This window comes from Tasmannia lanceolata, unplaced genomic scaffold (assembly GCF_043159265.1).
Source record: "Tasmannia lanceolata isolate RefF3 unplaced genomic scaffold, GAP_Taslan_0.1 ptg000048l, whole genome shotgun sequence".
In the NCBI taxonomy this organism is placed as follows: Eukaryota; Viridiplantae; Streptophyta; class Magnoliopsida; order Canellales; family Winteraceae; genus Tasmannia; species Tasmannia lanceolata.
In genome coordinates, this window is record NW_027518725.1 from 4,988,522 (window position 1) to 5,113,279 (window position 124,758).

Below are 124,758 nucleotides of genomic sequence, written 5' to 3' on the forward strand. Positions count from 1 at the left end.
TGGAGGGTTTTGTGAAAATAAAAAAAAGGAAAAATGGGTTTGACGGTGGCGGCTATGGAGGTGCAGAGGTGGTGGAGGGGGTTTCAATGGAGATGCAGAGGGGGTGGAGGGGGATTTCAATGGAGGTTTGGGTGGTCGGATTCCGGCAAGCTTGCCGGAATCAATGGAGGTGGGCTTGTAGAAGGGGATAACGAAGAGGGTTTTGATGATGGAAAACGGTGGAGGAGATGGTGGTGTTGTTGCCTTGGCTCCCTCTCTTCTTCTCTGCTTTTGCCTCTCTATCTCCTCTCTCTGTGTATTCTTGCGGCTGCACGTCTCTCCTCCTCTCTTTTTTTTTTAGAAAATGGGGCTCCCCTTTTAAGCCCTAATCGACCCTCTTTAAAGGGGAAATGGCATTTTTGCCCCTACTGCTTCCATGGACAGCCCCCTTCAAGTGTATTTATGACTACTCTTTTTAACTACGAGGGGTGGTCTGGAAATGGGGGGGGGGTAACATTTAGCTCTTATTTGCTCGGCTTCGGGGCTCGGATTTCGGGATTTATTCAATTTTTGGGAAATTTGGGTCTGGTCAAAATGGGGTGTCTACAGGGGGGGGATATCACTGCCCTAGATGAATGAGCTTTGAGTTTAGTTGGTGGGACCCACCCTATCAAAAGATATCACTAAGCATCACAAGTCTTTTGATCTTTTTACAAGATAATTTTCGTCTTTTCACATGTAAGGACATTTTGGTCTTTTATGAGAAAAAATCTACTGCGGGTACAACCTATTTATGCAAACGATCAGCATGGGACTATACATTATACAAACATCTACAGATTGGAGGGTTAGGGTCATCCTATGGAGATGATCTATGGGGTAACCTATTTACGTTGTGGCACATCAAATCAACGCTTTGGATCGTCCTAAGAAGTGGGTCCCACTGTACTTTCAAAAATAAAAAACTTAACTTCACGTGCACACATCCTATAAAATCTATATAATTCCAGATTAAGCTACACTCAAAATCCGATTGTCCTCGGTCTAGTTCCATTTGAGACTACAACCTGACAAATTTTGTCAGCATTGACATATCTCAATTCTTCAACTCGAACTAGACCTCTAGGATGAATCCTACTCGTACTTATTATAACCTATACCTCGTAAAACATAACAAGAATACATACAAGACAATAGATCACTGAGAAAAATACGGAGTGCGGATAGTCTGGAAAAATAACAACCCGAGAAGGGTACCTTTGTTCTTACCAGCGTTACACGGACGGTTCTGACAAAAGTGCATGAAAAAAGACCCTAATACCCCCGCTGACAGATTCAGATCCCAAATAGCCTCCTCCATTTTGTTGCACTCGAACCCATCGCATCATTCCCTTTCCAACCCCCCCTTTCTTTATTTTAGTGTTTCTTCTATCATGCATTTAATGCATTTCTCGTCCCCATTAATGCATGGGACGTTGGCGTTCTTCACAAGTCGGCGTTTACGGAAGTTCCTTTTAGAGAACAAAATAATAAAAAAAACATTGGCGTTCTGATTTAGACGGTACCGTTAATTCCGGTACGGATATTTTGTTACCCCGCCATGTGATTGGGACCGTTACCGGAATGTTTACAGAACGTTGCCGTAAGTTTAAAACGTTGACGGTTATTCATTTCAACAGGCATTTAAACTTATTGACGTCGATGGTATGCATGATAGACGTGGACGTTAAATAGAACTGAAAGTTTTTGTTCTCCTTCCAGAGTGTTAAAAAGCTAGAAACTTGCAAACACCTTTACAAATCCTGTGAATGTCTATGAACCATTTACCCTTAAGTGAAGCTCCCAACCTTAAGTTTTAGTGCTACATAATGAAATCCTAGTGATGTTCATCCTCCTCAAGTGAAAGTACTCTTCTAATTCGTTTTGTAATTTCATCGTTAGTAGAAATTTCCCATTCACATTCAAAATGTAAGATTTTAGTTGTGACACTTACTTGAAGCTCAACAACAAATACACTCTTACTTGATGTCTTTAATTTGAAGCATAGAAGGTGTACTCTTTATTCTTCGCTTCATCACATGGTTGTTTTTACTGTTTGCCTTTGGTGAAAGTTTGCCTTGCGTGTTGAATTAAATCAGAAGAATCTTGTGCAATATGGATAGGGGCAGCGTTACTTTCTTTGTATACTATGATGGTTTATTTAGGGATGAAGGGTCGTTTGATTATGTTGGAGGCCGTGTTAAAGCCATGATGCTAGACAAGAGAGTTCGATACTCTGAATTTATATCTGCGATCCGTAATACGATTTGAATGAGGGAAATCATGTTTCCTTTTGTATCCGAGCTCGATATGTGGTCAGTCAGTATAAGTGTATTCTCTATGACAAGACCTCTATGAGGTAATGAAAATGTTTGATGTGCAGGGGTTGAATGATGTCCTTATCTGTGTATAAAAAATTGAGGTGAACGGAAGGCAAAGAGTGTGTCACGTACGTTGCATCAATGGGCAACCTGATACTCATCCCACCAGTGAGGAACCACTCCACAATTCAACCTCTTCCATTCTTCCAATGTCTTTTGGTGATCGGGAATATGTGGAGCTAGAGAATGTGCCGCCTTCAAACGATCAACCCGTACTGAGGTGAAATTCATAGAACATTGTAATTATTTACTTGTTACCAAAAATCACAAGTTATAGAATCCTAACAACTGATAATTTACGTGTATTTTTTGTTGTTGGAAATAGATGGTCAAAAACTATATTTAGCTGATAAATATTGTTGGTCATCAGAACTTTGGCTTATTGCACTTCATCCCACACATTATCCGATGATTCTAGACCGTTGATCAAGCATGATAAAAAAAGACGTACTAAAGATGGCTTTAAGCTGTTGATATCTGTGCACCACAATCTTGCAAATGAGATCTCTGTTCGGCATCAGACCTAGACACGCCTGGTCATCCTGTGATGACCCTATGGATCAACAGTCTCAATCACTAAGCAAACGTATGCCATGTGTGTATTGGATCATGATCATTTTTTTAGATAGTCTAAGATTGAATGATGTGATTTTTATGTAAGTACACACAAAAGAGCATATCGAGTGAATGGTTTGGATCAATCAAAGGTGAGACCCACTATGCCATACTTGGTGCGCCTCATATTGTATTAAAATGAGGTAATTCCATAAGGTATTCTTGTCTCTTTATATAAAAAATAAAAAAATTAGAGTGCTAAAATGCCCTTATGTAGTGCACGAGAATATGAAGAAAGCATGGGAGAAAATGGGAAAGAATAAAGGGACAAAATTGGACGAAAATGCAGAGAAAATTTGTTACGTGTGTGAGATGAAGTCTCACAATGCTTATCCAAGTTTGAGTTTTAGTAAGTACGTAGTTGTAGTTAGTGGGATTTGTTTCTTTCATAATTGTGATGTGGATGAGTTAGGATGTAGTTTTTTTTAGTGGAGTTTGTTTTATTAGAAGAGTCGGTTGGTTAAGTATTGCCGGGTGTAGACACCCCATTTTGACTTGACCCAAATTTCTCAAATATTGAATAAATCCCAAAAATCTGAGTCTCGAAACCAAATTTTCAAGTCTCAAATGCCAAGTTTTAAGTGCCTGAAGCATATCCCCGAAATTTCAGAAGAACCGAGCCTTCAATGCAAAAGAACCCGAAAAAATATGTCTCTGCAGATCATTGTTGAAATCCTTAGAAGCCTGGATGATCCCTGAACTCCTGATAACCCCTGTTTAATCGCCCAAATTCTCTGAAACTTATGAAATTTACAAAATATCCCAGAATTTTGGTGTTGGCACCCCCCTGTTTGGCCCCCGGGCTCCGATGTATATTGGCACAGTCATATTTTTATATTTTCACTAACCCGGCTGGTTTTGGGATTTAAAGGAATATCAAATGGTCTTTACATTTTAAAAAAAATAAAATAAAATAATACTCCACAAGTGAGAAAAGACAAGCTAGGAGAGTGAAATAATCAAAATATGGATGTGTCAATATCATTTCCTTGGAAAAATAGCTAGGGGAAAATAATTCGCTCTTTCCCCTTCCTTGCTTAGACCACCTCTTGTAGCGCAAAAAATATGCTAAGGAGGGCTGTCCGAGGAGAATAGGGGAGGCAGACATATTTTCCTTTTAAAAGAGAGGGGCGAGACAATCAAGTGAGGGTGCCCATTGATGAGAAGAGAAGGCAAGTAGAGCCTAATGGTAGGAGGGTAAAATCCCATTATCCTAGGGGTATTTTTATAAAATAAGTGTTGCTTCCCCTGCAAGCAATAAATATGGGCTGTAGGATAAAAAAAGTGAAGTGTAGGGCTTGGATTAGATTAGAGCCTTCTAGAATTTTAGGGTTTCTAAGATAATATTAGGGCAAAGACAAGGATCAAGGGCTGGGAGCAATCAAGAGGGAAAGATACCGAATTAAGGGTTGAGATCAACAGTGGAAATAACCCTAACTATTTAACCCAAAATGGAGCTCGTGAGAAAGGGAGTTTTTTTTCTTCTAAAACTTACAGAGAGAAGGAGAGGAGAAGAAGAGGGGAGTTCTCGGCCGTTTTCTCTCGTCTCCGGCAATCCCCATATCTACCTCTGGCCATCTCCTTCTTCTTCCACCCCATCTCTATCTACCAAACCCTTCTTCTGCAATTTCAGCCGCCACCTCCATCTTCACTATCTCCGGCCATTTGCTCCGGCTGTGCCACTTCCACCCACCCACCGACCATCTTCTTCTTCCCTAACCTCTTATCATCATCCTCACCATCATCAACCACACCCATTATATTTTCTTTTTTTTTAAAAACCCATATTCTCCGGCCGAAATCCGGCAAAACCCACCGGAATCCAAACCCATCCTCAACAGATTTCGGTAAACCCTCTTTGCCATTCCATTCTCCTCCTCAACATCTAACCCCCATCTTCCTCACTAACTACTTCTTCTTCCCTTATTCCCCTTCTCTAGTCTGCTAGCCACCAACACCGTCCCCATCTCCGGCCATACCACCTCCGACCACCTCCCACTACCATCTGCCCCTCTCCACTAGATCCACCGTTTCCCAAACTTAAAACACACCTCTACTTTCCATCAGCCACCTCCATTCCACCGAACCCCAACAAAACCCATTTCCATCTAATATCCTAACCCTCTTCTCAAACCCACGATTTTCCTCTCTCCTTTGCCACAGCCACCGTCCCCCTACACCATCCCCAACTCCGGCCACCCTATCCCCTGTTTCTGCCCCATCCGAACGACCACCAAACCCACTTCGAATCTTCATCCAAAACCCAATCTCCGAAAAACCCCATGGATTCCAACCATCTTCTTCTTCTCTAGCCTTTATTTCTCTTCCCAACCACCGTTAAAACCCTCCATTACAGCCATCACCAAACCCTCCTCCATTCTTAGCCACCGTCCCACCATTGCCGCCTCTGTGCCGCTCATTGCCTTCGCCTTTCATCATCAAATCCGCGGCCCTCCACCTCGCAGCTCGGATTCAAGAAGAGGATAGTAATATCTTGTTACTGTAAGTCGATCCAAGCTCAAATCCATATTTTATTTTTTTTCTTGTTCAAGTAAATGGCTGCTTCATAGGTTTTATATCCAATGGGGTGTGATGGGTTTTTCTTTTAGAGTCACATATTGCTGCTACTTGTAAATTTTCTATGGCTTAGCTGATGAGTGCACTTAATTCTTTTTTGTTTGTATCAGCGTAGTAGTTTTTCTCATAGTTCTGGGGATTGAAATGGGTTTTATGGATGAGCAGTAACATGGATGGAGATGAGTTTGGTGTGGATATCAAAACAGGGGAGTGGTCATACTTATGACTCATTCCAGGAGTGTTGGCATTGCCTGAATAAACCATCCATGCTAGTCTCTGCCATCTTCATCATTCCTTTTAGTTTATTTTGGGAATCTTAATGGCACCAGTTAGGACTTGTTAGTCATAGAAGGCAAGATTTCCATGTGCAATTCCAATTCAGGGTTACAATGATGTCAGTTCTTTAAGGTAAAGAGAACTGACATTGGGGCTATTATATTGTGAGGATGACACTGTTTGGTGTATCACACCATTGAAATCAATTCTAATTGTGAGGATAGTTCTGGACAGGTGACATGCCTCCAATGATGGTGGTCAACTTGGACCTTGGTGTTGCCATGTTTTGATAATTACGTAGCTTAATCTGCCTTTTCTTTGATGGTTTCGAGAGAGCCTTTTGGCAACTGCATTTTGGCAGTTCGCTATACGCTAGGAGAGGAGGTGCTTGGGTAGAATTATTTTATTTTTAAAAAGGCTAAAACCATATCTCTGTTCAGCACAATCTGTTTGTTAATTGCACAATGGTTGATCCATTCTTAGGGTCGAGACAGCTTCGTTCCCCATGATGCAGGTTGATCAGGATAATTAATCTGCTCAGCTTCGTTCCCTGTAGAACAAGATGATCAAAAGAGCTAATCCCTCCCATCTCTGCTCTTCCTTCAAATTTTGCTCTGACATTCGGAATTTCAAGGATCTCCCTGACCTACACCTGCATTAGTGATCCTCATAGGCTTCTTAGAATCTTCCTTGTCCGTTGGGTTCATTTCAGTTTTCTTGAGATTACTTTCTCTGGTTTTCTGGGATTTCTTTCCGCCTAGGGATTCCACTGACTTTTGGGAACATTTCAAGCGGGTTAAGGCGATGACGAAATATTTTTTGAGCCAACCCTTTGCCCTTCACATCTTCTTCCCTTCTTGGGATTCTTACAGGGCGTAGGGGTTTCCCTTCTTTCTGAGGTCATCATTTCTTATGGGATCTAGGGATTCTACCTTGATTTCTTTCGGGACTTTTCTTTACACGTACTTCGGGATTCTTTTCGTATTTCGGGATCCTATCGATTTTGGGAACACTTTTCTCGGGTTTAGGCTATGACGGACGACAACCTCTTGAGCCAAACCCCTTTTTTCAATCAAAAGGGATAAAAAACACATAGAAATCAAATTATAAAAATCTAAAAACAACAAAAATATAAAAACATAAAAAAACAACAAAAATGTTTTTTTCGAAAAAGTTGTTTCGAACTACGTTTGCTTGATCCCTTTCCACAGGGTACGTAGGTAGCTTGGGTCCACCCAAGTCCAGTCAAACCTTTTTAATAAATATTCTCAAACATTTCAAAACAAAAACAAAAATGGGCAAGGATGGTGATTGCCAGGTCATCCAGAGCCCTCTTTTCATTCCATTTCCGGTTTTCATCGTGGTTTTCCGGTTTCCATTGGTTTTTTGACGTTTTATCGGGTTTTGGGACGGGCGATGACGTAGCGTGGCCCCTTTACAGGGATTGTCCTCGCTGAGCTCAACGATAGGTCATGACGATCGCGAGACTTGTCCGATCTTCAGCAGATTAGGGTCGTTTCACATGGTACCAGAGCCAAAGGTCCTGAGTTCAAACCTCTCGGATAGCAAAAATCCACATGTAATGGTCAAACCTAAAAGAGGGGCCACATGTACCACGTGTAGGCCAACCCTAGAAAGAGGGGCCACAGGGGTTTTTTTTTTTTTTTTTTTTTTTTGAAACGCCATGAGAGGGAGTGTTAAAGTATAAAAAGATTTAATAACACCTTCTCCAATAGGGTCTGCGAATTTCTACTTGATTTCAAATTGATAGGATTCGATCCGTCCAAGTCTCATTATTAGCACATCCTTATTAGAAGACCAACTTGGTCTGTTAGTTGTTTGTACCCATACTATATCTATCATTGCAAGGGCAATGATAAGGATACTTGGAGCCTTCCATAGGAGACATTCAGTGTCTCACTAGAGTTAGTTGTTTCTCCCATAGGAGACATGCTTTGTCTCATTGGCCCTAGTTATCCTCATGGGATGAGGCTCAAAAGCAGGGAAACCACAAGTCCTATTATAAATAGGGAATTTTTTTTCTTACTTTACGGGCCTCATCTTTCTTTTTCCCTCTCTCTCTCTCTCTCTCTCTCTCTCACACACACACACACACACACACACACACACACACACACCAGCCGGCCCTCTCTAACCTGCTCTCACCTTGGGTAGACAAGTGTTCCATATTTTTTTCATGTTTGCGAAACATGCCATTAAGGTTTTTGCACTCTTATATTATTTCTGTGCAGTTTACACATTTCATCAACTTGGGTCGTAACAGACTCCCGCTCTCTCTCTCTCTCTTGTTTATGTTAATTTTTATTGTCTCTGGGCAATTTATTTCCAAGATTTTATTTTTTAGAACAATAACCTAAACTAGGAAGCTCACGTTGTAATGTTTTCAATGTTGCAACATAAAGGTACACAAAACCATGAAGTCATATGCACCGAGAGTGAAGATGAAGCAAGCATTTTACAGTTAATATATCTATGGAACAGGTGATATAGGAAAAATGAAGGTAAATTCTTATTTGAGATGCTAATGTAATATTTTAGAAGTTATATTTTGTTGTTGTATTTTAGAGTAATAACTTGTGGCTTTTATATGTCTTTCAACATATGCATTAACATTTGAAGTACCTGTTCGATAACCTTTCAATGGGATATGGAAAAAAGCAACAAAGTAGGAATTTTTTTGAATTAAAGTAATTGTCTTCATCAGTGAGAAGATTTTTACCAAGGGAAATTTTTTCCATGTGCAACTATACAATGTAAAAGCAAGAGAGTCTTGAAAAGCCCAAGATCAACATTTAAGATGTTCATGTGTTCAATTAATACTTATGGTTTGGGGGAAATGTCATCAAGTTTGTGATCCCATGTACTTAGCAGTTTTAAAACTCCCCGCATCCGCGTCGACTCTCCCGAGTCAACTTCCTTTTACTTTGGTCGTGTTTGCACATATTGTTTGCTGGTTTTGTTTCTTTGCTTCAAAATCATTTGTGCTAGAAAAGACAAGCTAACTTAGTGAATTTATCAAAGTGTTCTTCTACAAATAACATCTGTCTTTTTGCAAAAAATAAGGGGGGTGAATCACCTTAAAGGTGGCTGTCCAAGGAAGGAAAATGTGCAAATATAGCATTTATTTTTAGAATCTTTCCTACCCGAGCCACCTCCTCTGTAGAGTAATAGAGTAGTCATGAAATACAGTAGATGGAGCTGTCTGTTGGAAATAAGCGAGGTCGAGGATATCATTTCCCTTATAAAATGCCCGTCAAATTAGGGCTTTGGGAGGAGTTTCAATAGGCAAGAGGGGTCTCATTTTCTTTCAGAAAACAGAGTGGGTGGGAGAGAACGAGAGAGAGCAGAGAATGGGGAGCTGGACCATCGCTAACTCCAGCTTCTTTGGTCCCCATCCGCTGGTTACCCTCTTCATCACCCTCTTCCACCACCATTGACAAGCCTCATTATCTTCTTCAAACCCTCTTCACAAACCTCATTTCTAACCATTAAAACCCACTTTCACCACTTCTACCGGATCCAGCAAACCCTTCACCTCTCCATTGATCTTGGTCATAACCCCCATCTCTTCACACCCTTTTTTTTTAGGTTTTATGACTTTTTTTTAGGTTTTATGACTGAGTAAAAGAGAGCTCGTAGAGAGGGGAGTTAGAGTTTTCTTGGAGAAGAATCAGGGAAAGGAACTTGAGCTGAGGAGAAAACAGAGAGAGAGAGAGAGAGAGAGAGAGAGAGAGAGAGAGAGTTTTCTTAGAGTTGGTGTTGTTTAATCATTTATACTTCAACATTAACACCAGTTGCCTCTTACAACCATATCAAATTTTCTTGTAGGCAATAAAACGGGAACACGCCCAACTTTCTCAAGAAGCTTGTGGTTTTATTCAATTCTTGAACCAAATGAATGATCTCAGCAGTTGAAACATTGAGTAAGTTTGAATACACTCTTCTTGTAATGGATTTAAATTTTATGCATCTCATGGCTCTATATTCCTTGCCAGTTGCAAAATATGAGGAGCTTAAAGTTAAATATAACGAGGAGATGATTCAAGTTTCTACTTCTATTGCTTAAATGGAGGGTACAGAACATGAGAGAGGAGTTAATTATAAAGCTTTAGAAGAGTTGTTTAAAATTGTGAAAGAGAGGAGGGGGGCATTTGACTACGATATATCTGTTAGTGTTCTTGAACTATACAATGAAGAGATCAATGATTTGCTGGCTACACCTCCTTCCAAAAAGTATGATATCATTCCTATTATCTTAAGGGTTTCTTTCATGTTATAGGCATCACTCTTGCACTCACACCCACCCCCCCTCTCTCTCTCTCCTGACAATTTCTTGGACTTGCAATATAAACATTGTCTATTAAGGTTAACCAAAATTCGGGACTTGGCTGTGTTTCAGATTAGTGATAAGACATGATGCAGAAGGAGCTCATCCTGTACCGGAAAGTGTCCAGACCAAAGTTCAGAGCATAGAGGAAGCCTGGCCAGTATTACAGGCTGGAAGCAAAGCCCGTGCTATTGCGTCTCACAATGTTAATCAGCATAGCAGTCGCTCTCATTGGTTTGTACTTTTTATCCATTGAACCTTTCTAGTTTTGGTTAATTCTTTTCTTAGCTTTTTGGACTAAAATTTTTTCCTACTTTAATCAGCGTGGTATGTATAATGGTAAGAGAAACTAATTTGATGAGTGGAGAGTGCATCAATAGCAAACTTTGGCTTGTGGATTTAGCGGGCAGAGAGAGGTCTGAAAAGACAGGCGTGGAAGGGGAGAGGCAAACATAAGCTACAAACATCAACAAGTCAGTTACAGCTCTTGGCAAAGTCATATCTGCTTTAGCAGTAAAGAACCGGCCGTTCATATCATATAGGTTTGGCTGTAATTACAATTAACTGTTGAAAACTATTCAGTTCTGTCCTCATATTCTCATTCGTTAGTTTTATGTTAGTTACAATTACCTGTCACAGATAGTTCAACTTCCATATTCTTATACAAATTTGGGCCATTTGCAGGGATTCCAAGCTTTCCCATTTACTTAAAGATTCATTAGGTACACATGGTTTTCTAGTCTCTATTCATTCTTGTTTCTCTTACCATAGATTTATTAATAGAGTTGTTTCTTTCATGTATTAATCCTATCACTAGCCCATCCATTGATCTGTGCGTGTGTGTGTGTGTGTGTAAGACTAAATCTGTTGAAAAGTGAGCTGATGTGGCTGCTCTCTCATGAACAGCCGGTCTGCGAAAGGCCTTTTGCGATGGTCCCTAGCAAATCCCTATATATAAAATACTCTATTTTATTTGGATCTTTAAACCACCTTTTTTTTCTGTTGTAGGAGGTGATTCCAAAGCCCTTATGTTTGTGCAAATCAGTCCTTCAGGCATGACTGGCGTGAAAAGAAGAGTTCATTAGATTTTGCAACTCTGGTTAGAGGGATAGAGTTGGGTCGTGCAAAGAAGCAGATTTGCACTGGTTAGCCTCAAAAGGTGAAACAGATGGTAAGTTCAAAGCGTGGAGCAAAGTAATGTCATTATTATATTATTCTTTCATTACTTCAGTCCCCTTCCTATAGTCTTTCTCATCATCAAATTACAACTTTACTAATCTTTTCCTTTTTTTTAATAATAAAGGTTGATAAAACAAGGCAGGAATGCAGACTTAAAGATGAGGCCCCACGCAAGCTAGAGGATAACCGTCAAAACTCAGCCCATATAAAAGGAAAAAAAAAGCTTAGAAAGTATGCCCAAAGGCAAAGATAAGCTGAGTAGAAACCCATGAAAAGGTACCACACCACAAACATCGTTTGATTTTTCCGCTATACAATCTTAAACATTCTATAGATATTTTGAACATTGCTCTTCGTCGATTGGTAGGTAAAAGAACTTGAGGTCCAGCTTGAGTCGAAGACTGAGTTACAAAGCCAAATGGAAAGGCAAGTTTGCCGAATCTGTGTCGGGATCTGACATGCGAATCTGACTCCATGCAACAGCGGTGTATACAATATCACCCGTGTCATAACTTACAATCTGAAACGCACAAAATGACATGTCAAATGCTTGTCTCTGTCAAAAGGCTTTTTGTTCTGTTTTCCATCATTCTCCATGCTTAAAAGCGTCCAGGTTTTTCAGGTAAAAAAGGGTAAGTGATGAAATGCTATCTTGATTATTTGTTGGTTGCTTCTTATTATTATTGTTGTGTATATGTTTGATAGGTAACATGGAACAGGTGATATAGGAAACAAATAAATGGTACGTCTTTTTATCACTGAATATGGTTTTCATCCCTCTCTTCATACTTTTTCTTCGTACTTTTTCATTCATGTGTAAATGATCATGGAAACAAATAAAAAAACAAGATCTCCAATGAGAAAATCTATCTGTGAATTTGTTTGATTCTCTAGAAAGAACCCCACAAAAATTACTAAAAAAAACCATGTTTGTCCTTTTTCTCATATATAGATTTGTTTTGTTGTTTTTTTTGGTACACTTCTGATTCTAGTTTAATCTGCTTATTTTTATGTTCTTCTGATGCTCTCCCTAGAAACAAAAAATTCAATGCTCTCCCTAGAAAATCAAAAAATTCAATGCTCTCCCTAGAAACACCATCTCTGGCCAATTTGTCCGCTTCCCCATTTGCTGACCTCTTTACCAATTCATTTCCTAAATCTCATCAAACAATGAAAAGAATCTCCATGGAGCTGCCTTCGACCTTCTTAACCAACTAATGACGTTAAGAGAGTCACCTTCGACAATCACTTTATTTAGGTCTACATTTTGAAGCAATTTGATTCCATGATGTACGACGCGAACTTCTGCCTCGTTGGAGTCCGCTACTCCGATAGGACCTCTAAAAGCCCATAGTACAACTCCATTTTCATCCCTCAATAGACCCCCGATACCTGAAGGACCCGGATTACCAACACTCGAGCTGTCAAAATTTTTAAAATTGCATCGGTATTTTACTCGTGTCAAATACTTCAATATTAGTTCTAAAATGCAATCGGTGTGTACCCATGTTATATCTGGATGTGTAGTGTGGATTCATTAAAAGGAGATCGTTGATATGGATGAAGGTGAAAAGAAATGAAGGTTTATGCATGGTTCCATTGAAGTCATCTTGTTCTCTCTCTGTTCTCCATAAATTGGGGATAAAGGTAGTAAGGGGCCATTTTTTGGCAGTTCGTATCCCTGGGTCTTTTGATCTTAGACTTAATCTCTATATTAAATTGTGCCCTTTTTTTGAGGTGAGTTCCTGATAACATGCCCCGGCAGGGATCTTGGCTTTTCCTACCCGGCGGTTGATGCAAGCAGATGCAGGAGGTTGCTGGAGAACGTGGTGGTTATCTCCACGGAAGAGGAGGTACTTTCTTTTCTCCGGCTCACATAATGGTTCTTTCTGTCAGTTTCTTGAAGTTTGGTTTGTTTCAAATGCAGCTTTGGACAGCGATGACTTTCTTTATCTCAAGGAACAAATGGAAGCTGAGGAGGACGCTGAACGCCTTTTACGACGCACAGAGAAGCGAGCATTTGCTGCATTTAAGATATCCTTACGAGGCTCTAAGTATTCTAAATGTAGCTATTGTTCTGATCTTATTGTTCAGAATTCTTTCGTTTTCCTTAATTATCAAATACAAAGCAGCAAGTTTAGCAGATTCATCGCCTGCGCCATTGCCTTTGCCACTCCGTGTTGAACGCAAGACAAAAAGTGGGATTAGGTATGGATTTTTTTTTTTTCCAACTTTATTTACTTATCCCTTTTTGTTTTCCCAATGTAGTATTTTTGGGCTTCTGTCATTTCCTCTCAATGTGTCATCTTTTTAATTCGTGGAAGTAAAGACAGCAAGACCTCTTAAAGAACATTGTGGAAATCAAACCAAAGCGACCAATAGTTTCAAGCCCATCTGATGGGAATAAATCAAACCCAATATTGCCTGGCCCAACTCCGATGAATGAGAAAACTGAGCAGACTTCGGCTAAATCACTCTCTTCTTCAAAGCTGAGCAACGCCAAAGAAATGAAGACCAAACCAGAGAATGCTGTTAGAAGCTTACTATGCATAGCTTATGAAAGTTCAGACGAAGATGATGAGTAGAAAGTGGTATGTATCTCTTCAAAATTGTATCTGTAGCCTTGGTACAAGTATCCCTTTCAGTTTTAATTACAAATCATACGAATATCAAGCCACCTTTGACAAACTAGAGTAGTTATAAAATAGTATATGTTATTTTCTTGCTTTCTGCTACTTACATGGAATATGAAACTGTTACTTCTGAACAGCAATATATGGTATTGAAATCAAATAAAAAACTACTACTATTGATCTTGTCTACTCTCCAATAGGCGGGCCAATCAACATCTAGATCTTGTTGAGCAACGAAAGGCGCCTGAAGATCTTGTAAATGACCCCACAGATTTGGCATCTCCAACAGCAAACCTCTTTTGTCGGTTGTAACGGGGCCCTTCCCCACCATAACCTGTTTCTTTGAAGTGAGCTCCATTAATGAATATATCCTTCACTGACCTCCAGTTCCATGAACTTCCTGTCCCTTCGCCGCCAAGTCTCCATGTAGCCTGCATATTCCATAAATTACATGAATGAAACCTCACAATATAGCCCCACAAGGACAATTTGAATTCCTTAGAAATAAAAAAAATCCCTCACAATATAGCCCCACGAAGACCATTTGAATTCAGAAATCAAGAAGCTCTAACCTTATTACCACAACAGCTTTGAGTTAAGGACCAGTTGGCCTATTTTGGTATCTTGATAGAGGTTCTCTGTGTTTCGGAACTGAATATAAGAATGGAGGAAAAAGTAATAGGTAAAAACTATAATTTTCTTAAGTAACCTTCTGAATGAGATATTTTAGGGAGAAAGGTAGGCAGGCTGGGATGCCCTGGAGGATGCTCAAGGAGTAGAGGAATACATGATTGTTTTTTGGATTGTCTCGAATGTGTAGTATCGCTGGCCCCTATGTTTCTTGGTAATTCAGGGTGTGTCCTGAATTACCCATACAGATACTATGTAATGTCTCTAGGGACTTCTTGTCCCCACCGTATTCTTCATAGTATGAATATATATGTCGCTTTTCAAAAAAAAGAAAAAAGAAAAGGTTGAAAAGAATTTAAATTATATTATAAGCAAACAGATATATAAGGCCATGTTTGAACAGAACCTAAATTTTTATACATTTTTTGAACTGTAATACATGCATGTAACAGTATAACACAAATAAAACTAAGGCCCTGTTTGTTTTGGATTTTGGAAAAAAAAAAAATTGCTAGTCCGAAACTGATTACTGAGTCAATCAGTTTTCAAAATAAAAAAACAAATAGGGCCTGAGGAATTCTAAAATAGAAACTTACAGATTTGCTACCGGATTTTGGAGCGATGAAGAGATTCACTTTACTTGTGATGCTTGGATTCATACTCCCACCAATGGCGTAATCTCCTCATCCTTGGTAGAAATTGTTTGCGACGTGAGCATACCTATGTCTAACCCTGTGTGTTTTTCCATTGCGAGGCCTGTGAATTAAATGGAAAATAGAAAGTCCTGCGACTTGTAGATTGCAACTCATTTAATTTTCTGTCACTGTTTACTTGTTCATAGCCTTTCTTTTGGTATGTAACAGTGTTGTCAAGCAGGCTTTATATTTGAGATGGAATGAAAATCTACCAGGTTGTTATAAGTCTCAGAATTTTACCTTGTTTGATCATGGCATTCCATCCTTTTTTTAACACATTTTTTGATAGTCCAACATTTTTTTTCTCTGAATGGTAGATAGGCTGTTACAATTCCTAGAAATCTACAACATCGAATCAGGAAAAGCTCAAAATAAAGAGTGGAATGCCTTTATCAAAACAAGGGAGTGTGAGTGGAGATGTTCATCTCCCTCCTTACAATTTAACATGTGGACCTACAATTAAAGAGTTTAGCAATCAGAAAAGCATCACCTTATCATGGTTTCTAAACCAGTTGTTCGAGATTGTAACATCGGTAGACCCTCGTGTGACGTCCATAAGTCCGTCCTGGCATTCGTAAAGTGTGTTGTGCTCAATCCAAACCTTGGTAGCTTTTAAGAGGGCGATCGCGTCCCCTCCCGAAGTCCCCAATTACATCATCTTTGATCCCAGCCCAATCACTGGACCTGAGTTTGGCTTTTGGCAGTGATGGATCCGAAGGCCGTGAATAACCACATTGCTCACCTGATCAACGTCCAAAAATCAATTTAACGGGCAATTTAGTTGTAAGAAAAACACAATTTCTTTTAACTAATTGAAGATTTGAATTTGGAATTGAAGAACTAGAATACCCTGTAGAGCATGAGGCAAGCTCCGTGAGCAATGTGAACGTTGGCACAGCAGCCATCAATGGTTGTGAAGCTACTAACAAGAAGTGGCTTCTGGAGCTTTATTTGCATATCCCTTTGGAATGTTATCCACACCTTCCCGGCAATCAACGTTGCCCCGTACCGTAATGTCCCTCGCGGAGGATTTATCGGGTCGTCACTGGGGTCCGTTACCTTGTAATGTATCAAACGCCTTCCCATGTTATTTGTCATCTTTCCGGCGAATCCCACCGAGCATATAGCCAGTTGTTGCCTATTCTTAGCCCAATTTGGGCTCCTTCGCCAGCACTGGTCTGTCACGTTCATGCTGGAGCTGGAGCTCCTTGTCGGCTTTGTGGCGATGCCGGGGTTTAACAAGAGGAAGAAGAGGATGAGAGTGAAGGCTAAGTGGGCAGAGGTGTGGATGGAAGAGGAAGTAGAGGCCATGATTAGTGTTGATGAAGTGGGATTAGATGTGAATTAAGAGGTGAGAGGAGTGTTTGTATTTATAGGGGAAGTTGATGGGAGTACTGGTTGCATTAGCTCCATTGGTTTAAAGGGGAGTGAAGTTGGGAAGTTTTAGATAAGTTTGAGGGAGGTTTCTTGTTTGTTTTCTCACTGGAAGGATGGGTTTTTTTGTAAGGGAGGCTGAGAGTTCTAATTTAGGGGTGACCTTAAATTTAGTTGGGACATTTAGCAGGTTATAATTTAGTTGGGACATTTAGCAGGTTATTTTGGTGGTTATTCTAACGGTTTGGCCAGCAAATGTTGAGAGAGAGAGAGAGAGAGAGAGAGAGAGAGAGAGAGAGAGAGAGATATGATTTTTCTTTTAGATTTTGAGTCCAATGATTAAACGCAATATTGAGTCCAATAATCGGTTTTGGACTCGCAATTAATCTTGAGTCCAATACTTGGTTTTGGACTCACAATCGGTTGCCATAATCTTAAAAGAAGAGGGGGGGGGGGGGGGGGGGGGGGTGCTTTTCTGTTTCAGATTACGACAACCGATTGTAAGTCGAAGACCTATTAATATTGGACTCACAATTACATTTAAATTTGAGTCCAGTAATAGGTTTAGGGCTGACAATCGGTTGCCATAATCTTAAACTAAGGCCCTGTTCCTTTGAGCTTATGACAAGTTGACAACCAATGGTGAGCCTCCAAACCGGTTATTGGACTAAAATTAAGGTTTGGGGGTTCACCATCAGTTATCATATTCACACACGAACAGGGCCTAAGTGTTCTTGTAATCCCTTTTATAATCAAGTTATCCTTTAATTTCAAAAAAGATTGGAGAGAGCAGGTCAAATTGACTGATGCCATTGGAGACACTAAAAAAATAACCAGAGAGGCTTCCATTGATGAACTACAAACCTTATTCTAGTAGTTCAAAACAAAAATAATTAACAAAGAAAATAGTATCTACCAATAAACCGTCTTTTATTGCTATATTTGTGAGGATACAGAAGAAACATGGAAACCTAAACCACATGTGATATAGATAGCTAAATAGCAAGTGAATGAACTTTTTACATTGAAAAAAACTCAATTTGCCCTCCAAATTCACTCATTTGCATCTCTACTTATTCATAACACATGCACATATATATTGCTACCTTGCAACCTACTATTATAACAAACATTGGAAACCTATACTTCTAATTACCTCCATTAAGTAACACAAAGTCCTTTATTCATCCCTTAAACTCTTCTACTCAATCTGTCTTCTAGTCTTTCACACTTTCTACCGGCGACAAACGACTCCACGGCCATTGCTCATCTTGCTAGTGCAATCCATGGGGTTAGTTGGATCCAAGATCAAAGTGGCTGCAGCCATTGAACGTTCCTGCGAGAAAATGCAGTACTTACAATTGGTAGAAAGGAGGCCATGGGTGTTGTACTTGTCCTCCCCACCCATGATTGGCATCGCCACGCCCCTCTTCACCGGATTTACAAAATCCGGCCGGTATGTTTGGCCCAGTACTCCTTCAACTCTCTCAGTAAGATTGAAGAACTTAAATTGCACCTCTAAGTGAGCAAAACAGTCATCCAAAGGTATCTGATAGTTATGAATTCGGTCATCTTCTTTCGTTATCGGAACAATGCTAACCGAAATCTCGGCAACATAAGGCAATGTCACAGTCACACTGTTGGAACCTGAGGTGCGCTCCACCGCCAAGTTGCTATCTGGGGCAGCCCAATTTGAGAGATGGCCTTGGTTGATAAAAACTGGCATGCTATCATAAGTGAAGAGAAACTGGTCTACATTGTCCTCCCATTTGGAGACCTTTTTCGCGGTTACGGTGAAGGTGTGGGAATCGAACATGATACCCAAAGCTTGGATCCATGTGTTATCGCGTGTTCTTCCTTCTGGCCGACGTCCGATGAAGCGAGCATTGATCTGGAGATTTGAGTCTGACACTAAGCTGAAATGCTCATTGGTTTTGCCATGGAAATAGAACATGATCCCATCCCCTCCTATGAACCTTGGGTCGTAACAGGCAGCTCCGATCCCTTCACAATTGGGTTTTCGATCTGCCAAAAATTACTAATGTTAAGCTACAGGTTTTTCTTTATAAATTCAATAAAAAATTTATAACAAAAGGAAAGAGAGACATGAGTCTGTTTCAAAAAGTGGATGCGGGTAGAAACAAGGCCAAAGCAAATTCTAGTAGACTCGGCAATGATGTGGTCTGAGTACTCAGTTGACGCGGTTGATGTAGTCATAACTTAAGAGAGTCAAGGGAGTTTTGATTTGACTTTGTTGGGAAAAAATGGAATCGGACGAGACTGTGGCCAAGGTCAAAAAGTGTCGGTGGTTCCAACCAAAAGGAAAGATCTCACATCAGAAAAGTGAATAGATGTGGATGGGCTTATAAGGAGTTAGGCACCCTCCTCTTAATGGCTGGGGTGTGGTAACTCCTGTGTCGTTGGAGGATGGAAGCTGCTAAGAAGCAAAAGCTACACAAAAAAGAAGTGCCCCAGCCACACCTTTGTAAATCCAAATACCTGGATTGTAAATCTAAATACCTGGATTCGTTATAGTTTCTCCTGTGATACTACAACCACCCCATGCATTGGTTATCCCTAAACAAGTCATGAAGGGTATAACAAACATAAATCTCGGGAAACCAGGTGTATCCTCGAGGATGGAGAAATTCACTCGTCTAGTTCTCACGTTCCTCCCGCGTGGAGGGGTGAGACGTCCACGTTGCTTCCGCGTGGAGGGAGAATCGATTTGGGTAAGTCGATGATGCGGAGGAGTTTCAAAACTATGGCGGACACAACAAATTGAAGAAGGTAAGATAACTAACATGGGTGGCATGACTACTTCTAGTAGTGGACTGGAGAGTTGATCATCCTTCTCTTTCCCCAAACAAGAAAATTAAAAACCTTTTTAGAGAGAGAGAGAGAGAGAGAGAGAGAGAGAGAGAGAGAGAGAGAGAGAGAGTTATAATTAAGGGCAGGTAGTGGCACTCACGCTTGCAAACAGCTTCACATTTGGGAGAATTGCAGTCTATAAAGCAGGCTTTGGCTTTGGGGTCAGCTGGCTTCATTTCTGGGCATTGTTTTGGGCAGGAAATATGCTTATCAAAGCATTTGGTGCCATCTGTATTGCAGAAGAATGACTCTGGAGGGAATGCCTTCCCTGCAACAGCGAAAGGTGGTGGTGGGGCCGGTCCTAGAGCCGTCACCGGTGCGGGCGAAGGATTGCCATAAAGATCAGCATTGGTCTGAACCAAACAAAGGGCGATGAAGAGAAGGGAGAGGAAAGTAGTGTGAGTGTTCATGGTCACTCACTTAGGCAAGTGAACACTCAACTGAACTAAACTCAACTCACTTGCTAAGGGATGAACAAGAACATTACTCTACCCTTCTATTTATAGATTTGATTGAGCTTTTGTCATAGATGTGGCCTTCTCTAAGTAAATATAAAATTGAAAGGTCAAATTCTCTTAATTGCAGCCAGTTAATTGTACAGCTTCTTAGGTCTCTTCTTTCTATATATCATCGAAATCTGAGATGAGTTTACAAAGTATCAGTGCCTGTGGTGGCACTTCATTTAGGACTAGGCACATGCAATGCACATGACACTTGAAGATGATCTAGAATTATATTAGGTTCACATGATGTTTAGTGGGAAGACACTCTCTCTCTCTCTCTCTCTCTCTCCTTGACAACTCATTGCTGAAGTGGGCTAGTCCACCATAAGCATGGTGCCTTTTGGTCATTAGTTCAGTTGATCTAGTGGTCACCACTTGTCCACTGTGATCAATCACATGATCCTCACATCAACAGTTGATCAAAAGTATCTATTTAGGATATTTAACTTTAATCATATCTTTTTTTATCAACATCTATGGATCATTCCATCATTATAAGATGAGAAAATTTACTGGAACAGTAGTGGCCCCACAAGATCAAGGGAGAAGATCTTCAGAAAATGCCATATGTAAAGTGTACACATGGCTCTATCTGTTCACTTGTTTTCTAGCAGCAGGAAAAGAAAAGAAAGGAAAAGAATCTGACGTGGAAAACTGGAAAAGAAACTGTGAAAAAATTCATTTTGTGAGAAAATTCCGTTGTTCACTTGGCCGAGAAAGGAAAAGAAAGTATGCAGGCAAAGTGGTTTTCTCAGGAAAGTGATTTTCTCACCCTTTTGATGAGAAAATTTAGAGAGAAAGTGCAAGAAAGTTTGTTTTCCACGTCATTATTTATATTTTCCACCTGTGTAATTATGCTTTCCCGAGAAAACAAGTGAACGGCGGAAAATGTCAAATCATGTCCAATCACGGAAAAATTTGGCTTACTTTCTTCTCCTTTCTTTTCTCAAGAAGGCAAGTGAACAGAGCCTTAGGGAATGACCGTTGATTGCCCCACTCCATTTTATCTGTTAATTGATTTTAGAACATGAATAATTTAGCAATTGCTATTTTCCCCGAACAATGTCTTAAATTTCATTTTCGCTTATAATTAACTCAGGGGAAATAACTTACGCTGCATGAACTTCCAGATTGCAATCTTTTAAAAAGCTTAACATTACAAGTGGAGTATTGCTACGTCCATCGCAGAAGGCATTTCGCGGATTGTCTGTCGCATGTCAGACCACCCACCTCGCGGATTATCACAGTTACGATAATACCTAGTCATCAACATTGGGTCCCACAGGGGATGTGTAATCGCGACAACCGATCAAGGGGACTAGATTAAGATGAATGAAAATCAATGCTTTAGCTTCTCTTGATGGAATTCTAAACGATGCCTAATTGATGCAAAAAACTAAGATCATCCGATTAAGGTGGGCCCAGCAAAAGTGGGACATGTTGGAATAATCAGAACCATTCAGATCCACTTGGCACACGTGGGTCCAAAAGGTGAATGTTAGGAGGAACATTTTTGTATTGCCAGTGCCTAGTAGGTAGATAAATAACAAGTTACGTTAGTCACCCAACAATTAACATGCATAGAAAATTTGCCCTTTGTATGGGGTAGGGTTTGTGTTGACCCTTGATCAACGCCCTTTGTTTCTCTCGAGCAAATTAACAAAAGCTCATGAAAACATGAGCTTGCTTTCGTAAACACAACTCTAGAAGAGAGCCTACGCGTTTTACAGCTTTACCCAAGTTTCAAGAAAACGGGCCTTGTGCATATATTTACTAGATCTATCTCATCTCATTTATAAATACATTGGATGATAGAGAAACTGACTGTTTCACACGCTATCTCACGTGCAAGGACGGATTGGTAGAATTTCTTGGGCATTAAATGGCATATTAATAAATAATAAGGAAGAGAATTTGCATGTGATTCGCAAGGCCACTTTAGGAATAGACCTTCGTTGTTTGCTTCTCTGGGGGAAGTGATTTACTTTTCCCCTTTTCTTCTCTGGGACACCCCCCTCTATCCCTACTCTTACACTAGGATGGGCTTGCTCTCCTCCATTTGTGTCAAACTTTGTTCTTGGATAAGACATTTTCAGTATACTACTGAGTACCAATCCAATAAATATAAAGACTAAGGACCTCATTGGAACCACTCAATAATTTTCACTTGTGGTACATTTTTTATTGTCCGCATTCCAAACATTGGACATTGCAAGAAAAAATAAATGTTTTCAATCAGCTTTTTTTTTTGTTCATCTTTTGTTGAGGAATGCGAATGCTGTGAGGCCAGCCATGCTGTAAGGCTCATAATGTTGGGCCACCAAGAAACATCATGTGCATAAGATGAGTGTAGCAAAGATGCGAATGCTTAGATGGATGTGCACCCACACAAGGTTAGATAAAATAAAAAATGCAGACATTCTTAGAAAGGAGGGGTGACACCAATTGAGGAGAAGATGAGAGAGCACCGCTTAAGATGGTTTGGACATATCCAACGTAGGCCTTTGGATGCTCCAGTGAGAAGAGGCGACTCGTGCCAAGTTGATAGAGTAAAAAGTGGTAGAGGCAGACCGAAAACAACTTGAGTAGAAACAGTGAGGAAAGACTTGATAGCTAGGAACATAACAGAATACATGACCCTTGATATGATCGAATGGAAGAAAATGATCCACGTAGACGAACCCAACTAGAGCCAGAATTAGAGCCTGGTAGATTCCTTTCACCTTCTTCATGAAATTTTTCTAAAGGATTCTTTTAGCCGACCCCAACTAGATTGGGACAAAGGCTTTGTTGTGTTGAGTAGAGTTTTGTTGAGGAATGATCGACAAGGACACCCTTGCAAAAATATGTGAAAGGGCACCCCATTGGCACACGTCATCAAAGTGCATTTTATAACGGCTGCAAAGTCAAAGAGTATAGTGTCATGCAGCTAATGGGGGCATACTTTCATCTATTTTTGCAAGGGTGCCCTTGAGTTTAGCATTCCTCTCTTTTATTATGTAGGTTTTTTCATTGCCAAGTGGGATTTGACAGATATCCTTTTTTTTTTTCTAAAATTTTTGGTAGGTAAAAAGTGAAATATTTATTGTCCATTCAATCACACTAAAATTTTTCAAGTCTAATGTTTTAATTGTTGCTTCCTGAGGACGAAAAGCCAATCAAAATAAGCTAGAAGATTCAGAGCACAGGTAGTAGGCCGAAAGCCAGATTTCCAGAATCTGGGGGACCCGTTTCCCACAGAAACTGGGCATTTGGGGAGAAACCGACTTCCAATCTTTTGGGTTCCTCCTGAAGATGGGAAATGAAGTCATTTTCATTTTAAGCAAAACGATAAAACAGTAAGTATTACATCTGTTTTCCAATAGCTAGTCGGACTCTTCTTTGGCTCTCTATAGTTATACTAGCCAAAATGGGTGAGAATCGAGTCGACACTGGGCCTCATTCTCTAGAGGTTATGAGAATCAGACTCTTCTCTGGATTTTATCAGATGATCCCAACCATCAAAACACTGCACTTCCTAATAGAGTTTACGACAAAATGAACAACAGTCCACATTCAATTTCTATGATCAAATTGCTACAAAAGTTTTAGACAAGTAGGTTTGTTAGAATTTTTAAACAAAATAATAAAAAGATTTGAAAAGTCAAAGATGCTTTTTCTTTTTGTTTAAAAAAATTTGGAGGGAAGATTCAAATTATATTTCCCTCTCTTGTTTTAAAGCAAAAGACTTTTGCATATGTGGGGACTTGAACCCAAGACCTTGGTGAGTGTGCTTGTGGTGTGTTTTCAAAACCAAAACCGTTTTTGTCTTTTAATGGTAATTAAGAGAAAAACGTTTATGTCTTTTAATGGTAATTAAGAGAGAAACGTTTTTGTCTTTTAATGGTGATTAAAAGAGAAACATTTTTGTCTTTTAATGGTAATTAAGAGAGAAACGTTTTTGTCTTTTAATGGTGATTAAAAGAGAAACGTTTTTTGTCTTTTAATGGTGATTAAGAGATAAACATTTTTTTGTCTTTTAATGGTGATTAAAAGAGAAACGTTTTTGTCTTTTAATGGTGATTAATTATCCTCCAACAGTCATATTCTCATCTATAAAAAGAAGAGAACATCACCATTGGAGGATATAGTTTTTTACAGAAAAAACATCAAAGTTTCTGCTTGTCTTCTTCCTTTCCTCCGTTCTGATCTGAGCACAGTTCTACGGTGATTCTAGGTGGACCAGTCAGCGAGTGCACGTGGACTGGAGCCAACTTTGGCTGTTTTATCTTGGAGCATCGGTTCGCAGATCCCGGTTTGCACCGGTAGGGGACGGATACGATTCTTAAGGAGAGTGACCAGTGGCACGACTCAGCCTTCTTCTTCTCGATCTGTTTTACAGAAACGTTTTCTACAAAAGCTAAGTACTGATTTATTTACATTTCTAATTTCTGGATTCAATCAAGCCATATATCAGACCCTACTGGACAACATCTAATTTGTCCAACAAGGTTCCTATTAACTCAAGAGAAATGCTACCTTGACGTGCCAATTATGTAGACAAATTCCTGCTTGTTGACACATGGTCGATGCCACCAATGAGCACAATCTTGACACTGTCACATTTCACACATGAACGCACTTCAACTTAAATGTATAAAAGCTATACCCAGCATTTATGAACTGCTAACTAAGTCATGAAGGCTTTTGATTTTTCATACAGAAGAATTCCCTGGCAAGGAATGGCACAAGGGCTTACCTGCTGCATCACTGATTTCTCAAGCCAGACAAAAGCAAAGGCAAATTCATGTTCTAAAATGTCATCTCATACTTTGTTATACTAAACGGAAACTTTTGTGATACAAACAATTAACTTGTACAAGATTTTACATTTTTCTCCAGAACTGAACGATGCCATCTGCAAAAGACTTCAGATTTCCCCAAAGTGTTGATCCCTTTATTGATGGCTCTTCTTCCTGCTCTGGCTTTTTAGAGGCATCTCTGAACAAAGACAATCATGTGGAACTTGTTCATGAATAAGTCACATAATTAGAAAAACATATACAGGGTCACAATAGGGAGAAATAGAATACATTACTCAATTATGTCAAATTTTTGAAACAATAGATCCTGAATTATTATGAATCAACATCTACTGCCAAATTAATGATACTCCCATTCATGCATGTCATTGTTAGATAACATTAGGTGGCATGAAATACAAGCCAACCCAAGAAACACCAATGCTGATATGTACAATCAGTTAAGAATGAAGGTGATTCTGTCAGCACCATTCGCTGCCTAAAAGAGGAACCCATCCCTCCTTGGAGATTCGGATGTTATTTCAGATAGGGTAAGGATATATTGGTGCAGTTTGTGTGCTTCTTTTCTCATATTCACCACGAAGGAAATGATCAAGCTGACTCCTTAGCCAACTCTGGCGTTTCTTGCTCAAATTTGATGTTGTGGCACAAGATGCCTAGATTGTACTGTTTTGTGTTTTGGTTTTTCTCATGTATTCCTTTTAGCTATGGCTAGGTGTTGTTTCTGTTCCTTTTTATAATATTTACCTGTTTGAAAAAAAAAATAAACATCATATTTGAAGATAAAAACCTTCATGAGTGAAACAAGTTTTGGGTTTTTCCAAAACCCGATTTGCGACGAGGAAGAAAACACAACTTATGTATGACTGCTTATCATAATCCAATTTTGTCTTTTCCATCAGGTTTCTCTATGTTGTCAAAGCTTCAAAACTTGTAAGAAATCAACACCTTAGCATTGTTCTCTCTCTCCTTTTTTCCTGCTTGTGATTTTTTTTTTTTGTGTTCTTTTCTGGAAGAGAAATGGTGAGAGATGTGGACATGATGTGGGAGCATTGCACAAGGGCTTTCCTCAGTAAGAAAAGTTACCATGTAACTATTGTGGGAATAATATTGGGGGCGGGTTTTTAGATTTTTTTGTTCTTTTTTTTGAAAAATAATATAACATCATCTTTCACTGACAGAGTGAAGGCATGGCAAGACGAGATGATGTGACAAACTCGACTCTTTTAGTAAAAAAAAAAAAACGAAGAAAGGGGAGAAAGAAGTGTTGATGTGTGATGTTGAGAGACCGGATTTTTATTAGAGAGACAAGGAGCTCGATGAAGAGAATGCACATGCCACCAACAGAAAACATAAGATACAAAATTTGAAAGGGCATCCTAAACAAGAAACCATTACTCACATAAGAAAGAAAGAAGATTCGGACAAAGTTTGTCAAAACATTGTCATATTTTTTCATGCTAATGCAGTAATGTAGTTTCATTTAATTTTATAAAAACACCCTTCTTGATGCTATGATTGAAGTCATTTGTTTGTTTGGGCCGGACTACAGATCCTAACTAATCATAAGAGAAGGAATACATTCCTGAAAAGAGAAGTAATACACTGAAAATATGATTGAAGGTGGTGAGTAGAAGAAGATTGCATGCACAATTATGTCAAATGGTATGGCTGATAGGTTAATAGACTGATTACAATTTTTTTGGTTAATAATCCAACAAGAACAAATTTTTGGAGGTTTGTAGAAGTGTAACATATCTAATAATGTAGATAATTTGTTTATGCTTTTTAATTCCAGTGTAGTAGGAAAAGAAAATGTTGATGAAGTTGTGACTTAAAAAGTCGTTTCATATGTGAAGGCAAGCAGAGAAAATAATTAATTTGGTCTCACCCCTATTTAGATTTGATGGAAAATGACCAGTTCATGCCAAAACAATTTCAAAGTTGAAAATTATTTGCATTTATTAAACAACTGGGTTTTGAATGTATGTGTAAACTATAAGAAAGAGCGCTTGAAGAGCCCTGCTGTGATATGTTTTGGATACTTGTTTCTTGATACTAAAGAGTTTGTAAGAAGATACGGTGGGCCTTAAGTTGATGTTTACCTTAGATGATTGAGAAAGAAGCCCAATTTCAAAGAAAAACAATGGCCATGCCATGACTTTGTGTTAACATATCCTACATTTTGGCCCTTGATTAAATAATGTTTGAAATGCACATATCCTTTACTTAAATTCCTTCGCTTAGTTGATTTAGATGAGGCTAGCAATGAGAATACATTTATGAAGCTATCGACCCAGCAAAGGAAGGAACAATAACAATTTTGGGTAATGAGAAGAAGAGGTATATGCCAATCTGAATCACCTGGATACATTTTTGAGGTGGAGTTGTAACTTGTATTCTTTTTCAGACTATGGTACTACGTATTTGTATGACACCCAATTACTATAGTTGCAATATTAATTAATGGAATTGGATATTAAATTGACTATTAGTCAATTTCTTATTTTTCTTGTTTTTTTAATGGTAACAGGAGTAGATCTTATTTTTCTTGTTTCGTTTATAATTTTTTTCGTAATTTTCTACATCTTTTATATAAATGTAAATGAATCTTAAGATTTCTGATAGGCTATGATCGGATATGATTTGACCCTGCTACAACTTAAGATTCCATATTCAGTACATTGTGCACATTCATGCTTCTCCATGTGGAAAAACAACCGGAGAGAATTCATGATCTGAGAAAAAACAATAGGTGCATTTGGACAGAGGACAACTAAAAACCAGAAATAAGAACTCCAGATTAGCTTATCCCTTGCCGAGGCCAATCTTTTCATTGTTCTGGACTTTGAAGACCCTTGAAGATGACAATGCCTTGATTTAACTTTACAACAAAGTCCACAGTTAATTCCACAGTTAATTTGAATTAGTAAGCGACACATCACAGGTACTCATCCATCATGACTAGAATATAGAAAATATTATAGGAAGCCTTTTCGATTATCTCCAATAGTTGCCATTACTACTTTGCTAGAGATATACATTTTATATTTTGTATTATTTAATTCTGCATTTTTCAATCTGCTGTGTATGTACAAGGTTAACAATGTCATTTTCATTAGTGCAACTCAAGAGAATAATCAGCCCGTGTAGGCTGATGAACCCATAATGCAATAAGTTTGTTTTATCCAAATCCCAGATGGTATTAGAGTATAGGGCAACAGTTATACATTAGCAATTCACAGAATCGACTTTTCTACTTTTATGGATATCACTAAGCAAGTAATAGAAAGACAATATTATTTAAACACTATTACTCCATCAGAGTTGAGCAAACATCAGACGTGCTAAAATGTATATGAAGGAAAAATCTTAATTTATCTCTTTGATTTTAGGTATTATTTATACACTATAAATAGTTAATTTTATATCTGTACAGATATATGTCTCTGTTAAAGTATAAAAGATAAATAACGCCTTTCTCCAACAGCTTAAGCTTTTGGAGAAGTTGGTAAGTTAACATGGCATCAGAGCCAAAGGTTTCGAGTTCAATCCTCCCGGATAGCAAAAATCCACATGCGATGGCCGGCCCAAAGTGGGACCACATGTGCCACGCGTTTGCCAGGTGGGCCACACGTACGGGGGAGTGTTAAAGTATAAAAGATAAATACTGCCTTTCTCCAACAGCTTAAGCTTTTGGAGAAGTTGGTAAGTTAACAGCATCTAAATATTTTTATAAAACAGAGATAAACTTTCAGTACTTGTCTTTGTCAGACGCCACCAAGTGTCATGTCAATGTTAGCTTTTTTGTCATTGAATGGTGGTCAAAATCAATTGAACTCCATAACATGGACAATTTATGAGACTTTTGAACAGCAGAAGCTACTACGACAATGCTAGAGAGGGATTATATGCATACCGTTGAAAAGTCTTTGATTCAGGACCTTTTTTATCACCTTTCATCACAGAATCTCTTTTAAGACCATCTGAATCCTGTAATCCCTTAGAAGCAATTTCACTTTTTCTACTTGTAACTTCTTTAGGGAGTGGCCGTAAAGATTCGGCCCCACTTTCCAATTTTTTCTGATGCCCAAATGATTCACCCATAATAGAATGACCAGCCTGCATATGCATGATCAGAACAACAGATATGAGCAGAAGCCTTGAAAACAAAAGATTCATTATAAGTGCTGGTGTTGGTAGTGAATATTATATCAGAGTACAAATACTAACAGAAAAATCTTGCATATTGGAGGGTTTTGAAGAAGCAGCAGTCATCTCCGTAGTACTCTCACTTGTGATGGAAACATTAGACTCCTCATGACTGCTAGAATCCTCGCTAATGTCCTCTAGTCTCTCATTAGAAAGCCTGTCCACTTCCATTTCCAACCGAGAATCATATGATGGCTGGCCTTTGATGCTGGATGTTTCCACATTTTCCATGTTCAGCTTGGTAGAAGGGCTTCTTATTGATGTAACGTGGCTTACACCCTCTTCAACCAAGGCCGTTTCAATCTGTGTAGGCTGCACTTTTTTTGCAAAATGCTTCCTGGTTTTTCTCACAGAGCTTTCTTCAACTTTAGTTGAAATTTGGGACTCTTCTTTCACATCCAAATGCGGAATAGTGACTTTCTCTGCCTTTTCCATTTTAAGTTCATCCATGTTGCTTATAGGGGACATTCTACATGCATATTCCATTTCCTGAATGATCTGTCTAATGACATAATAAGAACCACCAACCTGTTTCCGAGCAAGGGAAGGAGTAGGAAACTTTCCTTCATTTGAAGCCCTGTACCTGCAAGGAGACCATAACACGTTTATCACAATAGAAATTTTACATTTACACTTACCACAAAAGCCCAAATGATCTATTACAATGACCAATTCAAGCAATTTGGACATTTACATTTCAACTTTTAAATTTTCCCATTCTCTCTACCTCATTTCAATGTTTTCCCCTCTCAAAAAGGTTTGCTCTTATTTTAACTTTATCCTTCTCTTTAATAAATTTCTGCTCAGATAATGATCTCATGCAGCCTAGATGTATCATAGTCCCACGATTCCTACCTTCTACCATACATGTGACACAAACCATGATTGGTCTAAAGAATAGTTAGCAAAATGTACAACAGCAAAAACCCTTGAGAAGGAAAAAAAGTCACAAAATGTATTTATGGGTGTCCTTGTGTTTTCGACATAATGAGAACCATTAGAAAGAATTGTGAACTTCTCTACCAAGCTGTGACATGCTTCGTTAAGTGTTTATCTCACACAATGTCTTTATAAGCATAGGCAAACTCATAAACTTGCTTTCATTCTAAAATTTACTAGTACTTCTAATGCCAAAAGGTTGAAGGCATAAAATAAGGCTCTACAAAGTTATTAGTTATTCAATCCAAAGTTCGACAGAAAATTGCTTTTTGTATCAACACTACAATGCCCACGGCTAGTGTTTTGAAAGAGCTGAATCTGAGGAGAGGTCGGTGGTGGGCTTCAATTTTAGTTGATCGAATTTGCGAAAGAGAATTTTTTTTTTTTTTTTTTTTTTAAGCAATTTGTAAAAGAGAAATTTGCATAAAATAATGGAAATAGCAAAAAGAAATACGGCCCTATTTTGAAAGAAAAAACAAAGAAAGATTGACTAACTAGATATAATGTCCTTTACATGCTAGTGATTATAACTTGAGTCCACATGACTAAGGATGGATCTATGAAACGGAATTTTCAAAAATCATAGGGACTGAATTAGTGGAGAAAAGACGAGTATAAAAATGAACTAGATGGAATCCACAATACTTTGAAGAGACGTTAGAAATCAGACTTTTATCTAAGACATATGGGATTATTAGCAATCTTTAGGACAGGTTTGAACTACCCAAGATTTCCCAACAAGATCAAAGGTTCAGATCTGTTAGTAACTCCAAAAATAGTAATATTAACCATCGAAATTGAGATGATAGACAAAGGGAACAAAAATCCACTTTGGATCTAACCTAAGGATTGGAATCAAGATTTGACACTCAGAGATTGAGAAAGTTTGAAAAGACTTCAGCCACATATGCTCCATTCCAATCCGAGCAACTAGCACGGACTTTGACATAATTGAGACTTGCACGATTAGATAGGTAGGTTTTGAATAACCCATAGATCTCTTGTCCTGTGTTGAAGTAACCCCACCAAATGAGATTAACCATTGGTTGCATTGAGAGATGAGGCACAGTTAGCCATTCTTCCTCACATGTGATAAGAATCTAGTTCTACCCCGACCCTCGTGGAATGAATCTCCCTATTCAAATATCCATGCCTTTGGTCCGCACCCGCTTCCTCCAAGTACTTAATTTGTTCTTCCGAACGATCAAATTGATTAGCCATCTTCATCAATAATATTTCTGTGTTTACATCAGCCCTTTCATGGAAACTCTACTTCCATATCAAGACATCTCAACCAAAGCTCTTATACCTACTGACATAGCATGGATCTATGGAAGGGAATTTTTGAAAACTAAAGTGACTGAAATAGAGGAGAAAATACAAGAAAAGTGAACTAGATAGAATCCACAATACTTTGAAGAGAGGTTTGAAACCAGACTTGATCTAGGAATGTTATGGGATGATTAAGAATCTTAAGACAGGTTTGAACGAGCCAGGATTTTCCGACAAGGTCAAAGGTCCAGATCTGTTAGTAACTCCCAAAACAGTAATCCTAACGCTCGAAATTGGATGATATACAATGAGAAAAGTAATCCACCCTAGATCTTATCTAATAATAGGATTGGAGTCAAGATTAGACACTCAAACAATCCCAATCAAGTAAGGAATTATAGTAGAATCCTAGAAAATAATGTGAGGATTGGTAACAAGATCAACGGAATTTAAAGAGATGTATAACTATCTTTGACAGAGAAAGAGAAGAAGAATAGAATCACCAAGGCATCACACCAAGGTCTACCTGGGGCATCAAATCACTAGGGTTATCAAGGCATCTCACTGAGCCATTGAGGATATCACATTCAAGGTTGCGCATGAATCAATTTTATTCCTAATCAACATGTAAAAATAATAGTTGTATGCCTACAATATATAGACTTTCTCTCAACTTGCGTAGGGAGTCCCTTCCTCAAATTGGAAACCTACAACTCTTGCACAATCTTGAGTTGCTAAACTTACCCATAAGCTTCTAACTTAGGAGTCCTAACAAGAGTATTTGAATTAGGATACTATCTAATCAACTCAATTAACTAAAACAAGACTAACCCAAATAGAAACGAACTTAACATTAACTATTATTCTAAAAAATAGAGTTAAGAGACTCTTTTTTTTGAAATGGTAATATGATATATTGATAGAAAGAGAACCGAGATGGTCCTAAAGTTAAGAGACTTTTTACCAAAAAAACAGTAAACCAACTCACGCAATCAACTCATTTGGACCCTAGGAGTTTAAAAAACCAAAGAAAAGAGAAATTGTCCCTTTCGACTGTTCGACCAAAGTCAAACTAGTCAAAAGGATAAATTTGTCCCTCTTCTCTCTACGGCTTCAATTCAAGGCCTAGTGGAGGGTGGATGCTCCATGTGGACCCAACTTGATCACATGTTGACACTAATCTCGGGTTCTCTTCTCTTCACTTATGTGGTCCCCATCACGACAGCTACAAGATGAAGATAATTTGTCTAATGTTGTGGAAGTAAAAGAAGGTTACTTGAATGCATGGATAAAGTTAAAATGCATTTAAGTTAGGTTGAAAGTATTATTAATTGTTAGAATGGATAAGGTAAGCGAATGAGAAGAAAGGTGAGGGGGAAGATAGTGAGTCTCCACTCATGAGCTCTCTCATGTAATATGATGGGTATATAGGCCCAACTTAAGGCTACATGGTACAAAGACTACAATACCCCTCAACATACACATAATGACCTAAATACCCTTCAACACTCTTCAACACTCCCCCTCAAGCTGGAGTGCATATAGCCATATACTATAGTACTCCAGCTTGTTACAAAGAAAACTACAATACCCTTCAACAACAAACAACAAACAACTACAATACCCCCATACAACAACTTTCTTAATTTTATCTTTTAAGAAAAAACCCATACAACAACAAAAAAACAATAATCCCATACACACGCCAGCTTGGTCCAACACTCCCCCTCAAGCAGGTTTGGTGAATCCTCAGTGAAAACATAACAAGAAGGGCAACAACCAAAGTGAGTACAACGGCGTGATCAACGGCCAGAGGAACAACGGTCTCCCCCAGAATCAACACTATCACTAGAGCGATCACCACAGAGCCTCCCCCTAAATCATAGCAATGGCTAACAAACCTGCTCACTAGTAACGATCGAATGGAGGCGCCTAGACAAAGATACAACAACGATCCAACGAACAAAATAAGCACACCAAAGGCACCCACACGAGCGATGATGAAGCACCAGCACTTCGCCAATAGAAGAAGAAGCCCAATCACCAGAATGGTGAGAGGAACCAACCAACAACGGCTGGCAACACATCGCTTGGGGAGACAACCAACTAACAACAGCGGACAACACGTCGCTTGGGGAGATAACCAACCAATGGTGACAGACAGCACGTCACCTGGGGAGACAACCAACCAACGGTGACAGACAGCACGTCACCTGGGGAGACAACCAACCAACGGCGGAGGAAATCACGTCACTTGGAGAAACAACCAACCAGCGACGGCAAAAAGCATGCCGCCTGTAGAGATAACCAACCAACAATGGCGGACAGCACCTCGTCTGGAGAGAACCAACCAACGACGGTGGACATCTCGTCGCCTGAAGAGACAAGCCCGAAAGCAACGCCAACGACTGAGCATATAGCCGTAGACAATGACAAGTTCGATTGCAGCGCAAACCACAACGAATGCGTAAAACTACGAAAGGCAACTACACGCTCATGTAGAAGCACCAACAAACAGGACTCACAAAGCGAGTTTACCAACCAACCAAGAATGCTAATAATGTTGATGAATTTACCACTTATGCTAATAATAGGTGTCATAGTTTTCAACCCGTGACTCGACTCGTGACTCGACTCGACTCGTGACTCGATTTCTTAATTTTATAACTGGTGACTCGACTCGACTTGTGACCCGTAAGAGTTTTTTACAACAAAAATTTAGTTGAAAAAAAAAATTATTCATCAAAAGATGAAGCATGTAAAAAATATAACCTAATAGCACATAGATAAAATGCTAAGCTAAAAATATAAATAACTATATGCTTGTAACTTGCATGTACAAAAATAATTAAGTTCTGATCGGAAATGAATCATGGGTGAAAACCCTTCATTGCTTTAGATTTGTATCCGTCCATAATTGATGGTATGTTTGGAAGGAAATTTGTGGTGGTTCAGCCCAAGAACTCAAGATTGTAAGACCGGGAGCCTCCCACACATGGTTTTTTGAAGCTAAACTTTAAAGGGTCTAGCATGGAGAATCCTGGTCCTACGGGAATTGGGGGAGTCTTGAGGGATGAATTTGGAGCTATGAAATGGGCTTTTGCGGATCCCATTGGAGTCGTTGGCGCTAATGAAGCTGAAGTGTGTGCCATCTACCAAGGAATAAGGTATCTTGAGAATGAAGATTTGAATAAGGTAGTGGTAGGAGGAGACTTGCTCAATGTGATAAGGTGGGTTAGTGGCTCTCATTCCTTCCCTTGGAGTTTTGCCTCTTTCTTCGATGAGATACAAGACAGAGTGGGGGATGCATCTATTTCTTTCCATCATGTTAGGCGATCAACTAAGGGTGTGGCGGACAGTTTAGCTAGAGATGGTGTCTCTAGAGAGAGAGAGTTGAACAAGTTGACTTCCTACCTCCTTGACGCTTGCATTGGGGCTTGTTCTTGTCTTTCTTTTTCTTTTTCTGTCACTTTATTTGTATAGACCTCCTCGGTCTTTTTCGCATTTAATGCAATTGCCTACCACTAAAAAATAATAATTAAGTTCTAAATTCCAACTTCCAAGTTTTCATCCATCGAAACAAGAAAGCCCAGGCCCAGCGACTCGACTTGACTCGTAAGAGTCTTATATTTTTTACTCGACTCGTAAGAGTCTTCAACAGAGGCGACTCGCCTCGAAAGCCCAACAACTCGACTCGACTCGAGAGTTGACTCGTACGACTAGTACGAGTCTGACAGCTATGATAGGTGCATAGCATATAGAAAAGAGGAATCGACTAGAGCTATAATTTATAGCATGTATAACCCAAAGTTTAGGGAAAGAAGTATGAAGAGATGAAAAAAACATGAGCCTACACCACAATCATCTTCACTACTTGTAACAATGGTAATAAGGAAAAAAGGAGACATCAGTAACGATTTCTGGCCTGGAAGCGAATGGTTTCTTCAGCCGGCCATGTTTCATGGGAATGGTTTACTGCACTACCGTTAGTGTTGATCATCAGGTGTTCCTTGAATGGGTTTCAGGGAAAATAAAAAATATGGGAATGTCAAAGAGAGAGAGAGAGAGAGAGGGGATGTTTACTAAGGAAATATACCCAGCATACCGGTGGGGATAATTGGCCTTGAAGGGGGTGGAATGGTGAATTTTTGGGGCAGAAATATCATTTTCCATATAATTATATTCAATGAAACATAAAATATATAACCTGATCTTTTCCTATCTTGTTAGTTGGGCACCTATCTAGGTGCCTAGGCAGCCTGGGACCAGCCTCCTTACGTTACTAGAGCAAATTGTCATTTTCATTAAACTTTTCTTCACCAAGAAATAATTCACAAAATACGAATTCAATAGCTACTTCAAGAAACTAGGAAAGAGTCATACTTGTGAACAAAGGATTCCACTATAGCACGTCTTTCTTGTCTTGATATTCTTTTTTGGCCTCTTTGGGGTTTAGATGAGTCAGAAGGAACTGAGGCTGCGAATGACCTTCCACGCCACTGAATATTTGATCCACGTACTGCATAGGGTATCTCTTTAAATACTGTCCAAAGGCCCGTAAGTACCAAAGATCAGATAAAGTTGTTTGTGATCAATCTAGAAATCAGAAATTATAAAATTCCTAACAAGAATATAACTACATAAAATAAGAACACTAAGCACCAATCTTGTGATACACCTCAACTCTTTCTTTAATATTTAAAAAGCAATCGGCATATAAAGTCAACATAATCGCATACTTCCATAGTAAATGCTAACATGGGTTTTTATATTTTGCTTCTAAAGTCGTCGATCCATCATTAAGGCCTATGTTGCATGGATTCTTCTAGATGGGTGAAGTGACTTGTCGGACACATACTGGATTCTAACACTCCATGGATTTGGGTGTGACTAGATTTATCTTTTCAATGCTTTTTTTAGAATTCCAGCAACATAAATTTATATTTAGAACCAATCAAAAAAAATAAAGTTATATTTAGAATAAATTTTGACCTCTACCTATGGAAGCAAAACATTGCATTCATGTAACCTAGTAAAGTTCCCATTATATGAACCCTTTATAAACCTATTATTATATAGAACATTAAATTTCAAAAATCAGTGAAATATGGTGCCAACATGAATCCTATTTTTTGGGGTGGGGTTACACAAGTTCGACATTGAATATTTGTGGAGGATTTCAAAACTGGCACCCATATATCCATGCAAGAGATCTACACATAGTAATAGTGAAACCTAACTTGCATGCATTTTTATGTGTAAGGAAGGCCTAATGAGAAAAATCACTCTATTAAAGAGTGTTGTCAATTAGATGTGAATGCAATTTGGAAATAGAATAGAACTGTTGGTTGGGAACAACATAAATGCGGATTCTATGTAAGTGTAAATAACCTAGTCTGTTTTATGTTGAATCAAAGTACAATCCAAGTTTAGTCCTACTTTGTATGAAATAATAAAAAATAAAAACAAGAAGAATAATAATAAAAATATGCAAAATAATAGTAACAACAACAGCAACAATAAACAGAGAGTAGGCAAGAAGCGTAGATAAACAAAAAAGAGCAAATAGTATATGACATGTTGACATGAGAAGAAACAAAGTGTCTACAATTATGGTAGTGAAGATGAAACCAAGCTGAACCCGTGTCCTGCTAGTATCAAGGTTCTTCTAGGGAGCCTTGTGAGAGAGATTAGGTGGGCCTTCTTGAGACCCCTGTTACGAAAGACTCCAACAAGTTGAAAGTTGAGTCCCTTCTTTATGGTATCTTGCTCGTCGACCAGACCTTGCTTGAGTACCTTATCATTGAGGGAAACTTCCTCAACACTGATCGATGGGTGAGAGATGGTTTCCGGATCAAGGGTCGTGAAATTGCTCCTGGTCCCTAATGTAATTATTATAGTATCAATGAAAATATGTCATCTTTCCATAAAAAAAATGATATTGAGATTAGACATATTTGGTGATCCGCAAATTGTGAAGTTAATAGGATTTTTTGTTTTAAAGGAAACATCATTTTATTAAGTTGGCAAAATAATTGGATTACAACAGTATGGATGAGGCATCTCCCTCATGCAACAACACCTACTCCAAGCCCAGAAATGTGAGCAACGTTCTCACCCCAACCCCAACCCCAATGTGAAGCTAATAGGATTGCTCATTCAAAAATGTTTAGTGATATGGTTTAAATTTTTGAATTTCTTCCTCCCTAAGGATTTTTTGGTTCTCTTTCTAGTCTTTTCTCTTGTGCTTGGCTTTCATTGTTTTACCTTTTGTTCAGGGAACGTCTCAGTCTCCTTAGCCATTTCACTTTGCCTTTTTATTCGATGCAATTACCATTCAAAAAGACAAAAACCACCGATTAAACAAATTTGTCAACTTGAAGTACAAAATACAAACATTTATGTGATGAAGTTCCCATGCTATCACAGGAGAATTGGGAGCCGGTGGCCGTCAAGGGAAATTGCCTGGACTACTGGCCTAGACTTAAGCTACTCAGGCTAGTATGGACCTCGGTGAGCCTGGCCACAAAGGCATTGTCTAGGTCTCACGTGGTTGCATCCTGCCTGAGGTGAAAATGACTGCTCCCTTCGATTTCTGTCATTGCAAACTATACAGAGCATCTAGGCCAATTAGATAATAGACACCACAAAGAAGACTTTAACTGCAACTCCATTTCATTTCCTATCAATCCACAAGGTAAGATTAACTTTAAGCGCATCTGGAATGCCACTTCTCTGTCAATTATACAATTTATGCACGAAATTCTAAATAGGTTTTGATGAGGATCTAGACACCCGAGGGGCCAATAAGTGGCATAGTTGCCCAATAGGACTTTTAGGAATTTTATTTCCAGGTTATTTAGTTTTAGAAATTTCATTTCCATGATTATTTCAATTGCCTACATATATCATGATGCATGGAACTTTGCGTTAGTTTTTGGAATACGATTGAATTATTGATTTTTCTCCCCTCTAATTTCTTTCTTCCTACTTTTTCTTCTTTCTCTTATTCCCTTTCCCTTCTCCTCCCTTTGTTCCCTTAATCTTCTTCTTCTTTCTCACCTCTTCTTCTCTTTCTCTTCCCCTGCCCAGCACAATATTGGTATCAGAGCCAGGTTCTAAGAGCCTTCTTCAACAGCAACCAGATCCAAGTCTCCAAAGGCAATCGCCAACATGATTGAGGTCCGCTCCATCCGTAAGCCCTAGGCCAGGAGTGCCTAAAAGAAACCGATTCTCCATCATCACCACCAAAAACTCAGTCAAGCCACCCATCAACCAGTCCCTGCTGTTGCAAAACCCAAAACCCATCAACCCAATAGTCCCCATTGGTGCAAAACCTAACCCATAAACCCAACAGCCGACCACCTTTCACCTAGAATTTTCAGCCTGAGAATTGCCCAACCGAACCCCCCCTCGGGTCGCCGCTGCAACCCGCCAATGGAATCACTAACCAGCCGACTAACCCCTAAATAGCCTATCCTCCACCCCTTTAATCTCAGTCCCGAACCCTTTAATCATCTCCTTCAATTCAAATCGTGACCATTTTCCAAAATGAATTGTAAACCAAAAAAAGAAGCTCTTCTTGCTCATTGCAGTGCATTTAATCGTGTCATATCAGATCATAATTCTCCATTTCCATTGCATACAATTTCTTAGGTTTGTATGGAAGTTTATGTGTGAATGAAACAAGAAAAATAAGGAAAACCCAGTAAGCATTGGAAAGAAAAATGAAGGTCTTTTCTGAAGCCAAAAAAAAAAAAAACTGACCTCTTTTAAAAGGCAGGAATCGAGCAGCAGGGCGTTTGCAGGTGGAGACGACTACTCTCAGAGCCTGCATAACGAGAAACCCAATGGAGGAGGAATGGAAAACTAACTCAATCGCTCATTCAAACATACCTTTACTTACTGTCACTCTCCCTCCAAACTAGGGTTTAAAAACTCAAGTGCAAGAGAAACGCAAGTACGTTCCATGTCTTAAGTTTGTGAGCCCCCTGTCCAACTACGGGGTTTTTCGAGTTTTGAGTATTTGGAATCATAAATTCTCGCCCCCCTTACTTCATCGGGCCACATGTAGGTTCCATATGATGACTACACTAGGGTAAACTTAGTAAACTCTTTGTTTATTTTATTATATCCAACTAAACGCAACCCATTATTTCTATTTTCTGTTTATTTTCTTTAGTTTCTTCACAACTAATCGCTTTAAGATGTCAAGTGAATGCAGTAGAGAGGGCTGGCCCCGAAAAAGAAGAATAAGCAAATTTATCACTTCCCCTTATGTTTTGATATGTAGAGCCCATCATCTTTATACAAACCCATGCATAGAGTGGGCCCACCATTTTCCACTCATGAGTGGGCCCACCATCTCTACCCAAACCATGCATGGAGCAGGGCTCACTATTTATAGCTTTTTTTGATAGATAGGTCCCACTGACTTCACTCAAACCCATGCATCGAGTGGGGCCCACCATTTTACCTCATGTTTCGATGAGGTGGGTCTCACGATCTGCACCCAACCTCATGCATAGAGGGCCCGGCATTTTGCACCTCATGTTTTGATGGAGGGGCGCCTATTATTTTTACACCACATGGGCCAAGAATGCTAGTCATAAAAAACCACAAAAATCAGTGGAGGAAGCAAAAACCATGTTAGACGTGATCAGGGGCACAGCTACATATATGCAGCATAAGGGAGGCAGCTGCCCGTGTGAGTTGGGCCAAACTCCTTAATAGGCCTAACTCAATTGGCCCAGCCTTATGTATACCCTGCCCCCTAATGTATAAATCCGGTTCCACCACTGGACGTGATCTTGTTCCCTTCTATCCACAAATTAGGGTTGCAACTTGGGTCAGGTTTTAATAACCCTACCCCACGCAAGAAATTATCTTGGGTCGGTCGAGTCTTTATGGGAAAACCAATTATTCATAAACCCAACCCTACCCAAGATAGTTTCTCAATTTGGGTCAGGTCTGGTTTTTAAAGTTTAGCTTAATATAGTAATTAATTTCAGATCTTCATGGCAAAAATCCCTAAATTTAAGTTGTAAGTGCATAAATTTAAGAAAGAAACTATTTTTTCACATCAAACCTTATCATTCAATGAAAACAATTATACCAATATATTTGAAATAATTTGCAATGTTATTTAAGAAAATCATATAGCACACTTATAAGAGTTGGGTCGGGTTTCGGGCCGGGTTTCGGGTTTGGGGCATTTTTTTTTTAAAAAAAAGCATGAAACCCACCCCAAGACCCGTGATTTCTAAACCTACCCTACGTTATTTCAGGTTCGGGTCAAGTTGCAACCTTACCACAAATGTAGTAGTCCTTTTGGGCCCATCATTTGTGTAGATCCATGCATGGGAATGATATATTCGCCCCTTTTTCTTCCCCGGACTACCCCTTTTACTGTAAAATCGTAGTCATAACATAAATACAACAAGTAGTCACTGGGGGCTGGCCCATGGAAGAACAGAGTAGTCACTTCCCATCAGCATTTTGTCTACTTATAGTAAAGACGACAAACATGGTTACTTTTAATAGGATATACATAATAACAGTATTCATCATGTGCGCACTTTAGCACACACCTCGCTTCCTCCAACTCCTCCATATATGTTTGCATTCCATATTTCCAAGTTAAGATTACAGAACGGGCAGACTATTGTCCGAATCGCCTCTCAACACATTTCCATACGTGCCACTCTGTCATCTCCCACCTGTCAACACCTCCCTAACACCTTCTCAATTTGACACCACCACCTCCTCTCTCTCTCTCTCTCTCTCTCTCTAAGAAAAAAAGCCTGATCCATGCATCTTCCCTTTCCTTCATCCTTGCATGCAAAAGAAGCCATAAACCAGAAAAAGAAGAAGAAATCAGAAACTCATCCTTGTTGTAACGCCCCGACGCGACCGTGTAGATATTGTCCGGTTCAAGGCCGCAGCCCTCCCCAGTTTTAAAATGCGTCTACACAGGGAATGGGGATCTACAACTTATAGCCCAGGAACTTTCGCTCTCCGCTTCCGATGTGGGACTATTACAATCCACTGGCCTTAAGGGTCCCAACGTCCTCGTTGGCACATCGTACTAGAGGAGGTACGGCTCTATACCATATTTGTAAGGCCCCGACGCGACCGTGTAGATATTGTCCGGTTCTAAACCGCAGCTCTCCCCGGTTTTAAAACGCATCTACACAGGGAATGGGGTTCTACAACTTATAACCCAAGAACTTTCGCTCTCCGCTTCCGATGTGGGACTATTACACTTGTAGAATTAATTAATCATCAATTAACAAACAGGTAGAGCATATGTGCCAATGCGTAGATACGCCTTGGGGAGGAGGGAGGAGGTCGTACACCCAGAGTCGATGAGAGCAGCCCTCTCCGAGTTCATCTCCACACTCATCTTCGTCTTTGCCTCCGTCCTGGCTCTCGGTAAGATGTACCATGACACTCTGCCAGCCTGGTGGCACTGGCTATAGCCCATGCGTTATCACTCTTTGTCACTCTCGCCATCGGCCACGCCAACCCTGCCGTGCTCTTATCGGTGGACGGATCTCTCTCATTCCTGCTCTCTACTATAAAAATAAAAGATATGCTGCATTTGTGCAATAATTAAAATAAATGGCAACCTCCTCATTTAATTTATCTGCTTTTCCTGATCCAAGTGAATTGTCTGTTCAGATGATCATGTACCATGGGTAAAATTTTACGCAGACCGTTTACCCCACTTTTTTTGTTACCCTGATAAGGTAAAATTTTACGCAGACCGTTTAGGAAATTGGAGTCATTATCAGGAAAAACACGAGCAAAAGGAGGTGCAACAGTGCTTGGAAAGAGGGTGGAAAGAAAATGAATTATTAAGTTAAGGTTGCTATTTAAGGTAATTTTACCTGTTTTGAGAATATGTAAAATGGGATTTGCTAGCGTCCATCCCAGAAGGCATTTCGCGGATGGGCTGTTGCATGTGAGAGCAGCCACCTCGTGAATGAAGACAAAAGCTGCTGAAAAGTGAGCCTGTGTGGCTGCTCTCACATGCAAAAGCCCATCTGCGGAATGCCTCTGCGATGGACGCTAGCAAATCCCTTGTAAAATTCTAAAAATATTCTCAAAACAGGTGTAACATGACCTTTTACAGCACCCTATTACAAATGATTGCATTTGCACCATCTTTTTGGTTGTCTGTTTCCTCAATTAAATGAAAGGCAAACAAAACGGACAGAGAGAAATCCTGGGAATGGGAATGGGAATGGAAATAAAATTTTCCAATGAAACATACAATATGGATTACCACGCTCTTTCGCTCTGCATAGAAAAATTCAAGATGGAGGAATCGCCAGCTGATTTCTCTCTTGGACAATTACCTTCTTCTGATCCTTTATCTTCCACTTGGACAAATGTTAAGGAATTGTCAAATCTTGAGTAATTCCTCTGATGAATCCTAAAGCTCACCTAATCACATACATTTGGATGGGAATTGAAATACTGTTTGCAGGGGAATTTCGAATAGGAATGGAATGTGAATATGTGATGTCTGTTTCGATTGTTCTGATTCACAATCCAAGCATTCTGCTCGCTGGGGGAATTCGAATAGGTATGGAATGTGACGTTTGGAAGGAAGAGAAATCGGAAAACAATCTGAAGGAAGAGAAATAGGAAAGAAAATTAAAGGGAAGGAGATAGAGAGAAGAGTGGGCTGCCTTGTAAGGAAAATTCTGCGCAAAAAGGAAAAAGACGAAGGAGCTGCCCTGTGGAGGAAGTGGCAAGGAGTCATTTTGGAAGGCAATTATAAAAAACTTGCTCTATATCCAGCTGCTATTTCCACATGAATGGACGGCACCCATGTCCATGACAGCTTACCATTGGTGCAGCTGACCCACCAACTGGTATCGAAGCCGGGACGTGGTAACCCAGATGTGCCTCCAAGGATGGAAAAAATCCCTCGGGGAAGATCTCGGCAACCCTGATATGCCTCCGAGGATTAAAAAAAATCACTCGCGGAAGATCTCATAGTTCCGACGTTGCTTCCGCATGGAAGGGAGATTGTTGGCGGTTCCAAGCAAAAGCAAAGATCCTACATTAGAAAAGTGAATGGTTGTAGATGGGCTTATGAGGACTTGGGCTCACTCCCCTTAACAGCTTGCTTTTAGGGGTGAGTTCTACCTGGGTCTCAATAGTTACGTATAAAAAAATAAAATACAAAAACAAGGCAGGGATTTAAGATTCAATCCCCATAAACCTGTCAATATATAATCAAACAAATGGAAGCTGTCAAACACTTCTCTCTCTTTCAACGATTTCTTCATTTCGTCCAAGCATTTTGTTATGATTGTATTTTCTTTAATTAAGTTATTACCATATTACAGTAGGTTTCCTTATTTATATTTTCCTACTATTCTGCTGATTTCTGTTTCCTTATTTTGCTTCCCCTAATTTCTATAAGATGTAGATGCCATATGGATATTGGCAAAGAATAATCACGTTTAGTGCACTTGCATGTTGGAGGCCGAGTTTCATCAAATTAACTCACCGTTTCTTCATCTTTTTCCTTCCTTTTCTTCTTCTTCTTTATTTTCTGGTTTGATAGACTACTATGTTCTATCAAGTTGAAATCAGAGCCACCTTTTTATAGATGATTTCATAATCATAGCCCATCAACTTAGAGAACCATTTGTGCTGCTTCATGGAAGAAATCTATTGCTCGATTATGTACTTCTCTTGTGGTTTGCCCAATATTTCGAAATGTCGACCAATTAAATATGGCCTCCACTTTGTGACTGTATGTACAATAGCCATCATTTCCTGGTCATAAACTGACATCTCCCAGTGTTTAGGGGACAAGGCCTTGCTTGTAAATGCTAAGGCATGACCCTCTTGCCTTAGTCTCCATGAATACCAATACCAAAGGCATCACAGTCTATCGCAAAAAAAAATTTAAAATTTGGCGAGGCAAGAACAGGTATAGCCGACATTGCCTCTTTTAACCTCCAAAGGAAACATCAGCATCCCGGTCCCATTTGAAGATGTCCTTCCACAGTAGAGCGGTTGTGGGTGTACTAAATTTGCCATAATTTCGCACAAAATTTCTGTAATAGTCTGTCAACCTAAGAAATGACCTCAATGATTTGATTGTGGACGGTTTCGGCCGCTCGACCATAGCTTTGATTTTTTTAAGGATCTGTTGCTACTCCATTCTTTGAGATAATATGACCAAGGTAGTCTAGCTCATTTTTCTCCAAGCTGCATTTAGATCTTTTAACAAAGAGACAATGCTCCCATAGGAGGGTGAGAGCAATCTGTAAATGATTAAGATGATCTTTCCAAGACGAACTGTATATCAGAATATCGTCAAAGAAAACTATCAGAAACGTCTCCAACATGCAAAGTTAAAACCCAACCACAGGCTATTTTGAACTGACGGATTGTCAAGCGTAATAATCGAGAAATGACTGAGGTTCTTATGGAGTGAAGAGATTTACCAGTTGAAGATACCACGTGGGAGCCTTATCATTCACTCCAGCAGAAATTTCGGAGTTTATTAAAAGTCAACCTTGAGGACAAGGTTGAAATTAAGGGTGGTGGAATGTTAAGATTATATTTTCTCTAATTAAGTTATTACCATATTACAGGAGGTTTCCTTATTTATATTTTCCTATTTTGTTGATTTCTGTTTCCTTATTTTGCTGATTTCTGTTTCCTTATTTTGCTTTCCCTAATTTCTATAGGATGTAAATGTTGTATGGCTATTGGTAAGGAATATTCACGTTTAGTGCTCTTGGCACGTTGGAGGCCAAGTTTCCTCGAATTAACTCACCGTCTCTTCATCTTTCTCCTCCCTTTTCTTCTTTCTTTTTATTTTCTGGTTTGATAGAATGTGTTCTATCACATTTGAGCAAAAAGCATAATCAAATTGTGTGGAAATAATCAAATTTCTATGCAAACTGAATAGATCCAAGTGTTCTTTTCAATCCCTGAATCTGATCCACTTCCAGACTTATAATTTCCAAGACTCCCTTTTGAAAGGATTTGAGCAGATTCTCTGTTGACCCATCCCCAACACAATCCAGTCAGAGACCGTATGCCATGAATCTTTCTCTGTACATCTCCATCTGCCTCATGGTTTTCTGGACTAAAAATGAGGTCATTATCTTTACAGGTCTTATTTTTCCAGGTTCTCCTTAATCTCAAGAAAACAGTAAAAACAAATTGGTACATTGTAGAAAGTCATCTCCTTAACCTCAAGGAAAAAGTATAAGCAAATGGGCTACCTTGAATAAAATTTAGCAACCCACGGCGAAAGTTCTACGTTTTCAGGTTCCCTTCTGTTCTTGGAGTAGTAATCAGACCAATAGGAAGGTGATAGTGTATCACTGAGAACTCCATCAGAGTAAATGCAAAATGGCAACCAATCTGCACCCCCATTCATTCTTCTTTTCCTCTCTCTTGGATAAGCCAAGGGTGCTTGGACATATCTGCATGTAACAAAGAGTTTGGGCTCTTATTGCAAGTGATGTTAGATATTAAGAAGAGGAAGCTCAAGATGGGATGGAGAATACCTTACTCCATCAAGCATAGCATCCCAACAGAAATGAGTGTGGCCAAACACATGGCAAGCAAATGAGTTGCCATTCACCCCATGTATAGACCTTAGGCGAGCCTCCAAGTAGTCGGAGCCGATGATTTTTGGAAGATTTGGATAAAATAGCATTCTCTTCTCTGGGCATAACTCTTGCCTGCGTACAAAATATGTGAACTTAGGTGACAAGTATGTCAGACTACAACACTGAGCTTCTACAACTGTCATGAATTGGTCTTTCGATTTTCAGCTTAGTGGTGTCAAATATGTGCTTGCTAATCATATAGAATAGTTTGGCAAGTTGTTGATGATTGTGAGTTTGGACCCTGTACTGTGGAGCCAGAGCCCAACCAAGCTGAATCAGCAAAACTCCAGGTCTGCCCAAGAATTTATAAAATTTGCTACAAACTGAATACCTCCTTTTATCTTTTTTTTTACATATAGTAAGGCACAATATTGATAGAAACTAAGAAAGTTTTTGTGAGATTATACACAAAGATTAGTTGTGGTACAGAAGTCAATTCCAAGGCGGACCACGAATTTTGCTGAACATTACTTCAAAAGACTCTTTTTTTTTTACTTCGATTGACTGCACGGTTAAATGAAAGCTTGGACTGAAGAAATACCTAATACCACTATATCATATCACTTCTGCAATAGATTATCCAAACTCATGCTAACGACCTTTGTCTATCCCTCGCTCCTGGGTTGGTGTGCACTATTGAAAGAGACCATGTCGTCCCCAATTTCTTCCACAATCATTGCTAAAAGTGGCAAGCTAACTTTACATACTTGTCAGAGGTAATTTATTTTGGCAAGCCACATAAATGATATACATCTCTAAAAAATAAATGGCCAATGTGAGACAATGTGAGATGCATCCATCGTCGTTCGGCACATAATAAAATGGAACCTCTTTCAAAAACTTGTCCACCACAACAAATGCCGAATCGATGCCCCTCTGTGCACCTGATAAACCCATTACAAAACTCATGCTAATATCGGGACAATGAAAACTCAAGAATCGGTAAGGGCAGCTATAATCCAGCACTAGCTGTTGTACCTTTGGACACTTGCTATGTAAGGTCATCTAAAACCCGAAATTTCCTTGGTTGTGCAAATCCTACTTTATCTTCAACCACAGAGAACTCCCAGGTAGCCTGAAAGAGGAAACCATCAACAAACTTGTACTCCAAGTCCAACTGCTTCTCGCCCAATGTATAATTCAAGGAAAATACCAAAACCTACCACTTGATTCCTGATCACTATACAAGCTGCTATTGATTGTGCGAACCAATATTGAACATAAGTCTTCTGTGATCCCGAAAAATGTGTAACGCAAATACTTCTGCTCCCTGGTTCTTTGATGTTACATGGAAAAGAATGTGGGGTGTTTGCTTTTAATTACTAAGATAAGTAAATTCAGTTTTTTCTTAAAAATGGAAGGTAATACATAGTGTGTTTCAGGAGGCAGAAGTCGTGAATGTAGAGTAAGGAACCAAATAGCATAGACAAACAAAATGCACTTAAATAAAACATCAGTTTGTTGCAAGGACACTGCTGAACATGCCTTGGGTTTTAACTGCAAGAAATGTGTGTGAGCACACGTAGATATATGAGGAATCACCTCAAAAACTTGAACTTGGAAATCCATCTCCAAGTTCCGAAGTTCATAAGAAAAATGACATTCCGACAATAAAACAAAGAGCCATTTCAGAATAAGAAATTCCAATCAAATTTCAGAGCTCAGTAACTTTTAGTATATTAACTTCAAATAATATATTCCTATGCTGAGTGAACAAATTACCTTGGAACAAAGTGAGAGAATGTTATTATTTTGCTACAGCTTCTTTGGATTTCCTCAACTGATTCACAATTCCTCTCATTCAATTTGTCAAAATATTGTGCAAGGGAAATATCTTGGCTTGATAGTTCCTGCGGCCATTTGCATGCATGAAAGTCCTTACATACCTGCATATACCACATACAAGATATTTGGACACTGAAGAAAACTGTAATGATGAAGAGAAATAGTTCAGTCAGCATAATGATTCTATGGCATGGAGGGGATGGGCTCCTCTAAGATTCACACATGAAAAGTAGTTAATTCCATCAAAATATAGCATCTGACAGCTTCAATAAAAGTAAAATTCGGTCAAAAATTCTCATATGCTAATATTCACAAGGGATCTGTGCACTAGAGCTCGGTTACTAAAAGCATGAAGAGAGGAAAAGTACAAATAACCTATTTTGTGGTCCCATATATATATATATATATATATATATATATATATATATATGAGAAAACGGTTTCTACACACGTGTAGACAAGTTATCTACACACTAGCTTAAAATACAGTGGAGGGCATATTGTTTGGGTGATCCAAACCATTCATCTGATTGGCCCTCACATAGATAGGGTGTCCATAAAAAATCAGCTCCATAGGATCATCCCAACCCTACGATTTGTGGAGGTAAAATGGACGTGTATAAACCTTCACAAATTTCTCCATTTTTTGCCTCCACGGTTCGAAGGGTTAGGATGATCCTATGGAGCTGATTTTTTGTGGACACCCTATCTATGTGAGGGCCAATCAAATGAATGGTTTGGATCACCCAAACAATGTGGGCCTCCACTGTATTTTAAGCTAGTGTGTAGAAACCGCTCTCTCTCTCTCTCTCTCTCTATATATATATATATGGAAGCTGGAGATTGCACCCTAAGAAGATGATTCATGAAACTAGTTGCTTTGTATCATTAAGGATATCCGCCATGCTTCACCCCAATATTTTGTAATAGGAGTTATGTCAGGGTGCAATTGTCTCATTTAATCATCTAAAGAAACTGAAAGAGCAACAAACAACATCATATAGCAGAAGGATTTCTATGCAAGGATTACAACGTTTTCCATGCTACAACATGACATTCTAGGATAAAAACAATCGTGTCAGACCGTTATTAATAGTGTGCATCTGTGTGTAATCAAGCCATTGAAAACTCATACTAGGAGGAAAGAATGTGAATAACCATCTCCAATGAAGGAATGCGAATGCCGGTTACATCCTTCTCCTTATCAAAGCTCTGCAAAACAAGAACCCAACTTCAGAGAAAAATAAACAAATAGAAGTACATCACATACATTAATCAAACCATTGGAATTCAAAAAAGTATGGCCAGCATGAACTAATGCCATACCGGTCAACAATCAATTACCTCATGATACCAAGAGAACAAAGGAATGATTCCCATGCCATCCACAATTCTTGGGCTGGTTTCTACTTCTAGTCCTCTACATGCATCAAGCAATGCATTCAGCTTTTCAAGGGAATCGAGCTGAAAGTAGGAAACATGCTTCAAATTCAGATGATGCTTCTCATGACTAACATGAACCATTTTTTTTCAAAAAATTGAAAGTACAGGCCTCATATCCACAATAGAAGAATCATTGTGGATCATCATCTCTTTCTCTCAAAGATAACAACTCAACATTATCCAAAAGAATTTCATGTAGGTACTTTCTTAATTTAGGGTCAAGAATATTAACAAAACTTTGTTAAGGGTAATTGGTGTTAGTTACTCACCTGAGCACCAAGGTCCCCTGAATATTAGAATCAATTCCTCAAATATAATTTTATTCAGCTGGATAATATGGAAGAGGTTGATGAGTACTATAGGATGATATCTAGTTTTTTGAGCCATGCGACTCAGACGGACGTGCTTTACTCCACAAACAATTGGCCAAGATTTATAGCGCTTTAAATAAATTCTAACTAAAAGTTGTCATGGTTCAAATTAACAGAACTGGAAAGGCTAAATGATCCTTACATAAATTTCATCATCTCGTCGGCACCAGAGGTCATGGTTTCCAGGTATGTAGAAGACACTTTGGAATCTATCCTTTAACATGGACATAGTCGAGATAAAGTTGGTATATGTCTCTGCAACATCACCAGCCACAAGAAGAACATCCTTTTTGTATCTCACCGTTGACAAGCATTTCACCCACGACATGTTTTCTGCGTATTCTGTATGCAAGTCTGAGAGCACAAAGACTCGTGGAGAAATTTCATCACCATTTCCACAACACAAACGGTTGGGAGGCAATATCTGTCGCTGCCTCATGGAAACCAATTTTATATCTCTTCTGTATTCTCGTGGAACGGAATGATCGGTTATATAGTTGGGACGCCCAGCTTGTGATGACAAGCTCATGTTGGGAGATAGAAAACCCACCACCATGTAGAAATCCTTCTAATCTATAACATCATGTTGATTGAAATAAGATAATCAGAAAGTTTAGATTCCACCCATGTTAAGAAATCAACCAATTTGCTGAATCACAACTTAAGTAACACATACATTGGCAACATGAATTCAAAGACCTAAAAGACAAAGCAACTTAATACACTATAATCTGATCTAAGCAAGCTGCAAACAACTGAAAAGAATAGAACATAAGAAATCTGATTGAATTCATGCCAACCATTCCATTTCTCTTATCCATCAACAGGAAAAAGAAAAGACAAGATGCAAAGCACAAAACATTTAAAAAGAAGACTTGCTCGTTAAATAGTGGGCGTAAAAGACATGAAGCAGAGAATAGTTAAAAAGATGAAGAAATAAAGGTATAGAAGAAACAGAAACATAGATACAACAAACAAACGATCATTGACAAACACCGACTAAGAACAGAATTTAATAGTCTGTATTGTCTTATTTTGATATTAAACTACTGATGCCTAAACCCTAGCTCCCCAAACAAAATAGAGAGAGAGAGAGAGAGAGAGAGAGAGAGAGAGTACCAATTGAAAAGCAGAAATGACATGAAATCGACAGGTATAAAGGGTGACAAAACCCATGAAAATTGAGAGGTTCGGGACCCCATGAAAATTAACCGATGAAATTTGCACAAGAACAAGTGCAGAAATGTCAGAGCATGACGGACTAAGAGCCTTTAAGACAGAGATTATATGAAGCATCCTCATGCAGAATCTAAAGAAACAGGGATGAAAAAACAAGTTACTTTTCGATTCGATTCGGACACCCAGCCTTGTAGATTCAGGAACAAAATTGACTTTTACCGTTTTGGTGCGAACGAGAGAATACTTGGAGACCCTTTAGCCATGTGACTCTACAATTTGCTACCAGATGCTAAGGTCACGTGCGTATATCACCACTCACATACATGCCACGCAATAGGTTATATGAAATGGGTACCTCCTTGTGAGTTGAAGCTGGGCTGGGCACAAGCTGCAAAGGTTTAGGGGAATTGCTTGGCATTTAGGTTCCACATTAGCACAACCCCTTGTTTAGTTTCCTCGATGTGTCATCCTTATCTACTCCCTGTGATATCCAAGCCAAAATCCACTAAAGGTGGAAATTTTTGGTTGGATTTCTTGGAATGATGCTTTTCTCTCAACCTCTCTCTTACCCCTCTATCTCTATCTTCTCTTTCTATATTGTTAATGAAACCCCCACGACTACTCTACGAGGTTGACAACCAGACACTACCTACCATTGTTCTCCAAAGTAAATTCCAAGCAAATCCAATGCTCTTCTCCTCCTTACTTACTACTTATTCGACTACTCTCAGAGTCTATGTCAAGCAACCAGACAGCCCCATTCTCAAAGGTGGAGTGGAAAATGGACACACTGTGTGTTCATATTTTTGCCCATTTTTTCTCTCAACAGATGGCAGGGTTAGGATGATCCTATAGGACTGATTTTTGGTACCCGCCCTATCTATGGAAGGGCCTTCCAAATGAATGCTTTGGATCTCCAAAAAATCTGGGGCCACAAATGTTTTTGAGAGCATCCATGCTCATAAATGAAAGAAGGAAATCAATTCTCCTCCTAAAAAATACATTGTTTTAGAAGATTGGCTTCCTCTAACTAGCCCTTTTTCACTAAATCCAAGAGAAAGGAAAACATAATAACAGTTTTGATAGGGTGGACAGAAGTGAACCCACTAAAACAAATTGGAGGAGACAGTGACGCAGTCAAAAGGAGAGGCGCACAAAAATATTAAGGGACGGACGCTCGTCTACTATGCATCTAATGTAAGCTGCTTGGGGTAAGTTATTTCATACCGACGAGCACCAATTTCTGGGTGAGAGGTGGATTGAAGTGAAGGGGAATAAAGGTAAGCTTGTTACGTACAAGTGAACACCAACCAGTTTATAGGGAATAGAGATGGATGGTTAGGTAAGGGACGGAAAACTGGATGTTAAAATCTCACGTTTCAGGAGAGATTTCAGTACCCATGATGGTAATTAATTGGGGGCGGCAGTTCCAGGTGAAGAAAGTATGACAACAAGAAGAATATGAGATTCCTATCCAAGTAAAACAGCATTTTCCTTTTCCTAGCATCACTTGGTTGCCATTTACTTACTATTCATATCAGAGACAGTCCTTGTTGGCCGTAATTTTTCAAATGCAAGCCATTTTTTACTGTTTGACTTTCCTCCCAGATCAAGAGAAAAATTAACAAAACGGGACTATGTTTTCCGCACCGAACAAATAGAAACCTGTCTCTGTAGTAGTAGTTCAGGCAATCTCCAAATACCTAAAAATACAGATCAACCAACTCTGGCAAATAAAATTAACGATAGTATCTTAAGCCTCATGAAGCTCATTCATTCAATCATTCATTTAACCACGCAGATCTTAATGACTGAAGCTGCACCAATGCGGTGCAGAGCCACGATGGCATCCCCTGGCTTGCACAAACCCCTCTCCATCGCAGACTTGAGGGCGGCATCCAAGATCACCTCCGTAGACTCGGCATCCGTGGCCTTAGCAGAACCTTCAGCCAGAAGTGGGATCAACCCTCTGTAGATGAGGCTGTGCCTCGCCGGTGTCTCATCACTGCACATCCAGTCGAACGAATCTGTGGTCAGGACGGGGACCACCACTGACAATATGGGCACGGCCGGCCTGTACTTGGCCACCAGCTTGGCTGTGGTGCCACCACGTGTCAATACAACGATGAGAGTGGCCTTGGCCTTGTTGGCAGTTCGAACGGCTGAGGAAGCAAGGCTTTCCAATGGGCTCATAGGAAGAGGCGCCGATCGGATCCTCTCCTTGAAAATGGCTCCATAGTCAAGGGATGATTCTGCTTCGATGCAAATGCGGGCCATGATCTTGACGGCAAGCTCGGGGTAAGCCCCAGCGGCACTCTCACCGCTGAGCATAACACAGTCGGTGCCATCAAGAACAGCATTGGCAACATCGGTGGCCTCAGCACGTGTTGGACGGGGGGACTTGATCATGGACTCCAGCATCTGGGTAGCAGTGACGACAGGCTTTCCTACAAGATTGCATTTGTAGATCATCATCTTCTGGGCAAGGAAGATCTTCTCCACAGGGATCTCCATCCCGAGATCACCTCGAGCCACCATGAAAGAATCTGTCTCTTTAAGGATTTCATCAAAGTTAATCACCCCCTCCTGGTTCTCAACCTAAACACTCAAACATCAATCAAGGAAAAAAAAATGAAAATTTTAAGAGAATTTCCCTGCATGAAACTATGGTAAAAATAAAGCAGACTGGGATAACTCACCCTGATACCAATTGAGATCACAGCCCAAATCACATGATGTGAATGTGAAAGAATGGATATGATATTATGATTATGCCAGTACTCAAGTACATGCAACCATGTAGGCTAGTTGGAGTGACAGCACATTCTAAAAAGGGCGGCCCAGTGCACGAGGCTCCCGCCATTGCGAGGTTTGGGGAGGGCTAGATGTACACAGCCTTACCCCTGCTTTGCAGAGGCTGTTTCCATGACTCGAACCCGTGACCACCAAGTCACAAAGTGAGTGCACATTCCATGTCACAAATATCTCCGATATTTTCAAAATATAGCGATATTTTGATAAAACGACAAAATCCCGAAATAATCCCAAAATTTTTAAAAATATAGCAACATTTTCATTTATCACAATAATATCACGATATTTTTACAGTATTTTTACAATTTTTTTCTTAGTTTATATATTTTTAAATAATTCATTTTTTCATTTTTCCCTGATATAAACCTGAAAAATAAAACAAATTTAATATATCCCGAGATTTTCCCTCGCCGAGAAATTCTTGAGGATGATATTTGTGACACATTCATGTAAGCTACATGTGAACAGGCATGCATGCAATCCAAATATATATATATATATATGATGGGGCCTTGCAAATGAATGGTTTGGATCACCACAAAAAATGTGGGACCCATGTGTTTGGGCCCCAAGCTCATATAAGCTATATGAGCTTCAAGCTCACAATCATTTTCCTCATATATATATATATATATATATATATATATATATATATATATATATATATTTGCACAAGAATATCATCAGAAAACATTTGGAGGGAAGAACAAACCTTCGACATCAACTGTATGCGCTTTGCATGTGACCCAAGAACCCGTCGGACGTTAACAAGATCAGAGCCCTTGCGCACGAACGACAGAGCAATCATATCAATATTGTTGGGAACACCCCATTCTAAGATGTCCTCCGTATCCTTCTCTGTAAGTGTGGGGAGATCCACCACAACACCTGGAAGATTGACGTTCTTTCTCTCGCCTATGACTGCTGTGTTCTCACAACGGCATCTTACAGTTCCAGCAGAGGGGTCACAAGATAAGACAGTGAGTGTAATGGTACCATCTGCGCACAAAATGATATTTCCAGGCTTCACATCTACAGGAAGTTTCTTGTAACTCATGGAAATCATTTCTGCATCGCCTTTGATGCCGTAATCTGTAGTTACTGTAATTTCTTGACCCTCCTTTAGTTGGACAGGTTTTTCATCCTTTAGGAAGCCAGTGCGAATCTCAGGACCCTGGGACAACAAGAAATCGGAGGAAAACCATAAGGTGGAAACTGTGAAGAGATTCATAATTGAAAGTTGAAACTCAAGTAGCTTACTTCCAGCTAGCAAGAAACAAATTTCAACCACAAGGGTTTGGCTGAAAAATCCAGTTAGGGTCAGTACTCTGTATTACAGCAAAACCTCAAAAAAACCTGATAGGGTCAGTAATCTGTAGTACAGTAAAACTTGCAAGACAACAATGCCATAAGAAAAAGTAACTTACAAAATTGGCTCTTAAGTCACATCCACTAGTATTAAAATGCCACGCAAAGTGGGCAAAGTGATTTTTTTTTTTTGGGAATGATTTGGCGGACAAAGAGATCGATGCATCAAAATATCAAGATATCATATGTACTCACTATTTTGTGTCTGGTATGATTCAGACGCCTGTACTATCAGTACCTTCCAAAAATACCACCCATAGCAGGTGTCCCTCTGCCTGTACTGACCAATGAAGTATCCAAACTGATGTAGCACCGTGAAGAAAAATTGAGGAAAGGGGAGAGAAATAGACGAAAGGGGATAAAATTAGAAGAATAGAGGAAGAAGAGACGAAAATAACCTGAAGAAGAGACGAATTTAGGAAGAAGTAGAAGACGAAGAGAAGAACAGACGAATATAGGTAGAGAAGAAAAGAAATCAAAAGAGGAAGAAGAAAACCAGAATTAGAGGGAGAATAATCTTTATTCAATATCAATCAAAGTTACAAAATAGGGGGTAAAGAGTCCTATAAATAGGCAATTAACAACCTAAAAGATAGAAACCTACTAAAATAAGAATTCTAAAAATAACATAGAAAATAAAATCCTAGAAACTAAATAACATGGAAATAAAACCTAATGGGCAAATATGCCACTTATCGGCCTACAATCTGCATCACAGACAGCACCGTACTGGTTTAAAAGTAAATGTGACTTTTATGGGGACAAAGAGAAGAAAATAAAAGAATCAATCACCTTATGAAATTGGAAAGATTATCTAAACCAAAAAGATATTTTTTTAAAAGATAACAATTTCATTGCTAAGGTTATATCTATATAACACCGACGGGGACAAGGTGTCCCACTAAAGCAACAACAATTACATCATCCCATGATTTGTGTATATCAATTACATATATTCCCCAACCCAACAGTCACAAAACTCTATTGATATGCTCCTGCTCCATTTGGTATCATCTCCCTCTGCCCTCGGACAATTGATGAAGAGATTGGCTCCACGATCTGCAGCATACTGGCCCAAGAGCCTGCAATCCTGTTATGCATCCAGATAGTGGTACACCTGCAGTACTGTGTGTCTAGATGGGCCACTTCAGTTCTGTTTTTTTTTTGAGAATTAACAATTTTATTCCAGCAAAAAACGGATAGTACAAAAGGGACGAGAAGTCCCCAAAACCAAAGCATGCTCTGTCCCAGAAAACACAAATAAGCAAGGCTAGATGCCCCAGAGTTCAGAACAGGTAACATTGTAACAACCTCAGAAGGTAGAGATACTCCCTCTTTCGCTAGAGTATCCGCGGCTGAGTTGGCGGATCATCGCCGATGAGCAATCTGAGGCTGTAAAGTGCGGACTAAGTCACAGATTTCGTCCAGAATATAAAAAAATATGCCACGGTCAACCACACAGGTTGGAAGCCCATGCAATTACATTAGATGAATCCCCTTCGACAATCAAGGGACCAATGTTATGTTCCGCATACCATTTTAGACCAAATATGAGCACCCTAGCCTCCGCTTCATTGGCGTCATAGATACTGGCCGGCCCAGAGTAAGTCATGATAGTGCGAGAATCTGAATCGCGGATGATGTCCCCAAAGCCAGCCGCACCAGGGTTACCCATTGAGATTCCATCGAAGTTGAGCTTGAATCAACCCTCATGGGGTGCACACCACGTTGGTGTAATCAAATCCCGATGCTGCCTTTCCACTGAGATCGCCTTCCAGCGTCTAAGTACGGTTCCAGTAGAGTATGGTAACAAACCTTTAGCTCTCGACCACGCGATAATAGCTAACTTAATGTCGAGAACTAAGAGGTTCCAAGATCTTTTTACATCTGAGAAGACCCTGCTATTATGCTCCTTCCAGATATGCCAGAGTATGGCGTATGGAAGAGACATCCAGGGGCCTTGACCTAAACACCCAATGTATGCGCCACCACAATTAGATAACACCATAGAAATGCTGCGCTGAGTAACCCAGGACATTCCGAAGAAACGGAATAGGGCCGACCACACCGAGTGAGAGTACTTGCAGTGTAAAAAGAGATGATCTAAAGATTCTTCCACCTCACAGCAAAGGACATGGAAACTCACCAAGTGAAAATAATGTCTTTTGAGATGATCACAAGTATTAATGCAATGATGTCACACCGTCCAGGCAAAGACCAAGATCCTAGGTGGAATGGGTTTCCTCCATATTCGAGCTGTATGGGATATCCTTCCATCCGCTTTACTCACTTTCTGGAAGAAGGAACGAACGAAGAACCCGCCTTGAGTCTCAGCCATCCAGATAATACAGTCCTTCTCGCCACTTCAGTTCTGGATATGGCATTCCCTACGCCTATTGTCATATTGAGGTGCCATCCCACCGATTAGACCTCCATCTCCTCTCATTCTTCCTATGCTACCGAGCTGATAACCTCCACATCTTCCATTTCCACCCCATCTTTTGCCAGTTTGTCAGCTTGTTCGTTTGCTGGCCTTCTCTTATGGAAAAGTTGTGATCCGAATTCATGCACAAGGTCTCTGATTTCAAAAATTATATTGGCTAATTTCCAAGGTCCTATTATTTTGTTGGTTGCTCAGGCAATTACAATCGCAGACTCCTCTTCGATGAATAATCACGAGTAATACCACTCTCAGAAGAAACCTTAAGCAAAATGAAATACACAACCTAGCTTCCCTTCATAAGATTAATGATAGGGTAACATATTCCCTATCAAGAATCCGACAGAAGGATTTGGATCCCTGACCCAAATCGACACTTCTAAGTCAAATCCTTCTTTAATTGCTTGGTGAACACGCATCCTATTTTCCTAGGTCTGGCCCCGCCGAGAGTAGAGACGTTTGCATATGGTGGCGGCCAAAATGGCAGCCAAAAAGATTAATACTTGTGATCGCCTCAAGAAAACACAAATGCAACATGCAAGTTAATGTGTTGGTATCCCATTGCCCGAAGGCCATGGAATCCAGTTGCCATTGGGCCCTCTTTCTGTTGGTATCCCATTGCCCGAAGGTGGGAAATGGCACACCGATCTCTCCACTTTATGTCATATGACCATAGGTGCCAGAGAAACCTTCACTCCTCTCTGTCTATCATGGATGTATGAAAACTAAGGAAACCTTACCTCAAGGGTGTGAGTAAGGGACGACCATGGGAATTCCTTTTATAGAATGGGATGGGAACAGAGGCCCCCATCACGACTCTATTCCTTCTTAAACGCCTTCGAGTGATCAAGACCGGGATCACTTTTGCACATATCAATTGCAAAGACTATATTTGGATGAGTACATACCTATGCATACATATGACTACCAATTTGTGAAGCAAATGAAATTTTCATCATCTCATCTTGTCCCAGTTCATTCCCGGGATAGGTACAAACTTGAACCATCGATCTTATGAAACCTTTGATCATAACCATACGGACAATACTAATGGAGCATTTATCCAGCCTAAACCATTTTAAGGACTTCTCTATATAGTGTGATAAAGTCAGCAATCCTCGACCCCTATCTCGTTGAATCTCAATTCCCATCACGTACGATGTTAAGATCCTTCATATCAAAATTCCCCGAGAGAAACTATTCGGTCTCGTCAGCATGCCCAAATTACTGTACTCAAGTAGCATATCATCAGCGTATAACACTAAGACGATGAATTTGCTTCCACTGAGCTTAGGGTGTATGCATTGATCTACAACATTCTTCCAGAACCCAAAACCTAATACTACCTCATGGAATTTAAGATATCATTTCCTAAAAGCCTACTTTAGCCCATAGATAGATTTCTTAAGTCTAAAGACTGTGCTCCTTGCCTTAGCCTCAAAACCTTTAGGCTATGTTATATAGACAGCATCATGTAAGTCACCATTTAATTTTCAAAAAAATAAAAATAAAATGTAAGTCACCATTTAGAAAAGTATTCTTCACGCCCATGTGTGTAATTCTAAGTCACAATCAAGGTTTTAAATTTCGGTTTCGGTACCAATTTCGGACCCCACCAAAATCCGAAATTTGGTGCTTCCGTTCGAAATTTCAGTCCGAAATTTTGTAGCAAATTTTTTTTTAAAAAAAAGACATTTTCTCGAAATTCCTAACCAAAATTCCGAAATTTCGGCAAATTTCGGTTTCGGTCCCCACCGAAATTTCGGATTTCGGCCGAAATTTAAAACCATGGTCACAATGAACCGCAAAAACCATGACCTTCCTTAAAAGAGTCTTTCTCTAAAACACGAGAGAAAGTCTCTTTGTAGTCTATCCTTTCCTTCTGAGTGGGCATTTTAGAGACTAGTTTGGCCCTATAGCTCTCAATTTCACCTTTGTAATCTCGCTTGGTCTTAAAGACCCATTTATAGCCGACTAACTTGACTCCTTTCGGTAACTCACTGAATTTCCAAATAAGGTTTTTCTCCATTGATATAAATTCATCCTTCATCTGTATGGCTGTTCTAAATTAATAAAGTCTATCTATTTTCAAAAAAAAAAAAATCATCCTTCATGGCTTCGAGCCAATTGATTGAATGATCACTATTCATGGCCTGACTAAATGAAATGAGTTTGTCATCGATTTCACCATCACAATCACGCTCATTCAGTAGCCAATGTAGTTATCTGTAATGACCGCACTCTCTCTTTCTCTATGAGACACACATAGGCTAGTCAGTGGCAGTCATCACTAGAGCATCAAGAACGTGGTATAGATCCTCTAGTGTGTCATCCGGTACACCCATCGACACCACTCTATCTGGGATTACCGGTATTGGATCAATTATCCAATTCTCCTCAAAAGTGAATGTCCCAGGCATTGAGGTTGTCATCATTTAAGAAAATTGTGTATCTAGATCCTATAACGTGGATACTATGAGAGGGGCAGTAAAGCCTAAATTCCTTAGAACTCTCAGGATAACCAATGAAATGACAAGTGATAGTTGTAGGGTCCAACTTCCTTAACTATGGGTTACTATACACCTTTGATTTAGCTAAATAGCCTCATACATGCAAATATCCCAGTTTTGGCTTCCTTCTAACCCATAGCTCATAAGGGGTTCTAGCTATAGCGTTACTTGGAACACGATATAGGATATGCATGACTGTTCTTAACGTTTCTCCCTACAAAGACTCAAAATGGTGAGTTGCATATCATGCTCCTCACCATATCCATAGGAGTACGGTTTCGCCTTTTAGTCATGCAATTCTGCTCGGGCGTGCCCAACATCGTGTATTGAGTGACGATACCATTCTCCTGCAGATAAAGTGATTGCACATGGATTGAAGCACATCTCTAAGTATTTGCCACATGCTCCTTACCATATCCATAAGAGTACGGTTTTGCTTCTCATTGACGCTATTCTGCTCGTGCGTGCTTGGCATCTTCTACTTAGCGACAATACTATTCTCCTATTGATAAAGTGAAAGCACTTGGATTGTAGCCCGTCTCTGAGTATTTTCTCCTATAGATAAGAAACGGCTTCCACGTCTGCCTCTACTCCATTTTCCGCATTAATGGTCTGGTACCTTTCCTGAGTCTCCGACTTCCAAGAAAGCACTGCATGGAATTTGAAATGTGAATAGTAGATCCAGTATTTATGCACCAAGTATTTTTAGCAGCATCAGCTAAAAATGATACATGAGAAATAAAAACTAAACGGCTACTTTACTTCTTCAGCCACTCATCGTACTTGGCGCACTATCACTTTATGTGGCCTTGCTTGTGGAAGAAAGGGCACTTGATGCTGCCTTTCATCTTACCAGCTTGGACCTCCTCAGCCTTGCCACCTATAGTCTTCTTCCTGACTTTCCCAATACCTCTCTTGCTTTTTCTTGAAGTAACTTTGAGACGACTCATGATTAGTGTAATGAGCACTCTCAGGTCGATCAGTCCTCACCCTCTCCTCGACACACATGGCTATCAGCTCATGGATCTGTCACTTCTCTTCTACGTGTTGTACTTCAATCTTCAACAGACCAATCAGTGCAGCATAGAATTCATAATAAAACGAATGAGGAAACCCTCAAAGATCTTTATCACCATCTGATCTAATTGAGAAGCCATGTCATTCATCTTCATGATGTGCTCCCTCAGAACATTATGACTGTCGTACCTCATCATCATCATCCTCATCACAAGCAAGGTTTTACTTTATCACAGAAACCGAAATTTTGCTGAAATTTCGGACGAAATCGATCAAAAATTGAATAAAGTAATATTTTATCCTGTACCAAATTTCGATGAAATCCTTGAAATTTCGGGATAATATTAAATAATGATTAAAAAGCTGATTTTTTGGAGTTATTCCTTAAATTTCAGCCCAAAATTTTGGGGGAAACGAATTTTCGATCGAAATTTTGTAACGTTTCGACTTTACCCAATTTCACTTTCGGTCTCGAGCGAAACCCGAAATTTCGGATTTCGGTCAGTCCTCACCCTCTCCTCGACACACATGGCTATCAGCTCATGGATCTGTCACTTCTCTTCTACGTGTTGTACTTCAATCTTCAACAGACCAATCAGTGCAGCATAGAATTCATAATAAAACGAATGAGGAAACCCTCAAAGATCTTTATCACCATCTGATCTAATTGAGAAGCCATGTCATTCATCTTCATGATGTGCTCCCTCAGAACATTATGACTGTCGTACCTCATCATCATCATCCTCATCACAAGCAAGGTTTTACTTTATCACAGAAACCGAAATTTTGCTGAAATTTCGGACGAAATCGATCAAAAATTGAATAAAGTAATATTTTATCCTGTACCAAATTTCGATGAAATCCTTGAAATTTCGGGATAATATTAAATAATGATTAAAAAGCTGATTTTTTGGAGTTATTCCTTAAATTTCAGCCCAAAATTTTGGGGGAAACGAATTTTCGATCGAAATTTTGTAACGTTTCGACTTTACCCAATTTCACTTTCGGTCTCGAGCGAAACCCGAAATTTCGGATTTCGGTCGAAATTTAAAACCTTGCTCACAAGTGCCTTGGACAATCCTAGGAATTGCACCTCCACTGCATGTAGGAACTATTTGGCAGTGAATTCCTTCCCCTTTTCCGAATCAGGGATGGCCCCTCAAATACAGATGGAGATAGCGGTACTCTTTATGATCAAGAGACTCATGCAATTTTATCATTCAAAAGAAAAAAAAAAGACTCATGCAATTTGATCTCTCCCACTTCTCATAAGTGGCCTTAACCATTGTTCTCTCAACAATAGATTGTTCATCGCAACCCAATGCGATATGGATGTGGTCCTTCCACTTGCTTAAATTTGTCTCACTCAGACTCTATCATGCCCAGACATTTAGGGGCTGTTTGGACACGCGGATTTCAGAATCTTGGATTTCCTCAGAATCATAGTTGGGCCCTTGGAGGGCCCATTAAAGTTGAGCTTGCTACGTTATTAAACATTTGGAAAGAACATAATAATAAGATATTTAGAGGTAAAAGCAAAGTTATGGTGCAATGAGAAGGATTGTCTTCAATAGAATTGTTTGGTGGGTTCTTCAATATCCAATGTATGATGACTCTCAGGCCTTCAAAGAATATGGGGATAATACATGTATAGCTTTGAGATCCCTCACGTAGAAATACCGTTTTGGTCACCTCCTCACCAGGATGTGATCAAGGTGAGTTTTGAAGGCCCAAGTATTGGAAACCCAACCAGTCGGCATTAGAGGCATCAATAGAAACCATGAAAGGTTGGTGATAATGGCTTTATCTAGAGTGAGGAGGAGTAACGAAACAAAATCATTAGTGCCTAAACAAGGAATAAAACTTAAACCGTGAATAAATACACTCATGACTTCGTTCAATGGACCTTGTATTGATGAGGGGAACTCAATTGACGGTATTACGTGGAGCGGTCAAGATATCATTATCCATGTAGGCTAGCAAACACGATCAAAAAGAGTCATTGGATCTGTTGACAATTTGATAGGTATCTTTTAGTTATGTGGTGATGGACACTATTGCATAGGACTCGTCGGCGCAAGGTGGTGCTAGCAGACTGAACTTGGTTGTAAGTTGTTTATGTCAGATGTGATCAAGGTGAGCTTTGAAGGCCCAAGTATTGGAAACCCAACCAGTAGGCATTAGAGGCATCAATAAGAACCATGAAAGGTTGGTGATAATGGTTTTTTTTCATGGCTTGATAGTGGCTTTATCTAGAGTGAGGAGTAACGAAACAAAATTATTGGTGCCTAAATAAGGAATAAAACTTAAACAGTGAATAAATACGCTCATGAATTCGTTCAAGGGACTTTCAATTGATGAGGGGAACTCAATTGACGGTATAATCTGGAGCGGTCAAGATATCATTATCCATGTAGACTAGCAAACACGATCAAAGAGTCATAGGATCTGTTGACAATTTGATAGTCATTGGATCTGTTGACAATTTGATAGGTATCTTTTAGTCATGTGGTGATGGACACTATTGCCCAGGACTCGTTGGCACAAGGTGGTGCTAGCAGACTGAACTTGGTTTTAAGATGTTTATGTCCATGTTCCACTTAAATGTCAAAAACATCCAGTTTCTAAGGATGTTCTGGCTATTCTACATAGGGATATCTACTAAAGACTGCAAAGATCAAGAGAAAATTCGAGGTATTTATAGTTCAAACCACCCGGAATAAATTCTCATCAGTATTTATAGTTTCCACTACTTAATAGAGAGGTCTTGATTTCCCTAACTACTCCAGCTCCACAATCACAATTTTTGAAAATCTCAAATAGGATAAATCATGACCTAAAATTTTTTTTAAAAAAAAAATACAAGAGCTCGACTCCATAAAACAGAATCAAATATTCACAAATAGCTTAGTTAAAAGAACATATTTTGGGCCTTCCTCCGTTTAGGAGAGTAATAACATACTTAATAACCAGTCTAAATGACAGAAACGGAGATCTCAGAGCTTATAAAGAAGTGCACACCGACCTTAGTATCAAGCATGACTGCAGCCATGATCTGCGTGTTGTGCATGGCAATCTTAAGATTGTTCAAGGTCTCTTGATGATACTCGTGAGTTCCATGTGAAAAGTTGAATCTGGCGACGTTCATCCCAGCTCTGAGGAGCTTCTCGATCATAGGCACGGATCGAGAAGCCGGACCGAGAGTGCACACGATCTTCGTCTTGGGAATGCGGCCATCATTCGGAAGCTCCTTCAAAATCCCCTCAATGTCAATGTTGGCCATTTCTCAAATTGAGTAATTCTTCTCGAAAAAAGCACAGTTCCTCCTCCTGTAAACCAGTCCAACAGACAAACCTCAGAGAAAACAGCACTGTATTCCGAATTATTTCAGGAACTCACAAAAATAACGAGATTATCGCAGAATCGGAGATGGAAAGGTCGGTAATAGTGAAAGAGGAAAGGAATTCAGTTTTGGAACCCTAGTCTGACTTTGGGAAAACCGATAGACCTGCTCCAAGACCTAAAAACCAGATCAACAGAAGAATTTCAGAGAAAATGATGCTGGAATTCAAAATTTTGCAATAAATTCAAGAATTCAGTTTTGGAACCCTAATCTAACTTGGTAAAAAACCAATATAGCTGCTCCAAAACCTGAAAACCAGATCAACAGACGAATTTCAGAGAAAATGGTCCAGGAATTCAAACTTTTGCAAGAAATTCAAGAATTCAGTTTGGGAACCCTAATCTAACTTGGTAAAAAACCTATATACCGGCTCCAAAACCTAAAAACGAGATCAACAGACGAATTTAGAGAAAATAGTCCAGGAAGGAATTCAAAATTTTGCAATAAATTCACAGAAAGCTACAAGCTTGAAGGGAACCGGAGATCAAAAGCTACGAAACTAGAAAAAAATAAAATAAAATAGAGCTTCAAAACTTTAGATCGAAGAAAATCACAGAGATATATATGTGTCAATCGGAGAGAATCAAAGATGGAAAGAGAGAGAGAGAGAGAAGAAATCGATAGTTATAGAGAGATGGGATGAAAAAATACCGTTCTGTAAAGTGATCTGATCTGAAAGGAAAAACAAAGGAGACTTTTCCTCTAAAAAAGAAAGATGAGAACGTTGAAGAAGTAGACTGATTCGAAGAAGCAGCAACCAACCCTTCCTCCTCAACTAATCACTCGCTGTTTCTCCCGTTTTCCTCGTGTATAAAAGGTCCGAGAATATGATATTTGCACTACCATGTTTTGATAACGACACAAATCACCTTGTCTTTTCCTTTTTAAGTGGCTGCTGTGCTGAGATTGTTTTTGGGAATTTGTAATAGGTTTCGACAGCTGGTTAAATTATCAAAGGCAATGTGATTTGTGTCGTTATCGAAACATGGTAGTGCAAGTGTCAGCACTGCAGCCTAAGTTAACTAAAAATATATATATAATAGTAGGGTTGAAACTTGAAAGGCCGAAAGGGTGATGAATTGCGACACGTGGACGGACGATATTCGCTTGAATTTTCACCCTATCCCGTGATTAAAGTAAAAATATAATGGTCAAGAAAAGACAACAAAAAAAGGGCGCTGATATTCTCCCCCCCCCCCGCCCCTTGTAGGCTATTTAACCCCCCTGACGGCTGGCTACCGTTTTCCCACCATTTGACCGGTCTCTCTCTCCACACACACACCACAGGAACAGTTGGTGGGCCCAACAGAAACTGTTGGTGGAATGGTGGGCCCATCTTTGAACAACGTAGGCCCCACCCATACCACACCATAGGATAATCCAAACCGTCCATTTGATTGGCCATAAACGTAAATAGGTTGCGTCCCAAAATATTATTTCCATAGGCTGATCCTAGCCCTCCGATCTAAATAGAAACTACATCTTATGCAACCTCTATAGATTGTAGGGTTGTGATCATCCTACGGAAATGAATTTTGGGGCACAACCTATTTACATTGTGGCCCATCAAATGGACGGCTCGGATAATCCTATGGTCTGGACGGTACACTTCATTTTCAAAAATATGGGTGGGGCCTAAATTGGTACGAACCACACCATATGATGATCCAAACCATGGACGGCTTGGATCATCCTATGTTGTGGACGGTACGCTTCAATTTGAAAAAATATCGGTGGGGCCTACGATTGGGCCTTAATGTTACTGTATGACCAACTCCATAGGATTATCCAAACCATGGACGGCTTGGATCGTCCTATGTTGTGGACGGGCCTTAATGTTACTTTACGACCAACTCCACAGAATGATCCAAACCATTCATTTGATTGACCACAGTGTAAATAGGTTGTGCCCCAAAAATCATTTCCATAGGATGATCACAACCCTACAATCTATAGAGGTTGCATAAGATGTAGTTTCTATTTAGATTGGAGGGCTAGGATCAGGCTATGGAAATTATATTTTGGGACACAACCTATTTATGTTTATGGCCCATCAAATGGACGGTTTGGATTATCCTATGGTGTGGTATGAGCGGGGCCTACGTTGTTTAAAGATGGGCCCATCATTCCACCAACGGTTTCTGTTGGGGCCACCAACTGTTCCTGTTGTGTGTGTGGAGAGAGAGAGACCGACCGGTCAAATGGTGGGAAAGTGACATATACGTTAAATCCTAACGTTTAATGTTAGCCAGCCGTGGGCGGGGTAAATATCAGCGCCCAATAAATAAATTGTGAGGAGAGCCAAGGATAAGGATGGAGAGAAGAAGGGGTGAAAATAAAAGTAGGAGGTGTAGTTGATAAATTGTAGGATAAAGAGAATGGAAAGGACTGGAGGGCAAGAAGAAGGAGACAAGTAGGTAGTGTGAAATGAGTGAGCAAGCAAGCAAGCTAGATTATTGAATTAAATTATGAAGAAATTCAGTGATGATGGCATAGGGGTTTACCATGTTGGTGGGAATGGGATGGGAGAAGATATATTATTACCTGCCGGTTGTTTAACTTCACAACGGTAAAAAACGGACAAAAAGGTCGCGGAATAGGGGAAATAATTAAGGGGGAGCGGATAATGAAGCATTTACTTTGACTAGCTTGCTTCTTCACCTTTTTTCTCTTAATAATAAGGAGACAGTTCCATTATATGAGAATTGCTAGTTAAAGCAGATATATATATATATATATATATATATATAGGTGAATTAATAGGAGTGAAGAAGACGAAGATGAGCTGTTGCTGTGGGGGTCGTCTTTTCCTCCTTTCTCTCCTCCTTCACCTTTTATCTGCCTCCATTTTTTCTCTCCCCACTGCTTCCACGCTCTTTTCCTCTGAAACCGCCAATCAAGTTTACAGAAGGAATCTCCTCACCAATGGCCTCGCAATGACTCCGCCTATGGGGTAATTAATCAATCTCTCTTTCCTTTCTTTTCTCTGATATGACAAAAAAATTACAGTTGGAGCTCTTTATATTCTGTACGCCATTCCCCGTGTCATCAATTTATATAAAATATTACAGAATATTAAGTATTAGAAAATGAGTCTATCGCCCCTGCCCCTGCCCCTTCCCCTTCCTTTTTTTTTGGGTCTGGAATGTTATAATAGCATTGCCTAAATCAATCCCTTGGAAAGAAAACCTTATGTTCTTATGAAGTGGGTTAGAAATAACTTTCACCCTCTCCAATTCTTCAAAGCTTGAATTCCAATGAAGTTCTTTGCTTTTCCGAGCACCGAATTGACCCAGAAACGCCCCTTGTTCTTCTCTTGCTTCTCCTCATTACACGGCTTATGGGAAACCTTTCCTTTAATGTGAATGCTCTCTTTAGGAAGAGTTGGAAATCATAGTGAGAGGAAGAGGGACCAAGAACCTTTATTTATAGGCCAACAAAGCTCCCATAAAGATTTCCTAACATAGCAAATTTGTTTCACATCTTTGGGACAACTTTAGCAAGTCCTTTAGTGCATATTTTGAGCCCAAAATCCTTCTCAAACTCAAGTGATTAGTTTCCTAAGAGAAGAGTTTCCTTAATACAAGGCTACACACAAGGTTAGTATGTTTCAAAGATAGAAATTTCTAACATGGAAAACACTTAATTTCTCTTCTAATTATGTATACACGGATATTTCCTTTTGATTGTTTCTAAGAAACGCATTTTATTTGTGTTTCCAGTAATATGGGCCATGAGATGGATGGATGGATTTAACCGGAGTTTTCTTGACTATGATAGTTATGAAATTTTTCATAAAATGAAATTCTATACAAATAAGGAAGCAGAAACTTACAGTTAAGTTAATTCGATGCAATGATTTTGCCTGTGACAATGATGACGGCTTACTCAGAAAGGAGATCATCTGTACTCCACCAGGCTTGGATATACAGTAATAATGATCAAAACTGAAACTATTTCTAACAGTTCAAACCCCAATCACAAGACCGATATATCACCTTCTCCTATGTTGTACCTACCTGTAGGATTGTAAATTTTATGTACTTTGAATATTTTCTAAAAAAATACTCTCTTATATCTTATATAGCTAAAATTTTCTATTGAGTATTAGAAGTAATAGATTATAAATTATCAATGTAGGAACAATGTCGGTTCATAGTCTAAGCATAGGATATAATAGATTATAAATTTAAGGAGCATTAATTATGCGACCCCAACTATAGATCTAATTATAAGGTCCCTCATGGGGCCATGCATGTTCAATCGTGATCGTTGATCTTGTAGAACGTCGTGCACTCGTGCACATTGTCTTGGTTCCTTGTATAAGATAGAGAACAAAACCCTAAAGAGGCTAGACGGATCCTCGGTGTTCTTGACGCCATTTGGCCGGACTTGTAGTTGCCACTCAGACAAATGGATCTGATCAAGCGGTCCCAAGGAGTAACAAAGCATAAAGAGGTAAGTAGGAGATACAACATGAATGTGAATAGGATGTTGGGTTAATTCCATCTCATCTTAGATGCCAAGGGAGGAATATTAGTAATTCAAGAGGATAAATGTCGAGTCCTAAAGTATTTTACTTGTATAGGAGTAGAAGCAAAAATTAGACAAGACTATTATCTACAACGAATTCACTTATACAAAGTCTTTTTTTTTATTTTAGACTTAAAACATAGCGTATAGTGTACGTTTAGATGTGTAGAAAGTTTCTGAAAGTATTTTTCTACTGACATCCTTCAATTTTCTAGAATTTTAAATTATAGTGTTTGGTTGATGTTGGTCAACATTTTCATGAAAAATTATTGAGACGAATGATAAAGTCAAGGGTGCCCTTGCAATAGTCCAATGACAAGGTCGAACCATAACAGTATTTTTGTCAATTTTTTGGATATTTTAGTCAATTTTCTTTGGGCCCAATGGTAAGGTCGGTCCATTAGATAAAGGTATGTTGGCCAATTTGTCTGAAGCATGGGTAATTTAGCCAATTTTATATGAGATAAGGGTATTTTGGTCATTTTAATGAGTTAGAAGCATTTTAGTTATTTTCTATAAGGGTTATTTTCTACGAGATAAGGATATTTTGGTCATTTTATACGAGATAGGGGTAATTTTGTCATTTCCTATCTAGGCGTGTTCTAGGATTTTTCCTTGTTTTAGGATTTTTAAAATTTTTTTAACTTATTTTAATTTTCACAAATTTCCTATGGATAGGTAAACTTATTGTGGATACACAAACTTTGTGTGTCTTGACTCTTGATCATTTTCCATGATGTACAAGTATTTTGATCAATTTTCCGTGATATATGGTATTTTGGTCATTTTTTTTTTAATAAAATAGGGATATTTTTATGAGATAGGGGTATCTTGGTTATTTTCTATGAAATATGTGTGTTTTGGATATTTAAAAAGGTGGCTAAAGCATAAAACAAAAATATAGAGAAAAGGATATAACAAGACTCGAGAGAAAACATAGAGAAATCTCACAAAGGTTTGTGAGGTTTTCTTTTGACAAGAGCATGGAAGGTTTCCATTGTGAGGAAACAGAAAGGAAGAGAGGGCTAAAAAGTGTGGGATTTCATCATGAGAGAAAGGGTTGCAGGTTTGGGGAATTTGCATAATGCCTCTGTAATCTTTATATTTTTCTCCCTTACAATGCAAGTTCATATCTTAATCCGTAGATGTAGGGATATTTGTCTGTTAACAAGTCTTTAGGTCTTTATTGTAATGCCCAAGGGCATACTTGTCTTTGTACTTCACTCTTTATTATTTATATTACATGAGTGAGGGGGAGAACCCTAACTCAATCTTTTCTCTCACTCTTTACTTTCTCTCTTTTCTCTACCTCTCTCAACATTGTCAAACCATGTAAATCTTGTGTGATCATGTGTTCACATATTTCTATTATTTTTCCATTGCTTTGTGCGTGATCAGATCAAATTTGGCTCATCGATTTTCTACGTAATGATATCAAAGTTGTGGACCGATTGAATCAGAGAAGAATGATGAAGTTAGAATGCTTATTCAGGATATTCTCTTTGTAGATGGAGTTTCGCAATGAGGCATTTATTATCTAAACTTTTCTCTGTTGAAAAGCCGTTGAATCGATCTAAGTTGTTCAAATTGATTAATGAGTGGAAAGAGAGTTTTGTTTATTTGCTCATCTTTCCCTAATTTCCTACTTCCATGTGACGCAATTGACTTTACATACAGTCATTTAGAGATGTGGGGTTATCCGATAAAAGGTAGCTCCAATCTTTGGCAGAGAAGAGTGAAGGACATCGTAGTTCAACAACGCTTGACTAAGTTGTTGAGGGGAAAGATGAGCAAGCTGAAAAGGATGTAGCATGCTGAGTGGGAGGACATTGAGATAATGGTAGTTAACATAAGTTGATTATGTCAAGTGGATAACATGTTCAATATTATAGAGGAAGAATCAATGCGTAGCTTATAGGAGAAGTTGAAGAAGCTCAATATGTCAAAGAGCCAGGCCAACATTTTGTATCCGAAATATTATTTATATATTCTAAAACTGCAGGATGGCAAAAGTCTACTGAAATATATGGATATATTCAATGGGATTGTGGGTCCATTCCACAAGGTTGATGAGAAGGTGAACGAAGAAGACAGAGCATTGTTACTTTTTTTTTAAGAAGATAATGAAACCTATAATAAGGTGAAAAAGATCATACTGTACATCAAAGGGAAATGACTCCCATAAATGTAGGGAACCTTTTCAAACCATGTGTCGTCAACCTTCCACTCATCACCAGGTCAAATACACTTCTAATGGTAGAACATTTACATGACAATATTGCCCTCTATAGGGAATTATAATTACAATACAACATTGATACGCTATTAGTACTCGCTTGATTGGTCGATCTTTAAAAAGATCTCGGATCCATGTTGTGCATCCAACACGTCTAGCAATCATAGTTTTTTTGGAGTAAGCAAGGCAAGAACTACACATAGAGACATGCACTCTCAGATTAAGGTTTTCAATAAGTTAGCAACCTATTGATGTAATTCCTCATGCACTGATGTGCTAGATCTATTTGATACTAAATATTACACGTCAATGGAAGTTAGTTAGGAAGCTCTTCTAGTGTTATGCCCTTTTATTCCCTTAGTGGTCTTTGGAGGAGTCACTTCTTCAGAATCAACACATTCTCCCTTCTAGCATCCTTTAAGACGATTGACATCTTTGATTTATGTTATAAGGTTTGGGCGTCTCCGCGAGGGTGTGTACCTGCGGGGTGGTCCTAGGTGGTCCCCTCTTCACGCTCTTACTAACTTAGAGATCAAGGTACCTCTAGTTTATCTTAATCTTCCAATAATGCGCCTGAGAGATCGGATCTTAGGCAATTGGGTTTTTTTCCTGGGGTGGGTCCGTCAGCATTCGTAAAGGGCCACCCACTCCTATACTGGTTGAATATACCTAGTGGCATAGTGCAATGATAATAAGAGGTTGAAGGACCAAGGGTAGGTGTGCGTCATGGATAAGGGGGGGGGGGGGGGGGGGGATGGGGCGATAAGACATTCCCTTTGATTTGAGGGCCTCGTGCTGGTAAAGAAGAGGAACTTCAAAAAGCTGCAAATAGTACTGCGATTTTAGATAAGCTTCCAGGAGGCCAGGTCAAGCAAGATCTAGAGACTCCCATATCGCTGACAGAAAGTCAATGGTTCGGGCTTTCGAGATCCCAGGGAATCCTATCTATCAATGTCCGCGAATTGCAATTCATTGGTGAGTAAGCCAGGCGGGTGCTTGCATCAAGAATCCAGTTGTGATAAAAGAAAGGGTAAAAAAAGTATAAGAATCTTCAATAAGCAGATTGCCTTTTGCAATCTGGGTGTTGCCTAGGACCAGAGGTGCTTGCGGCCAGCAGGATGTTGTTCTGGCTTTAGAACTCAGACCAGAGGTGCTTGCAAACCGGAGGAAATACTTGGGTAAGAATTATCCTTTCCATAGAAAGAGTGTGATCTCTCTCCATCCTTCAAAAAAGTCCATGTATTTTTGCATTTGGGATGGAGGAAATCTCAATCATTTTTTCCATGTCTTTCCAATGAATTATAAGGTATCTATTGGGATGATGTCACATTGTACATAATCTTTGCATATGGGGCCATGGAAAAGGAGATCAAGCTCCTTTTTCGACTAGCACATAACCTCCTTTCGTGAACCATTGAATCTTGGGTGCATCTCCTCCTTGATCGTCAACATTAAGCCAGTGGTTCTCTTTTTTCCCTCATTCCTCTAGTTCCTTGTCGAGTTGATTTTTGGCATCAACTAAGTGTATTGGAGAAATCAATGTATAGATCTTAGGCTTAACGTTTTGCTGGATCAACAGACCTAATCCACTGTGGCATCATATTCTCTACCCTTTGATCTCCTTAATGCCATTTCGAGAAGTCAACATATCGTGTATAGTCCTTGAACTAAATCACCCTGATGACCTTGACGAGTGATTGAAAACATGGTACACGGAATTACAAGGCCTTATGTAGGGTCTCTTTCGCGATTGAAGCATAGGCAGTATTGACAGATTTTTAGGCATTAGAGAATGATGGTGAGAGATTAGCTCCTGCGTTGGGAGATGGTAGATTGACTCAAGACATCTACACATGTGCATTGGCAGGTGCTTTAGAAGGCCAATTATGGTTTCCAATGATGGCCTTCAAGTAAAGACGCCAACAGGATATCTTCAAGGTGTATATGAAACATGCAAAAGTGGAGATTGTTGGGATTTGTCTCGTTTCACAACTAATTGTTGGGAGATTCTATCTCACATGTTTCCAAGGTGATAGGAAACAATTGCAGAGTATTCTCTTTTGGTTTCCTAGTTGGACTAGGAAATGGAGTTTTAGGTCTTTTGGAGAAACATTATATAAAAAAGTTATCTCATTAAGAAATCAAGAATTGAATGAAAAACACAAGGAAATCTCACGAAGGTTTGAGAGAGGATTTCTCTTAGTCGTGACGAGAGAGAGAGAGAGAGAGAGAGAGAGAGAGAGAGAGAGAGAGAGAGAGAGAGAGAGAGAGAGAGAGAGAGAGAGAGGATGACTTCTCTCGTGGTAAAAGGTAGTGGTAGAGAGTGAATTTTACTTGTGGGCATCTTTCTCAAACCACGTAAATCTTATGTGATCGGGTATTTGCATCTTTCTATTATCATTCCATTGCTTTGTGCGTGATTGGAAAGGATTCGACCCGTTGGTTTTCTACACTCTTATTCAGCAATAGATAAACAAATAAATAAATTATATGGTTATTAAGTATTTACGCTCAATGTTTTTGTTTTATCAGGTGGAACAGTTGGAATCACTTCAATTGCAAAATTGATGAGAAAATGATCAGAGAAACTGGTAAATTTAACACCTCCGAATTTGTCTTGTCCATTAAATCAATATTTCAAGAACTTAAAACTCAACCCAGACAAACACATGCCTGAGTTCAATTGTACTCAGAATTTGATGGACAATGGATCACGTTAAAAGTATAAAAAATAAATAACGCCTTCTCCAACAGCTTAAACGTTTGGAGTAACTGGTTGTTTCACATGGTATCAGAGCAAATGCCTGGGTTCAAATCACCTCGATAACAAAAATCCACATGCAATGGCCAAACCCAACAGAGGGGCCACATGTGCCACATGTAGGCCAACCCAAAGAAAGAGGGGCCACACGTGAGGGGGAGTGTTAAAGTATAAAAATAAATAACACCTTCTCCAACAGATTAAGCTTTTGGTGTAACTGGTAGTTTGACAGATCATATTTTATGCGGTGGACTTTTTTTTGTCCAGCGGGGTCATGTTCTATTCGGGTCAAGTCTGAATATGTTTTAAGTACTTCATCAAGTTTCTAAACATTTTTTTAAAGCTCACATATTTTCTTCTTCTTCTTCCCATCTCTACTTTTCTTATTGTAACAGAAGCCATGTCATTTCATGGGATACCATCTTGCTTCCTCCAATTGACGAAAGCACTTGTTACAAACTGTGCAGTAGTGCTCACCACATACCCTTTTCTCTTATGTATTAATGCTTCAATGTTTGTGTTCAACAGCTGATGCTTTGGTGAGGACTGGGCTTTCAAAGCTTGGATATAAATATGTTAATATAGGTTATTTTTTTCCCAATCCCTCACAATTATTGTTAAATTATGCATTATTGCAAAATAGCTAAGACTGAATTTTGGATTTCTCAGATGATTGCTGGGCTGAGTTAGTACGTGATTCGAAGGTTTGTCATATGTTACATTATGCATTATTTTCTTTTTGCTCAGCTGAGGTCCATGGAATGTGAAGTGTACCACCGAAGTATGTCCTCAGTATAAAACAGTTCACTGATCGACTAAGAATTTGAAAAAGTTTACTCTGTTTGGATGGGTCTTGAAGGCAAAATCCACCAAACTGGACTCAGGATCATGGTTTGAAATTTCGGTTTCGCTACCGGTTTCTCTCCCCTCCCAAACCAAAATTTCGACCAAAATTTCAAAATTTCAGTCGAAATCCCTTACAGATTAATAAAAGAATATTTTATTCGTTATCATTATCCCTGAAATTTCGGTCGAAATCCCTGAAATTTTGGTCAAAGTTTCGGGATAATTATAAAATAATTAAAAAATCGAAAAAAATGGTGGAAATCCCTAAAGTTTCGCACGAAATTTCGGAAATGATGAAATTTCGACCGAAATAATGACACGTTTCGGGTAAGTGCCATTTCGGTTTCGGTCTCCACCGAAACCCAAAATTTCGGATTTCGGTCGACATTTAAAACCATGCTCAGGATGATAAAGGAGTAGACTGATATTAATTACAATTGGCAAGTTTATCGTTTACTGAACTGAGCTGAACTCAAAAGTTAAAGACTAATTTCCTGTTAAGACTATCTGATAATTGATAATCGATATGAATCATGCAAGGTGGAGACATCCACTTCTGCACCCATCTAACTACATTAAGATCATCAACTTGAACCATTAAATTAAGAAATCCGTTTGATAGGGAGAAGCCCATCATGTAGTTTCTTTGAAGATGGTAGAGGTTCCTAAATTCTTTTCTTATGCTTCAGTCAGAAATCTTTGGTAGTTTTGAATTAAAATGTCTGGTTCATTTCATCAAATATTCTAATTAAATCATACTTTTTTCTTAACAGATGATTTAGTTGCATGCCTATTCGGATACCTCTGAAAATTATTTTTATTTAATATTCTATGCAAATGGCTTTGAAGTTAAATATGGTGATTTGCGAGGCATCGAAAGAGGCAGTACAAGTTACAACTTATATGGCCTCACCCATCACTAGCTGGATAGGTGCAGACAAACCAAGAAAGGAAGGGTTTTCAAAGTTTCATGCACTAGTTGGTACTCTTGGCCAGGATTCTTTAAGTGGCCGTTTGGATGTGCGGATTTTAGAATCTTGGATTTCCTCAAAAATCCTGGATGGGAGGTGAGAGAAGGACACTGTCCGTCATTTTCTGATTTCTCGCCTTTCTTTCCGTCGAGCGAGAGAGAGTAGGAGATCGTCCCTTGTTTCCATGTTTAGAAATCTCGGGATGGGGGAGAGATTTCTAAAACAGGATTTCTTACTTAAACCCTTCTTCTGAAACCTACTTCCCCCACATCTGCAACCTAGTTCCATTTTAAAATCCAGAATTTTACACTGCTTTCAAACGAAAACCTGGATTCTAAAATCCACTTATCCAAACAGCCCCTAAAAGTTCAAACTGTAGTTGGTTTTGGGGCACCCCCACAAAATAGACTCCCGAGGACATAAACTCGATCCTCTAGAAAATATCTATCTGGCTATCCCTAAATGGAATTTCAATTTCAGGGCCATCTAGTCCCACGAAAATCAACATTTCCATCGGGGATGAAGTCTATTGCAGATTATGTCCACAGCAAGGGGCTTAAGCTAGGAATCTACTCAGATGCAGGGTAAGCTCCCAACATTTTATTATGTAGTTTATTTGTATGATTTTTTCATGGCAAGCTCCTTGAATTGTAACTGAGATTGATGTTGGTAGATAGTATGGTTAATTGAAGTGTATACTTTTTAGAGTCTATCCCTCCTAATTGTATTGAATTCTGTAATAAAGATAGTGACTCATCGTAAGAACAAAATCTAAGGTGGATGTCTTTTTTGTAATGTTTTGGTGTGCACAGGTATATGACATGTAGCCAGACAATGCCTGGATCACTTGGTTATGAAGAGATAGATGCCAAGACCTTTGCTTCCTGGGTATGCATGCATTCCGTCTGCAATTTATTGAGCAGTGTGGTTCACTGCTTGATTCTCAGATGGTATGCTAAACTCACAGGAGCCCTTGCATAAACCAGTCACAAGGACTCCACTATTGGAAGGAATGACGTGGATCCAGTAGTGGAGGTTGTGACCGGTTTATGCAAGGGTTCCTGTGAGTTTACAATCCCTCCAGATATTTATATGTTCAGATCGGTTGGCCATTTCTTGTTTCTAAATAAGCTCTATATTAGTCACATGTAAATGATGTAACTAAAATGAAAAATTGACATTATTGTGGAAATTAATGGGCAAATTTGTGGACTATTTGAAATTTCCAGGGCATTGATTATTTGAAGTATGACAACTGTAACAATGATGGTTCTAGGCCTACAGTTCGGTAATTAATGTTCTCACACTCTCTCCACAAATTAGTTACTCATCTTTCCATCCACAGATTGATTCAGATTGCTAATTTGACAAACCTTTTCTACAGATACCCTGTAATGACCCGAGCTCTCATGAATGCGGGGCGCCCGATCTTTTTTTCTCTTTGTGAATGGTACTATTTTCTGCAAACATCTAATTTCTCTAAATTTTTTCTCCTTCCATATATTGGGTTGATCTGTTTTTCCTCTGTTGGTTAGGGGGGACATGCACCCAGCTCTATGGGGTGCCAAGGTGGGAAACAGTTGGAGAACGACTAATGACATAGACGATAGTTGGTTAAGGTAAAGATCTTTTAGAATGCGAGATTATGTTGATATTCCTTAACTTATAATACATTTACTACATTTCCACATAACAAATTTGATTCAAATGTTTTCGGCTTTACAGCATGGTCTCTAGAGCTGACATGAATGAGGTGTATGCTGATCTTGCAAGGCCTGGTGGTTGGAATGGTTAATATTCTTCACTTATGCCAATTAGCTTATTAGTAAACTGAGAAACCAAAGAATTTAACTAATCCATCTATAAATTCAATCCTAGTGACATGTTTATAGATACATTGATGGATTGTGAGTCCTTCCATAAACTTTTTGGTTCTCCGTAAAGGAGAGTGATAGTAGCTTAAACTTTATGCAATCAGATAGTTTTATTAGTTCAGTGACTTTTGATTCAGTCAACATTTCTGTTTCAGACATGAACCACCGTGTGGTGTTGCTTGTCTGATCAGATCCAGACATGCTTGAGGTGGGAAATGGGGGGATGACTAATGATGAATACATAACTCACTTTAGCATATGGGCCATCTCCAAGGTATATCTACTTCAAATGTTTTCTCACCATGTTTGGAAATTGCAAATTTAAATTTTCCATTGTTCATTTTTGTATTCAGTTTTTATCTATACTACTGCAGGCTCCCCTGCTCATAGGGTGCGATGTGCGTAACATGACCAAGGAAACCATGCAGATCATTGGCAATGAGGAGGTTATTGCTGTCAACCAAGGTGATTATGTTAGCTTAACAGACTGATTAAACAAAACTATGCACTAAGAGTTACATTTTCATGTATGCTTAAAAAGCAATAAAAAAATGGAAACATTACATATAGAAGGACAAATTAGTCCTGACATGTTAAACATATTGACCAGTCCTAAAACCTTCAATTAAACATATTGACCAGTCTGTTCTCTATATTATAAATCTTGCATTTCCATGAAATGGTTTTGATTCATTAATTCTAAAAATGGGTGTTGTTATGTGAACGTTGCATAGATCATCTTGGTGTTCAAGCAAAGAAGGTTAGGATGGAAGGGGATCTTGAGGTACATATTGTACGCCTAAACTGGTGTGTATCTTTTGCTGTCTGTGAATTAGAATTCGCCAATGGAAATGTCGATCTTTTACAGGTATGGGCTGGACCCCTCTCGGGTTATAGGACAGTTGTCCTGTTGGTGAATCGTGGAGCTTCACTGTCTGTCATTACAGCCAACTGGGATGATATAGGTCTCCCCCCTAACACAGTGGTTAAAGCAAGAGATCTCTGGATGGTAACTTCAAATAACCAAGTTTCTGATGCATTTCTTTTATTGAACAAGAAAAAAAATATCATGAAACCTTGAGACAATTTTCTGCTTATTCTCCTCACTGAAGCACACTACCCGCAGTCCTTCCCATAATTCATATGCGGATACAAATTTAAAGCATGGGATAACTTTAACCCAAGCTATCGTCAATGCTATCACTTTGATGAATAAGTATTGTTAACTTACCAACTTCTCCAAAAGCTTAAGCTGTTGGAGAAAGGCAATATTTATCTTTTATACTTTAACACTCCCCCTACGTGTGGCCCACTTGGCAAACACGTGGCACATGTGGTCCCACTTTGGGCCGACCATCGCATGTGGATTTTTGCTTTTTTTGCTATCCGGGAGGTTTGAACTCGAGACCTTTGGCTCTGGTACCATGTTAACTTACCAACTTCTCCAAAAGCTTAAGCTAGGAGAAAGGCATTATTTATCTTTTATACTTTAACCTGGCTTTGAGACCATGTTAACTTACCAACTTCTCCAAAAGCTTAAGCTGTTGGAGAAAGGCAATATTTATCTTTTATACTTTAACAAGTATGCAGAACTCTCTGAAATCCCGTCAAAGACTCTTGCATTTCGCTCCTTCCAAATAACCCCAATAGTAGCTAGCAAGGCAACGTTCCACAAAATTCTGCCTTTTCTCTTCCAAGGAACCTCCACCCAACTCGTAAAAAGATCAATCAGTTTCGATGGGTCTAGCTTGGGGAACCGTGGTCCGGCGGGCCTTGGGGGTGTTTTGGGAAATGACTGTGGTGGGGTCATTTGGGTCTTTGCGGGGCCAATTGGGGTGACTGACTCTTCGGAGGCAGAAGTGAGAGCTTGCTCATCAAGGCATCAATTATGAGTGTGTCTGATGTGGTCATTCAAGGAGATTTGACGATCTGTTCTCACCCATGGAACGGGTCGGGTTATTCGGTGGCTCAATGGGTCGGGTTCTCACCCATGGAGATTTGACGATCTGTTCGAAGAAATGCTAGATTGGATGGAATCTTCATCATTCTTGTTTGGGCACATTCGTAGATCTGCTAATTCGATGGCAGATGCCCTGGCCAGAGATGGTGTGACTTTGGAGGATTTGGACCTTTACGATTCTCTTCCTCCTTAAAGTTCTGTTTATTACATTCTCTTGTATGTCTCATTATTTCTTATTTTTTCTTTGTGCTTGTTTTCTGTATTTTTTTTTGAAAGGTGGATTGGTTCTTAAAATCATTTTAACTTATGTGATAATCAGACGGAACAGTTGGAACCACTTCACTTGCCACATTGAAAAAACTTGCTTTCTGTATTTTGACCATCTCGGTCTTTCGTTAATGAAATTGGCTACCATTCAAAAAAAACAAAAAGAAAACAAAAAGAAAAAAAAATGAAAACTTGATACAACAATTAACTTGCCCATGTGACTGTGACATACTGAGGGCAGTCGCGCTTGGGCTTGCTCGTATGCTTTTCTAGGATTTCATTTTTTTTTCAGGCTCCTTTTCTTCCGGTGTAAAATGTGCTTAAAAAAATTTACACCCATTTTTAAGTGGAAAAATGAGGGTAAGATTTGTTTTATACCCCCATTTTACGTCGAAAGAAATGGAATCAAACATCATTCACTAAGCATCCGTTTTATGTGTTTCTGTGCAGCATGAGACACTGAATCAGACAATCAAGGATCAATTGACGGACGTAATCGATTCCCATGCGTGCAGGATGTACGTGTTGACGCCGATTTCTTGAGTTACATTGCCGAAGTGAGGCCTATGTTGATCACCTGTATTACATTCACGGCAGCATAGATCTAGATATCCCCAGTAAAACAAATAATTGGGAAGAAGCAAACATTTTTGACGTGATGTGGATGATTGTGTCTTGATCTACTTTATATAAATGTAGAATAAGAAGAATTATGTACTCTTTTCTTTTTTAGAAACTAAACCTTTATTCTTGTTCTAAAACTATATACTAAGCTTAAATCAGATATTAATTAGAAGAGAGGTTCTTTTCTTTTCTGGTTTGCTTCTATTTATGATGCCCTGAAACCCAGCAGCAATGGTTATGATAAGAAAAAAATAAGAAAAAAAAAAGAAAAAAGAAAAAGAAAGGAAGGTACCATTGCATAAATTATATGATGGGTGGCCGTACATACCCGTATTTTTTAAATACTACAGTCTCTCTCTATAGATCGGAGGGTCAGGATGGTCCTATGCAAATGATTTTGTGGGCACAACGTTGTAGCCCAACAAATAGACGGTTTTGGATCATCCTATGGAGTGGGACATACTGAACTTTTAAAAAAATACGGGTTCATAATACATGGTATAATTTCTGGTCTAACATTAAGATAAAATATTGAAATTGAAAGGATAATCTTAATAAGTTTAGTCTCCTAGTGGTAATGGGCTACGCTAGTTGCAAGGTAAAAGACAGAGTAGTGATCGTTCCTGTCTCTGCCAGCTTCAACGTACGTGTTTGTCTTGACATGCCAACTTTGAGAAAAGGTTGTATGCAAGCCTCCATATGGGCGATCCATCCAGCTTTTTCACCGTCAACCACAGCCACAGCCACAGCCCCACTCACCTTTCTATTAATTATCCAAACTCCTCTAAACAAATGGCAATCAAAATATTAATAGAAGAAGAGAGGGATGGGTGGGAAAAGAACAACCCAATTTCATTACTTTTAATTAATGGCCTTGTCGTTATCACCGGCCTCTACCATCTATCTTCCCTTTATAAAATGCATGCCCTTTTGTCCTCCTCCTACTTCTCCTACTCCTCCTCCTCCTCTCTATTAGGCAAATATATATATGGCTCCAGCATTAGTAGTGTCATCGCTCTTGGATGGTGGGCTAACCAGGATTATGTTGCTCACAATATTGCTCTTACTCGTCTCTGCTGCCATTCACATCTCTGCTGCTCGGGTCACCAGAAGCAATGACGAGAAGATAATGGACAATGGGCTGGGTCGCACTCCTCAAATGGGGTAAGTCTCACTCTACTCGGGGTGCTCAACTTCAACCCAACCCCGAACTCTAAACCGTCAACCCCACCCAACTCTCAACCTGAACCGTCTGGTTGACTCCGTTATGGTGATATCTTTCCCCTTTATGTTTTTTATGTTTTAAAAAACAAAACAGAAAAATGGAAAATATATATATATATATTTTTTAAATGTCGGGTTTCGATGCGGGTCGGGTCAACCAACACCTCAACCCGAACCCAAACCTGACCCGACTCGGGTTTTTATGTATTTTTTATATGTGGTTCCGTGTGGATAAGCATATACACCATATTATTTCACATTACAACACACTATACACCATATATTTCATAATACATTATAAACCATATAATTTTACATTATAATACACTATGCACACATATATAAGTGAAGGAGTGGTCCAGTACGTTTGGTTTACACTTTGGATTGGTTCTTAAAATCATTTTAATTTATGTGATAATCAGATGGAACAGTTGGAACCACTTCTCTTGCCACATTGAAGAAACACTTATTAGGGAAACTGGTAATTATATTTTCTATTAGTAGCACCGCCATGACGTTAATTATCATTTTGTGTACATTACTTCTTTTTCTAGTCCAGCTCGAGCAAGACGATCGGCATCTTCAACTGCTTAATTATCTAATTGTCATTTTCTACTTAGAGTTATAGAAATACCTAATTACATTGAAACATTTTCAACAGCGGATGCAATGGTATCAACTGGGCTTTCTAAATTGGGATACAAATACATAAATTTAGGTATGATAGATTTTTATTTTTTTTACTTCTAAAAAAACACTAATTACATCTGTGATTAACAATTAACTTTTAATCTCTTTTTCTTATTTGTATTAGATGATTGTTGGGCAGAGCTGAATAGAGACTCTAAGGTACAACATATACACAAGACTATGGGTTCCCATATCAATAACATAATTTCTTCTACCATTTTGAACTTTGTTTTTGGAAATGGGGGCATTGGCAGGGGAATTTAGTTCCTAAGGCTTCAACGTTTCCTTCGGGCATAAAGGCTCTAGCAGATTATGTCCATGGCAAAGGGCTCAAGCTTGGAATCTATGGGGATTCAGGGTACATCCCCCGATTATATTATAACAAGTTGTAATTGTCATTTTTGGGACTGTTTTGGCCTTTTATACTGTCCTTAATCTGCACTTTGATGCATTAAGTAACTTGAATTCCTATGGAAGATATATTTCTACCTATATTTTTCATAATAGTCTGTCCTAAGAGTTGTTTGTCAAGTTGGGCTTATTTACGATATGGCAAATGTACTATTTCTAGTGACCATATGCTTTTGTCATTAGGTATCCCATTTGTTGCTCTATTCCCATTTTCTTCAAGACAATGCCTAATCTTTTAGTTTTGTTCTCTAAACTGTGATTTATAATTTCAGGACCCAAACTTGCAGCAAGAAAATGCCTGGATCACTTGGGCATGAGGAACAAGATGCGAAAACCTATGCCTCATGGGTAGGGTTGATTTCTGTATAGTGAATAATTTGAACTCTATACATGTTTGTAACTTAATCAGTTTTGAAAATTTACTGAATTATTTTGGAAGATCCAGCTTCACCTATATAAATATATTCTCTCACTAATTTTCATTTGATTTTTCCCTCTAGGGAATTGACTACTTGAAATACGACAACTGTAACAATGGTGATGCGCCTCCAAAGGAGCGGTAATTATCCTATTATTATGTGTTCAAGTGTTTAGCTAAATGTGTCATGGGAGAGTGGTCAACAGAGGAATCGTAGTTAACATATTGGAACTGAAAGAAATCAAGTCGGACTGAGATGTATGACAGCTTTATAGTTTGTGGGCTGGTGCAATTTCTTAAAGTTTCTTGGTTCTTGTTGGTGTTTCTGACTAGTCCATCAAATTTCCAAACCTGGTTAAAAGCCCATCACTTTATTAGAAATTCTTCACTGCTCAGATTAAAATTTTGCCTCATTGTCTTATCAACCACAAGTGATATCCCAAAAAACATAAGTATAGCTGAAATTTTTGCTTAATTTGGCCTGATTACTAACTGCATGACATAGGTATGCTAAGATGAGCAAAGCTCTGCTTAACTCGGGAAGGTCCATCTTTTTCTCTCTGTGTGAATGGTACGTTTGCTTTTATTAATCCTATTTTGCGGATACTTACCGGCCAATTCTATCTCCTTCTAGCGTGAAATTATATGGCATGTGATTGGGGTACGATATTGGTGCCGCCCTTGAGGTTTGATCCAACGACAGCCTCTTATAAAGTATAACCTCTTACATCAAGAGCGGCACCCTGGATAGTTGCAGCTACGCATGGACGCCATATAAAAACTCGTGGGTGAGCAACCCAATTACATTTTGGGTACAATTTGCTAGTAAACTTGCATCTATATATTTATTTATTTGCAGTTTACCCACAAATTGCACCCAAAATACCATTGGATTGATCTCAGACGGGCCCATATCTTATGTGTATTTTACAAAATGATACCCATTTTAATTTTAGGCATTTTATGTAGGATTTTCCTTTTATTTGTGTATATATGTATTTATTATAATCAATAGAAAAGTGTTGCTACTCGGTCTTGTAGCTAAGCTTATCTACTCGGTCGAGTTAAATACAGTTGGGGCCCAAATTATTTGGTGATCCAAACCAGTCATTTGAAAATCCCTTACCTAGATAGGGTGTCCACAAAAAATCAGACCCATAGGATGATCATAACCCATCCAACAGTGGAGAGAAAAATGGGAAAAAATAGACAGACACAGTTTGTCCACAAATCTGCCCATTTTTCCCTCCACTGTTAGATGAGTTAGGGTCATCCTATGGGTTTGATTTTTTGTGGACACCCTATCTTGGTAAGGGACTTTCAAATGAATGGTTTTGACCACCCAAACAATGTGGGTCCCCACTGTATTTAACCCGACCGAGTAGATAAGCTTAGCTACAAGACCGAGTAGCAACACTTTTGATGAGTTCGGGGGCACTGACAGATATCTTAATGAATTTCCATTTATATAAGACCGAGTAGCAATTAATATGAATTTCCATTTATATATCCATCTCAACTGGATTCTAGATATCTTGATGAGCTTTCTCAATTCTCATGTAAGTGATCAGCTCTTAAAAAAATAATAACAACCAAAGTGATACTGAAAACAGGAATGCTCTTGGCATATTTTGATAAGTTTGGCCTATTTGTGATACACAAACTCATGGATTTGAAAGAAGCAAAGATCTGTACTAAAAAGTTCCTTGTTTTTATAATAGTAATCCTCACTTGATCAAATGTCATTTGATTCTAGTTAAAAGGTTAAGATGAACAGAGGATTGCCCTTGTTAAAACAAGGGAGTGCGGATATCTTTTCCCTTCAATTAAGCCTCATTTTGTTCAATTTCTCTCATCTTTTCCAAAGATATCACTAAAATCTTGAGTTTCTTTATACATAGGGGGATGGACGACCCAGCAACATGGGCACCAGCTATTGGAAATAGTTGGAGAACAACAGGAGACATTGCGGATAATTGGGGGAGGTAAATATTTTTGTAAACACATATATACATACATAATGTCTAAGCAATTTCACAAAAAGCAGTTTTGTAGCCTAATTTTCTCAGGAGAGAAGTGTCACCTCATATGAATTAAATAGGACAAATTCAGCTATGAGGTGACTATTCTCTATTGAAAATGGGGAGTCGCAGAAGGGCTTTATGTGAAATTGCCCAGAAGCTCGACACACAGACATACATACATATATATCGTGTGAGTGTACACCATATAATTTCGCATATATAGCCACTTTAACATTGTCATGTTCAGACTACTCTTTGTTCTGTGAGTAGTGATGCTATCTTGTTGTTAGAATGATAGGTCGGGCTGATGAGAATGACAGATGGGCATCCTATTCGGGCCCTGGTGGATGGAATGGTAACTTTCTTTATCATCTTTTCGCTTTATTATAATCAAAGGCACAAGAACTGGGTTAGGTTGATCTCAAATTCAAAGCCCAAATTTCGAAGTAGTTTTTGGAAAACAATTAAATCAATACTTTGTCAAAGTTGGAAAGATTAACATTGATTTTTCAATGAGGGTATGATGCAATTCATTTCTCACTTTCCAACTTTATTGTGGGTCAGATCCCGACATGCTCGAAGTAGGAAACGGCGGAATGTCCACCGAGGAATATCGCTCGCATTTCAGCATATGGGCCCTAGTTAAGGTAGCAGAGATATAGAAAACAATAACATGGACATGCTTATGAATTAACTTCTGGGCAACTTATTAATAGAGAAAAAAAGGTTATTTTTCATGCTCTGATAGAATGCCTAAACGAGTCGTTAATTGATTCCAATTGTGTGGTTTAGAGATTGAATATGGGTTCTATGTTGTATGTGGTGTAGGCTCCTTTGTTGATAGGGTGTGATATTCGATCAATCGACACTGTAAATTTAGGATTGCTTAACAACCAGGAGGTTATTGCAGTTAATCAAGGTAAGAAATCATATCAACTTTCCTTCACTTTTTTATCTTTCTGTTTTCTTTTTCTTTTGAGCTGCATTTGACACTTGCACTGAGAAAAACCACCTTGGATGAGAAACTGGTTTTAAGTTGGAAGAATGGTTGAAGGGCAAAAAAATTGTGTTGATGTGGTAGAAGTTCTTGAGGTGGGTCTGTCTAATGATAAATGGGTTTTAACAGATGCACTTGGAGTTCAAGGGAAGAAGGTTAAAAAGGATGGTGATTTGGAGGTATCTTATATTAGTTTGTTAAATATTTGAACAGTACAACTAGTAATAATCATTTGTAGATAAGCTCACACAATACTTGTAAATATTCAGGTATGGGCAGGTCCTCTTAGCCATGGTAGGGTAGCCGTGGTCCTATTGAATAGAGGATCGTCACAGGCAACTATTACGGCCAACTGGTCGGAAGTTGGGCTTCAACAGTCAACTGTTGTTGATGTTCGAGATTTATGGAAGGTGTGATTCAAAAAACAAGATTTTCTCGTGTAGCTCTGTTTATCTTAATAGGATCGTATCAGTGTTAACAAAACACAGCCTCGGCCAAGGTAAAAAGGAGTCAACTCGGACAAATCAAAGAACTTTTGATTGAGTCAATACGGTAGACATGAGAACTTGGCTCAAGGTGAAATCGAGTCAAGACTGATGATTGACTTAGGCCCTGTTTGTTATGGATTTTGAGAACTGACTTTGTGTCAAAAACTTGATATTGGACTCAAATTTGCATTTAGGGCCTGTTCGTTTAAGACTATGACAACCGATTGTGAGTCCAGAACCAATTATTAGACTCAAAAATCGTTTCTCCAGTAATTGGTTCCCGACTCACAATCAGTAGTCATAATCTTAAAGTAGCAATGCATAAATGTAATTTTGAACCAATAATCAGTATTGGACTCACAATCAGTTCTCAAAATCCAAAACAAACAGCGCCTTGGAGAGTTTTCAAACAATAGATTTTATCTTGGCATAATTTAAATCTCATATCCCGCCCTAAAAATAAGAGTTGGGGATACCCTATGTCATCCAAAAAAATCTCATATGTTGGAATTTTGCAGCATTCGACGACGTCGTCCGTTCGTGGGCATGTTACAGCTACAATGGATTCTCATGCTTGCAAGATGTATGTCCTTACGCCACATTAGACAATGGACGACTACAACAAAATATAGGGATCATGTAATAATGATGTGACCCATATGAGGATGAGACACGTGTCACCACTACCTTGGGATAGATAAGAAGAAAGTGGGCTCATACTTGTTCTTTACAAGAAAGCAAAGCAAAATAAATAAAAAAGTAACATTTTGTAGCTCCAGATAGATGAGTCTCTTTAACAACTTTCTTCTCTATTTCTAGTTCCATGAAAGTAGTAGAAATGTTAAATCTGTTGCGAAATTACACTCTATTTCGCTTGGTTTCCAGCATGGTTCTTCTAAAGGGTGCCATCTCTCGGCTGGATGTTGGTCCAGCCTAGTAGGAAGATCCTGTATCCCGTATTACACACACACACACATTTGTAGACGAAGGTTAAAGCCTATCATGGATAAAAACTCGACATATACAATATATACACTAGAAAAGAAAACCCAAAAAGCTAAATATATTATTAATTAGCCCACAATAAAAGAGAGCATTCTCTTCCCTATAACAAAAACAGAACACAAAAACTAATGAGATTTGTCTTTCTTGTTATTGTTGTTTTATTTTCTTGTAATTTTGGTTGAGGCCCACCTCGGTCCCCTTCCTTTTTAATGAATTCATCTTGCCATTTCAAAAAAAAAAGAACACAAAAACTAATGTCCAAAATCACAAACAACCATTGTTCTCTCTTCATTAGGTCTCGCACTTGAGGAAGACACAACACAACCTCTTCCTATGCATCACTCTTTCATTGCCCTTCCTACAAAAAGACATGTCACAGCTGCTTATTTCTGGGTGGGTTCCATGAAACTATTTGGACTTGCAAATCTATTGATTTGATGACAAAACCTCTTCTTCCCTCCCTCCTTTTCCTCTCGAGAGTTCTTTGAGATCTCGCACAAACTGCATCTATATATGTTGGGTTGTCTGAAGGGTTCTTGGCATAGCGGTGACATTGTTTATCTACATAGAGTGAGAGCTGAAATAGTTGAAATCATGGTGTTCGACTTCGAGCTGTTTCAGCCAGGAATCTGCAGCACTACAGAGAGAGTTGATCCTTTCTTGATCCACACTTTTAGGATTTATCCAAAGGCTCCCATGCATCTTGTAAGTAGCCAGACCGAATGGTCGTAGAGAAATGCCATACGTCTCTGTTTCACATTTTGTCTCACCACTTTCAGCTTCAGGACAGATGTGTTTGTCCCCTCCCTCTGATGCATTATCTGTCAGACAGCTACCATGAGATAAATGTTTGAAAGAAGGCATCAACATGAGAGAGAGAGAGAGAGAGAGAGAGAGAGAGAGAGAGAGAGAGAGAGAGAGAGACTTATGCAGAGCTCCGCTCATAAATCATTGTGATTTGCAGACAAAACATGGTTTCATTCTCCCACAATCAAACTATGGAACTTGCTTCTTAAGGATGTATTGTACTGAATTGAATGATACAGTTACGGGCGGCCCAGTGCATGAGGCTCCCGCCATTGCATTGGATGTTACAGTTAGATATCCAAAATCAAAGCTTAAAGTAATAGTGATTCTAATACCATACATTATATCTATTGAGTAGAGTTATCAATGAGGTGGGCTCAAATTTTATCTTATAACCTTCCTGGCAAAGATTTTCGCATAAAATGAATATGTTACACATTGACAATCCAACTACTTCATCAAAGAATCCAAAGAGGATAAATTAACCATAGCAGGTGCAACAAACACTTAGCATTTCTAATCACAACTTTATTTTATAAGGATTTTTCGCATCTACCAGACATAATTGAGCATATCAGCAACAGTAAGAATCAGCATATGCACTCACATTTAGCACATTATAGCCTATGTTTTTTCTAGGCAAAGCTAACTTGATTAGAGCCTAAGTGAAACAAGAAAAGAGGTTGGAAATAAAACATGGTAGCATATAGCGTTATAACAACCCATGTCATCCGGAGTTCAGTGTAGTAAAATGAGTGATGTACTCATGTATCATATTGGCTGAAGATCACAAGATGGTAGCATATAGCCCTATAAAAATGCATATTACCCAGAGTTCAGTATAGTAAAATGATTGACGCACCCATGAAGCAAATTTCAACATAAAGTGTAAATTATGGAACCATAAAATATCTATTCCATACCCATACCATAGGGTGCTGGGGTAACATATATAAAAAGCACAAAACATGGGAAAAGAAAATGAAAAGAAAAATCAAGAGGATATTCTGACACTCAAATCGGCATAGTCTAAAACTTGGCAAGTTGATCCTAAAATTCAACCAAGCTGACATTCCAACTGGGAGAAAATTACAGATGACTACCCTATTTGGTATTATATTTCAAAATAAAAAATATAAAAACCATAGCTTGTAATTTTGGACGACATTGTACGATTTCATCAACAATAAATTTCTATGGAATTAGTTAGTGCAATAGTAATGGGAAAAAGCTGTTGTCTAACGCACTCCTTTGATGTACCCCTAACTGACAATTGGTTTTTTGGGATACCACAAGCATACTGACTGAACAAGTAATTTTGATATAAGATGTGTATTACTAAGAAGGAATGATTAGGTTTTGTAGCTCGCGAGAAAGAGAAGGGTGACCTTCAATAACTTTTCCCTTATAGACATCTTTCATGCTTGTCTACTCCCTTTTGACTTCTTATTCTACTACTCTCCCAGCACCTCTGAGCAACCAAACAGGGCCTTAAGAAACTTGAGAGAGCGAGAGAGAGGGAGACCCACCCAATAACCAATCAGAAAGTCCGAAGAAAATCAAAGAAAAAGGAAAGAAAAAAATGGTACTTGTCCAACAAATTATAGGATGCATAAATCCTTACCCTTTAACACTAGCATATAATTAGTTGATGAAAATGGTTTTGATATTGATGCGATCTAAAGTCAGTCACGACCACATTACGTCATATAAAAAGTGAACTAATTTTTTAGGCTGACATCAGCCATGCTTGCTTTTTATCATTAATCTCAGCCTTTCACATAAAGTGAATGGCAGATTCTGTGGCACCAAAGCTCTGGTAGGATGGAGCTTAAAACACCTCTTTGAAATTACGTACGATTATTTACAAATAATGGTTATATTAATGTTAGAAATGATATAGCTAATAGCTTCCGAAGAGGCTTTAATGTCCCATTTGAATACAAGACTAAATTAAAATAACCTTGCTTGCAAATAAGAACCAGTTTTGTTGGCATCCAAAGAGGTCCTAAGCTACCATGTAAGCAACGATAGGAGAATTTCATGAAATGAAAGGGAAAACAAAAACAGGGAATGTCTTCTCATATGAATATTGATGAATTCCATACCTTGGAAAGATGACGACAGAGTATGATAAGTAAGGAAGCATGCAGACAAGTCCTTCACATTTCTCGCAGCCGGAATGTGATAAATAGGATACCTAAAAATGGATAAAATTTAAATAACAAATAAAAACAACCAACAAAAAAGAAATCTCGGAATTCATGCATGTCTTACAACATCATAAGTAATTTAATAAAATACTGGTCAAAAGAAAGAAGGAAAGTTTGTTCCCATTAAGTATATCATTAAAAAAACGAACCCCATTAAGTCATCTTACATAGATAAGAAATCCTTAAATTTCAAGAATTGGTCAACCCCTTTTGAAGAATGTCTTCCTTTTGCTTTTGGGTAGTGATGCAATTCAAAAATTATCGACATATTTTGAGGATGGCTATTTTGGGAAGATTCATAATTGGAAGTTTCACAAGTGGAAAATACGGAAAAGTAATATGGGATATTTTCTACTAAATCTACACTTTGACGTAATAGGCGCAAATCCATAAAGATAGAAAGTTGGAATCATGGAGAATATGGAAAGATATGAGAAGGTGGAAACCAATGATTTGTGGACACGGGACACGAGTGTCGTGTTTCGACAAGGACACGGAGTATTGGACACGGCAAACCTCCAAATTTTAGAAACAGGGGCACGGCTAAACCAAAAATGGGGACACAAAAAAACCAATAGGATACAATGAATATAATATTGGAATAAGAGTTTGTTTAGGGTTTTAGGTTTAGGAGAGGAGATATAAAAACAAAAATTAGTTAAAGAAGATGAGTTTATAATATAATAAGAGTTAATGATAAAAGAAGTAAATACAATATTCAATAATAAAACAGAATGCCATACTTGACATGGTACAGGTGACTAAAGGAGTGTCGACACGCGTGGACAAGGGTGTCGTGTCGGACACGACATGACACGTGTGTGAGCAATCAATTCAAAATTTCGATTAAATCATAGGTGGAAACTTAAAAGATTTGGAAAAAACAATTTCCTAAAGTTTTGCACAATTGAAATCATTTAAGTTAGTCCTAGTTATTTTGCTAACCTTTTTTTTTTTTTGAATGGCATCTTGCTAACTGTATTTGTTAGCCTTTTTTCTATTTTTATGACCTTTCCTACTTTGTAGGATAATTGTTAGCGACTTTCTATTTTGTAGGTAGTTTAGCTTTATTTTAGACATTCTAGAGAATGCAGTGAATGTTTTTGAGTTCTGGAGATTAAATAAAAATTCTAATATCACATCACGTTTTGCATATGTGAGATTCCATAAGGCTTCTTCTTGTTCCTTGTTCTTGGCTTTGTGTTGATCTACGGTGTTTGGACTGCACTAGTTAAAGAAATAGAGAGAACTAAAAACAAGAAACCTTGACATTCATGCATGTCTTACACCATCAGAAGAAATTCAAAAGCCAACAAGTCTTTCTACGTAGATAAGAAATCCTTAAACTTCAAGAATTGATCAAACCCCCTTCGAAGAAAGTTTTCCTTTTGGTTAAAGAAATAAATAAGGGAACTAAAACTCCCTTGGAATTCTTACTATTGGTTAAGAAAAACTATCAAAACCCTGCTTTACTAGTCAACTTTTCATGAAGAAGTGGAGCTAAAATGCCACTCAAGGACTCCTTGTGGTGCATAATGGTTACTGCCAGGATACATCTCTTATCAATATTTCATAACAACATGAAGCTTGGATAAAACACCTCTAATTTAACAAAAGAAACAAAATAAAGAGGGAAATATACCAAGCAACTGCCATCCAGCTAGCCGGCGAAAGTTCAACGCTCTTGAGAGACATCAAACCCGGATAACTTCTCGCTAGTTCATTTATCTAGAATCGATCAATAAACCAAAAGAATAAAAATGAAAACGGTTAGAAACAGGTGTCCTCTAATTGTAGATAATATACTATTGAATGTAAATTCATCAAATAAAGAAGGGACATTCATTTAAAAATTTACAAGGTGCCAGAAGAAGCTCTAAATTTGGCAAAATAACAGAATAGAAAGCCGAGGATAGACCATGATCCACCTCTAGTATGAATTCCTAACTACAAGAATTACCTTGTCCGTGAGGGGAATCCTTCCATAAGGAGCCGTCCTCTCAAAATACTGAAAGTAAAGGTAGCCAAGACGATCCCTTATCGGCCACGAGCCCTCCTGTTCAAAGCTTAAATTCTCTGAAGTAGCATCCCAACCCACGCTCAAATTGTTGCTAAGAGACCTCGACAATTTATCATTCTCACTATCGTCGCTCCAAGAGTCGCTTTCAAAGTCTGCGGCATTGGTCTCTTCCCTAAGATTCCTGAAAAAAAATGAAAATGTGATTTTGTTAGTATTGGCACCCAAGACTCAGAACCAACTATGAAAGAGTGAAAAGTGTGAAACTACCAATTACTCGAAAAGCTAAAGCTGTTAGAGTTGGGGTCATTTAATTATTTATAGTGCAACACTTCCCCTCACGTGTGGCCTCCCTTTTGGGTTGGCCGTACACACGGATTTTTAATATCAAGGAGTTTTGGGTTTTGCACCCAAGACCAGAGGCAATAGCTCTGATGCCATGTGAAACAACCAATTACTCTAAAAGCTTAAGCTGTTAGAGTTGGTTTCATTTAATCATTTATACTTGAACAGAGAGGTGAGGAACTGAATCAAGAACCTGAAAGTAGCAAAGGATTTGCTGGTGTAGATTTGGACGGCAGAGAGATAAGGGACATAGTACTGAATGACGGTCTCGCCATTGTTTAATACAATGGGAGATCCAGCGCCATAAGCACTCCACTCATTGTATTGTTCCCAAAGATCTCCCAAGGTGAAGTACTCGATCGTATCCTTATCTAGAGGTTTCCATGTGTTGTTTAAATCTCGAAGGCAGGTCTGCATTTGCAAACTAAAACGGTGAGAACAAAAAAGAGGAAATTCTCTGCATCTTATTAAAGGAAATACAAGAACAAAGGTAGTCACACATCCTCAATCCATTTACCCAATTATAAGATACCAACAACTAAAACCCACTACCCTAAAACAAATAAGTCATAGCTACATAAAAATTACATTGTAACCTACCCAACATACATCATAATAACATGCACATAGCAGCATTTGCAAATAAAAAAGGTGAAAAGTAAAAAAAAGATGAAGAAATTCTCTGAATCTAATTAAAGGAAATGAATGATTTCTATACATATATATATATATAAAAAAACAACAACAAAAAAACGAAAGGATATGGAAGTTTGCATTTCAATGTCAAATATTATTCATCTACATGTAGTAAAAATAATAATAGTAAAAATGGCCTGCAAGAAATAAATAAGAAAACCTAATTTTGTATCATAGAGAGAGGCAGAAATTTTCTTATTCTGCCATGGAATTTTAAATTTTGATTTAGATGTTGTAAAAGAAGACAAAGAAGAGATAGATTGGAACAAAAAACAGAGGATCTACAATACATTAAAAACACTATATTTTCATCACCTTACCCAAAACTAGAAAAAAAAAAAAAGAGTTGGATCGAAGAAAATAGATGTATTGGAGGGTAAAATGAATCTTTTTCCACACAGAGAGGGTGTGAGAGCAGAAGATAGAGTAGTGAATAAAAAGCTATATTTCAATCCATATGACACAACTAATAAAAAAGATGATGGATAAATGCAAAATAAAGAAGAAGAGGAAAATATGATTAGTACTGATGATAAAAAGCAGAAGCACCTTGGGGAGTATGTGTGAAGGAAGTGTGGGAGTTGTGCATTCCATAAATCTTTGGAGGTTTGAATGTGAAGACATCATCATCATCTCACTGGAGAGAGACAGAAAGAGAGAGAGGGAGAGAATTGTGGTTGTGAAAATATTTGAGTTGTAAACTTGATGGAGAAATCGAGAGGGAGATTGTGTGTGAGGATCTGTTGGTTATCCAGAAGGCATATTTTTAGGTCTTCCTCTCTAAATATTTAAACCTTCAATTCAGCAGAGCAAAATCTGTCCTAAATATAGAAAAGTCTCTAACCCAGAATAAGAAGGAAAATCTCTTTGAAAAAGAATAGTATGGGGGGCCCACCCCCCTGTCAATTTCTCTGTCTCTGTCTGTGTCTCTCTCTCTCTCTCCCTCTCTCTCGCTGCGCTTCGCCGCGTGTACCGCTCAATGGAACCTCACTCTTTAAGTCTTAACCCCAACGGAACGACTCACTCAACTCTTTTCCCTTATTACTTGTCCAATTTATTTCCCTTTTTTGGAGTTACTTTCCCTTTCTGACTCGTGAGGGGAGAGAATGGGCACATCTTTTTACTTACTATTCTCCGAGTCTCCCACCCACCCACGCGCAGCCAAGAAGGGGTGGCTCCGGGAAGCAACGGTGGCCAATATAAAAGAGAAACATCAACTGTACCCATTTTCCTTGTTTGGATTGCAGGAATTTTTTGGAAAAGTTTGGAAAGGAAATTTTTTTCTAAAATTTAATGACTCGGCACAACCATGTTTTAATAATTGCACCGTCCTAGCTTAACTTTTCTTTTTTAAATAGCTTTTAAGAGCATTTTGGGAAGAATAATAAACTTTTTACATCTCACTAAACACTAAAAGACAAGATACATTAGCACAGTTAACAAAATATGATTGTGCTGATATCATTTCCTGTTAGAATATGTGAGATCCAACGGTTGGATTGGGTTAAGATCTCAGCGTTGGATCATCTTGGAGGTAGATTGGGTAAGTTGGCTATATTAGGCAATGGATAGAAGTGACAAGTAAGAGAGATTAGATAGATCAATTACGCAATGGATAGAAGATGCAAGCAAGAGAGTCTAGAAAGTGGATATGATTAGGTATATTTGATTATGATTCTTTCCCTCTATAACTATCTTAGATGTGATTCTATCTTTATCATGTAAGTGCTCTATATAAGCACACAATGATCCTCTTGTAATAGCATCCAAGAATTAGTGAAATCTTCTGTCCAAAATTTATCATAACCAACCCTATGTAGGGATCTTCAATTTAAGATAATATCCCTCCAAACTAATGCTCTCAAGACGACGGAATTCCATCCAATGATCGAATGACAGTTAGAAATGCTCCGTGTAGGACAACTGTCACTTCGATTCTGCTATCTCCTTGTCCGATCATCGACAGATACCTGGCGATTTCTACTTCTCTCTCTGTCCGCACATACAAGGATTTTGGAACCTTTAAAACTTCCTCCGTAACGAAAACCTATCCGAGAGGACAATGAATGATACCGAGAAACCAATGTCCTTTACTATTATAGGGCTTGCCCACCCACCTTAGTCACAAGGCCATAAGTATACCATGATTGCTAGTTCGGCCTAGATCGGAAAGAATCTATACGACCAGTGGAGTCCAACAATGAAAATATGCCATGTGTGCATAAAAAAATTACTTTTTTGGTGATTCTCTTAAACCTAAGGGTATGAACACTTTACTTATGATTGTTTTTTGGCAAGAACCCATTTGTTCGGTCTCCCCCTAAGTCATACTCTCGGTCTCCCTAGCATTACTCGATAAGATAATCATATAATTTCGCTCCAAATTATGGGAAGAAATAAATTTCTTGAGGCTCCGTTTCTTTTGACGTAAAATTGGACGTAAAAACAAATTTTACGTCCATTTTTACGTCGAAAGAAACGGAGCCTAAAGAGAAAAAATTTCCAACAAAAAATGTCTTGCAATCCAAAGATGGCCTTAGCTAAAAGGGGAGCTGAAGCTCAAAGGTACGGATTCCTGAAACCATTCTTGAGCTTTCATTTCATATCTCTTGCTGCTATTGACTTAAGCATCAGAGGGCCTTCTCAGATGCTAAACTCTGGGCGGTCTTCTGACCGTTTGTTCGTCATGCGCGCAGGATGCTTACCTTTGCTTGGAAAGTCGTCTCAATGTTCATCCAGATTTTTACCGCAATACTTATACATGATGAATCTTCAATTTAAGATAATATCCCTCTAGATTAAAGATAATCATATAATTTCCCTCTGAATCATGGAAAGATACAAATTTCTCAAAACAGAAAAAAATTCCAACATAGATGTCTTTCTTGCCATCCAAACCGGGCCTCGTGGCTAATCCACAAATAATAGGTTATTTGTGATGGGAACGCACCTTAGCATCGATGCTCGAGAGGAAATTATATAGAAATTATTTGATGCAATGATTGCACGATTAGTGTGGTAGTTTGGGGCCATAGAAGACCCGAAGTGAGGATTCTCCAATGGACGGCTTGGATTAATTCAAGATTAGAGATGGGTCTGTGAATCCCTTTATACTAAAAGTAGAAAATAAAGTGAAAGGGATGGATGGGTGTAGAGGAAACCGTGGGGCCAATGTTTTCAGTTTCAAAAAGAGTATAATGGAATTATTCCATGTCTTGAACGGATCTATGACTTTGGTCTTTGGGTATCGGTTAAAGAAGGAAATGACTTTTGAGAAGAGGACACGTGTATACGAAACAAAAAACGTGTGGTCAGTGCCACCCGCTCACCTGTCATCTTAAATGCCATGAGTCTCTCTTTTGTCAAGATATCAATTCCCCAACCTTTCATAGTTTGACCGAATTAATGGAAGGGGATGAGAAAATTTTCTGAGGCCTCTTTGGTTCGTTGGGAGAGTAGTGGAAGTAGTATTCAGCAGGAGGTGACAAGATCGGAGATGTGTAGAGTTGTCTAGAGGAGAATACAGAAAGAGTGGTAGTGTGTTTAGTTGGGCGTCAAATCATGTGGAAAATGTAGGAGTGTCATTATCAAAATAGATAGTAGAAGAGAAAGAAAGGGAAGGGAGAGAAAGAGAAAAATATGTAATATTCACACAAGACGAGGCATATTCTACTCTTCTCCCTTCTAAAACCCCCCAAAATGGAGGTTTCCCATTGGAAGATTAGTAGGGGACTAGGGGAAACAATCCTGCCACGTAGGCGGCACCTAGGAAAAAAAGCTAATAATGATGTCCCATTCATGTCTTGCAGTCAAATGGAATTTGAGCTCAAATTTGGCAACCAAACAACTTCTGGCGTTCCATATTCCGGGAAATACCCAGCTGTTGCCTCATATATATATATATATATATATATATATATATATATATATATATATATATAGAGAGAGAGAGAGAGAGAGAGAGAGAGAGAGAGAAAACGGTTCCTAAACATGTGTAGAGAGTTCTCTACACACTAGCTTAAAATACAGTGGGGGCCACATTGTTTGGGTGATCCAAGCCGTTCATTTTAAAGGCCCTCACATAGATAGGGTGTCTACAAAAAATCAGATCCATAGGATCATCCCAACCCTACGATTTGTGGAGGTAAAATGGATGTCTTTAAACCTTCACAAATTAGTCCATTTTTTGCCTCCACAGTTCGAATGGTTAGGATGATCCTATGGATCTGATTTTTTTTGGACACCCTACCTATGTGAGGGCTTTAAAAATGAATGGTTTGGATCACCCAAATAATGTGGCCCCCACTGTATTTTAAGCTAGTGTGTAGATAACTTATCTACACATATGTGTAGGAACCGTTTTCTCATATATATATATATATATATATATATATATATATATATATATATATATATATATAGCAGAAGAGAAAATGAGAGAATTATTTGAATTTTTCTCAAAATTCTATGAGAATTACACATCACTTTCTTTTTACTTTTTTTTAACAAAGGTACCCATTCAACCCACATATATTCAATCGTACTCCCTCCTTTATGCTTTTTAACAAAGGCACCCATTAAAGCCACATAATTTCAATCTTACCCCCCTCCTTTATGCTTTTTTCATAAAAAAAAGTGGACAAAGTCATGGTGGCGTTTTTGTTTTTGCAAAATTACGGATTGGGTGCATATGTTATATAATACTACGGATTTTTGTTAAAATATTACATAATACTACGGCTTCAGGACACCTTTCAAAATATTAACGAATTCCGGGCACCTGAAGAGGAACAACATATTATGGAAACCTCTATAGATTGGAGGGCTAGGATCAGCCTATGGACATGATTTTACAGGCACAATATATTTCTGTTGTGTTCCATCACATGGACGGTTTGGATCAAACTATGATGTGGTCCGTACAGTTCTTTGTCGGCCCGTGCATCGCACGGGGTTTTTTACTAGGATATATATATATATATATATATATATATATATATATATATATATATACATGAAAGGGCCCATCAAATGAATGCTTTGGATCCCCCCAATGTGGCCCCAGGCTTGTTTCTGTGCTTGAGCACAGAAACCCTTTCTCTCTCTCTCTCTCTCTCTCTCTCTCTCTCTCTCTATATATATATATATATATATATATATATATATATATATACACACACACACACATACACACACGTAACTTTCCGTTTTGTCATTGTCTTTTCCGAGAAAGCCATTTGGGAAATATTTTTCCACCCATAATCATGGCTCTCTCTTTTAACATTTAATGCTCACTTGAGAATTACAAAGGCACCCATTAAAGCCACATAATTTCAATCCTACCCCCCCACCTTGATGTGTTTGTAATTAAAAAACAAGTGGACAAAGTCCAAAAAATAGTGGACAAAGTCCACATAGTGATGTTTTGCCTTGGAAAAATTATGGGCAAAGGGTACATGTATATGACAATTACGGAAAAAATTACAAAGAAGAGGTATACTAGTATGACAATTATGAAAAAAATACCTTTCCTGAATATTTTTTTGAGGATATTACGTTTGCGGGGCACCTTTACAAATATTTACGAATTATGGGGACTTTAAGAGGAACAACATATTATGTATAGCACGGGTGGCCCACAGGTCTTTATTGGATAGGGCTCACCCATGGCCTTCTTTAGTGGATAGGACACATCTTTTGGCACATCATTTTTTATTGTTTGGGTCTCACCACTTTAAACCCATGCATAGAACGGGCCCACCATTTTACAGCTCCTGTACCATGTGATGGGGGGCCATTAGTTTACACCCATGCATAGCATGGGTCCCGCATACTAATATATATATATATATATATACTTTTTATCTGGGATTTACAAGCAGTACTCTTTTATTGTTAACCCCTTTGCTGATATCTAACATCTATCTCTATGAGAAATTATTTGAGGGTAAAATCGTAATCTACATACGAAAAGAACCGACACAGGTTACCTGTCTATGACAATTACATATGACAATGACGAAAGAACTACTTTATGTTACTCATGCAGGACACTTGCAAAATATTGACAGATTCCGGGCACCTGAAGAGGAACAACAATTATGGAAACCTCTATCGATTGGAGGGCTAGGATCAACCTATGGAAATGATATTACGGGCACAACCGACTGATGTTGTGTTCCATCACATGGACGGTTTGGATCAACCTATAACCCTCTATAGATCGGAGGGTTCAGATCAACCTATGAAAATTATTTTTGGGGCACAACCTATGTAGGCAGACAGTTTTGATCATCCTATGGTACGGGCCATACTGTACATTTTAATAAAGTGAGGAGTGTGATCATCAAAATACGGTGAGTAGTGCCATTATAAAATATGGTAGCGAGGACATTAGCACTATATATAATTTGAAACTATCGTTGTTAATTGGATGTTCCCACGCGGGTCAGGTTCCCGAATTTGGGTTGGGTCGGGTTAAGCTTTTTCGCAAATCAAGTTGGGTTGGGCTGGGTTGGGAAAAATCAACCAGAATTGGAAATCGGGTCGGGTTGGGCTGTCGGGCAACACGACTCGACCCGAAACCCGAATTTTGGTTCCATCTAAAGAAAATCTGTATATATGATTTTCTTTTTCAACATTGAAATAGTCTCCACAGTCCACAATGGACGGTTTGGATAATCCTATGGTGCGGGCCATACCGTACTTTAATAAAGTGAGGAGTGTGATCATCAAAATATAGTAGTGCGGATAACATTTCCCTTTGTTAATTGTTAGTCCCTGTTTGGTTTGGATTTTGAGAACCGATTGTGAGTTAAAAACTGATTATTGGTGACTCACTATTGGTTCTCAAAATCCAAAACAACCCGGCTTGAGTTGAGGTGGTCAACAATTGGTACCACATCAAATCGGGTCAACTCGACCCGACCCAACCCGAATTGGAAATCGGGTGGGGTCGGGTTGAGGAAATTGCAAATCGAGTTGGGTCGGGTTGAACCCAGTCGGGTTGGAAATCGGGTTAGGTCGGGTTGGGTTGGAAAATATGGGTTCCTCGGGTTGGGTCGAGTTGAGACCCAAGTTCCACCCCTAACGATGACGAAAAAACTACTTTTCCTTATTCACTATGTGAAATACAGGTGTGACAATCCAAGAGGGGGGTGAATTGGTCAATTAGAAATTTTAGGCTTAATTAAGAGGAGATTAAAAATTAATCTATTTTAATTAAGCACTAATTAATCTAACCCCTGTTCAATTAGATTTATCAATTGAAGCTAAAGTTCAGACATTCTAACCATGCACATTTGCTAACCCTTGTTCAAATAGATATTATAATGCTTAGAGTTTAAAACATTTTAATCAAGTGCATTTACTAACCCTTGTTCCATTAAAAGCACAAATAAGTTAGGGTTAGAAATTACCAATCACAACACGTGCAAGAGAGATAAGGAGAGAGAGAAAGCAACCACACTACAAGAGAACACCAAGTTTTTATAGTGGTTCGGTCACACCTTGACCTACTTCACTCTTTCAAGTTTAGCTCATTGGGTACTCCATTATGGTGAGATTTTAAGCCTAATCTCGAAGCTCTTACAACAAGCTTTTCCATTCTCAAGGGCCAAAGCGAAACCCATATGCACGAAGCCTTCGGCGTGAGGACAAACCCTCATATGCCGTCTTCACCTTTCTTGGCCCGAAGAGGAGACCCTCGTCTTCACCTTTGTTCACAGGCTGAAGAGAAGACCCTCTTCTTCACAATTCTTACCGGGCCGAAGAGAAAACCCTCAACGAAGAATAAATAAAAATAAAAACTCTCAATGCCTCTTAATAGGTTGATTATAAAGTTTAAGCTTACAATCACTCCCAAGAAATAAGCAAAAGAAAAGCCCTATGGAGTGCCTCTTGAAAGAGTGTGGAAATACATGTTCAAAGAGGTTTTTGCTTTTGAAATAAAACTTGAAGCTCAAAGAGAAATGGGATTTGATCTTTCTTAAATGTTTAAAAGCTTGTAGAGATAGGTTTTAATCATGTATATATATAGAGTATTTGAAAATATGATCGTTTGGCTATAAATTATTGGCTTGAAAAAGTCAAGTAGAAAACCCCCCAACGGCTAGTTTGCTCGACCGCGGCAGTCGACCGAGCTACGGCGGTCGTCCGCCCCTATCGGGCGCCCTATTCTATTTTTAAATTTCTTACCGTCGCAGTCGATCGGCTACATGGCGGTCGCCCGTGCGAGGGCTAACTATTTGCTCAAAAAATTTGGCTCAAAAACTTATCTCGGTCGACTGACCCACGGTGGTCGCCCGCCCAAACCATGTAGGATTGTTCTGTTTTGAAACAGGCACATATCCGTGGTCACCCGGCTTAACCCGATCGACCGGCTCGATAAAATTCGAGATGGCCTGGATTTTCAGGTTCCATCCCGCAGTCGCCCGGCCTAGCCCCGGTCGACCGGCCCTGAGTGAAATTCCATTTTAACTTTAAAATTCAGGGGCTTTTGGGCTATGGTCTTTAGGCTTATGTCCAAGGTTTTCAAACACATTTTTGGGTGCGTGTATGGTTTTCAAAGATGTAGAAAGTTAAGTATGAAAACTATTTGAAAAGCTTTTGAAAGTGCATTTAAACATAAAATCAAGAGGACTCCAAATACATTCTAAAAATGAATACCATGAGTCTTCTTGGAATGTCTCGGCTTCTTTGCACTTTCTTGGACTTCTTCGGCTTGGGTGAACATCTTGAACTTTGTCTTGGCTCTTGTGACATGTCCTCCAATCTTCAATGCTTGTTGAGGTACATGAGGTGTCACCATCGCATGTTCAACTCCAAGCTCCTTCTTGACACTTGCTTAGGAACTTGTGGGATCTTCATGTTGAGCTACTTTACTTGAGCATCTTCAAATGAGGATGACTTCAATGTAGGTGCAAGCTCTTGGTTCCTTTGATCATTGATCCACAAGTCATGTGTTGTGAAGAGTTGTGTAATGGCGATTATGACGTGAAATTCCTGTATACAACACAACACCTCAAAGCAACACATCAGTCCATAAATGCTAATCAATTTGGTTTTCTAGCATCAAAACAAGAGGGTAACGTGAATGATTAACCCATGAGAACCCTTGGGCTTACATTCTCCCCCATTTTGATGATGGCAAACAAATTGATTAAGGAGGCAGGAGATATTAAACAAATATATGAATGAGCATTAAATACAATAAACAATTTAAGCAATGCTCCCCCTCACTATATGCACCAGTGTAATATATGAATGTAAAGCATATGGTGCATATACAATTGGACTACCTAATCAATTCCCAAAATTCTACTACTTTTGGCAACAACAAAAATGTATGGATATACAGTATGAGTGCAAGTGGGGTGTCAAGATGAAGAACAACTCATAAGAGGTATTCAAAGTGTATATGATGTGTCAATGAAGCTCATATGATGCTTATCAAAATGAAAACAAAGTGAAATGCATGATAAGCAGTTTTTTTTTAGATTTTCAAATTAAGCACAACTAAGGGGGTAATAGATCATGTGAGCACTTCACAATGGTCTATATAAACATGAAAAAGTAACCATTTGGCTCTCCCCCCTATTCATTTGTCATTGGCCCTAGGAGAAACCTATGTGAAAGGGCATGACAGACAAAATGGTTAAGCAAGTGAATGATTTGAATACTTAGGCTTCATTTGCAACTCTTGAAGCAGATAAGTATCTACCTGAGCAAGGATATGCTCAGATCTATGACTTAACCTTTCAAGTTCACAGGTTGCATCATGTAGGGAATCTCTTGACAGTAAGCAGACAAGTCTCTTCCGGAGCATTGATATGCTCTGAGCTATAATATAACTTTTTGATATTACTTGTTTCTTGCTTATAGAGATTTACACATATCAAAGTGAAAGCTCCCCCTATCTTTGTGCTTCTAATCTAAATGTTAGAGTTCCAAGCACATAGGCCCTTGATTCAAGTTTAATCACCTTTAACCATTTTAAGTTGCTCCATTTATAAAACAATCACACTTTGAATATGAATGGATGATTATTAGACCGAGAAAATGAGTTTAAGGCAGATAATCTAATAAACACATAGATAAGAGAATAAAATCAATGAGGTACATCTCCATGGCAACCAAAAGATCATGTATACATAAATGAGAACCATAAAGCTCATTATACATTACCAAGATGGAAGATTAATACCACATTTATTTTATCATTTCTTGTCACTTCAAGAAATGATAAAAGTGGTATTTGGCAATCTCTCGAAAGAAGTAAAATTGAACTTCTTTTCTTCTATCCGGGACTCTTCTACTGATGAATGTTTAGAAGAGCTTAGATCAATGCTTGACCCTTTCTTCCATGTAAGGGAGCATCTTTTGACAAATCATTTCGGATTAAGAGATTGGGTACTTACTCTAAGTCTTCTCCTTCAACAAAGGGTTATCCTTGAGAGGATGAGCATGAAGTGCACATGCCAGCCTTTAGACAGAGTCTTCAATTTTCTTAGTTTTCGTTCATCCTTCACCGTAGAAGAATGTAGAGATGGACAGAGGAAAATTGAGTGCATCTATCATCTTATTACATCTGGCACGAAGGAAGGAAACAAGTACCATAAATAGCTACGAAGGACATGATCTGAGTGGGGTCATCCGAAGCTAAAATCTTGGAAGAGATGATGGGACATGACAAACTCAAAAATATTTAAATCATCCCTCTTCCAAGAAATTGTCATTGGCCTTTGATAATTCTTATAATGCAGGGCCTGACAATACACAATGGCTTAAATATGAATGTAAAAAGCACAGCTATTGGATCTTATCATGATAACATATTTTCATTTAAAAATACATGATAAGAGATTACTTCTTAGACAATGAGATGATCATCTCAAGCATTGTCCAATGAAGTAGGGTTCTAGAGATTTTTCAAACTCTAGAACAAGATACTTATTATTGGCAGAGATAGAAACATATAAGCATATCCAAGATAAGTATAAGGCCAGAGAAGATATGGCACTGAGGTACAGGCAAACGGATCTTGTCAAAAGAAGAGAGATGATCTCAAATTTAAAGAACAAGATAAGACCCAACTATAACACACATGAAGCAATGTGGCTCCACATGAGTGTACTTATCATATGTGATGCACAACATACATCATATGATAAGGTGGATGGATAGACATTGAGCATGTATAGCTCTCACTTTGTAAGTGACTCATACAATACATGAATCCAAAGGGCTGTCCAACCACATAGACACCAAGGGATTTAAAGGTGAATGATTTTCAAACCACCCTTGGGCCACTAAAGCATGATTGCTATAGATAGTCATATGATACCAAAAGAGGTGACAACCTAGCAAACCATGCTCCCCCTAAATATGTGCAAATAATATATATATATATATATATATATATATATATATATATATATATATATATATATATATTTATAACACAAGGCACATATGGCTTATTATGGGTAAGATGCTAGCTAACAGCCAAAGAAATTAGTGTTTTAATTGAAGATGAGTGTACACTCTCCATCTTTTACAAGGTAAGAGGACTAAGAGTACCAATTGAGTGATTTTTAAATTTAAGTTTACCATATTTACCATGTACCTAGTAGCATGTATGGGAAAAACTATAGAATATATATATATATATATATATATAATATCAATTAAGCACACTTTTATAGGACTTAGACATTACAAGAGGGATCAATAGAATCCCATGTCTAAGAGAGACATCCATGGCTCATCCAATGAGAGCATTCATAGATAGTCTACCATGTTTGGACACACGAATCATGGTCCAAACATCTATGCCTATATCCACAAACCACCATATAAAAATAGGGCATTTAAGTACAAAGTGCAAAAGGTCCATGGAAAATCAAGATGTGTAGGAAACAAGTGTTCCCATGACAATGTGTTACATGATAACCATAACAATGAGAAATTGCCCAACAATGGTACTAGATTCCTATGACATTTTTAATTCTACTCAATTGAGTTTCATACATTGAATCTAGACTTATTTTCGATTATCTACACAAACAAAGATATTCATGCAGAACTGTAGAGAATAATCCAAGGACATCTAGAGAATGTCAAGTGATGAACACCTTGGAGACATGCATTCCAAAAAGAACTACTATGACTAGATAATTTTATCTTAGTCATGAGAGGATGTTCATTTTAAACAATTTTGGAATACATCAATTTAATCCATCAAGATTTCTTATGCATTTAATGATAATCATTAAGCACATAAGAATGGGTTTAAAGGATAACTAGGTGCATAAACATACTTACTCACCTAGGGCAAGAGATGTCTAAGAAAGGATTTGAGTGGATTTCCTTGGACATGGCTTTTAACACTCAATTTTGCTAGAAATGACTCAATTTTGCTAGAAATGATATTCTTCCTAAGTTGAATATACAAATATCTAGCAAATGCCAAAATTGTCCTAAATAGAGTTCAAGAATGAAAGAAATGAACTTAAAGGATCAATTTGAACTCAAGGGCAAAAAGGATAGTTAATTTTCTTGGAAGCACACATATGACTTTCACATTTGAATTTTCTATTGTGGATTTGCTATGTGGATGCTAAGTGCACAAGTGATACGATTTGCACTTAGATAGGCTTTTCTAAAAGATATTCAATAAGCACAACAATAAAAAAGATATTATCATTTAAGCACAATAAGCAAAGATACAAACTATTAGGAGCATGACTAATGATGAGTAGATGCTCAAAATTAAAAGGATATATCGTTAAGCTCATGAAAACTAGATACAAAAAATATTCAATGAATTAAAGTATCTAGCAAGAATGTGAATGATAAAATAATTTAGCATAGCCCCTAAACTAACTCATTCACTAATTAGATTAGAGGGACTCTTTTGGAACCCAAATCCTTTTGGTTCCATCCAAGTTTGTTCGTGGTAGTGTACCTTTTCTTGTCCAAAGAAAATATTTAGATTTCACAATTCCAAGCTTACACTCATAATTGTGATGCTCAACTCTACCACAATAATTATGATTGGTAGATGAAGAGCAATTAGAATCATAAGACTTTGAAGGTTGTTTATCTTTTTCTTCATTAAGTTTTTGATTCTTAATGGAGAGTTCTTCATTCATTTGTTCTTCATTTTCACAAACATATTTATATTTTTCAACAAGTTCAATGTTTGTGATTTCAAGGCCTTTAATTTCTTTCTCAAAGGCATTGCATCTTTGAAATAAGTCAGCATTTTTATTTATGAAAAATATGCTCAATTGACTTAATTTTTCATTTCTTTTCAAATTTTCATTTATTTCCAATTTCAAATTTTCAATTTGAATTTTCAAATCGTGAATTAAATGTTTGAAAGAAACTTCATTTGCAAAAGATTTTTCTGAAATCTCTTTTTATCTAGAAATTATACCTTTTGAAAAGAGACAAACATTTTTCTCAAAAGTGTTTTCTAATGAAGTCCAAATATCTTTTGCATTGATGCAATTTGAAATATTGTTAAAAATGTTTGGAGTTAAAGCACAACACAATAAAATCATAGCCTTTGAGTTCAAAGAAAATAATTTCATGTCACCTTCAGTACATTTCCTTGAAAAAAAAATTTCCTCCTTAATGACATTTAAAATGTCATTATCTATGTATTTGAGATAGGCTTGTATTTGTGCTTTCCAAGCTCCATAATTCGTTCCATCAAAGAATGGAGGAATTAGGGTGGATCGGCCTTTCTCAAAATCCATAGGGATTGTCACAGAGCTTTTCTCTTGTAGATTTTTAAAATTAAAAATATCTTTAAGAGCCTATGCTCTGATATCAAATGAAATATAGGTGTGACAATCCAAGAGGGGGGTGAATTTGTCAATTAGAAATTTTAGGCTTAATTAAGAGGAGATTAAAAATTAATCCATTTTAATTAAACACTAATTAATCTAACCCTTGTTCAAATAGATTTATCAATAGAAGCTAAGGTTCAGACATTCTAACCATGCACATTTGCTAACCCTTGTTCAAATAGATATTATAATGCTTAGAGTTTAAAACATTTTAATCAAGTGCATTTACTAACCCTTGTTCCATTAAAAGCACAAATAAGTTAGGGTTAGAAATTACCAATCACAACACGTGCAAGAGAGATAAGGAGAGAGAGAAATCATCCACACCACAGGAGAACACCAAGTTTTTATAGTTGTTCGGTCACACCTTGACCTACTCCACTCTTTCAAGTTTAGCTCATTGGGTACTCCACTATGGTGAGATTTTAAGCCTAATCTCGAAGCTCTTACAACAAGCTTTTCCATTCTCAAGGGCCAAAGCGAAGCCCATATGCACGAAGCCTTCGGCGTGAGGACAAACCCTCATATGCCATCTTCACCTTTCTTGGGCCGAAGAGAAGACCCTCGTCTTCACCTTTGTTCACGGGCCGAAGAGAAGACCCTCTTCTTCACAATTCTTACCGGGTCGAAGAGAAGACCTAGAAGACCCTCAACGAAGAACAAATAAAAATAAAAACTCTTAATGCCTCTTAATAGGCTGATTACAAAGTTTAAGCTCACAATCACTCCCAAGAAATAAGCAAAAGAAAAGCCTTATGGAGCGCCTCTTGAAAGAATGTGAAAATACATATTCAAAGAGATTTTTGCTTTTGAAATAAAACTTGAAGCTCAAAGAGAAATGGGATTTGATCTTTTTCAAATGTTCAAAAGCTTGTAGAGATAGGTTTTAATTATGTATATATAGAGTATTTGAAAATATGGCCGTTTGGGAAAAAACTGTAAATTATTGGCTTGAAAACGTCAAGCAGAAAACGCTCCAACGACTAGTTTGCTCAATCGTTGCGTTCGACCAAGCTACGGCGGTCGTCTGCCCCTATCGGGCGCCCTATTCTACTTTCAAATTTCTTACCGTCGCGGTCGACCGGCCACATGGCGGTCGCCCGGCGAGGGCTAACTGTTTGCTCAAAACATTTGGCTCAAAAACCTATCTCGGTCGACCGACCCACGGCGGTCGCCCGCCCAAACCATGTAGGATTGTTCTGTTTTGAAGCAGACACATATCCGCGGTCACCCGGTTTAACCCGGTCGACCGGCCCGATAAAATTCGAGATGGCCTGGATTTCCAGGTTCCATCCCGCGGTCGCCCGGCCTAGCCCTTTCTACCGGCCCTGAGTGAAATTCCATTTTAACTTTAAAATCTAGGGGCTTTTGGGCCATGGTCTTTGGGCTTAAGTTCAAGGTTTTCAAACACATTTTTTGGTGCGTGTATGGTTTTCAAAGATGTAGAAAGTTAAGTATGAAAACCTTTTGAAAGTGCATTTAAACATAAAATCAAGAGGACTCCAAATACATTCTAAAAATGAATACCATGAGTCTTCTTGGAATGTCTCGGCTCCTTTGCACTTTCTTAGACTTCTTTGGCTTGGGTAAACATCTTGAACTTTGTCTTGGCTCTTGTGACATGTCCTCCAATCTTCAATGCTTGTTGAGGTACATGAGGTGTCACCATCGCATGTTCAACTCCAAGCTCCTTCTTGACACTTGCTTAGGAACTTGTGGGATCTTCATGTTGAGCTACTTTACTTGAGCATCTTCAAATGAGGATGACTTCAATGTAGGTGCAAGCTCTTGGTTCCTTTAATCCTTGATCCACAAGTCATGTGTTGTGAAGAGTTGTGTAATGGCGATTATGACATGAAATTCCTGTATACAACACAACACCTCAAAGCAACACATCAGTCCATAAATGCTAATCAATTTGGTTTACTAGCATCAAAACAAGAAGGTAAGGTGAATGATTAACCCATGGGAACCCTTGGGCTTACGCTATGTGCAGGTCAAATTATGGAAAGTTAGATATTACGAATGCAAGACACCTGTAAAAATATTGACAAATTCTTGGCACCTTAAGAGGAACAACAATTATGGAAACCACTATAGATTGGAGGGCTAGGATCAGCCTATGGAAATTATTTTACGGGCACAACCTATTTATGTTGTGTTCCATCACATGGATGGTTTGGATCAACCTATGATGTGGTCTATACAGTTCTTTGTAGGCCCGTGCATCGCACAGGGTTTTTTACTAGTCTACTACAATATAGCGAGAGGAAAAAGAAATTTCTTTTCTTTTTATCTGGTATTTACCTGTCACCATTACTCTTTTACCATTAACCCCTTTGCTGATATCTAACATCTATCTCTATGAGAAATTATTTGAAGGTAAAATCGTAATCTACATACGAAAAGTATCGACAGTGGTTGCCTGTCTATGACAATCACGGAAAAAAAACTACCAAGAAGAGGTAAATACATATGACAATGACGAAAGAACTACTTTAAATTACTCATGCAGGACACTTGCAAAATATTGACGGATTTAGGGCACCTGAAGAGGAACAACAATTATGGAAACCTCCATCGATTAGAGGGCTACGATCTGCCTATATCGATTGGAGGGCTAGGATCAACCTATGGAAATGATTTTACGGGCAACACCGATTGATGTTGTGTTCCATCACATGGACGATTTGGATCAACCTATAACCCTCTATGGATCGGAGGGTTCGGATCAACCTATGAAAATTATTTTTGGGGCACAACCTATGTAGGCAGTGGCCCATCTAATTGACAGTTTGGATCATCCTATGGTACGGGCCATACCGTACATTTTAATAAAGTGAGGAGTCCGATTATCAAAATATGGTGAGTAGTGCCATTATAAAATATGGTAGTGAGGACATTAGCACTATATATAATTTGAAACCATCGTTGTTACTTGGATGTTCTCACGTGGGTCGGGTTCAACCCGAATTTGGGTTGGGTCGGGTTAAGCTTTTTTGCAAATTGGGTTGGGTTGGGTCGGGAAAAATCAACCCGAATTGGAAATCGGGTCGGGTTGGGCTGTCGGGCAACCCGACCCGACCAGAAACTCGAAATTGGGTTCCATCTGAAGAAGTTCTGTATATGTGTTTTTCTTTTTCAACATTGAAATAGTCTCCACAGTCCACAATGGACGGTTTGGATAATCCTATGGTGCGGGCCATACCGTACTTTAATAAAGTGAGGAGTGTGATCATCAAAATATAGTAGTACGGATAACATTTCTCTTTGTTAATTGTTAGTCCCTGTTTGGTTTGGATTTTAATACCGATTGTGAGTTAAAAACTGATTATTGGTGACTCACTATTGGCTCTCAAAATCCAAAACAACCTGGCTTGAGTTGAGGTGGACAACAATTGGTACCATATCAAATCGGGTCAACCCGACCCAACCCAACCCGAATTGGAAATCGGGTTGGGTCGGGTTGAGGAAATTGCAAATCGGGTTGGGTCGGGTGAACCTAGTCGGGTTGGAAATCGGGTTGGGTTGGAAAATATGGGCTCCTCGGGTTGGGTCGGGTTGAGACCCAAGTTGCACCCCTAACGATGAAGAAAAAACTACTTTTCCTTATTCACTATGTGCGGGTCTAGTTACGGAAAGTTTGATATTACGAATGCAGGACACCTATAAAAATATTAATGAATTCTAGGCACCTTAAGAGGAACAACAATTATGGAAACACCTATAGATTGGAGGGCTAGGATCAGCCTATGGAAATTATTTTACGGGCACAACCTATTTATGTTGTGTTCCATCACATGGATGGTTTAGATCAACCTATGATGTGGTCTGTACAATTCTATGTCGGCCCGTGCATCGCACAGGATTTTTTGCTAGTGTGTGTGTGTATATATATATATATATATATATAACAGAAGAGAAAATGAGAGAATTATTTGAATTTCTCCCAAAATTCTATGAGAATTACACATCACTTTTTTTGACTTTTTTTAACAAAGGCACCCATTCAACTCACATATTTTCAATTCTACCCCTCTTTTATGCTTTTTAACAAGGGAGGGAAGAGAGAGAGAAAGATGTTAGTATGAGTGGAGAGAGAGGGAGGGAGGGGACAAGCATTAATTAGACAAAGATGTTAGTATGAGTGGAGAGAGAGGGAAGAGAGAGAAAGAGAGAGCACCATTCCCTAGAAAGGAAAATCTGATGTCACCAAGGAAAAGATGATGTGACCACTAAATATTCTCCCACAAGAATCCTAGGGATTTTTTTTACTAGAAACCAAACGGAGGCTTTTTTAATTATGGAAACCTCTATAGATTGGAGGGCTAGGATCAGCCTATGGAAATGATTTTACGGGCACAACCTATTGATGTCATGTTCCATCACATGGACGATTTGGATCAACCTATGATGTGGTCCGTACAGTTCTTTGTTGGCCCGTGCATCGCACGGGGTTTTTTACTAGTGTGTGTGTGTGTGTGTGTGTGTGTGTGTGTGTGTATATATATATATCAACCTATGATGTGGTCCGTACAGTTCTTTGTCGGCCCGTACGGGGTTTTAATGTTCACGATGCAGATGGGTAGGGTGTCCACTAAAAATCAGCTCCATTGGATCACCTTAGGGTGTCCATTTGTGGGGCAAAAAATGGACAGATTTATGGACAAACAATATCTGTCCATTTTGGCCCCACAAATGGACACCCATTGGTGATCCAATGGAGCTGATTTTTGGTAGGCCCCCCATCCATGATGGAGCCTTCCAAATGAATGGTTAGGGTCACCACCCCAATGGCCCTTACCCCCCTGTTTCTGTGCTCGAGCGCAGGAACTCTATTCTCATATATATATAGCAGAAGAGAAGTTTAGAGAATATTTTGAATTTCTTCCAAAATTCTAATAGAATTACACATCACTTTTTTTGGCTTTTGTTAACAAAGGCCCCCATTAAAGCCCCATATTTTCAATCCTACCCCCTTCACAATACCTATTTTACCCTTCTTTAAGAATTTTTTATTATACATTTTGTCTACAAAGTCAACATGGTGGCTTTTTTTCTTTGCAAAATTACATATTAGGTGCATATGTTACATAATACTAAGGATTTTTGTGAACATATTACATAATACTACGGATTCATGACACCTTTCAAAATATTAAAGAATTCCGGGCACCTAAGAGGAACAACATATTATAGAAACCTTTATAGATTGGAGGGCTACGATCAGCCTATGGAAATGAATTTACAGGCACAACGTATTTCTGTTGTGTTCCATCACATGGACGGTTTGGATCAACCTATGATGTGGTCTGTACAGTTCTTTGTCGACCCGTGCATCGCACGGGGTTTTTTTACTAGTATCTATCTACTATAATAAGGTGGGAGGAAAAGCCCAGGCTTTTTTGAATTTTGTGAAAAATCTATGGAATTAACAACTCACTTTTTTTTACTTTTTCTAATAAAGGCACCCATTCAACCCACATATTTTCAATCCTACCCCCTCCTTTATGCTTTTTAACAAAGGCACCCATTCAACCCACATATTTTCAATCATACCCCCTTCTTTATGCTTTTTAACAAAGGCACCCATTAAAGCCATATAATTTCAATCCTATGCGCCTCCTTTATGTTTTTTTAATAAAAAAAATTGGACAACATCAACATAGTGACTTTTTGTTTGCAAAATTACGGATTGGATACATATGTTACATAAACTACGGGTTTTTGTGAACATATTACATAATACTACGGTTTCAGTACGCCTATCAACATATCGACGAACCCGATTATTTTTTAATATAGAACGTGTTCATTTAGTACATAATACTACGGATTTCGGCCACCTTTCAAAATATCCCGGGTCCCACTCGAATGCTTGGGTTTGGCTATAGATGGTGAGTGAGACCCACCTGTCAAAGCATGAGTGTGAAATACTCCACCGCATCAAATGGGAAAGTGATTAACCATTTATATTTTTCTAGCCCCGTGCATCGCACGGGTGTTTTTACTAGTATATATATATATATATATATAGCAGAAGAGAAAAGAGAACAATTTTTTGATTTATTTCAAAATTCTGTCAATGTAACACATCAACATGGTAGTTTTTTAATGTTTAATGCCCATGCCATATGGATGTCCAAACTAACTATGTGAGGGTAAACAAGTCATTTTATTATTTCCCCCTACTTTTTAATAGGGAAAATTACATATAGACCCCCTGTGGTTTGGCCATATTCCGCTTTAAACCCTGTGGTTTGAAAGTCATCAAACACCCCCCCTCAACTTCCCGTGGGTTTTTTTAACGTAACAGAGTCAACGAAGAGGGGGAAATGACTATTATACCCTTGCGTTATAAACCAAAAAAGAACTTGATTTTGACTAATTTTTCCTAATCTCATTCCTTTCCAACGAAGCTAGGGTTTTCCTGTGAAACTAGGGTTTACGATTTTCGACGGTATGGGTTTTCGAAGCTAGGTTCATCTTCAACCTCGGTCCATGTTAAACAGTCGTTTGTCGTCTTCAACCTTGGGCGTATTCAACCTTCGGCTATATTTAGTTTCATCTCAAATCTTCATTAAAACCAACGCCTGTTATCTTCTTCCTCATTACAATCCTCATCAAACCCTAACAAAACCCATCTTTAGCCCCATACATTAATACCTTAATTTCATCCATCATCACCATTGCTAATTTCAGATTTGTGAGGAGGAGATCTCTTATTTTTTTAGGGGGTTTCTAATATTGTAAAGTGCCGAAGAGAGAGATCATAGCGTTGCAAAGACGGGGATGATTTTGGAGTTTGGAGCAAAAGGGAAAATAAATGGTTCAACAAAAGAGAATGTTCATCTTCTCCGGCGGAAATCCCGCCGGAATCATGTGATCTCACTCAAGATTCATTAATTTCGATGAGAAACCATGAAATCAGGCCACAAGAAACATCTCCACTCCACATTTTCATTATCATGGTCTGAGAAGAGAAGGCCCCACCGATATTTTTTAAATTGAAGTGTACCATCCACAACATAGGATGATCCAAGCCGTCCATGGTGTGGATCATCCTATGGCGTGGTTCGTACAGTAACATTAAGGCCCGAGTTAGGCCCCACCCATATTTTTGAAAATGAAGTGTATCGTCTAGACCATAGGATGATCCAAGCCGTCCATTTGATGGGCCATAACGTAAATGGGTTGTGCCCCCAAAATCATTTGCATAGGGATGATCACAACCCTCCAATCTATAATGGTTTCCATAATAAGAAATTTCTCTTTATATCTGAGGGCTAGGATCATCATATGGAAATGGGTTTTTTGGGACACAACCTATTTACTATGTGGCCTATCAAATGGATGGCTTGGATCATCTTTGTCGGCCCGTGCATCGCACGGGGATTTTTACTAGGTGAGCTTGAGCTCATATAAGCTTATATGAGCTAGAGTGCTCAAACACATGGGCACACCCTATCTATGTGAGGGCCCATCAAATGAATGGTTTGCATCACCCAGACAATGTGGGCCCCCACTGTGTTTTAAGCCGACAGAGTAGGAAACTTTCCTACACGATCGTGTAGGAACACTTTCCTCATATATATATATATATATATATATATATATATATATATATATATATATATATATATATATATATATATATATATATATACGAGATTTTATATGGTGGCCGACCGTCAAAGGAACAACCCTTGATTTTTTATCTGGTCAAAACACCTTTTTCGAGTGTTTTGACTAGATAAAAAATCAAGGGCTAGGCACCTAACCCTTGTAATTCTCACGCTCGGGCATCATATAAAAAATTTATACACACACACACACACATATATACATACATACATATACATATATATATATATATATATATATATATATATATATATGTGAGAGAACATTTCCTACACACTTGTGTAGGTAAGTTACCTACACACTAGTCTAAAATACAGTGGGGGCCCACATTGTTTGGGTGATCCAAACAATTCATTTGAATGATCCTCACATAGATAGGGTGTCCACAAAAAATCAGATCCATAGGATCATCCCAACCCTACGATTTGTGGAGGTGAAATGGACGTGTATAAACCTTCACAAATTAGTCCATTTTTTGCCTCCATATTTTAAGCTAGTGTGTAGGTAACTTACCTACACAAGTGTGTAGGAAATGTTCTCTCTCTCTCTCTCTCTCTCTCTCTCTCTCTATATATATATATATATATATATATATATATATATATATATATATAGGAAAGTGTCTCTAGTCTCTCCCCTAGATAAGCTTATCTACTCCTCCCTTTAAAAAAACACAGTGGGCCCACACTGTTTGGATGATCCAAAGCATTCATTTGATAGGTCCTAACATAGATAGGATGTGCCCAAAAAATCAGCACCAAAGGGTCATCCTAGAACTTCGTTTTGTGGGGCCTTGTGGTACCCAGAATTGACACATATAAACGTCAATGCTTATATGCGTCCATTTTGGACACGGTGTGCCCCACAAAATGAAGTTCTAGGATGACCCTTTGGTGCTGATTTTTTGGGCACACCCTATCTATGTTAGGACCTATCAAATGAATGCTTTGGATCATCCAAACAGCGTGGGCCCACTGTGTTTTTTTAAAGGGAGGAGTAGATAAGCTTATCTAGGGGAGAGACTAGAGACACTTTCCTCATATATATATATATATATATATATATATATATATAGGGAAATGTGTGCGTACTCGGTCGAGTAAATAAGCTTATCTACTCGGTCGGGTTAAAAACAGTGGGGGCCCACATTTTTGGGGTGATCCAAACCATTCATTTGAAAGGCCCTTACCTAGATAGGGTGTCCACAAAAAATCAGCCCCATAGGATCATCCTAACCCATCCAACAGTGGAGGGAAAAATGGGCAAATTTGTCCATTTTTCCCCATTTTTCCCTCCAGTGTTGCATGGGTTAGGATGATCCTATGGGGCTGATTTTTTGTAGACACCCTATCTAGGTAAGGGCCTTTCAAATGAATGGTTTGGATCACCCCAAAAATGTGGGCCTCTACTCTTTTTAACCCGACCAAGTAGATAAGCTTATCTACTCGACCGAGTACGCACACCTTTCCCATATATATATATATGAGAAAACATTTCCTACACACTTGTGTAGGTAAGTTACCTACACACTAGCTTAAAATACAGTGGGGGCCCACATTGTTTGGGTGATCCAAACCATTCATTTGAATAGTCCTCACATAGATAGGGTGTCCACAAAAAATCAGATCCATAGGATCATCCCAACCATTCAAACTATGGAGGCAAAAAATGGACTAATTTGTGAAGGTTTATACACGTCCATTTTACCTCCACAAATCGTAGGGTTGGGATGATCCTATGGATCTGATTTTTTGTGGACACCCTATCTCTGTGAGGACCATTCAAATGAATGGTTTGGATCACCCAAACAATGTGGGCCCCCACTGTATTTTAAGCTAGTGTGTAGGTAACTTACCTACACAAGTGTGTAGGAAATGTTCTCTCTCTCTCTCTCTCTCTCTCTCTCTCTCTATATATATATATATATATATATATATATATATATATATATATATATATATATACACACACACATATATGTATATGAGAAAAATGATTGTGTGGTCGACCGCACCAAGCTTAGGTGTGGTCGAGGGCCCCAAACTCATGCGGGCCCACTTTGTTAGGATGACCCAAAGCATTCATTTGAAAGCCCCTTACATAGATGGGATATGTACAAAAAATCACCTCCTTAGGATCATCCTAACCCATCCATTTGTGGAGGTCAAAATGGACAGACACCGTTTGCCACAAATCTGCCCATTTTTTCCCTCCATTTTTGGAGGGGTTAGGATGATCTAATGGACCTGATTTTTTGTACACACCCTGTCTATGAAGGGGCCTTGCAAATGAATGGTTTTGATCAGCACAAAAATGTGGGACCTATGTGTTTGGGCCCTCGACCGCACCTAAGCTTAGGTGCGGTCGACCGCACAATCTTATTCCTCTATATATATATATATATATATATATATATATATATATATGAGAAAACGGTTCCTACACATATGTGTAGAGAGTTCTCTACACACTAGCTTAAAAAACAGTGAGGGCCGACATTGTTTGGGTGATCCAAGCCATCCATTTTAAAGGCCCTCACATAGATAGGGTGTCTACAAAAAATCAGATCCATAGGATCATCCCAACCCTACGATTTGTGGAGGTAAAATGGATGTCTTTAAACCTTCACAAATTAGTCCATTTTTTGCCTCCGCAGTTCGAATGGTTAGGATGATCCTATGGATCTAATTTTTTGTGGACACCCTATCTATGTGAGAGCCTTTAAAATGGATGGCTTGGATCACCCAAACAATGTGGGGCCCTACTGTTTTTTAAGCTAGTGTGTAGAGAACTTATCTACACATATGTGTAGGAACCGTTTTCTCTCTCTCTCTCTCTCTCTCTCTCTATATATATATATATATATATATATATATATATATATATATATATAGACACACACACACACACAAACACAGATGACAGAGCATGAGAATCTGTGATTCTCACCTGCCATCCTATATGTACATACATATATATATATATATATATATATATACATATATATATATATATATATGAGAGAACATTTCCTACACACTTGTGTAGGTAAGTTACCTACACACTAGCTTAGAATACAGTGGGGGCCCACATTGTTTGGGTGATCCAAACAATTCATTTGAATGGTTCTCACATAGATAGGGTGTCCACAAAAAATCAGATCCATAGGATCATCCCAACCCTACGATTTGTGGAGGTAAAATGGACGTGTATAAACCTTCACAAATTAGTCCATTTTTTGCCTCCATAGTTTGAATGGTTAGGATGATCCTATGGATCTGATTTTTTGTGAACACCCTATGTATGTGAGGATCATTCAAATGAATGGTTTGGATCACCCAAACAATGTGGGCCCCCTATGTATTTTAAGCTAGTGTGTAGGTAACTTACCTACACAAGTGTGTAGGAAATGTTTTCTCTCTATATATATATATATAGAAATGTTTTCTCTCTCTATATATATATATATATATATATATATATATATATATATAGAGAGAGAGAGAGAGAAAACATTTCCTACACACTTGTGTAGGTAAGTTACCTACACACTAGCTTAAAATACATAGGGGGCCCACATTGTTTGGGTGATCCAAACCATTCATTTGAATGGTCCTCACATAGATAGGGTGTCCACAAAAAATCAAATCCATAGGATCATCCCAACCCTATGATTTGTGGAGGTAAAATGGACGTGTATAAACCTTCACAAATTAGTCCATTTTTTGCCTCCATAGTTTGAATGGTTGGAATGATCCTATGGATCTGATTTTTTGTGGACACCCTATCTATGTGAAGACCATTCAAATGAATGGTTTGGATCACCCAAACAATGTGGGCCCCCACTGTATTTTAAGCTAGTGTGTAGGTAACTTACCTACACAAGTATGTAGGAAATGTTTCTCTCTCTCTCTCTCTCTCTCTCTCTCTCTCTCCATATATATATATATATATATATATATATATATATATAGATGGATTCAGCCAATCTGAAATAGGATGGATTCTCATGCACTGTCATCTGAAGTTATCAAAATACATTCTAGAAGAAATATATAGGACAAAAACTTCACTTGTTTGTGTGTTTATATACATGCTAGTGTGTAGGTAACTTACCTACACAAGTATGTAGGAAATGTTCCTGCGCAGCTGCTCAGTTAGCTTAACTGAGCAGCTGCTCCAAAAACTCATGTGGCCACATTTTGGGTGGGATCCAAAGCATTCATTTGATGGGCCCTTTCATGGGTAGGGTGTCCACCAAAAATCAGCTCCATTGGATCACCTTAGGGTGTCCATTTGTGGGGCAAAAAATGGACAGATTTGTGGACAAACAGTATCTGTCCATTTTTGGCCCCACAAATGGACACCCATTGTTGATCTAATAGAGCTGATTTTTGGTACACACCCAATCCATGGAAGGGCCCATCAAATGAATGCTTTGAATCACCCAAAAAATATGGGGCCACATGAGTTTTTTGGGGCAGCTGCTCAGTTAAGCTAACTGAGCAGCTGCGCAGGAACACTTTGCTCTATATATATATATATATATATATATATATATATATATATATATATATATATATATATATATATATGTGTGAGAAAAGTGTAGCTACACACTCGTGTAGCTAACTTAGCTACAACGCCGGCTTAAAATATAGTGGGCCCCACATTGTTTGGGTGATGCAAACCATTCATTTGATGGGCCCTCACGTAGATAGGGTGTGCCTAAGAAATCAGCTCCATAGGATCATCCCAACCCTACGATTTGTGGAGGTAAAAATGGACGTGTAAAAACCTTCACAAATCTGTCCATTTTTGCCTCACAATTTGAAGGGTTGGGATGATCCTATGTAGCTGATTTTTTGGGCATACCCTATCAATGTAAGGGCCTATCAAATAAATGGTTTGAATCACCCAAACAATGTGGCCCACTGTATTTTAAGCCGGCGTGGTAGCTAAGTTAGCTACACAAGTGTGTAGCTTCACTTTCCTCTCTCTCTCTCTCTCTCTCTCTCTCTATATATATATATATATATATATATATATATATATATATATATATATATATATATATAAGCCAATCTGAAATAGGATGGCAGGTGAGAATCACAGATTCTCATGCTCTGTCATATGAAGTTATCAAAATACATTCTAGAAGAAACCTCACTTGTTTCAGTCTAGTATAAGCCCGAAGTGTTTCTAGTTCGAAGGCATAAAAAATGATTCCAATCATGGACAAGCAAGGCATGATTGATATTTAAGAGTACTAGCACACGAAGTTGGATATATTAATAACTAAGGGCAGTTTACTGGTTTTCAACACAAGTCAATTCATCTACTTTAATTGGGTTATTGTGAAATTTGTATTATTTTTTCTTCGAATGGCGTGAAATTTGTAATATTTGACATAAGAATAGAGTAGTAGGTTTTGTTTGCCCCTACTACAAAAATTAAGGGTGCACTGTATAGACTTGGAAACATGGGTTATTGCAGTAATCTTCCTTTGTAATATTCATTACAGATTTTTATTTTAGCAGCTTCTTTCTTAATTTGAGAAGAAAGGAAGTCCCAAAGTATTCTGTAAAATAGCTGCGGCGAATACGTTTAGAGAACAATGGGCTTGGCATCTTAGCAGGCCTTTGAGCTATACAATTAACAGGTTCTACTTGGCTATCCTCTTCTTGGAATGATAACCTGCGCTTCTTGCAACCAACTCGTACATGCTGATTAGTCCCTACATGGCAAAATAATTGCTTATTAGTCCCTAAAAAAAGCATATTATCTTACTAGTTCTACTTTTAGAAAATATTTGCTAAAAGGTCCCTAAACTTCACCTACGTCAATTTTCTCCGTTAAAAATTCTAAGATGGCAAATTTACCCCCCAACCCATTTAATCGGTTTTAGCGTTTTTGATTTCCCTTCCATTATTTTCTTCTGGAAAAAAAGCAAAATATTATCTCTTCCAATATTGTCTTCGAAAATCCTTCAACAAAAAAATCATTTTAGGAATTAAATAAATTGAAAGGGAAATGTTATCAGCACTACTGTATTTTGATGAGAGCACTCCTCACTTTATTAAAAGTATGGTATGGCCCGCACCATAAGATGATCCAAACCGTCCATTAGATGGGCCACAGCCTAAATTGGTTGTGCCCCAAAAATTGTTTACATCGGTTGATCTATGGAGGGATAGGAACAACCCTCTAACATTCAGATCGAAGCGTTAGGGACCTTTTAGCAAATATTTTCTAAAAGTAGGACTAGTAAGATAATATGCTTTTCTTAGGGACTAATAAGCAATTATTTTGCCATGTAGGGACTAATCAGCAAAAATCTCAAAGTAGAAAATGATCGTTACATATGGAAAAAATTCGTAGAAATATGAAAGCCTTCATAAAAGTAATCAATGAGTATGACATACCGTGGATAGAACTGGACTCAAGATCCACAGCATATCCAATTTCAGATTCCGAAGGAATTCCCCGAATATGAATTGAGTGGTAACATGAATTTTGGCTACTAGAATTCCTCCATCCCGACAACCTTGATTAGGTATTAGTTGGTTGGAGAATAATTAGTATTGATAGAAAAAATTCGCACAAAAGATTTAGATGAAATTAGACTTAAAAAACACGGCAATCAAAGCTACAAAAATGTGTTGCACTATCGACTACAGAGGCAGAGTATACTGCTGCCGCAGAAGCTTGTAAGGAGATGATATGACTAAAGCATTTTCTTATAGAGTTGAGTTTGGAACAGAAGGAATAGATAGTCAGATGGGATAGTCAGAGTGCTTTTGATCTGAACAAGAATGCCACTTACCACTTTAGGACTAAGCACATTGATGTGCTTTACCATTGGATTCGAGACGTCTTAGAAAATGGATTGATGGAGATTAGCAAGATTCACACATGATGACGAAGACAATGCCGAAGGAGAAGCATGAGCTATGCAGAGTTTTGGCAGGCATGGGTGCTACGTAAGCATCCAATTCAAAGATCCTCCTTCATGGGGCTGGAGTGGGGGATTGTTATGGGGGTCCATCCCCTTGTGGCCCCAACCCACCTTCACTCGTCTCTTATTAGAAAAGAGGGAGTCGATGGGTGGGTTTCACCGATTGGAAGAAAAAAAAGAGAAAAACGAGAGGACAGAAGAGAAGAGAAAAAAAAGGGGGGGGTTTTCTCTTGTGGCCATCTAGGGTTTGCTTCGAGTTAAATCCTAAAGGAGTTTTGGAAACCCTAACTCCATTGACGATTTAAGTCTTTGAAGGGCAAGAAAGAAAGGAAAGAAGACGCCAAAACCGAGGGTTTTGAAGGGGTTCTTGGAGAAGAAGAAGAAGATCTCTCTTGCTTGGTTCCTTGAGGTGGGAAAGAGTTCTCTTGCAAGGTAGTTTGTCCCGTAGTTTTTCCCTTCACATCGGAGAGTTTTCCAGGTTAAATCTCGTGTTCTTGATTGTGTTAGGTGGATTGCTATTTTGTGCTTTGTGGTTTTCTTGATCTTAGCTAGTTTCTTGATTCGCAGATAGAGGGGGAAAGTTTATCCGCTGCGGTTTATCCGTGTTTCTCCAACAAGTTGAACGGAGCAGAGGCGAGAAGATCACCGTGAAATGAGGGTGGATACGCGTACTAGAGGGTATGTTTACCAGGGGGTGGAGGAGATGGACCAGGGTCAACTAAGTGCTCGGCACATGTTCCTTTGTGGGAATGCCAAAGGTTTCTTCTCTTGTCTTAGGTGAATTCCTCGTTTCTTTTGAGTGTAGAGTCCCCCTTTATAGGCGGGCGTTTAAGTTTCCTAGGCGTGATGTGGGGGTGACGTGGACTGCATATATTGCTGGAGATGTTGGCGTGGCAGGGCATGCGAGTACGATCCTGGAAGACGATGCAACGGGGACGGAAGGTTTGGTTCTTCTGGTGGTGATAGGTTAGCGGCTGGCAGATGAAGAGCCTTGTGCGGCGGAGGCGAGACTTGATACAGATTTTGGCGGTGACAGCGCGTGATAGTGATAAGGTGCTAGGGATCTTTCTTTGGAGGTGACGCTAGGTGATTCGGGAGGCTTCCACTCATGGAGGGGCGCGGGGCTGAGGTCACTCGGAGCCAGAGATGCTCCAGGATGAGATATCCCTCACCGAGGCTGCCTGTTGTCGCGGCCGAGAGGCCTTGCTGTGAGGTGTAGAGTTTAATTTTTTTTTTTTTACCCACAACAAGTAGAGTTTTTTGTTTCCTGATTTCTTTTTGCCACTTCTCATAACTAGACACTAATTTCCTATTTTTTGTTTCTTGAGTTTTTAGCGACTTCACCCTCATCTCCATTTGGAAACACAGATATATCATGAAAAAAAAAATTCATGGCAGCCAAACCTGCTCTGGAGAACATATGTCCATGTATCATATAAAATTTCATTCTTTTTATTTTGCATGTAAATATGAAAAAATATTTAGTATTTTTCCGTTTTGGGCTTTAGGCAAGACCCCAAAACCTAAGCAAGTTAAACTTGGAGTCCAGTGAGACAATTCAATTGACAAATGCCACTTGTCCATTACAGATTGTTAGGGCCCAGGCCTGCCTCAAGACCATCATGATCTGCAGCTTAACATCAAGATCTCAAGTTGGCAACCACTAATCCATGCACTTAATTTCGATTGAATTTCATCTCCCATTGATTTTTTTTTTTTAAATTTCTAACTTGGTTCACACGTTTATCGCTCATCACCCATCTTCCATTTCTAAACTTCCGTTGCACCACGGGAAATACACGTCAAATCGGAAGCTCAATGACCTACTTCCCGCCCCTTGCATTAACCCTATAAAGCTCCACCAATGATGCAAAAGAGGAAACTAGAAAAAGAAAAAAGAAACAAAGTAAGATTTAATTAGACATGAAAAGCAGCTACAGTTTGGTGATAGGGGTCTTGCTCCTAGCCATGTTGGTGGCAGATGCCATGACTACAGCAAGAAAGCCATCATCAGGCAAGTCCATAAGTGGTATTCCGGCAAATTTGGGTGGGAGGCTAAGCGGTTTTTTCTCCAAGAGAGGTGGTTTTGGGATACCAGGGATCGGAGTAGGAGGAGTTAAGAAGTTCAAGGTGTGTTTAACTCCGGGGCACTGCTATAAAAAGAAGCTGGTATGCCCTCCAAAGTGCGTAAAGTTGTCCCATGACATGAACAAAAACCACTTCGTCCGTGATGCCAAATGCATCTTCAACTGCAAGAAATGCATTGCGCATTGTTAGTGGACGTTCTGCCACTGTTGCACTTGTTTTTAATCTCTAATAAACCCTTGTTAGTTATATAAAGTTAACTTACTTTATTAGCTTTCAATGCATGTTTTACAGAAGCCTCTTTGCTTCTTAATGATATTCAAGCACAAAAGCTATCACCTGTAATTTCAGTGATTTTCTTATAAAGAGATATAAGAGAAGATTTGCAAAGTACATAGAGAAGCAACATTGGCATATCCAAGACCTTAAATCTGTTATTAATGCGTATGGATTCGCTTGTTCCATCAATACAACCTCTTCAAGTAGTTGT

At 38.7% G+C, this 124,758-nt stretch overlaps 8 protein-coding genes and 1 pseudogene across 21 annotated transcripts; 3 read left to right on the forward strand and 6 right to left on the reverse strand.

Moving 5' to 3' along the window:
• The first annotated feature begins 4,477 nt into the window (after positions 1 to 4,477).
• Positions 4,478 to 14,999, forward strand: LOC143864310 (uncharacterized). Of its 5 annotated transcripts, XM_077375222.1 has the most exons (17): positions 4,478 to 5,516; positions 8,291 to 8,389; positions 9,717 to 9,811; positions 9,884 to 10,121; positions 10,288 to 10,449; positions 10,539 to 10,757; positions 10,900 to 10,937; positions 11,224 to 11,386; positions 11,519 to 11,670; positions 11,762 to 12,026; positions 12,100 to 12,136; positions 12,922 to 13,041; positions 13,199 to 13,247; positions 13,322 to 13,428; positions 13,520 to 13,602; positions 13,724 to 13,985; positions 14,228 to 14,999. In XM_077375222.1, the coding sequence occupies exons 11-16, from the start codon at positions 12,134 to 12,136 to the stop codon at positions 13,977 to 13,979; spliced, it is 618 nt and encodes a 205-aa protein (XP_077231337.1). In that variant the 5' UTR covers positions 4,478 to 5,516; positions 8,291 to 8,389; positions 9,717 to 9,811; positions 9,884 to 10,121; positions 10,288 to 10,449; positions 10,539 to 10,757; positions 10,900 to 10,937; positions 11,224 to 11,386; positions 11,519 to 11,670; positions 11,762 to 12,026; positions 12,100 to 12,133; the 3' UTR covers positions 13,980 to 13,985; positions 14,228 to 14,999. The 5 variants fall into 5 exon arrangements, 1 of the variants encoding a protein (XP_077231337.1); XR_013241133.1 differs by lacking the exons at positions 13,199 to 13,247; positions 13,322 to 13,428; positions 13,520 to 13,602; positions 13,724 to 13,985; positions 14,228 to 14,999 and adding an exon at positions 13,160 to 13,188 and having other exon boundaries at positions 4,483 to 5,516; XR_013241132.1 differs by lacking the exons at positions 13,322 to 13,428; positions 13,520 to 13,602; positions 13,724 to 13,985; positions 14,228 to 14,999 and having other exon boundaries at positions 4,483 to 5,516; positions 11,762 to 12,016; positions 12,922 to 13,201.
• Positions 14,221 to 16,552, reverse strand: LOC143864309 (putative pectate lyase 2; annotated as a pseudogene).
• A 1,085-nt stretch (positions 16,553 to 17,637) lies between these two features.
• LOC143864356 (uncharacterized) lies at positions 17,638 to 20,082 on the reverse strand. The gene is made up of 2 exons (XM_077375284.1): positions 19,698 to 20,082; positions 17,638 to 18,751 (listed from the first exon to the last, which is right to left on the reverse strand). Exons 1-2 carry the CDS (start codon positions 20,005 to 20,007, stop codon positions 17,961 to 17,963), a joined length of 1,101 nt encoding a protein of 366 aa, XP_077231399.1. The 5' UTR covers positions 20,008 to 20,082; the 3' UTR covers positions 17,638 to 17,960.
• A 3,219-nt stretch (positions 20,083 to 23,301) lies between these two features.
• Positions 23,302 to 39,332, reverse strand: LOC143864400 (uncharacterized). 3 transcript variants are annotated; one of them, XR_013241152.1, is made up of 7 exons: positions 39,093 to 39,332; positions 35,709 to 35,868; positions 29,136 to 29,697; positions 28,822 to 29,024; positions 24,952 to 25,080; positions 24,619 to 24,694; positions 23,302 to 23,388 (listed from the first exon to the last, which is right to left on the reverse strand). XR_013241152.1 is itself a non-coding variant. In XM_077375334.1 (5 exons), exons 1-5 carry the CDS (start codon positions 39,160 to 39,162, stop codon positions 24,966 to 24,968), a joined length of 1,110 nt encoding a protein of 369 aa, XP_077231449.1. In that variant the 5' UTR covers positions 39,163 to 39,332; the 3' UTR covers positions 24,734 to 24,965. The 3 variants fall into 3 exon arrangements, 1 of the variants encoding a protein (XP_077231449.1); XR_013241151.1 differs by lacking the exon at positions 23,302 to 23,388 and adding an exon at positions 23,413 to 23,699 and having other exon boundaries at positions 24,591 to 24,694; XM_077375334.1 differs by lacking the exons at positions 23,302 to 23,388; positions 24,619 to 24,694 and having other exon boundaries at positions 24,734 to 25,080.
• Positions 39,333 to 45,403: 6,071 nt separating this feature from the next.
• Positions 45,404 to 51,115, reverse strand: LOC143864379 (uncharacterized). Of its 4 annotated transcripts, none has more exons than XM_077375309.1 (7): positions 50,983 to 51,115; positions 49,727 to 50,157; positions 49,115 to 49,234; positions 48,929 to 48,982; positions 47,708 to 47,871; positions 45,881 to 46,057; positions 45,404 to 45,796 (listed from the first exon to the last, which is right to left on the reverse strand). In XM_077375309.1, exons 2-7 carry the CDS (start codon positions 50,138 to 50,140, stop codon positions 45,589 to 45,591), a joined length of 1,137 nt encoding a protein of 378 aa, XP_077231424.1. In that variant the 5' UTR covers positions 50,141 to 50,157; positions 50,983 to 51,115; the 3' UTR covers positions 45,404 to 45,588. The 4 variants fall into 4 exon arrangements, with proteins under 4 accessions (XP_077231424.1, XP_077231422.1, XP_077231423.1 ...); XM_077375307.1 differs by having other exon boundaries at positions 50,925 to 51,074; XM_077375308.1 differs by lacking the exon at positions 50,983 to 51,115 and adding an exon at positions 50,704 to 50,875.
• Positions 51,116 to 52,384: 1,269 nt separating this feature from the next.
• On the reverse strand, positions 52,385 to 65,125 carry LOC143864120 (pyruvate kinase, cytosolic isozyme-like). Its single transcript, XM_077374931.1, has 4 exons — positions 64,967 to 65,125; positions 63,938 to 64,241; positions 54,290 to 54,751; positions 52,385 to 53,361 (listed from the first exon to the last, which is right to left on the reverse strand). Exons 2-4 carry the CDS (start codon positions 64,193 to 64,195, stop codon positions 52,549 to 52,551), a joined length of 1,533 nt encoding a protein of 510 aa, XP_077231046.1. The 5' UTR covers positions 64,196 to 64,241; positions 64,967 to 65,125; the 3' UTR covers positions 52,385 to 52,548.
• A 1,900-nt stretch (positions 65,126 to 67,025) lies between these two features.
• On the forward strand, positions 67,026 to 80,573 carry LOC143864121 (alpha-galactosidase 1-like). Of its 4 annotated transcripts, none has more exons than XM_077374932.1 (15): positions 67,026 to 67,268; positions 73,617 to 73,675; positions 74,374 to 74,430; positions 74,515 to 74,549; positions 76,143 to 76,246; positions 76,475 to 76,550; positions 76,892 to 76,950; positions 77,047 to 77,112; positions 77,198 to 77,281; positions 77,388 to 77,452; positions 77,728 to 77,810; positions 77,911 to 78,001; positions 78,271 to 78,320; positions 78,405 to 78,545; positions 79,120 to 79,833. In XM_077374932.1, the coding sequence occupies exons 1-15, from the start codon at positions 67,096 to 67,098 to the stop codon at positions 79,426 to 79,428; spliced, it is 1,452 nt and encodes a 483-aa protein (XP_077231047.1). In that variant the 5' UTR covers positions 67,026 to 67,095; the 3' UTR covers positions 79,429 to 79,833. The 4 variants fall into 4 exon arrangements, with proteins under 4 accessions (XP_077231047.1, XP_077231049.1, XP_077231048.1 ...); XM_077374934.1 differs by having other exon boundaries at positions 67,028 to 67,268; positions 79,127 to 79,313; XM_077374933.1 differs by lacking the exon at positions 79,120 to 79,833 and adding an exon at positions 80,214 to 80,573 and having other exon boundaries at positions 67,030 to 67,268.
• Positions 80,574 to 81,214: 641 nt separating this feature from the next.
• On the forward strand, positions 81,215 to 87,417 carry LOC143864122 (alpha-galactosidase-like). Its single transcript, XM_077374936.1, has 15 exons — positions 81,215 to 81,551; positions 82,034 to 82,092; positions 82,273 to 82,329; positions 82,426 to 82,460; positions 82,556 to 82,659; positions 82,985 to 83,060; positions 83,213 to 83,271; positions 83,636 to 83,701; positions 85,032 to 85,115; positions 85,445 to 85,509; positions 85,719 to 85,801; positions 85,983 to 86,073; positions 86,281 to 86,330; positions 86,421 to 86,561; positions 87,158 to 87,417. The coding sequence occupies exons 1-15, from the start codon at positions 81,376 to 81,378 to the stop codon at positions 87,242 to 87,244; spliced, it is 1,233 nt and encodes a 410-aa protein (XP_077231051.1). The 5' UTR covers positions 81,215 to 81,375; the 3' UTR covers positions 87,245 to 87,417.
• On the reverse strand, positions 87,317 to 94,846 carry LOC143864124 (uncharacterized). 2 transcript variants are annotated; one of them, XM_077374937.1, is made up of 7 exons: positions 94,272 to 94,846; positions 93,220 to 93,437; positions 92,625 to 92,865; positions 92,307 to 92,392; positions 90,560 to 90,651; positions 88,177 to 88,465; positions 87,684 to 88,123 (listed from the first exon to the last, which is right to left on the reverse strand). In XM_077374937.1, exons 1-6 carry the CDS (start codon positions 94,353 to 94,355, stop codon positions 88,206 to 88,208), a joined length of 981 nt encoding a protein of 326 aa, XP_077231052.1. In that variant the 5' UTR covers positions 94,356 to 94,846; the 3' UTR covers positions 87,684 to 88,123; positions 88,177 to 88,205. The 2 variants fall into 2 exon arrangements, with proteins under 2 accessions (XP_077231053.1, XP_077231052.1); XM_077374938.1 differs by lacking the exons at positions 87,684 to 88,123; positions 88,177 to 88,465 and adding an exon at positions 87,317 to 87,586 and having other exon boundaries at positions 94,272 to 94,845.
• Positions 94,847 to 124,758: the final 29,912 nt, after the last annotated feature.

Coding starts and splice junctions, on each gene's coding strand:
- LOC143864310 (XM_077375222.1), top strand. Junction 13,042..13,198: donor TCCATAAATTGGGGATAAAG/GTAGTAAGGGGC, acceptor TGATGCAAGCAG/ATGCAGGAGGTTGCTGGAGA. Junction 13,429..13,519: donor GAGCATTTGCTGCATTTAAG/ATATCCTTACGA, acceptor ATTATCAAATAC/AAAGCAGCAAGTTTAGCAGA.
- LOC143864356 (XM_077375284.1), bottom strand. CDS start 20,007: ATGAACACTCACACTACTTTCCTCTCCCTTCTCTTCATCGCCCTTTGT. Junction 18,752..19,697: donor ATGTGAAGCTGTTTGCAAGC/GTGAGTGCCACT, acceptor AATTTTTGGCAG/ATCGAAAACCCAATTGTGAA.
- LOC143864400 (XM_077375334.1), bottom strand. CDS start 39,162: ATGCAGGCTCTGAGAGTAGTCGTCTCCACCTGCAAACGCCCTGCTGCT. Junction 29,698..35,708: donor GTGGAATCCTTTGTTCACAA/GTATGACTCTTT, acceptor GTCTCCTTGCAG/GTACAGGGCTTCAAATGAAG. Junction 29,025..29,135: donor CCAATATGCAAGATTTTTCT/GTTAGTATTTGT, acceptor ATGCATATGCAG/GCTGGTCATTCTATTATGGG.
- LOC143864379 (XM_077375309.1), bottom strand. CDS start 50,140: ATGGTGGTGGGTTTTCTATCTCCCAACATGAGCTTGTCATCACAAGCT. Junction 48,983..49,114: donor TGTTCTCTTGGTATCATGAG/GTAATTGATTGT, acceptor CTTGTTTTGCAG/AGCTTTGATAAGGAGAAGGA. Junction 45,797..45,880: donor GCTATGCTTGATGGAGTAAG/GTATTCTCCATC, acceptor TGTTACATGCAG/ATATGTCCAAGCACCCTTGG.
- LOC143864120 (XM_077374931.1), bottom strand. CDS start 64,195: ATGGCCAACATTGACATTGAGGGGATTTTGAAGGAGCTTCCGAATGAT. Junction 54,752..63,937: donor CAGTCATGCTTGATACTAAG/GTCGGTGTGCAC, acceptor TTGTTGTCCCAG/GGTCCTGAGATTCGCACTGG. Junction 53,362..54,289: donor GCATACAGTTGATGTCGAAG/GTTTGTTCTTCC, acceptor TTGAGTGTTTAG/GTTGAGAACCAGGAGGGGGT.
- LOC143864121 (XM_077374932.1), top strand. CDS start 67,096: ATGAGCTGTTGCTGTGGGGGTCGTCTTTTCCTCCTTTCTCTCCTCCTT. Junction 74,431..74,514: donor ATATAAATATGTTAATATAG/GTTATTTTTTTC, acceptor TGGATTTCTCAG/ATGATTGCTGGGCTGAGTTA. Junction 77,113..77,197: donor TTTTTTTCTCTTTGTGAATG/GTACTATTTTCT, acceptor TCTGTTGGTTAG/GGGGGACATGCACCCAGCTC.
- LOC143864122 (XM_077374936.1), top strand. CDS start 81,376: ATGGCTCCAGCATTAGTAGTGTCATCGCTCTTGGATGGTGGGCTAACC. Junction 83,702..85,031: donor TTTTTCTCTCTGTGTGAATG/GTACGTTTGCTT, acceptor CTTTATACATAG/GGGGATGGACGACCCAGCAA. Junction 86,074..86,280: donor GGTTATTGCAGTTAATCAAG/GTAAGAAATCAT, acceptor GGGTTTTAACAG/ATGCACTTGGAGTTCAAGGG.
- LOC143864124 (XM_077374937.1), bottom strand. CDS start 94,355: ATGATGATGATGTCTTCACATTCAAACCTCCAAAGATTTATGGAATGC. Junction 92,866..93,219: donor AAATCCTTTGCTACTTTCAG/GTTCTTGATTCA, acceptor ATTTTTTTTCAG/GAATCTTAGGGAAGAGACCA. Junction 92,393..92,624: donor GGATTCCCCTCACGGACAAG/GTAATTCTTGTA, acceptor GATCGATTCTAG/ATAAATGAACTAGCGAGAAG.